At 48.8% G+C, this 144179-nt stretch overlaps 4 protein-coding genes across 4 annotated transcripts; 1 reads left to right on the plus strand and 3 right to left on the minus strand.

The window, feature by feature from the left end:
* Window positions 1-2124: 2124 nt before the first annotated feature.
* Window positions 2125-39909, plus strand: LOC137346258 (butyrophilin subfamily 1 member A1-like). Its single transcript, XM_068009717.1, has 8 exons — window positions 2125-2233; window positions 9141-9248; window positions 20740-20856; window positions 29497-29835; window positions 30735-31019; window positions 32539-32577; window positions 32679-32705; window positions 35654-39909. The coding sequence occupies exons 1-8, from the start codon at window positions 2200-2202 to the stop codon at window positions 36190-36192; spliced, it is 1488 nt and encodes a 495-aa protein (XP_067865818.1). The 5' UTR covers window positions 2125-2199; the 3' UTR covers window positions 36193-39909.
* A 7736-nt stretch (window positions 39910-47645) lies between these two features.
* LOC137346259 (nuclear factor 7, brain-like) lies at window positions 47646-62686 on the minus strand. Its single transcript, XM_068009718.1, has 6 exons — window positions 62297-62686; window positions 61812-61907; window positions 59944-60177; window positions 51968-51984; window positions 51760-51872; window positions 47646-48190 (listed from the first exon to the last, which is right to left on the minus strand). Exons 1-6 carry the CDS (start codon window positions 62684-62686, stop codon window positions 47646-47648), a joined length of 1395 nt encoding a protein of 464 aa, XP_067865819.1.
* Window positions 62687-68742: 6056 nt separating this feature from the next.
* Window positions 68743-100040, minus strand: LOC137346023 (zinc-binding protein A33-like). Its single transcript, XM_068009321.1, has 6 exons — window positions 99767-100040; window positions 94431-94526; window positions 78846-79079; window positions 74782-74804; window positions 74369-74484; window positions 68743-69600 (listed from the first exon to the last, which is right to left on the minus strand). Exons 1-6 carry the CDS (start codon window positions 99983-99985, stop codon window positions 69056-69058), a joined length of 1233 nt encoding a protein of 410 aa, XP_067865422.1. The 5' UTR covers window positions 99986-100040; the 3' UTR covers window positions 68743-69055.
* Window positions 100041-117657: 17617 nt separating this feature from the next.
* LOC137345810 (zinc-binding protein A33-like) lies at window positions 117658-122426 on the minus strand. The gene is made up of 4 exons (XM_068009059.1): window positions 122328-122426; window positions 120481-120584; window positions 120249-120364; window positions 117658-118220 (listed from the first exon to the last, which is right to left on the minus strand). Exons 1-4 carry the CDS (start codon window positions 122424-122426, stop codon window positions 117658-117660), a joined length of 882 nt encoding a protein of 293 aa, XP_067865160.1.
* Between the last annotated feature and the right edge of the window lie 21753 nt (window positions 122427-144179).

Raw genomic sequence — 144179 nt, forward strand, 5'->3', positions numbered from 1 at the left:
AAAGGATCATCCTCCACCATTTTCGCCACCTCCATCGTGATGCCACTACCAGTCGCATCTTCCCCTCCCTTCCCCTGTCAGCATTCCGAAGGGATCGTTCCCTCCGCGACACCCTGGTCCACTCTTCCATTACCCCCACCACCTCGTCCCCGTCCCAGGGCACCTTCCCTTGCAATCGCAGGAGGTGTAATACCTGCCCATTTACCTCCTCTCTCCTCACTATCCAAGGCCCCAAACACTCCTTTCAGGTGAAGCAGCGATTTACTTGTACTTCTTTCAATGTAGTATACTGTATTCGCTGCTCACAGTGTGGTCTCCTCTACATTGGGGAGACCAAGCGCAGACTGGGTGACCGCTTTGCGGAACATCTCCGCTCAGTCCGCAAGCAGGACCCTGAGCTTCCGGTTGCTTGCCATTTCAACACTCCCCCCTGCTCTCATGCTCACATCTCTGTCCTGGGATTGCTGCAGTGTTCCAGTGAACATCAACGCAAGCTCGAGGAACAGCATCTCATCTACCGATTAGGCACACTACAGCCTGCCGGACTGAACATTGAGTTCAATAATTTCAGAGCATGACAGCCCCCCACTTTACTTTCATTTTTAGTCATTTTTAGTTATTTTTTCTTCCTTTTTTTTTGCATTCCTTTTTACATTTTTTACAATCTTTTTTTGCATTTATTTCATTTCATCTTAGTTTGTTCAGTTTGCTTACCCACTGTTTTTTTCAGGTTGTTTTTCTTCAGGTTTGCACTTGCTGATGTTCAATATTCAGTATATTCACACCTAATCTGTACTAATGCTTTGTCTTTCAACACACCATTAACATATTGTTTGCCTTTGCTCCGTGACCTTTTGGTCAGCTATGTGGCCTGGTCCAATCTGCACCTTCTCCTTTGTTATCTCTTGCCCAACCCCCACCTCACTTGTTTATAATCTGTGACTTTTCTAATATTTGTCAGTTCCGAAGAAGGGTCACTGACCCGAAACGTTAACTCTGCTTCTCTTTCCACAGATGCTGCCAGACCTGCTGAGTGAATCCAGCATTTCTTGTTTTTGTTTGTGACTGAGGTTAGACTGACTGGTCTGTAATTATTCGGTCTATCCCTCGCTCCCTTTTTAAACAGAGGTACAACGTTGGCAGTTCTCCAGTCCTCCAGCAGCCCACCTGTATCCAGTGAAGAGTGAAAAATTATGGTCAGACCCTCTGCTATTTCCTCTCTTGCTTCATTTAACAGCCTAGTGTACATTTCATCTGGCCCTGGTGATTTATCAACTTTCAAGGATGCTAATCTCATTAATACTTCCTCTCTCCCTATGTTTATCACATCCAATACCACACTCCTCCTCCTTTACTACAATATCTGCATCGTCCCCCTCTTTTGTGAAGACAGACACAAAGTATTCATGAAGAACCATATCAACATCTTCCATCCCTACACATAGGTTACCCTTTTGGTCTTTTCTAGGTCCTACTCTCTCCTTACTCTTAATGTATTGATAAAACATCTTTGGGTTCACCTTGATGTTGCTTGCCAATAATCTTTCATGCCCTCTCTTTGCTTTCCTAATTTCCTTTTTGATTTCACCCCTCCACTTTCTATACCCCTCTCGGCTTTCTGCATTATTGAGTTTTCGGTGTCGGACATAATCTTTCATTTTCTGCCTTATCTTACCCTGTAAGCTCATTGACATCCACGGGGCTCTAGATTTGGACAGTCCCACCATCCCGGGAACAAGTCTGGCGAACCTTTGTTGCACTCCCTCTCTGGTAATAATATCCTTCCTAAGGTAAGGGGACCAAGACTACAGACAGTCCCAGGGTCCCAACACTGATCCCTGGGGCACTCCACTACACACCTTCCTGCAGCCCGAAAAACATCCATTAACCACTACTCTCTGTTTCCTGTCACTCAGCCAATTCCATATCCATGTTGCCACTGTCCGCTTTATACCATGAGTCATAACTTTGCTCACAAGTCTTTTGTGTAGCACTGTATCAGAAGGGGTGGAAGTCAAAGAGGAGCAAATGATACAGAAAAAGAGCCTGTTTTGCACTGTCATTGAATCTTACTGGGTGGTAACTGGTTGCGTGTTCGGATTTTTTTATTGTGATTGGTGAAGTCTGGGGGAACTGGACAGACCCGGAAGTCTATGATCATAGCCTGGAGGCTCAGTCAGTCCCGGACAGCTTCTCACCATGAGCGCTGTGGGTTTCTTCACTCCTCCCTCCGGTAAGTGTACCGCGACTTTCCTGCAATCCCGAATCCGGCAGTGGGATATATTCCCGGCTGTGAAAGAAAATCAAGGACAGCCCCCTCCCCACTCTTTCGAGCGATCCAGAAACAGGCAAACTCCTGCCAGCCCGGGCCATTTCACCAATTACAGGAAACCGGCGCAGTTCTGCACGGTGCGACCCGGGACAAGTGTAACCGAGAGCACGGTCAGGGGGCGGGAGCAGGAGCAGGTCCAGTTCGCTGGGAGTCCTGCAAGGCAAATGTCGTTCCTGACCAGGGAGATGGCCCATAACGGGATGGAAACACAGGTAAAGGGACATCTGTCTCTGCCAGCGATTATACTGCTGATGCGAGAGGAGGTAGTGTAGCAATGACAAGGGGGAATGAGGAGTATTCAGGAAGGAGCAAGAAAGGGAATGTTAAAGAGTGGAGCGAGGCAAGGCGAACGGGAGAGGGAATAGAGAAGAGCGGATGAGAAGTCAAGAGAAATGCTTAGGGGGTGAGAGAGAAGGAGTGAGGAGAATAGAGGGAGTTGAGGGCAGAGGTGGAAGCAGAGAGCAGTAAAAGGAGAGGAACAAAATGAAAAGAGAAGTGAAGGAGAAAGAGTTGGGAAGTGAATGGAGAGAAGATGTGAATGTGGGAAACAGGAACTAATATTAGGGAGGGGAATAGAGGATTGGAAGGGGACTAGACACAGGGGAAAGTGTGAGGAGGACCATGCGACTTGAGGCGCTGATACCCCAAGCTAGCTGGGCGTGCGACCCTGAGATTGTTCTGTGGGGCCAAAATGAAACGGTTTGAGAGCCACCGACAGAGGACCAGTTCCAACCTTGGGCTTGATACAGGGGCATTGATATTTGACTTTGTGCCTGGGTGTCTGAAGTTGGAAATCTGCCCCGTTGGTGCTTGCTGCAGGTGCAACAGGCGGTAAAAAAGGCAAATGGTATGTTGGCCTTCATAGCGAGAGGATTCGAGTACAGGAGCAGGGATGTCTTGCTGCAATTATACAGGGCCTTGGTGAGGCCACACCTGGAATATTGTGTGCAGTTTTGGTCTCCTTATCTGAGGAAGGATGTTCTTGCTATGGAGAGAGTGCAGCGAAGGTTTACCAGACTGATTCCTGGGATGGCAGGTCTGACGTATGAGGAGAGATTGATTCGGTTAGGATTATATTTGCTGGAGTTCAGAAAAGTGAGGGGAGATCTCATAGAAACCTATAAAATTCTAACAGGACTTGACAGGGTAGATGCAGGAAGGATGTTCCCGATGGTGGGGGAGTCCAAAACCAGGGCTGGTGTGAGTTGGATACAGTGGGAAACCTGGGCTCAAATCCGTGCCAGATTGCTGGTTGCTAAGGGCCCAGCTCCTGCTCAGAAATGGCCCAAAGCACAAGGCTGCCTCGAACTGTTCGTCTAACAAGCTGGTGTGGGAACTGATGTGATGCCGGACTGGTGCATTAATGGATGCTCTTCTGTGCATGGCCTTTACTCTGGGGTCTGGCTGTGCCTTGACCAAACCTGCCCACCCTTGTGAATTGCTCACAAGGTCTCTCACCCAAGTTCACCCTGTCTTGCAAGAACGAGTGTGAAATCCTGCTGCTGATATTTAGTCCCTGGGATGGCAGGATTGTCCTGTAAGGAGAGATTGAGGAGACTGGGCCTGTATTCTGCAGAGTTTCGAAGAATGAGAGGTGACCTCATTAAAGTATACAAAATTCTTTCAGGGCTTGACAGGGTTGATGCAGGAAGGATGTTTCCCCTGGCTGGGGATGGGGGCGGGTCTACAGCTAGGGGACACAGTCTCTGAATAGGAGTTAGGCCATTTAGGGCTCAGATGAGGGGGAATTTCTTCACTCAGAGGGTGGTGAATCTTTGGAATTCTCTACCTCAGAGGGTTGTGGAGGCTCAACATTGAGTATTTTCAAGACAGAGACCAAAAGATTTCTAGATGTTAAAGATATCAAGGGATGTGGGGATAGTACGGGAAAATGGCATTGAGGTGGAAGATCCAGTTGCATGGCGGAGCAGGCTCGAGGGGCTGAATGGCCTACTCCTGCTCCTATTTCTTATGTCCCTATCTGCTCAGGGAGCTGGGTTGAACCTGGTTGCTGACTCTCTGTCCGCTGACCGGTGATTTGGTTACAGAGAGCAGTGTTGCTCGGCTCCAAAGCCACCACTGGCTTCTTTTAGAAAGAGGTAAGTATCCTGTGCGGGGAGGGGGGAAAGATGGAGACAATGAGCCAGGGGCCAGAATGCCTTGCTCTCTCTCTCGGCTCGGAAACTACGGAAGCCCTAGGGAGTTAACTCAAATCTTTGTCCTAATTTTCAAATTCCGGCATGCTCCCGCTAACACCCAGCTTCTTACTGTATTTCACGCCTTCATTATTGATTGGCCTGCATTTCGCCATTACAGTCCTGCCCTCTCTATTCGGGTCTCGCCACACTCTAAGGAAGTGGCTTATAATGTTGCCAATAAAGTAGTAATCTGAAGACTGGGAGGCTTTTAGAGTTCGGCAAAGGAGGACCAAGAAATTCTTAAAGAAAAAGAAAATTAGAGTAGACCAGCAAGAGACATAAAAACAGATGAAAAATGTTTCTATAGGTTTTAAATTCATTTGTGGGATGTGAGCATTGCTGGCAAGGCCAGAAGTTATTGCCCGTCTAAATAGGAAGAGATTAGTAAACATGGGCCCATTAGAGGCAGGGACAGGTGAAATTATAATGGGGAGTAAGAAAATGACAGAGTCATTAAACAAATACTTTGTGTCTGTCTTCACTGTAGAAGCACAAAAATATTCCAGAAATAATGGAGAACCAAGAGTCTAGTTAAAATGAGGAACTTAAAGTATAAGTAAAGAAATATTACTGCTAATGGGATTCGGTGGTGACAAATCCCATGGACCTGATGACCTGCATCCTAGGGTTTTAAAAGAGAAAGCTGCAGAGATTGTGGATGCATTGGTTTTGATCTTCCAGAATTCCTTAGATTCTAGAACAGTTCCCAAGGATCGGAAGGTAACAAGCATAGTCCTACTGTTTAAGAGACAGTGGCGTAGTGGTGATGTCACTGAACTAGTAATCTAGTGGCCCAGGCTAATGCCCTGGGGACATGGCTTCAAATCCTGTCATGGTGGCTGGAGGAATTTAAATTCAATTAATAAAAATCTGGAATTGAAAGATAATGTAAGAAATAGTTTCATGGCACCATCATCGATTGTTGTAAAAACCCATGTGGTTCACCAGTGTCCTTTACGGGAAGGAAATCTGCCGCCCTTACCTGGTCTGGCCTACGTGTGATTCCAGACCCACAGCAATGCGGTTGACTCCTGACTGCCCTCTGAAATGGCCTAGCAAGCCACTCCATTGTCAAGGGCAGTTAGGGAATGGGCAGCAAATGCTGGCCTTGCCAGCGAGGCCCACATCCTATGAAAGAACAAAAGAAAGTTAAGCAGGGTGAGAGAAAACAAGGAACTATAGGCCAGTTAGCCTAACATCAGTAGCTAGAATCTATTAAGTGGGAACCAGTGGATTTTGGTTTCAAAAAAGGTGCCACATAAAATGGGATTGGGAGTAATATATTAGGATGGATTGAGGATTGGTTAATGGACGGAAAGTAGGGAGTCAGAATAGAAGGGACATTTTCAGGTTGGCAGGCTTGAACTAGTAAGGTGCCACAAGGATCAATACTTAGGCTCAGCCATTGACAATCTATATGAATGACTTGGATGAGGAGACTAAGCGTTGCATATCTCAGCCTCCTACACTGCTCCAATGAAGCTCAACGTAGGCTTGAGGAGCAGCAACTCGTCTTTCAATTAGGCACTTTATAGTCTTCCAAACTGAACATTGAGTACCATAATTTCAGATCATGAACACCACTCCCATTTGTTTTTATGTTTTTTGCTTTTGGACAGCGGCTGTTGGTAATGATTCTGCTATTCCCATTCACCCCTCCTCCTTGCACCTCCATCCCTTTTGTCATTTAATCTCTCCTGCCTTCCACCCTGTCACAGACCTTCCCTTTTGTTCTTTTCCTGCCCCTCCTCCCCTTTCCCTGCCTTTGTACTTGCTTAAGACCTGTTACATCCCTAACTTTTCCCAGTTCTGACGAAACGTCACTGACCTGAAACGTTAACGCTGTTTATCTCTCCACAGATGCTGCCAAACCTGCTGAGTATTTCTAGCACTTCCTGATTTTATTGTAGCACGGCTGTACTGTTCACTAAGTATATATTATTCTACATGACCGTGCCCATTTGTTAACACTAAAATAATTTCAAGATATTGCAAATGAAGATAATGATTCAAACTGATCATTGAAATCTTTCCATTTTATAGGTGGGGAGTGCATCTATAGTGACACACAAGGTATCACAATTGTGCAGGACAGGCTGGGTGGACCAGAGAGTATTTACCTGTCAGTATTGTTCATACATTTGTATGAACGTAACGACCACTATCATATTTTGAATAACTCAAATTTGGAGGCGGTATTGGTTACTCCATTATGGATAAATGTATTTTTATGCATTAATGCATTCAGCAGGGACATGTAGGTTAGGTTTCATCATATAAGGAGACAGTTGTTTTGGTCACCAGTGACTGTATAGGGGGCAGATCCTTCTTTATGACGCATGCAGGGATAAGAGGCAGGTTTTTTATTAAGTGTCTTCAGATGCTGCGTCATAGTTTTTATAAAGGCCTCTGACCTACTACAGATTAAATAAGCCTTCATGAAGTTTATAAATCAACTGTCAATCTATACTGGTTTATGTTTGGAAAACAAATAGCCACTCATGCTTTTTATACCAAATCTCTCGACTTTTAAGAGTCTGCCTCATGGTTTATGAGATATTGGGGGTGGAATTACTGTGATTCTGAGACACGATTACTACCAGGTGAATCCCTCCTCGGCTGTGACTCTCAGAGTACGGGTCTGGCGGGCTTTGTGTCTGGAGAGCAAGTCTGAGCCTGAGCTTGTTGGGAAAGTAGATTAGGTGTAACTTTGAATGTAAATCAGGACGCTGGTTGACTTGACTGGAAGCTGTGCAGCTGTGATCTGGCGTTCTTGCAAAGAACTGCATTGCATAATCGTTTTCCCAGTGTGTGCGGGCCTTTAGTGTGCCACGCAACACAAACAAAAAGCCTGGATTTATGCGGCACCTTTCATAATCTCAGGATGTCCCAAAGTGCGTGACGGCCAAGGAAGTACTTTTGAAGTGCAGTCACTGAAGTAATGTAGGAAACGCACACAAGAAGCGCCCAACAACAGCAATGTCCAATTTACCAGATCATCTGTTCTGGTGATGTTGGCCCCAGGACACCAGGGGGAACTCCTTAGAGAACAGTCTGGGAGCACAACAGGGATAAAGCAGTGACAGAGAGTGAGAGCACTGTGAGAACAACAGGAGGTCTGAGAGCGTAGCGGTGATAAAAGAACAGTGGCGGGCGAGAGAGACTATTAAGTTTTTTTTTTTTCCCCTCTCAACTTGGGCAGTGGCTTAAGCTAGGACCAGGAAACTATAAAGTACTGCAATAAATGTATAGCTTAACTAGTTAAACTAATTCATAAAACTACAAATAAGTAAAATAATTAAGTTAACTCCCTATAAAATATACCGATGTCAGCAGAAGGGAAGCAGCTGATTGGTGGGTAGCTGGTGAAGTTTGTATTTATTTCATTCATGAATTGACAGAATGGTCAAGGACCAGAGGGCACCATTTTAAGGTGATTGGCAGAAGAACTAGCGGCGACATGAGGGCGGCACAGTGGCGCAGTGGTTAGCACCGCAGCCTCACCGCTCCAGCGACCCGGGTTCAATTCTGGGTACTGCCTGTGCGGAGTTTGCAAGTTCTCCCTGTGTCTGCGTGGGTTTCCTCCGGGTGTTCCGGTTTCCTCCCACATGCCAAAGACTTGCAGGTTGATGGGTAAATTGGCCATTATAAATTGCCCCTAGTGTAGGTAGGTGGTAGGGAAATATAGGGACAGTTGGGGATGTGGTAGGAATATGGAATTAGTGTAGGATTAGTATAAATGGGTGGTTGTTGGTCGGCACAGACTCGGTGGGCCGAAGGGCCTGTTTCAGTGCTGTATCTCTAAAACTAAAAACCTTTCTAGGCAGCGAGTGGTTAGGATCTGGAATGCACTGCCTGAGAGTGCGGTGGAGGAAACTTCAATCGAAGCTTTCAGAAGGGAGTTGGATAATTATCTGAAGAGTAGAAATTTGCAAGGCTACGGGAAAAAAGGTGAAGGGAGTGGGACGAACCAAATTGCTCTTACGGAGAGCCGGCACGGACATGATGGGCTGAACGGCCTCCTTCTGTGCTGTAATAATTCTACGATTCTCATTCCGTGGGATCTTTTACGTGCACCTAAGGGTGCAGGTGGGGCCTTAGTTTAAGGTCTCTTGCAATAGCCAGCACCTCCAACAGTGCCGCACTCCATCACTGGGAGTATCAGCCTGGCCCATGCTCTCAAGTCGCTGGAGTGGGGCTTGCACCTACAACCTTAGGACTTAGAGATAAGAGTGCTAACCACTGAACCACTCCGACGCTTAAACCAGACAATGTAAGTGTGCAGGCCTGGATAGGAAAGCTGGGACCTGTGCACTCTGACACACACTCACACTCCCCTCAACCCGGGAAAGTTGTGAGTGTCACCTCCACACTCCCAGTTCAGATAGGTCAACTCAGTTTAAAACTGAATCCCCAAAACATCCTGAGCAGTAACTCAATGGGCAGCCAGTTTCCCAATCGAGTCCTTGGAGGACTCTGAGAGCACAGATGGTTAAATATGCATTGTCTTGGTTTTGTGTGGGAAGCTCTGATTCCGTGTACTGTTTATCATGCAGCGGATGTTATCAGTTGGATTGTGTTAGACTCTTGTCGGTCTCAATGTTTTACAGGGCGATTATTTCCCGTCGGAGTCTCAGGCTGGCCGGTACACATGTGGGAAGCCTTGGTGGTGGGAATAATAGCTGCCGGCGTGACCCCTTGGATAGCTTATCGAAAAAGTAAGTACAGAAGCCAGGACAGATGGTGTTAAAGGGAGCAGTGCAGAGAATTGCACCGACAGTTAAAATTGACTGGGATCCTCACTCAACAAGCTGGGTGCGTTTGGAAAAAGACTTGCATTTATATGGCACCTTTCTCAATCCTTGAGACTTCCAGAAGCGCTTCGGTGCCTCAAATGCACTTCATTGGTTATGTTGTAAGATAGGAAACACAGCGACCAATTTGTGCACAGCAAGCTCCCACAAACAGCAATGTGATCATCTGTTTTGAATATTGATTTAGAGATAAACATTGGCTCAGGACACTGGGGAGAGCTCTGTTCATCACAGTAGTGCCATGGAATCTTTTATATCACCTGAGAAGGGAAGAGAGGATCTGGGTTTAAACATCCCATCTGAAAGGCAGCTCCACCAACAGTGCGGCACTCCATCAGTATTTCACCGGAGCATAAGCCTAAATTTTGGGTGGTGCTGAAGCCCCCCCAGTCGGTATTATGGTAGGGCATTAATCTGGCTGCTTGTGCTCTCGTCACCAAGAGCAGCACTCAAACCCATGACCTTCTGACACAGTGGCTAGCATACTACCCACTGAGCCACAGCTAACATTAACAGTACCGTGTTTTTGGCACTGAGCTGGTCACATTGTGAATGCTATTGAGCCGGATCCCCATTGTGCCGGGCACACAGTCACGATGTAGTTTCTGGCTCTGGCCACTGGTTGTCTCTGTGGAGTGAGTTTCTGAAGACTCCCATCCAACCAGGGGTCGGCAACGTGTCCGTACACGGACACCAGTGTCGGTGGGTAAAGATTTTGAGGTCCGTGAGTGCTAATTTCGGGCATGAGAAATTTCTCGTTGACTTCTACTTTCAACCAGTCCATTTTTTTTTTAAATTGCAGCTGTCCATTTCAGTTTCACAGTTGACAGGTGCTCGGAGTGGGAACAGTGGCTTCCAAACTCAGGACAAGTTTGGGGTTGTCCAGAGGGTTCCGATTTTTTTTTTTAAAAGCCCGCCAGAAAACCCCGAACCTGTCCTGTGTTAAGAAGCCGCTGTTCCTGCTCTGAGCACCTGTCAGTTGTGAAACTGAATCTGATGGTTGTGAATTTGTTTTAAAAATGGACCGATCACATCCGCTCTCTGCAACTATCAGAGAGAGGGAGAGGGAGAGAGAGAGAGTGAATGGGAGGGGGAGAGGGGGAGAGGGAGAGAGGGGGAGAGAGAGGGAAGGGGGAGAGAGAGAGAGAGAGAGAGAGTGAATGAAGGGGAGAGGGAGGGAGGGAGGGAAGGGGAGAGGGAGGGAAGGGGAGGGAGAGAGGGAGAGAGAGTGAGGGAGAGAGGGGGGCCAGAGGGAGAGATGTGGGACAGAGAGAGAGAGAGAGAGAGAGAAAGGAGGGGGGGGGGGGGGGGGGGGAAGAGAGAGAGACAGAGAGAGCGATCAAGATCACTCCTGACAGATGGACATCTATCTGGAGTACCCCACATTGCTACAAGTGTGCGGGCAAATATTGACTATTTGTGCAAGCAGAAAAATGCTAGATGTCTCACTAAATCAGTGTCCAACATAGTGACCAGAAAGTATATCAATAAATTAGTCTTCTCATTTAAAGCTTCTTCACAAAAATGTACATTTGTATTGTTTTGATGAATAGTAAGATAATTTTTTAATGCCTTTATCTTTCTGAAATTGTCTCATCGGCCCCTTATGTCAGACAAAAATTGTAATGTGGCCCCCATGCGAAAATTTTGGGCAAAACTGCAGAAGTAATTTGCATTGGCATTGCATACTGTTGTGCTTGCTAGCTAGCTAATACAGTTGTGCTGCTCTCCATCGATATATGTATGCTTAGCCACTTTATTTCTAGGGAGAAATGTGTGTTAAATTGGACTGTGTTTCGATGGCATTAGATTGGATATATACTGCTTCCAACTCCATAAACATCTCATGTTTTAATAATAACCATTCATCGACTGAGGGTGGGCATTTTACTGCTCTCTTCAACGTACTCAGAGTCTTGTTTATAGCGCTTACTTTCTGCGAGTAGATTCGAAAGGGAATTGGATAAATACTTGAAGGGGAAAAATTTGCAGAGTCATGGGGAAAGAGCCTGCGTGGTGTGGGGAGCTGGCACAGGCACAATGGACTGAATGGCCTCCTCCTGTACTCGAGTCATAGAGTCGTACAGCATAGAAACAGGCCCTTCGGCCCACTGCCTCCATGCCGACCATAATGCCTATCTATACTAATCCCACCTGCCTGCATTAATTCCATATCCCTCTATGCCTTGCTCATTCAAGTAACTGTCCAGATGCCTCTTAAATGTTGCTACTGTTCCCGCCTCCACCACCTCCTCAGGCAGCTTATTCCAGATACCCACTATTCTTTGTGTGAAAAATTTACCCCTTTGATCCCCTTTAAACCTCCTCTCTCTCACCTTAAATCTATGCCCTCTAGTTTTAGTCACCCCTACCATGGGAAGCAGACTCTGCCTATCTACCCTATCTATGCCTCCTAATTTTATATACCTCTACTCGCAGAAAGTAAGCGCTATAAACAAGACTCTGAGTACGTTGAAGATCATGTCCCCTCAGCCTCCTTCGCTCCATGGAAAACAGACCCAGCCTATCCAATCTCTCTTTATAACTCAAGCCCTCCAAACCAGGCAACATCCTTGTGAATCTTTTCTGCACCCTCTCGAGCTTAATCACATCTTTCCTGTAGTGCGGCGACCAGAACTGCACACAGTACTCTAAATACAGCCTAACCAACGTTATGTACAACTGTAACATGACATCCCAACTCTTCTACTCAGTGCCTCGGCCGATGAAGGCAAGCATGCCATACGCCTTCATCACCACCCTGTCTACCTGTGTTGCCACTTTCAGGGAACTATGTACTTGCACCCCAAGGTCTCTCTGCTCAACAACTCTCCCCAGGGCCCTGCCGTTCACTGTATATGTCCTGCTCTGGTTTAACTTCCCAAAATGCATCATTCACACTTGTCTGCATTAAATTCCATTTGCTCACTTTCCCAGTTGATCTATATCCTGTTGTAACCTTAGACAACCTTCTTCACTGTCCACTATACCACCACTTTTGGTGTCATCTGCAAACTTATGAATCATGCCCCTTACATTCACATCCAAGTCATTAATATATATGACAAACAACAGAGGTCCTAGCACCGAACCCTGCGGCACACCACTGGTCACCAGCCTCCAATCTGAAAAACAACCCTCCACTACCACCCTCTGCCTCCTATCGCTCCTATGATTCCATGATCACAGTAACCGTTGACTTTAACTTAACCCGCCGGCAGGTTCAGATGCTGTTTTGCCCTCCGCCCGATTTCAATGCTGGGCAGATTAGGGTAACATTGGGCTGGTCTTTTCATTCAAAGTGCTAAACCTGCATGTGCAGTTTTTAGACATTTAGATTCTGTAATTCACTGAGTCGTTCACTGACTCAACAGAATTGTGTAATGTTTGTGGTAAAAGGGAGTGAGCTACCGATCCTGCAATCAAACCCCTAAATTATTTTTAAATGATATGTAGAGTTTCCTTACCCCACCCTGCAAATGTTTTTTGCTGACTTCTCCTAAAAGTGCTGACTCATAGGAACATTGGAGCAGGAGTAGGCCATTCGGCCCCTTGAGCCTGCTCCGCCATTCGATAAGATTAATGACACTTTGACAAAAAAAAATTCTCCTCATCTCTGTCTTAAAAGGGAGACCTCTTATTCTTAAACTGTGTCCCCTAGTTCTAATCTCCCCCTCACAAGATGAAACATCCTCCGGGTATCCACTCGATCAAGTCCCCTCAGGATCCTTTATATTTCAATAAATCTCATTCTTCTATATTCCAACAGGTATAGGCCCAACCTGTTCAACGTTTCTTCATAAGATAAGATCTCCATCCCTGGAATTAGTCATGTGAACCTTCTCTGAACTGCTTCTAATGCCCTTTTTTTCAAATAAGGAGACCAAGGCTGTACACAGTACTCCAGATGTGGTCTCACCAAGGGACCAGTACAGCTGCAGCAAAACATGCCCACTTTTAAATTCCATTCCCCTTGCAATAAATGTCAACATTCAATTTGCCTTCCTAATCGCTTGCCGTACTTGCATACTAATCTTTTGTGATTCATTTACCAGGACACCCAGATCCCTCTGTACCGCAGAGTTCTGCAGTCTCTCTCTGTTTAAATAGTATTCTGCTTTTCTGTTCTTCCTGCCAAAGTGGACAAGTTCACATTTTCCCACATTATACTCCATCTGCCAAATTTTGGGGGCACATTTCCACCGGAGTCGGCTCCTGTCTAATATCAGGTCCCAGTGACCTCTGTTCTCGTGTGTGCTTGGAGAGTGAGTGTTGGCTTAGTAACGACAGGACAGCTCAACCTTCTCCGGCCCTCACCCAGCCTCTGCACACAATGGACAGTGATCAGTCGAGGCAAGTCTTTGCCCGATTCTGCCTCTCTTCACAGGAGCAGCCAGACCAAGCATCAGCTGTGGCTCAATTGGATAGCACTCTTATCTCTAGAGCAGGTGATCGTGGGTTCAAATCCCACTCCAGAGGTTTGAGCACACAGTGTAGGCTGACATTCCTGCTGCAGTGCTGAGGTAAGTTTGCACCGTCGGAGCTGCTGTTATTTAGGTGTGACTTCAAAATGAGGACACATCTGCCATTTTAGGTGGACGTGAAAGCTCCCACAGCCAGTATTCAAAAAAGAGCAGGGGAATTCTCCCTGGTGTCCTGGTCAATGTTTAACCCTCAACCAACACCGAACAGATAAAGGGCGATGGTGGTGTAGTGGTAATGTCACTGGACTAGTAATTCAGAGGCCCAGGCTAATGACCAGAGGACATGGCTGCAAATCCCACCACAGCAACGGATGGAATTTAAATTCAATGTTTGAATAAAAATCTGGAATTGAAAGCTCGTTTTAGTTTCATGGCCCCATTGTGATCAACGATTGACGTAAAAACCCATCTGGTTCACTAAATGCCCTTTCAGGGAAGGAAATCTGCCATGCTTACCTGGTCTGGCCTACATGCGACTCCAGACCTACAACAATGTGGTTGACTCTTAACTGCCCTCTGCCACTCAGTACAAGGGCAGTTGGGGATGGGCAGCAAATGCTGGCCTTGCCAACGACGCCCACGTCCCATGAAAGAAAAACAAAAACACCAATTTATGAAATTACATTTGTCTCATTGCTGTTTATGGGAGCTTGCTGCACACATAATTGGCTGCTGTCTTTCCTACATTAAAACATTGATAACACTTCAGAAGTACATCCTTAGCTGTAAAGGGCTTCGGGATGTCATGAAAAGTGCTGTAAAAATGCAAGTCTCTTTTTTTTTAAAAATCACAGCACCTACACTCCCTTTGCATGCTGTTGAGGCTGTGGTGGAGTCGATTGACAATTTCGAATGTGAGGTTTGTAGATTTCTGCTTGGCATCAGTATTAAGGGTTACAGAATTAAGGCAGGTTGGAGTTGAGATACAGATCAGCAATGATCTAATTGAATGGTGGAGCAGGCTCGAGGGGCTGAATGGCCTCCCTTCGTCCCTATGTTCCACCCCAAATGTGATCTGTAACTCAGCAAGGACAGGGAATCAACTACAAAACAGTATTTATTGCCCTTCTCCAATTGCCCTGAAGGCATTGAGGTGCAGCAACTTGCTAAAGGATTAGTTTCATGTGTAGGTCAGACTAGGTAGGGATAGAGGGTCATCTTTCCTCAAGGGCACTAATTCAATCAGACAGGTCCTTACAACAGTCATAATCATTTTCCAGTGTCAGTTCGTAAACCTTTCACAAATGCAGTTTGACAACATGTCATGGAAGAGATTTAAACTTGCACCCTCTAGGGTGATAGTCCAGTCCAATTGTCACTAGGTTAGTGAGCATTCAGTCAATGCCATCAGCAGAGGGGTTCTCTCTAATTTCTAGGTCTTTGACTCACTGCTTTCTGTTTTGTCGTGAGACTTTGCTGAATGAGTGACAGCAGTAGTGTTCAAGACAACAAATCATAGGTCGGAATTTTATGCCCCCCCCAACATCCCCAATGAGAGGGCTGGTGGCGGGATGCTCGGGGGGTGGGGGGGTGGAAAAATTGAGTGGGAGGCGGGGGGGTTCCATTCCCAACGCCTTCCCGCCTCCACTGCAATTTCACGCGGGCCAGGATTCACAGCAGATTCTCCTCGCCCCTTGGCGTGGGAGCCCACTGCAGGAAAACCAGCGGAGAAGAGGACAACTGTGCCATCCTTTGTGTGCTGGGCACACTATGATGCCGCTGTCATTGCAGGCCCCCACCTGCCAAGAATGAGGCATATTAATTTTGCCACATGGACATTAAATTTCAAATTGTTGCTGGGAAGAGAAGGCCTGTGGCAAGGGGTTGCCAGGCCCCTGGCTGGAAAGACATTTTTGCATATTAACAGACAGTGTTTGAAAGCAGAAGACAATCCACAAAGCCAGAAGTGGTTATACCGTTCGGTCACGTGACTACCCTGCTGTCCAAGATTTTAGATTTAGAGATACAGCACTGAAACAGGCCCTTCGGCCCACCCAGTCTGTGCCGACCATTAACCACCCATTTATACTAATCCTACACTAATCCCATATTCCTACCACATCCTCACCTGTCCCTAAATTCCCCTACCACCTACCTATACTAGGGGCAATTTATAATGGCCAATTTACCTATCAACCTGCAAGTCTTTTGGCTGTGGGAGGAAACTGGAGCACCCGGAGGAAACCCACGCAGACACAGGGAGAACTTGCAAACTCCACACAGGCAGTACCCAGAATTGAACCCGGGTCGCTGGAGCTGTGAGGCTGCGGTGCTAACCACTGCGGTGCTAACCACTGCGCCGCCCATTTCACTAATCTAATGTGTCCTCTGCCAACTGGCATGTGGCTCAGGTAATAATCCAGAGATTACCCTTGAGGTTATGCTCTTCAATTTGGTGCCTTGCTCCTCATACTGTCTGAGTAAAACCTCTTTCCTAGTCCCACCTATGTCATTGGTACCTACATGGACCACGACAACTGGATTCTCCCCCTCCCACTAAAGCCTGGCTACCCGACCCGAACCCAACCAAACCCGACTACATGCTTCGGGTTTGGGTCTGGTCAGGTCAATATTCGGTGTACAGCATTCGGGCTCAGGTCGGGTTGGGTTTGGGTTGGCTGTGGTCAGGTTTTGTTTTGTATTGTTTTCTTTTTAATCTACGTTTTGACGCAATTTTATTTTTCTGTATTAATAACATGTTCGATATTTTCGGGTCGGTGTTTGATATTTTCAAGTCAGGTTGGGCATGAAAAAAAATTGAAGGACTCGGGCCTGGGGCGGGTTCGTGTTGGCTGTGGTCGGGTTGGGTCCGGGCAGGGTTGTAATTTTATACTCGAGTCAGGCTTTACCTCCTACTCCAACTTCAACTTCCTGTTCAGTTCTGAGCAGATGTCCCGAACCCTGGCACTGGGTAGGCAACACAGCTTTCTGGACTCACGCTCTTGGCTGCACAGAACAGTGTCAATCCCCCTCACTATACTATCCCATACTACCACTACATTGATTTTTGCTCCCCCCACTTGAATGGCTTCCTGTACCACAGTGCCATGGCAAGTCTGCTCATCCACCTTGCAGACCTCGCTTTCGCCGCTCAGGTTGAGAGTACCTCAAACCTATTTGACAACTGCAAAGTCTGAGGCTCCTTCACTACTGTCTGCTCGGTCCCTGCCTCACTCGAAGTCACATCCTCCTATCCCACACTGCAGACCAAAACAGGTGACCCTGTTCTAAGAGGTGTGACTGTCTTCCAGAACAAAGTGTCCAGGTATTTCTCCCCCTCCCTTGTGCAGTGTTTGCAGTTTGGCTTCCAGATCAATAATCCTGATCTGGAATTCCTCTACCTTTTTACGCTTTCTGCAGATGTGTTAGTCCTGGATCGCCTTGGCATCCAGGAGCTTCCACATGCCACAGCTGCAACATAACACCTGTCCCGCCATTGTTACTTATGCTATTAGTTAATTTACTTTAATTACTTTCTTAATTAACTTGGAATAATTCTTACATATAGTAGAATTTACTGTGCTTATTAAATGCTAGTATCACATACAACTGAAGTTATACTTTTCTTGATTACACAGATATGTAGACCTTCCTACTGGTAACAGACCTTACCAATGCTAATAAAGCTTTGTCAATACTAATAAACCTTACTACTATTCTTAAACCTTACAAATACTGATAAACGCTAATAATACTTCATACAACTTGGGTATTACGTTGTCCTAATTTGAACTAATACACTCCCAGCTGGTCTCTCTCTCACCCTGTGTTATAAATTATAAAATTCGCCTTTGTTTCTAGTTTATATACTAATGAATCGATCAAGTTTTATTTTATATTTGATTGCTTTTGATGAAATTTCAAACTTGCCAATATACTCACCCCGGTCGACTTTGTTTCCCTGCTCTCTCTGTTGACTGTGATGTCATTCCGATGTTACTTTTCGATTTTCAACAACCCCCCCACCCCCACCCCTCTCTCTCTCTCTCTGGCCTCCGACTCACTGGCGCATTTTACAAATCTCCACTCCACTGTGCCCTCTCTCTCTCTGTCCTCTGACTTTTTGGCGCGCTTTTTAAATCTCCGCTCTGCTCCGCCGCGCTCTCTCTCCAGCCTCCAACTTTTGGCGCACTTTTTAAATCTCTGTATGGCTCCATCGCACGCTCTCTCTACGGCCTCCGACTCTTTGGCCTGCTTTTTAAATCCCCGCTCCCGCTGTGTTCTCTCTCTATATTGAGAGAGTGATTAATAAAGCATATGGTGATATTGGGCTTCAGAAATAGAGGAATTAAGTACAAAAGCAGGGAGGTTATCCCGAACCTTTATTAAGCTCTGGTTAGACCCCAACTGGAGTACTGCCTCCACTTCTGGTCACCACACTTTAAGAAATCTATGAGGGTCCTTGACAGGGTTCAGAGGAGATTTACCAGAATGGTTCCAGGGATGGAGGATTTTAGTTACAAGGTTAGGTTGGTAAAGGTGGTGTTGTTCTCCTTAGAACAAAAGGCAATTGAGGAGAGATTTCACAGACGTGTACAAGAGTATGACAGGCTTAGATAAGTTAGACAAGGAAAAACTGCTCCCATTAACTAATGGTACAACAACTAAGGAACACAGATTGAACGTTTTGGGCAACAGATGCAGGGGGAATATGAGGAAGCATATTTTTATGCAGTTGGTGGTAATGACCTGGAAGCATAGACAATGGCTTCAAGAGGAAGTTGGATGGCTACTTGAGGGAAAAAGACTTGCAGGGCGATAAGGATTGAGCGGGGGTGTGGGACTGACTGGATAGCTCCATGGAGAGCCAACATGAGCTCGAGGGCCGAATGGCCTCCTTCTGTGCCATTAATGTCTCTGCACTTTTTACGGGTGCAAAGCTATGGGACTAAACGGCAGAGGTTTTACCTCTGTTCATCCTGCGGTCAAACATAGACAACAGTGAGAATGGAACCAATGATAAGATAGCAGGGACATCTACATGTCTATGCTTCCACCCCATCCCTGCCAAGTAGCACAGTGTAAGAGGCACGGCTTCAAAAACAAGTCCCAAAAAGCAACCAAAACTTATCTTAAATACCGACTCCATGTCTTCCTCTGCCGTCGGCTGGGCTGCAGTCCCAGCAGTGGCCACTGCAGCCGGTGGTGCTGCTGGGACTAAGAGCTGCTGGCCCGCTGATTGGCCGGTAGCTCAATGAGGTGGGACCTCTCCCTCAAGCGGCTGGAAGTACCACCTCAGAACAATTAAAGCCTGGGGACCCTTAAAATATGGAACAGATCCCCAGGCAAGACAGAATTGGGTTCGCCATCGACTTTTCAGTTGGTGGCCAGCTCCCGTCCACCCAACGTAAAATCCAGCCCTATAACAACTGTTAGGGGGCCTATAGAAAACTTCCACAAGTGTTGACTACTCCTTTTTGTTTCTTAGCTCTACCCAAACTGATTTTACATCTTTATTTTGTGAGCTAGGATCCTTTCTGTCTGCTGTCTTTATCCTTTGCCATTTCCCTTGGTTACCTGCCAGTCTTTCTGCAGATCATTTCAGCCTTTTTAGCTCTGAAGCAGACCTCCTCTCTCTCCCGTCTGCCTGCTCCCATCTCTTTCTCGCGGAACTGAACCGACTGAAGACACAAGAGCCCCAAGAGAGAAATGTCCCCTACAGTGAACAAGGTTTAAGAAGAAAACTGGGTCCCAACGAAAAGCAAGACCTAAATACAATCAAGGACTCTACAGTGAGCTCGGAGAACCGTAACAACAACTCTACAGATATTGCCTCAAACCTTTCCACTTTATTTTTCTTCTACTCTTTCTGTCCCTGTCTGCATGTGTGTATCGTGTATGCATGCTAGCGCGGGAGTGTCGTGTATCCTTGGGCGTTAACCGAATTTAAGTTTAAGTTTAATAAAATTTCACTTCTCTTCTTTAAACCTGAGAAAGTCTGTTTGTGCTGGTTTCTTTTAATTGGAAGGCAGTGAACAAGGATTCACCAAGGGGGAGCTAAAAACATAGTGTGTTTAAAAATAAAACCCTGTTACAGTCAGACCAGGTGAAGGCTGAAAGAGAACCCTAGACCTTTTTCTCACCAGGTTGTAACAGCGCTCTGAAGGACTGCGGCAGATCAAGGAGAAGGTTTGCCACCACCGTCTCAGGGCAACTAGAGTTGGGCAATGAACGCTCCTTTGCTGGTGATGCCCACGTATCGGGAGCAACTTAAAAAAGAAATTCCAGTAATTTTCTTGATTCTTTCATGAGATGTGGGCATCGCTGGCAAGGCCGACATTTATTGCCCATCCCTAATTGCCCTTGCTAACTGAGTGGCTTGCGAGCCCATTTCAGGGGGCGGTTAAGAGTCAACCACATTGATGTGGGTCTGGGGTGACATATAGGCCAGACCGGGTAAGGGCGGCAGATTTCCTTCCCTAAATGACATTGTCATAAAAAAACCCATCTGGTTCACCAATCGATGACACTGTAATGGCACCGTAACTGAGATTGACTTTCAATTCCAGATTTTTATTAATCAGTTGAAATTAATTTCCAGCATGGTGGGATTTGAACCCATGTCCCCAGGGCCTCTGGAACACTAGTTCAGTGGCATTACCACTAAAATGTCAAACTGGGGCAGGGAAGGAGACAGTGTGGAGGTGAGTCTCCTCAATCAGCAAGGCAAGCTTCTGGGGATGGTTATTATGAATGTTCTGAGTCATATTGATCCTCTCGTAGACAGAAGGAGATTGATGTTATGGTCCAATGAGGTGACACTGTTAAGGAGGGTTCTCAGACAGACTGACTGCACTGGGGAAGCTTCAATCACAAGGCCGAATGGTTCAGCCCTGGAGGGGAGGTGGGGAGGGGACACTTGAGACCAGCAGGAGTAACGCAGCATTGCTGCTATTTTGTATCTTTTACAGGAAGCTTTGACAACTCCAGATCAGACCGCAGAAGCAGCCTGCTGGCAGAAGTATTACTTATAGCGGTCATACTTGCAGGGACTGTGTTTGCCTCGTATCTGAATGGCTCCCGACAAGGTGAGACTGTTGCATGATCATTTAGTGTGAGATCGGAATCCAGAAACTGAGCCCTCCTTTATCGAGAGTAAAGGCACAACACACTGGGCTGAAATTTATGGTGCCACTGCCGCAATCGGCGGCGGACGTAAACAATGGCGGTCTGCCCGCCCCGATCATGTGGAGGGGGCGGGCTGTCCGTCCCCAGCAATGGCGTCAGCGGCCTTGGAGTCGGTGCTGACGCCACCTTTAAAGGGCTTCAAGCCCTTCCGTTCAATTAAAATTTTTAAAGGTAAATGCAATACAAAATTTAGTTCCATTTAAATTGCCCCTCTCCTACCCACCCCCCAATAACAATAAAATTAATTACTTGATCTGGCACCTCTACACTTCCCCTGCCCACCTGACCTTTCCCCCCGCCCCAAAGTTCATCAACCGTGCACTGTAACCCTTCCCACCATCCCCTACACCAATTAGATGAGTTTGACCCTGCTCCCGCACTGAACGAATTGCCTGTACCCCCAGCCCCACTACCCCCCAACAGTGTTCCGCCACGGATTCCCAGACGGGGGAATCCGAAGGCGTGGGAGTGTCAGCCACCAGCATCAATATCGCTCCGGGATAGATGACGGGAGTGAGAAGGTAATATATTTATTTTACTTTAAATAATGAACACATTCAAATTTGGTTCCTGTCACTGTGAGTGATGGGGGGCTGGTGGGGGGGGACCGCCACGAGGCCTTGCCGCTGCCAGCAATATCGGGCCGGGCCTTATTGGCTTCGAGGCCCATAGTGGGTCTCTGCCAGAGGCATGTTCTGGCCTCCCCTGCCATGACCCCCGATGTCAGGGGGAGGGGGGGGGGATCTGTAAAATTCAGCCCAGTGTGTTTGAGGTTCTCATCCCTGATTTCAAATCCCTCCATGGCCTCGCCCCCTCCCTATCTCTGTAAGCTGCTTCAGCCCTACAACCCTCCAGTATATCTGTACTCATCTAATTCTGACCTCTTGAACATCCCCGATTTTCGTCGTTCCACTATTGGTGGCTATTCCTTCAGCTGCATGGGTCCTAAGCTCTGGACATCCCTCACTAAACCTCTCTTTCTCTCTACCTCTCTCTCCTCTTTTAAGTCTCCTTTTTAAATTTGTTTCATGGGTTTTGGGTGTCACTGGCAAACTCATCCCTAATTGCCCTTGAGAAGGTGGTGGTGAGCTGCCTTCTTGAACCACTGCAGTCCATTTGGGGTTGGTAGACCCACAGTGCTGTTAGGAAGGGAGTTCCAGGATTTTGACCCAGTGACAGTGAAGGAACGGCGATATAGTTCCAAGTCAGGATGGTGTGTGACTTGGAGGGGAAATTGCAGGTTATGGTGTTCCCATGTATTTGCTGCCCTTGTCCTTCTAAGTGGTCCAAGTCGCGGGTTTGGGAAGCGCCTGTCGAAGAAGCCTTGGTGAGTTGCTGCATCTTGTAGATGGTACACACTGCTGCTACTGTGCGCCAGTGGCGACGGCTCCAGACCCCATTGCAGCCTTGGTCCAAACATGGACAAAAGAGCTGAATTCAAGAGGTGAGGTGAGAGTGACTGCCTTTGACATCAAAGCAGCATTTGATCGAGTATGGCATCAAGGAGCCCTAGTAAAACTGAAGTCAATGGGAATCGGGGAAAACTCTCAACTGGCAGGAGACATATCTGGCACAAAGGAAGATGGTTGTGATTGTTGGAGGCCGAACAGCCCCAGGACATCGCTGCAGGAGTTCCTCAGGGTAGTGTCCTGGGCCCAACCATCTTCAGCTGCTTCATCAATGACCTTCCTTCAATCATAAGGTCAGAAGTGGGGATGTTCGCTGATGATTGCACATTGTCCAGTACTATTCACGGCTTAGCAGATACTGAAGCAGCCCATGTCCACAGGCAGCAAGACCTGGATAATATTAAGGCTTGGGCTGATCAGTGTTAAGTTACATTCACTCCACACAGGTGCCAGGCAAAGATCATCTCCAACAAGAGAGAATCTAGCCATCTCCCCATGACATTCAATGGCATTATCATCACTGAATTCCCCCACTATCAGCATCCTGGGGGTTACCATTGACCAGAAACGTAACTAGACCAGCCATATAAATACTGTGGCTACAAGAGCAGGTCAAAGGCTAGGAATCCTGAGGCGAGTAACTCACCTCCTGTCTCCCCAAAGCCTGTCCACCATCTACAAGGCACAAGTCAGGAGTGTGATGGAATACTCTCCACTTGCCTGGATGGATGCAGCTCCAACAACACTCCAGAAGCTCAACACCATCCGCCACATTAAACATTCACTCCCTCCACCACTGACGCACAGTGGCAACAGTGTGTACCATCTACAAGATGCGCTGTATTAACGCACCAAGGTTCCTTAGACAGCACCTTCCAAACTGGCGACCTCTACCATCTAGAAGGACAAGGCCACAGATGCATGAGAACACCACCACCTGCAAGGTCCCCTCCAAGTCGCACACCATCCTGACTTGGAATTATTCCGTCATTCCTTCACTGTCACTGGGTCAAAATCCTGGAACTTCCTTCCTAATAGCACTGTGGGTGTACCTGCACCACATGGACTGCAGTGGTTCAAGAAGGGAGCTCACCACCACCTTCTCGAGGGCAATTAGGGATGGGCAATAAATGCTGGCCTTGTCAGCCACGCCCACATCCTATGAATGAATTAAAAAACATAGGTTTTCCTCTCGTATTTGTCCTCTCGCTATCTTAAAACCTACTTCTTTGACCAAGCTTTTCATTACCTGACCTAACATCAGCTTAGGTGGCTGATTGTCAAATTTTGTTTGGTAACACTCCTGTAAAGTGCTCTGCGACACTTCACTACATTACATATGATTAGACAGGATATACGGCACAGAAACAGGCCATTTGGCACAACCAGACCATGCTGGCCTTTATGCTCCGATCGAGCCTCCTCCCATCTTTCCTCATTGAAATCTATCATCGTAACCCTCTATTCCCTTCTCCCTCATACGCTTGTCTAGCTTCCTCTTAAATGCATCAATATTAATCACTTCAACCACTCCTTGTGGTAGCGAGTTCCACATTCTCACCACTCTCTGGGTAATGAAGTTTTTCTGAATTCCCGATTGGATTTCTTGGTGATTATATTGACAGCCTCTCGTGATGCTCTTCCCCACAAGAGGAAACATTCTCTCTGTATCCACTTGATCAAAACCTTTCATAATTTTAAAGACCTCTGTTAAGTCACTCGTCAGCTTTCTTTTTTCAAGAGAAGAGAGACTCAGCCTGTTAATCCTTTCCTTGTAAATCCTCTATGCTCCCTCTCCAGTGTCTCCATATCCTTTTCATAATATGGCAGCTAGAACTACACACAGCACTCTTAAGTGTGCTCCAACCGAGGTTCAATAACCTCTCATAACCTCCCTCCTTTTCAATTCTATCCTGCTAGGAATAAAGCCTAGTGCTGGGTTTGCTTTTTTCAATGGCTTTGCGAGCCTCTGGTGCAACTTTTAGTGATTGGTGTATTTGTACTCCGAGATGCCTTTATTCCTCTACCCCACCTAGTCTCACACATTCCAAGTAATAAGTGACCTCCCTATTCTTCCTATCAAAATGTACTACCTCACATTTATCTGTATTGGACTTCATTTGCCAATTGTTTGCCCATTCTCAAGTTTATTATTGCCCTCCTGTAATTTGTTGCAGTCTTCCATTGTATTGACTGTCCCCCTGTGTTGGGTGTCATCTGCAAATTTATAAATTGTGTTTCTGACTCTGTAGTCCAAATTGTTAATGTAAATTGTGAACAGCAGTGATCCTTGTGGAACACCACTTCCCACCTTCTGCCACTCTGGATAACTACCCTTTACTCCCACTCTCTGCTTTCTGTCTTGTCGACAACTAGCAATCCATTCTGCTACTTATCCCCTGACTCCACATTCCCCGGCCTTATTCATTAGTCTATTATGGGGCACCTTATCGAAGGCCTTTCTAAAATTCAGATAAATTATATCTACAGCATTACCATTGTCTACTCTCTCAGTCACATACTCAAAATATTTAATTAGGTTAGTCAAGCAAGATTTTCCCTTTTAAAATCCATGCTGACTGTTCATTATTATATTTTTCTTTTCTCGATGATCTTCTGTATTTTCTCCTTTAGTAAGGATTCCATTATTTTTTCCTACCACCAATGTTAAGTTGACTGGTCTATAATTCCCTGGGTACGTTCTGTTCCCCCTTATTAAATATAGGAATTACATTAGCCAGTCCTCTGGCATGACACATTTTTCTATCGAATTATTAGTAATGTGTAGTGATGCCTCTGCTATCTCTTCCCTAGATTCTTTTAAAATGCATGGATTCCATTCATCTGGACCAGGGGTCTTATCCTCTTTGAGTTTGATTACAGAATCAGAATCACAGAATTGTCACAGCACGGAAGGAGGCCATTCGGCCCGTCATGTCTGCACCAGCCCTCCGAGTCAGCAATTCACTTGGTGCCATTCCCCCACCTTCTCCCCATAACCCTTTACATTCTTCCTTTTCACGTAACTGTCTAATTCCTGTTCGAATACCTCGATTGAACCTGCCTCCACTGCATTTTCTGGCAGTGAATTCCAGATCCTAACCACTCGCTGCGTGAAAAAGTTTTTCCTCAGGTCACCATTGCTTCTCTTACCAAGTACTTTAAATCCGTGCCCTCTCATTCTCGATCCTTTCACCATTGGGAACAGTTTCTCTCTATCTCCTCTGTCCAAACCCCTCATGATTTTGAATACCTCTATCAATCACCTCTCAACCTTCTCTTTTCCAAGGAAAACAGTCCCAACTTCTCCAATCTATCTTCATAACCGAAATTCCTCATCCCTGGAACCATTCTTGTGAATCTTTTCTGTACTCTCTCCAATGCCTTTACGTCTTTCCTTAAATATGGTGCCCAGAATTGGACACAATACACCAGCTGAGGACGAACGAGTGTCTTATACAAGTTCAACATAACTTCCTTGCTCTTGTACTCTCTGCCCCTATTAATAAAGCCCAGGATACTGTATGTTTTATCAACTGCTCTCTCAACCTGTCCTGCCACCTTCAATGATTTATGCACATATACACCTAGGTTCCTCTGCTCCTGCACCCCCTTTAAAATTGTATCCTTTATTCTATATTGTCTCTCCATGTTCTTCCTAACAAAATGAATCACTTCACATTTCTCTGCACTGAACTTCATCTGCCACCTGTCTGCCCATTCCACCAACTTGTCTATGTCCTTTTGAAGTTCCACAGTATCCTTCTCACAGTTCACAGTGCTTCCAAGTTTCGTATCCTCAGCAAATTTTGAAATTGTGCCCTGTACACCAAGGTCTAGGTCATTAATATACATCAAGAAGAGCAATGGTCCCAACACTGATCCCTGGGGAACTCCACTATAAAACTTCCTTCAGCCAGAAAAAAACATCCATTAACTACTAGTCTTTGTTTCCTGTCACTCAGTCAATTTTGTATCCATGTTGCTACCATTCCTTTTATTCCATGAGCTATAATTTTGCTCACACGTCTGTTGTGTGGCAATGTATCAAATGCCTTTTGAAAGTCCATTAACACCACATCAACAGCATTGCCCTCATCAACCCACTCCGTTACCTCATCAAAAAACTCCAACAAGTTAGTTAAACCTGATTTTCCATTAACAAATCCATGCTGGTTTTCCTTCATTAACCTGCAGTTGTCCATGTGCTATTAATTTTGTCCCAAATTATTGTTTCTAGACGTTTCCCCACCACCGAAGTTAAACTGACTGGCCTGTAGTTGCTGGGCTTATCTTGACATCCTTTTTTGATTTTGCAATTCTCCAGTCCTCTGGCACCACCCCAGAGTCTAAGGAAGATTGAAAAATTAAGGCCAGTGCCTCCACAGTTTCCACTCTCGCTTCCCTCAGTAGCCTTGGATATGTCTCATCTGGTCCTGGTCCTGGTGATAGACAGCCTATCTAATACCTCCTCCTTATCAATTTTAAACCCTGCTAGTGTATTCATTACCTCCTCTTTTTAGTTTATTCAATCCGTCCCCTTTTTTAAATTTTAAATGCACTTGTCTCATTACTCATCACATCATTCAACGTTAAAGGCACTATATAAACGCAAATTGTTACTGAGTTATATACAACCTACAAGGGCCCAAGGGCAATGCCATAAGTAAAGCTTACATGGGGAAATTGTTGGAGATATGTCGCGGTTCATTAATCATCTTTGTGTCAGGACCTGGAACATTCTATCTGACAGCACTGTGGAATCTCCTTCACCGTACAGATTGCAGCGGCTCCAGAAGGCAGCTCACCACCTTCTCAAGGGCAACTAGGGATGGGCAGTAAATGGCCAGCGATGCCCACTAAATGCTGGCCTTGCCAGCGATGCCCACATCCCGAGAATGAACTTAAAAACTAATCAGGAGAATGCTGAGGAGGTTTTCCCCCGATATTCCCACGGAGAATTCAGGAGAAACCTCCTTACCCAGAGAATGGTGGGAATATGGAACTCACTCCCACAAGGAGTCGTTGAGACAGATAACACAGCTGTATTTAAGGGGAAGCTAGATAAGCACAAGAGGGAGAAAGGAATGAAAGGAATGGACGGATACGCTGATTGGGTGAGCTGAAGTAGGGTGGGAGGAGGCTCATGTGCAGCACAGACCAATTGGGCCGAATGGCCTGTTTCTGTGCAATGAATTCTATGTAATATCTCTAAATTACTCCTTCCCTCAACAACCTGTTGGATTCTCCCACACTATTGCCCCCCCATCTCCCCGCCCCCCCCCCCCCCCGTAACCCCACTCCACCCTGGACAGTCCCTCTAATATAATCACCACTATCTGTATGAACTGGTTAAGTCTAAACTGCGCATCTTCCTTCTTTCAAACTTGATGTGAAACTTGAAAATATTATCAACACTTCTTATATCTGTTCCTGTGAGGAGCTTGAATAATATCTCGAGCCTTCTCTTGCCCAAAATGAAGCAATTTCAGGCCCATTCTTCATACGATTCAGAACGCCCATTATCCACGAGGATGGGGAGATCCACCTCTCAGTGGGATTTGGGAATTGGTGGATAATCGACAGTCCTGTTTCCGCCTTGCCTGTCTGGTATAGCCAAAACTGCACCCCCACCTCCCTCTCCGGAATATACAATACAAGAAGATTACAAAACGGATCATATAAGCTACGTTTGAGCCTTCTAGGGCACTGTGGTTGATCTTGTAGCTGACAGAAGGGGATTGGTGTTATAGGCTGTGGAATGAGGTGACGCTGTGATTGATTGCCCGCCTAAATTTTGGCAAGCTATCAGGAAGAGGGATGATTGGAGTGCAGCTAGCAGAGGTCCCACTGTCCTGACAGCGATGGTAACACTGAAGAAGGAGGAGAGGCAATAGATAAAACAAATGATACAGTTCTAAAGGGGGTGCAGGGGCAGAGGGACCTGGGGGTATATGTGCACAAATTGGTGAAGGTGGCAGGGCAGGTTGAGAAAGCAGTTGCGAAGGCATATGGGATCCTGGGCTTTATAAATAGAGGCAGAGAGTACAAAAGCAAAGACGTTATAATGAACCTTTATAAAACACTGGATCAGCCTCAACTGGAGTATTGTATCCAGTTCTGGGCACCGCACTTTAGGAAAGACTTGAAGGCATTAGAGAGGGTGCAGAAAAAATTTATGAGATTGCTGCCAGGGATGAGAGCTGTCAGTTAGTTGGGATAGATTGGAGAAGCTGGGATTGTCCTTGGAGAAGAGAAGGTTGAGAGGAGGTTTTGATAGAGATGTTCAAAATTGTGAGTGGTCCGGATAAAGTAGATAGAGAGGAACTGTCTCTGTTGGTGAAGAGTTGAGAATCAGAGGACAATGATTGATTTAAGGTGAATGGCAAAAGAACCAAAGGTGACAGGAGGAAAACATTTTTTTTTGGTGCAGTGAGTAGTTAGGATCTGGAATGTGCTGCCTGAGAGTGTGGTGGAGGCAGATTCAATCGTGGCTTTCAATAGGGAATTGAATAATTATGTGCAGAAAAGAATTGTGGGGCGACGGTGAAAAGGCGAGGGAGTGGGACTAGCTGAGTTGCTCTTGCAGAGAGCTGGCACGGACATGATGGGCCGAATGGCCTCCTTTGTGCAGTAACCATTCTATGATTCTAACACTTGTCCTATCTGCAGTAATGTACCTACTGGATTTTACATAGTGCTGTTCTACGCTACTAAACTACCAGCAAAATGGCACATTGGAGGTTTATAGGTTAATGTCACTAATAGCTTAGAAGTACTGAAGGAGTGCTGCACTGTCAGAAGTGCTGTCTTTCAGGTAATTGAACCATGTCTGGCCTCTCTGGATGTAAATGATCCCATGGTATTTTTTTCAAAGACAAGCAGTGGAGTTCTCCTGTGCAATATTTATTCCTCAGTCGACATTGTTTAAAACAAAACAGATGATCCGGCCACTATCTCACTTGATGCTTGTGGGAGCTTGCTGTATGCAAATACAGTCGGGTTTCCTGCATTATAGCAGTGACTACACTTCAAAAGAAATATTTCATTGGGTGTAAATCGCGTTGGGACCTCCTGAGGTGGCGAAAGGCACGGTAGAAATGTCAATTTGTTCTTTTCTTTATGTTCCAGGCCCCTTTATTGTTAAAGGGCCGGACTACCTCACTGTGGCCCATGTAGGTGAAGATGTCGTACTGAACTGTTCGGTGGTGAACTCCAGACAGGACGGGAACCTGCAAATTGAATGGAGAAATCTGGACTCTGGTGCCACGATCCTGATATGTGGCGATGCCCAGAAAGGCCCGTGCCAATCCTCCAGGGCTGGGACTCACCTCTTTGAAGATCAGCGGGCTGGCGGAAATCTGTCGATCAAACTACAAGGGGTGAAGGAGTCTGACGCTGGGAAATACCGTTGCACTGTCACCTCCAAAGGCTATTCCAGCGACATGGTCATGGAGCTAAGCATTGTCGGTAAGATGGGGCCACTGGTTATGCAACTGCAGCCTGCCTGATGTGACCGAGCTCCCCCTCCCACATGCAGTGGGGCCAGCTGTGGCTCAGTGGGTATCACTCTCACCTCTGAGTCAGAAGCTTGTTGGTTGGAGTCCCACACAGGAGACTTGAGCACGCTGATGCTCTCCCAGTGCAGTGCTGCGGGAGTGCTGCCCTGTTGAAGGGGGAGATGGTAAACTGAGGCCTCGTCTGTCCTCTTGGGTGGTGCAAAAGATCTCACTGCCACTATCTTGGAGAATAGCAAGGGAGTTCTCTCCGGGGTGTCCTGGCCAATATTTGTCTCTCAACCACCATCACTGGAGGAGACAGTGGCATAGTGATAATGTCGCAGATCTGGTAATCCAGAGGCCCAGGCTAATTCCTTGGGGAGATGGGTTCAAATCCCACCACAGCAGCTGGTAGAATTTAAATTCAATTAATTAATTCAAAATATGTGGAATTGAAACTATCATCAATTGTTGTAAAAACCCATCTGGTTTACTAATGTCCTTTAGGGAAGGAAATCTGCTGTCCTTACCTGGTCTGGCCTACATATGATTCCAGACCCATAGGAATGTGGTTGACTCTTAACTGCCCTCTGAAATGGCCGAGCAAGCCACCCAGTTCCAGGGCAATTAGGGTTGGGCAACAAATGCTGGCCCTGCCAGCGATGCCCACATCCCATGGAAGAATTTTTAAGAACTAAAACAGGTTATCTGCTCATTTATCGCATGTTTGTGGGAACTCGCTGCTATGTTACAACAGTGACTACACTCCATTGGCTTCAAAGGGCTTTGGGATGCCCTGAAATTGTCAAAGTTGCTATATAAATGCTAGTCTTTCTTCCTGATTGAGCCAATCATTGTATCCTTTTCCAGCCTTTGGAACGAAGCCAAGTTTATCGATAATGCAGCTGAATGACAGCAGCATTGTTTATATTTGCCAATCCAAGGGCTGGTACCCTGAACCTGGCATCATCTGGAAAGACAGTGATGGAAACAACCTGGTGCCACTGTCGACAGTAACCAAAGCAACAGGCAAGCAGGACCTCTACAATGTGGATATCCAATATCGAGCAACAAATGGTGCTTCACCCTCTGTGACCTGCATCATCCAAAACATACAGAAGAACATTAAAAAGGTGTCAACTGCACATGTAGTAGGTCAGTGATTCCAACTTTCAAAGCTTCATTATCAAGGTTTAAAAAAAATCTCTTGTGTGAATTGCCTGCTCACTATGTGAGGGGGTGTCGCTGCTGCGAATGGATTATTTTCCCATTTCAGGTAGCCAGTATCAGCAATGAGCACCTGCAGGGCAGGTACAGCACAGGTTAGGTACACAGTAAAGCTCCCTCTACACTGTCCCATCGAACACTCCCAGGACAGATACAGCACGGGGTTAGATACAGAGTAAAGCTCCCTCTACACTGTCCCATCAAACACTCCCAGGGTAGCAGTGACGGTGCCTTTCGTTCACTGTGTTTACAGCTGCCCTCAGGATTTTCGTGGGTTTTCGTGCAGCATCTTACAATTCTGAGAGATTCTTTCCAGTGCAGATCTACAGGTGACATGTGTGAGCATTGCAAGCAACAGTGCATCTCTTCAGGCAATCAGATAGAAGAATCCTCACTGGGACACATGCAGTGCCTAAAATAGGAGGTAGAGGGCGACGGTGGCACAGTGGTAATATCAGTGTGCTAGTAATCCAGTGGCCCTGTCTAATGTCCTGGGGATATGAGTTCAAATCCCACTGCAGCAGCTGGTGGAATTCAAATTCAATTAATAAATAAAGATCTGGAATTGAAAGCCAGTCTCAGTAATGGTGCCATGTTGCTCTCATTGATTGTCATAAAAACCCATCTGGTTCACTACTGTCCTTTCGGGAAGGAAGTCTGCCTTACCCAGTCTGGCTTACATTTGACCCCAGACCCACAGCAATGTAGTTGACTTTTAACTGCCCTCTGAAATGGCCTAGCAAGCCACTCAGTTCAAGGGTAATTAAGGCTGGGCAACAAATGCTGGCCTTGCCAGTGACACCCACAAAAAAAAACTAAGTTCAAGTTTTTAATTCAATAGCAAATCATGTACAGAAAGTGAAAGAGAGGGAATAAAAGATGGGATTAAGGGAGAGATAAAATGAAGAAAGAAACTTTCTGACAATAGTTAGATTTTCAAGGAATGGGACTGCACACTTGTAAAATTAAATTTTCAGGGCCAGGGAGGTTGTTTGGCAGTAATTATGACTGATTGCGCTGTTTAAAAATCCACTTGCTCTTGAATGCACCAGCCCTAGCCTTTTCTGCTGTCTTTTGCGGGTATCTGGTAGGTAAGTACCAGTGGGTTCCAATACTGAGTCTACTGGCAGATGAAGCTTGTGGAGGAACAGGGCAAATCAGACAGTTTCTTCTGTATTTAACTGCCCATAGGCAGACCTCGGGAGCTGAGTTGCTGTCTGAAGTATGCCTTCATAATGGTGAGCGCTGATATTCCCACCATTATTTATAATGCAGAATCTGGACCATTGATTTCAGTGATTAGCTGAGAAGTGTTGCAGCGCCACCGGTGGTGGGAGGAAGAATATCAATCCCTTCATTACCCAGTGGGTTGAGGGCGTTACTAACCTAAGGAGCTTTATATATGATCTCATTAACTCGCTTCCTCTTTATCGACGTTTATTTGCAGATTTTCTTCCATATGCTCAATTCCGTGTTAGTGACGCCGGTAAGATTTTTTACTTTATGATTAAAGTCACTGTTTAACTCTTTTATTGATTTTGGTCAGTCATAATTGACCCAGGACTCTCTCCATGTTTTGTTTCGCAGAATGGAGCAGAATGCACGGTTACTCGGGTAAGTGAAACATGCTGGAACTGAGTGAGGTGAGAAAACTGGTCAGACCTCAAAAGAGAGACATTCTCTACCATCCCCCACCCCCCCGTTCCCCATACACGGTTTAATGATCTGGAGTTATGGGTTCAAGTCCCACCACAGGGACCGCAGCTGGGGAATTTAAACTGAATTAACCCAAAAATTAAAAAGTTAGTCTCAGTAATGGCAACTGTGAAATTAGCAGATTGTCGTAAAAACCCATCTGGTTCCCTTTCGGGAAAAATCTGCCGTCCTCACCTGGTCTGGCCGACATATTACCCCAGACCCACAGCAATGTAGTTGACTCTTGACTGCCCACTGAAATGGCAGTTGTATTCAAGAAGGCAGCTCACCACCACCTTCTCAAGGGCGATTCGGGAAGGGCAATAAATGCTGGCCTAGCCAGCGGTGCCCGTGAGTGAATTTAAAAAAACAAACTCAGCTGCGATGCCTCCACAAGGTGAACGGCTTCCTAACATTCACTGTCCAGACTGCCCCATAGTTGACTGGAGGGGAAATTTCCGTTCACCCAGTCCTTGTAGTGAGGAAGGCAAAGGAGGACCTCAGGCCAATTGGAAAATGATCTACAAAAATGCCTTCACTATAACTATGTATGTGTCTACGGAGTAGCCTCGTGGATTTGGTGCGGGACTAGCAATCCAGTTGTTCAGTTCAAACCCCAAATTGTATAATTCGCTTATCTCGAGGGGTCTGGAATACAAAAGGGTGGAAGTTATACTTCAGTTATATAAAGCCTTGGCCAGACCCCACCTGGAGTACTGGGTCCAGTTCTGGCCACTGCACCTTAGGGAGGATACATTGGCACAGATTCACCAGAATGATACCAGGGCTAAAAAGGCCAAACTTGGCTTGTATTCCCTTGAGCTTAGAAGGCTGAGGTGACCTGAACGAGGTGTTTAAAATGTTCAAAGGATTTGAAAGGGTTGATGGGAGCGATTTCCTCTGGTGGGTGAGTCAAGAACAAAGGGGCACAATCTTAAGATTAAGTTAGGCCGTCTAGGAGGGAATTCGGGAATCACATCATCGCACAAAGGATAGTACAAATCTAGAACTCATCTAAAAGCTGGGGGACAGTTGAAGTTGAGACTTGATAGATTTTTGTTAAGGACATCAAGGGATTCGGAGCAAACGTGGGGAAATGGATCTGAGATAGGGATCAGCTATGATCTAGTTGAATGGTGGAGCAGGCTTGAGGGGCTGAATGGCCTCCTCCTGTTTGTCATAAAACTGGTAGTCCCACGACGGGGACCAGATTAAAATATGAAAACTGGTCCGTTGATAAACGGGGCCCTTCCCCCTCCCCACGTTTGCTCCAAATCCCTTCCCATATGGTTCCTCAATGTGGTTGACTCTTTATTTCCTTCAGGACACCTGCAGTTGGGCGGTAGATTCTGCCTTGTAACCCACATTACAGTAAAAAAAGAAAAAGTATATTTTTGTTCGTTCGGCTTTAGCTACCATGCAGAAACCCCGCCAGAACTTCCTGGCCTGACTGCTGCTCCATGATCCCTTCAATTTAAAGTTCAAAGGTCAAATGGACTTCAGTACAGGTTAGTGTGAGGTGGTGCGTTTTGGTAGGAAGAATAGGGAGGCCCCATACGCCTTGGTAAGTAAGAGTTGAAATGGGGGTAGAGGAACAGAGGGATTTGGAGGTAGAGATGTTCAAGGTAGCAATGCAGATTAATAATTAATACAAAAAGAAAACCAAACACTGGGGTTCATTTCTAGAGCAATAGAAATGAAAAAAAGCAGAGACGTTATGCGAAGCCTGTATCGAATATTAATTCGAGCACACTTGGAGGACAGTTCTGATTCTCCATATTATAAAAAGGACCGAGAGACACTTGAGAGGGAGAAGATTGGCTAGAATGATACCAGAATTGAGAGGATAAACTCAAAGGCTGAACTGGCTACTGTTCTTTTCTCTAGAAAAGAGAAGAGTGAGGGGTGACCTGATTAGAGCTCTTTCAGAGTTTGAAAGGGTAGACATGAAGAGTTGTCCACTTATTGGGGAGTCCAATATTAGAGGTCATAAATATAAGATCGTCACTAATAAATCCAACTGGAAATTCAGGAGAAACGTCTTTACCCGGAGAGTGGTGAGAATGTGGAACTTGCTAGTGCAGGGAGCAGTTGAGCTGAAGAGCAGAGATGTCTTTAAGGGGAAGCTGGATAATCACGAGGGAGAAAGGAATAGAGGGACATGCTGATACTTTGATGAAGAGGGGTTGGAGGAGGATCCTGTGGAGTCTAAGTGCTAACATGGACGTTTTGTGCCAAATGGACTGTTTAGGTGTTGTAGACTCTGTAATTGGCCGTGAGGGAGGTATTTGGAGCATGGCGCGGGGGTTTGGGGCCAAACGATTAATGGCCACCTTCAGTTGTTCGAAGGGAAAAAGTAAGGGGTTGTCCTCCTTAGAACAGGGAAGGCTAAGGCGAAATTTAATAGAGCTGTGGTAGAATAGATAGGGAGAAACTGTTTCTAGTGGCATAAGGGTCAGTAACCAGCGGACATAGATTTATGGTAATTGGCAAAGGAACCAGAGGAGCTTGTTATGATCTGGAATGCGCAGCCTGAAAGGCTGGTGGAAGCAGAGTGAATACCTTTGAAAAGAAATTGGGTAAATATTTGAAAAGCAAAAAGTTATTGGGCTGCAAAGGAAGAGCAGGGCGGGGAGTGGGACTAATTGGATAGCTTTTTCAAAGAGCCAGCACAGGAACGATGGGCCGAATGGTCTCCTCTGCTCTGTGATAAATCCCTTTGTTATGCAGATTGCAGCTAATGGCAGAACTTCTAATTTGATAGATTGGATAGGGTGCAGGCCGGGCTGTCCGCTGGAGTTTGAGATTAAACCGATACGTAAAATGAATTGTATTTTTTTTTCTCTCTTTCTCTCTTCCCACTTCAGTTTCTTTGACACTGGATCCGGACACGGCGAATCCGTGGCTCATCCTGTCGGAGGGAGCGACAAGCGTGTCGGACAGTCACACGCGGCAACAGGTCGCTGAAAACGCCGAGAGGTTCCTGGTCAGTCACTGTGTCCTGGCCTCCGAGGGCTTCACCTCGGGCAAGCACTACTGGGAGGTGGATGTAGGCCACAAGGACACCTGGGACCTGGGCCTGGCTGCCAAGACGGTCAACAGGAAGGGCAAGGTCAAAGGGGTGCCTGGGGTCGGCCACTGGAGCCTGTCCCACCTCAGTGAGATGGAGTACCAGGCCGTGGACTCGCCGACCAGATCCCTGGTGCTGAGTGAGAACCCGACTGTGCTCGGAGTGTACCTGAACTACGAACGGGGGCAGGTGTCCTTCTTCGATGTGGGGAACCAGCTACACCTGTACACGTTCGCTGTTAACTTCACCGAGACACTCTACCCGTTCCTCTGCCCGGGTTTATACGACTGGCAAAAGAACACCAAGCCCCTCCGACTGCGCAACCCCAAAGCCTAGAGCTCAGAGGAGAGTAACAGATTGAAAATCACTGGATTTGGAGCAATACTGGATACATTTCTTAGCCCCTCTGATAGGTGAATGTGGTACTGAGCTGTCCAATATCCCCGCCCCAATCTGTACTGGACAGTGAGGTCCCAGGATCAATATCCCCGCCCCAATCTGTACTGGACAGTGAGGTCCCGGGGTCAATATCCCCACCCCAATCTGTACGGGACAGTGAGGTCCCGGGGTCAATATCCCCACCCCAATCTGTACGGTACAGTGAGGTCCCGGGGTCAATATCCCCACCCCAATCTGTACGGTACAGTGAGAACCCGGGTTCAATATCCCCACCCCAATCTGTACTGGACAGTGAGAACCCGGGTTCAATATCCCCGCCCCAATCTGTACTGGACAGTGAGGTCCCGGGGTCAATCTCCCCACCCCAATCTGTACGGTACAGAGAGGTCCCGGGGTCAATATCCCCACCCCAATCTGTACTGGACAGTGAGGTCCCGGGGTCAATATCCCCGCCCCAATCTGTACTGGACAGTGAGGTCCCGGGGTCAATATCCCCACCCCAATCTGTACGGTACAGTGAGGTCCCGGGGTCAATATCCCCGCCCCAATCTGTACTGGACAGTGAGGTCCCGGGGTCAATATCCCCACCCCAATCTGTACGGTACAGTGAGGACCCGGGTCCAATATCCCCGCCCCAATCTGTACTGGACAGTGAGGACCCGGGTTCAATATCCCCACCCCAATCTGTACTGGGCAGTGAGGACCCGGGTTCAATCTCCCCACCCCAATCTGTACTGGGCAGTGAGGTCCCAGGATCAATAACCCCACCCCAATCTGTACTGGGCAGTGAGGACCCGGGTTCAATATCCCCACCCCAATCTGTACTGGACAGTGAGGACCCGGGTTCAATATCCCCACCCCAATCTGTACTGGGCAGTGAGGACCCGGGTTCAATATCCCCACCCCAATCTGTACTGGACAGTGAGGACCTGGGTTCAATCTCCCCACCCCAATCTGTACTGGGCAGTGAGGTCCCAGGATCAATAACCCCACCCCAATCTGTACTGGGCAGTGAGGACCCGGGGTCAATATCCCCACCCCAATCTGTACTGGACAGTGAGAACCCGGGGTCAATATCCCCGCCCCAATCTGTACTGGACAGTGAGGACCCGGGTTCAATATCCCCGCCCCAATCTGTACTGGACAGTGAGGACCCGGGTTCAATATCCCCACCCCAATCTGTACTGGACAGTGAGGACCCGGGGTCAATCTCCCCGCCCCAATCTGTACTGGACAGTGAGGTCCCGGGGTCAATATCCAAACCCCAATCTGTACTGGACAGTGAGGACCCGGGGTCAATCTCCCCGCCCCAATCTGTACTGGACAGTGAGGTCCCGGGGTCAATATCCAAACCCCAATCTGAACTGGACAGTGAGGTCCCAGGATCAATATCCCCGCCCCAATCTGTACGGGACAGTGAGGTCCCGGGGTCAATATCCCCGCCCCAATCTGTACGGGACAGTGAGGTCCCGGGGTCAATCTCCCCGCCCCAATCTGTACTGGACAGTGAGGTCCCGGGTTCAATATCCCCGCCCCAATCTGTACTGGACAGTGAGGTCCCGGGGTCAATCTCCCCGCCCCAATCTGTACTGGACAGTGAGGTCCCGGGTTCAATATCCCCACCCCAATCTGTACGGGACAGTGAGGACCCGGGTCCAATATCCCCTCCCCAATCTGTACTGGACAGTGAGGACCCGGGGTCAATCTCCCCGCCCCAATCTGTACGGGACAGTGAGGTCCCGGGGTCAATATCCCCACGCCAATCTGGACGGGACAGTGAATTCCCAGGATCAATATCCCCGCCCCAATCTGTACTGGACAGTGAGGTCCCGGGGTCAATATTCCTGTCCCAATCTGTACTGGACAGTGAGGACCTGTGTTCAATATCCCCACCCCAATCTGTACTGGACAGTGAGGTCCCAGGATCAATATCCCCACCCCAATCTGTACGGGACAGTGAGGTCCCGGGGTCAATATTCCTGTCCCAATCTGTACGGGACAGTGAGGTCCCAGGATCAATATCCCCACCCCAATCTGTACGGACAGTGAGGTCCCGGGGTCAATATCCCCACCCCAATCTGTACGGGACAGTGAGGACCCGGGTTCAATATCCCCACCCCAATCTGTACGGGACAGTGAGGTCCCGGGGTCAATATCCCCGCCCCAATCTGTACGGGACAGTGAGGTCCCGGGGTCAATATCCCCGCCCCAATCTGTACGGGACAGTGAGTTCCCAGAATCAATATCCCCGCCCCAATCTGTACGGGACAGTGAGGTCCCGGGGTCAATATCCCCGCCCCAATCTGTACTGGACAGTGAGGTCCCAGGATCAATATCCCCGCCCCAATATGTCCTGGACAGTGAGTTCCCAGGATCAATATCCCCACCCCAATCTGTCCGGGACAGTGAGGTCCCGGGGTCAATATCCCCGCCCCAATCTGTAAGGGACAGTGAGGTTCCGGGGTCAATGTCCCCGCCCCAATCTGTAAGGGACAGTGAGGTCCCGGGGTCAATATCCCCGCCCCAATCTGTACGGGACAGTGAGGTCCCGGGGTCAATATCCCCGCCCCAATCTGTAAGGGACAGTGAGGTCCCGGGGTCAATATCCCCGCCCCAATCTGTCCGGGACAGTGAGGTCCCGGGGTCAATATCCCCGCCCCAATCTGTACGGGACAGTGAGGTCCCGGGGTCAATATCCCCGCCCCAATCTGTAAGGGACAGTGAGGTCCCGGGGTCAATATCCCCGCCCCAATCTGTACGGGACAGTGAGGTCCCGGGGTCAATATCCCCGCCCCAATCTGTACGGGACAGTGAGGTCCCGGGGTCAATATCCCCGCCCCAATCTGTACGGGACAGGGAGTTCCCAGGATCAATATCCCCGCCCCAATCTGTCCGGGACAGTGAGGTCCCGGGGTCAATATTCCCACCCCAATCTGTACGGACAGTGAGGACCCGGGGTCAATATCCCCACCCCAATCTGTACGGGACAGTGAGGTCCCGGGGTCAATATTCCTGTCCCAATCTGTACGGGACAGTGAGTTCCCAGGATCAATATCCCCACCCCAATCATCACTGGGGTTCATATTGGATATTTTAAAAATAAAAAGACAATGTAACTGATCAAGGACCCCCACATACACACCTAGTCATGACATGCCACTGATGTGGTAACCTGGACTGTTAAAACATCAAATAGTCTGTCTACGACCACACTCGGGGACAATGGCCTTTGGAAATGTGTGTGAATGGTTTTCCTTCTTGCCTTATCAAGATGCAGATATCACATCCCTGTGTGGTGTGCACCCACGACCCCCCGTGCTGAGAGCAGATTATGACCACATGCAGGTGTCTTGCATAGCCAGGGTGGGATTGAAAAGGCACTGAAACCCAATCGGATGACCCAATTCAAAACATTACCTTATATGTTGAGGGGCCAGGGTCAGAAAGGGGGGTAAAGCCACAGCTCACAAGGACATTGTTGCTGCAGCCGGGAAGTGTTACTTGGTCAGTCACAGGAAATCACGCAGGAGAAGTCGTTCAGCCGATCTGACCATCCGGAATCAGCTCCTGTACGCGGGTCTAGGAAGCAACTGGTGTTGTAAGCATATACTATTGCTTAGTGAGTTAATAAAGGTGTTACACATAAAGTGGAAATTGTATCCAAAATCTGTTTTGTGCGATTGATACTCAGTACACCGGTCAGGACCTCAGAGGGAAATGAACCCCGCCCCACCCATCCCCCTTTTTAAGAGTCTTACTCAGTAAGGGACAGTGAGGTCCAGAGGTCAATACCTTCGTCCCAATCTGTACAGCACTGTGAGATCCCAGGGTCAATATCCCTGCCCCAATCTGGACAGCACTGTGAGGTCCGGGGGTCAAAATCCCTCCCCCAATCTGTACGGGACAGTGAGGTCCCAGAGTCAAATCCCCGCTCCAATCTGTACAGCACTGAGGTCCGGGGGTCAAAATCCCTACCCCAATCTGTACGGGACAGTGAGATCCCAGAGTCAATATCCCCGCCCCAATCTGTACGGAACAGTGAGATCCTGGGGTCAATATCCCAGTCCTAATCTGTACAAGCCAGTGAGATCCCAGGATCAATACCTCTGCCCCAATCTGGACAGGACAGTACAGTTCCAGGTTCCAGCCCCTCTCCACGTTTATGCAGAGCTAAATGCTGCAACAATTTGCATTGATATCACACCCCTAATGTAGTAATTTGATCCAAGACGCTTCACTGGGGTGTTATCAAACAAAAGTTGATACTGATCCACCTATGCAGATATTAAGACAGGTGATCAAGTGTTTGATCGAAGTAGGAGGTTTGAAGGAGCATTTCAACCAACCTACATACACAAGTCCCATCCTTGTGTTCCAATCCCTCCATGTCCTCGCCCTTCCCTCTCTCTCTAAAGTGGGATAATGCATTTGGAAAAGGCTAACAAGACAAGGTAGCACACATTAAGTGTTAGGATACTGAGAAGTTTAGCAGAACAATGAGATCTTGGTGTGCATGTCCACTGATCCATGAAGGTAGCAGGACAGATAGATAAGGTGAACATAAACAGCAGCTGGAGTAGGCCATTCGTCCCTTTCACCCGGCTCTGCCATTCAACAAGATCATGGCTGATCTTCTCCCTCATCTCCACCTTCCCACACTATCCCCATATCCCTTAGTACCCAAAAATCTATCAACCTCTGTCTTGCATATACTTAATGAATGAGCATCCACAGCTCTCTGGGGTAGAGAATTCCAAAAATTCACAACCCTATGAAGAAGGGGATTTAGAGGGGGGTTTAGAGGGGATTTGAGGAAAAACAATTTCACCCAGAGGGTGGTTGAAATCTGGAACACTCTGCCTGAAGGGGTGGTAGAGGCAGGAACCCTCACAACATTTAAGAAGTATTTAGATGAGCACTTGAAATGCCATAGCATACAAGGCTATGGACCAAGTGCAGGAATATGGGATTAGAATAGATAGGTGCTTGATGGCCAGCACAGACACGATGGGCCGAAGGGCCTGTTTCTATGCTGTATAACTCTTGACTCTAAATTTCTCCCCATCTCAGTCCCAATGGCCGACCCCTTATTCTGAGACTGTGACCCCGAGTTCTAGATTCCCCAGCCAGGGGGAAACATTTTCTCAGCATCTACGCTGTCAAGACCCTTAAGAATTTTGTGATTCAATTACATCATCTCTCATTCTTCTAAACTCCAGGGAATATAGGCCTAGTCTCCTCAATCTCTCCTCATCTCAGGAACCAGTCTAGTGAACCTTCGTTGCATTCTCTGTAGGGTAGGTATGTCCTTCCTTAGGTAAAGAGACCAAAACTGCACACACTACTCCAGGTGTGAGGTGTAGCCTCACCAATGCCCTGTATAATTGCAGTAAGATTTCTTTACTCATACTTCAATCCCTTTGTAACAGAAGCTAACATAACATTTACCTTCCTAATTGCTTGCTGTACCTGCATGTTAACTTTGTGATTCATGTAAAAGAACACCCAGGTCCCTCGAAATGCAAACATTTCCTGGTCTCTTGCTATTCAACAAATATTCTGCCTTTTTATTTTTCCTACCAAAGTGGATAACTTCACAATTCGACACATTGTATTCCATCTGCCGTGTTCTTGCCCATTCGCGCAACTTGTTTATATCTTTCTGCAACCTCTTTGCATCCTCCTCACCACTTAATTTCCCCCTAACTTTGTATCATCAGCAAACTTGATGCATTACACTTGCTCTCCCTTATCTAAGTCATTAATATAGATTGTAAATAACTGAGGCACAAGTACTGATCCTTGAGGCACCCTGATAGTTATACATTGAAAATGCTCCATTTGGTCCGACTGTCCATTAAACAATCCACAATCCATGATAATATATTGTCCCCAATCTGATGAGTCCTAATTTTGTCATGACTTCTTTGGGTGGCACCTTCTCAAATGTTTTTTTTGAAAATCCAACTACACTCCATCCTACTCAGTATATCCTCAAGAAACTCTTAACAGATTTGTCAAACATGATTTTGCTTTCATAAATCCATGTTAACTCTGCTTATTCGCATTATTTTCTAAGTGTCCTGTCACCCCGTCCCTAATTCGAGATGTTAACATTTTGTCTTCTACTGGTGTTAGTTCCTGGTTTTCTCTCTTCCCTCCTTTCTTAAAGAGCAGTGTTATGTTTGCTAGCTTCCGATCCTCGGGAACTGTTCTAAAATCTAAGGAGTTCTGAAAAATCAAAACCAATGCATCCACTATTTCTGCAGCTACCTCTTTTTAAAACCCTGGGACGTGGGTTGTTGGATCCAGGGGATTTGTCCCCATTTAGTCCTATTAATTTCTCCAGTGTGATTTCACTGAGGGGATTAAGACGACATACGGGACCTTTTCCTTCATTAGCCACAGCATAGAATAAAGAGGGGGGAGATAATGCTGGAACTATATCTAACACTAGTTAGACGCAGCTAGAGTATTGTGTACAGTTCTGCTCACAACATTACAGGAAGGATTTGATTGCACTAGAGAGGGTGCAGAGGAGACTTAGTTTAGTTTAGAGATACAGCACTGAAACAGGCCCTTCGGCCCGCCGAGTCTGTGCTGAACATCAACCAACCACCCATTTGTACTAATCCTACACTAATTCCATATTCCTACCACATCCCCACCTGTCCCTATATTTCCCTACCACCTACCTATACTAGGGGCAATTTATAATGGCCAGTTTACCTACCAATCTGCAAGCCTTTTGGCTTGTGGGAGGAAACCGGAGCACCCGGAGAAAACCCACGCAGACACAAGGAGAACTTGCAAACTCCACACAGGCAGTACCCAGAATCGAACCCGGGTCGCTGGAGCGGTGAGGCTGCGGTGCTAACCACTGCGCCACTGTGCTGCCCATTTAATCTGAGGGAATGCTCTATATAAACATTGGCTGATTTATAAAGCTCTGGCTAGGAGTATTGCATCCAGTTCTGGTCACCACACTTCAGGAAGGATGTGAAGGTCATTGAGAGGGTGCAGAGGAGATTTACCAGAATGGTTCCAGGGATGGGGGATTTTAGTCAGAAGGTTAGGTTGGAAAAGCTGGGTTTGTTCTCCTTAGAACAAAGGAGATTGAGGGGAGATTTAATAGAAGTGGGCAAGATTATGACAAGCTTTGACACAGATTGAAAGTTTTGGGCAAGGGATGCAGGGTGATTTATAAGGAAGAAGTTTTTTAAGCAGTGGGTGGTAACGACCTGGAACTCGCTGCCCATGAGGGTGATGGAAGTGGAGACAATGACTTCAAGAGGAAGTTGGATGGCCACCTGAGAGAAATAGACTTGCAGGGCTACAGGGAGCGAGCAAGTGGGACTGACTGGTTGCTCTGCAGTGAACCAGCATGGACTCGATGGGCCGAATGACCTCCTTCTGTGCCATAAATGACTGAGTCTCTGATTCGGAGATGAGGGGCCATCGGTGTCCATTGTATCTGTGCTTGCTCCTCCCATTGGAGCTCACTCTCTCTCTAACCTCATTTCCCAATAACGGCCAAGGTTTCCTTTCCAAGAATTCCTATAATCCGTCCTTAGTGATTGAGTTAACAGCAACGGTCACTTGTAGTAACAGAATTAATATCCTAATAACCCCTTTTCATGCAAGAATGTCTTCAGGTTTTCCTTCCGCTGTGAGATTCAAATGCTAATGGTTTATGCCTTGGTTGGTTTAGGAGCAGTGGAAATAATCTTAAACCTTTTCACAATTTGGAAAACCTTAATTAGACCTCCCTTACCTCCAACTACAAATACCCTTTGGTTACTGAAAACAGCCTTCGTTTATTTAATTGCCTCAAAGCTCATCAGGAGAACTCCTTAACCAGTTCTCCAAAATAACCAGCTTTCTCTCTTTATAGGACATCAGTCTGCCCAGCGAGACTGCGATAGTGTTTCGCTGACTAAAGACGTGTTTATTTATATAGCGCTGGCCGTGTTTCCCTGTGCGCACTACTTCATATTGGTTTGTGCTTGCATGATTTCTTGCGAAGAAACAACCGTGGGCACAATTGATGAGCAAGTTTGTTTTTCTCCTCAAAGTGTTGACTTTTGCCAGTAACTCTGGAAGACCTCACACAAATGGCTGCCCTTCACATTTCTTCAAGAGGGAGGCTATTCAGTTCTGGTGGGCAACACGGCATCCTGTCCTGGTCACCAAGGCACTGGTTGAGATGCTGCTTGTGTGTAGTGTTACGACCAAGGAGGGAGGCGTGCACTGTTAATTCAGTCCCACTTCTCCACAAGTCATAACATATTCTTTGACTGTTTCAACAAGTGGAAAATTTAATTGGATACTATTTTACCCCCAGAATAGAACACACCAAACCAGGTTTCTTTACTGAACAACAAAATTAATATAAAAACAAAATACTGCAGATGCTGGAAATCTGAAATCCATGTCAAACGAATGTGCAAACATGCTCACAAATCTCAACCAATCTATTGTTATGAAAGTGACTCGTTTAAAAAATTAATAAAAAGGGATTTTTAGTAAGCTAAATAAATGTTTAATTAAGGGGAGTGAGGGCTGATTCGTAACAGTGTTACAGTTTGTCACCTGGTTCGGGCTAAGCTTAAGGCAGAAGCCATAGCAACAGGAGCTGAAAATTTGACAACTCTCCTTTGATTGGACAAGCCAAGTGTACAGGCGAAGAACATCTGGATGGAAAAACTGCCAAGATGTTCGGCTGTTAGTCTAAGTGTGCATGTGTCAAGTCTGGAAGGAGAAAAAAGTCAAGTGCTGCTAAAGTGCCAAAGAAGGATAGGAAAAGGAAAGAGTTCCAAGGAAGAACAGAAGACGACAACCCATCTTGTTTTCTCACAATTTCCTAAAAAGCTCTGAATTTCGAGTGTCTCATTTCGCCTTGTTCCTGCATTTCAAGGCAGCCTGCTAATTTGCTTTTCAACACCGCCTGTAAAATAACTTTTTTTTTTAAAAGACCTGTCCATGTGCTCAGAAGGTTGGACTGAATACCAGTTTGGAACATATCTCATTGGCTGTTCACTTCAAGAAATGAGCAAGTGATCTGTGTTTTTCTCTGTCACAGAGCTCTGATGTAGAATCTTTTTTAATTTTTCCGGTTGACCGATTTAGGTATAGGAATACATATATATGTATGTGTGAGTGCGAATGTGAAGGGACTGAGGTTAAACATTGGTTAAAGAAAAGAGGACTTCTTAAAAATTAATGTTGATATTTAAAAATTTGATCTACACGCTATTGTTTTTACTTCATTACTCGTTGACTTGTTTTATAATAAACTATTAAACTACTCACTGACCTGAAACATTAACTCTGCTTCTCTCTCCACACATGCTGCCAAATCTGCTGAGCATTCCCAGCATTTCTTGTTTTTATTTCAGATTTCCAGCATCTGCAGTATTTTGTTTTTATATAAATTTTGTCGTTCAGTAAAGAAACCTGGTTTGGTATGTTCTATTCTGGGGGTAAAATAGTATCCGATTAAATTTTCCACTTGTTGAAACAGTCAAAGAATACGTTATGACCTGTGGAGAAGTGGGACTGAATTAACAGTGCACGCCTCCCTCCTTGGTCGTAACACTACAACAGGCAGCATCTCAACCAGTGCCTTCATGACCAGGACAGGACAATCTACTTGATCAGCTCTCCTGCCACTAGGACTCGGTCTCCACCCCTCCATGACCAGCAGTATGTTTCCAGTATCTACAGGCTGTCCTGCAGCAACTCACCAAAGTGACTTTAACAGTCTCCCTCCTATAAGAGCCCTCACTATCGAGAAGGACAAAAGCAGCAACATCTATCACCTACAGGTTCAACTCCAAGCCTCTCACCATCCCAACTCCCACATTCGTCACCATTCTCTCATCACCACTGGGCTGATATCCAGGAGTTGCCCATCTGAAACCATCATGGGAGCGCCGTGGCCACGAGGACTGCACGGGCTCGAGGAGACCCACCACCACTTCTCAGGGCCACAGTTGCAGCCTTGCTATCCACAGAACCAACAAAGGTGTGGTCTAACCAGAGTACTGTACAGTTTCATCACAAGTTCTTCTATCTTCTGTTTCTGGCTGCATTTCAGTACCTTATTGACATTGCTGATTGCTGCTCTGTGGGGGGAGGTGCAAACACCAAGTCACTGGGGGGCAATGGGTGAGCACCAAGTCACTGGGTTGGGGGGGGGGGGGTGGGGGGTGCTGCATGCAGGAAATGAGTGCTGAGTCACGGGGGTGAGTGCAAATGCTTTTGTCATGCAAGCCCCCACCTGCCAAGAAGTTCGCCACATGAACATTGATTTTTAAATTGTTACTGGGGTAAAGAAAGAACTTGTTTTAAAACAAACACCAGACCCTTGAACTGGAAAGATATTTGCATAGTAACAGATAGTACTTGGAAAGGACAAAGGGACCACTCCCTGCTTCAATTTAATCCACAATGGACTTTTGATTGCCAGACGTTGAAGGTGGAGAAGCTAGCATTCCAGGTTAACTGCTAAGATGGCCGAATACACAAACAGACGTGATCAGACCAGTTTAGTCACATGACTAATTGGCTGTTGGAGTTTTTTTGAATTTGAACTTGCCACAGTGAATTGGAAGTCAGAAAGCTCTTTGCTCCTGGACTGAGAACATCTCTTTCTCAAGGAACTGAAGACCCATTGAAGGCATGAACCCCAAGAGAGAAAAGTCTCCTACAGTGAACAAGATTTAAGAAGAATACTGGGCCCCAACAAAAAGCAAGACGACTTACAAAAGGATTACAATGAGCTCGAAGCACGGTAACAAGAAACTCTTCTGATATTGTCTCAAACCTCTCTATTTTTCCTTCTGCTCTTTTCTGTCTCTATTTGCACGTGCATATTGTGTATTCATGCTAGAGTGGGGCGTATCTGTAGGCGTTAACCGAATTAGAGTTTAAGTTTTAATAAATTTCACTTTTCTTCTTTAAACCTGAAAAAATCCGGTTGTGCTCATTTCTTTGCCTTATAATTGGAAAGCGGTGAACAAGGATTCACCAAGGGGGACCTCAAAACACAGTGTTTAAAAATTAAATCCTGTTACAATAAGACCAGGTGAAGGCTGAGAGAGACCCCTAGACATCTTTCTCACCTGGTCATAACACTTTATTTTAACTTGATTGAACCTGTTCAATAAACAGCCATGCTGTATTGTGTTCAGCTTCCAGTAACACTTACAATAAGTTCTGATCATGTAGTGCGTATACAAGCCATGACATTTAATAGAATCTGTGAATGAATCTTAGTACAGGTAATACATTACAATTGGGACAGTAAGGAAAAGGCCCCAGGTGGAGGGGGGTTGAAGGAGCCCAACAGGTCCTCAGGGAACGAGCCCAGCAGGCTTTCAGGGAGGTTACAGCTTCAGTGTGCACAGAGTGAGTCCCTCAGCATTGCCAGGGCAGCTGGTTAAATATGGACTGAAGTACGGGAAGACTCTTTCAGTGAAGGTGTCCTTGAAGGTGTAGAGATGGGTCATGCCATCAGCGTTATAGAAGGACACTTGTCCTCCCTCAAAATCCAGGTAGACTCCCACCTTCCTGGGCTTCACGCTCGGGGCGAGGGGGACAGCGGGCCAGTCGAGAGCTTTGTACTCATCTCCGTTCCGCAGCCAGACTGTCCAGAAGCCGTCCACAGGAGACAGCGTGATTCGGCCTTTCCTTTGGACGGACTCCTTGGCCACTCCCAAGTCCCAGGCCGTCTTGCTCCCCACCTCGACCTCCCAATAGTGTCTCCCGGCCGTGAAGCCCTGTGCCGCCAGGATGTTGACGCAGGGGTTGAACCGCTCCGCGACGCGAAGCTGCTGCTGATTGGTGTCGGTCAGTCGCACGTGGGTCAGGTCCTCGGACACCAGGAGCTTCGGGTGTGCTGAACTCGGGTCGAGCGTCAGAGAGGCAGGGACTAACAAGAGAATAATAAAAGTTTAAACACCAGAACACTGTGAGGGATCACCTCACCGGGCAAGGGATGCGCCTTTTGACAACTGTTCACAATGATGCAGCACAGAGGAGGCCATTCAGCCCTTCGTGCTGTGCCAGTTCTTTGAAAGAGCGATCTGGTTAATCCCAATTCCCTGCTCTTTCCCCATAGCTCAATTTTTTTCCCCTTTAAATGTTTATTCAATTCCATTTTGAAAGTTATTGTTGAATCTGCTTCCAACATCCTTTTACTTTCCAGATCACAACTCGCTGTGTTAAAAAAAATGTTTCTTCATGCTGCCCATGGTTCTTTTGCTAATCACCTTAAATCTGTGTCCTCTGGTTATCAGCCTCTCTGATACTGGAAACTGTTTATTTGTGACTATCTTATATTTATGGCCTCTAGTTTTAGACTTCCCACAGAGTGGAAACATCTCTACGCCTACCCTCTCAAACCCCTTCATAATCCTGAAGCCCTCCATCAGATCACTCCTGAGGCTTCCCTTTTCTGGAAGAATCCACCCAGCCTTTTCAATCTTTGATAGATATAGCCTCCAAGTTTGGGTTCTAGTAAATCTTTTTTCTTGCCTTCTCCGTTGCGGTGTTCTGGGGACTGAAGAAAGATTCAGCCGAGTTTAGTAATAGATATGGGACCGCATGCTGTTGAAAACAATGGATTCTTCTTTATTTTTTCACTTTCCAGCCTCTCTGCTGGCATGTGTGTACAGTGGCCTCAAGTGAACAAAATGCACAATGCAATTTTCAAAACACGACATCCACCTGCCTCTAGCATTCTTGCAATATGAGGATCAGAACTGTTCACAGTGCTCCAAGCGTGGTCTATCACAGGTTCTCGACAAGTTTAGTGCAACTCCTCTGCTTTTTAATTCTCGTTCGATTGTGTCATCTTCTTGCCAGAAGGTTGACTGTCTTGTGTTCTTACACATTCTGCACAGGTCAACTGCATCCAGTCCATTATATCTGCCATCCATTTTCTCATCTGCTTCTCGGCCATGTTTTCCATCGATCTTTCTGTCCAATAATTATCTCTGTCTATCTTCTGCTCTAATGATGTGACTGAAGTATCTTTCTCTCTCTCTGATGTTATGCACTAATTTCCTCGTTTCTGCAATCATTTCCATCATTAGCCTTTCTGTCTGTGTAAGATGTGCAGAACATCCTCCAATATGTCCAAATCTCGAATTCATTCAGCTTATCAACAGTCTCCATTTGTTGTCCGTGTCTCCGAGGCATATAACAGATGACAAAATGTAACACCTCAGCATTCTTCTCCTAAGATTCAGGGTCAGTATCTTTGATGTTAACAAGTCCTTCATTCTGACCAAGCTATCTCAATTCTCCTTTGGATCGCACAGTCAGATCTCCCATCATGTGATCGCCTGCCCAAGGTATGTAAACGTTTTCAGTTGGTCCAGGATGCGTCCATTTATTTCAATCTTCACGTCCGGTGTTAGGTCCCTGCTGATCAATTCTGTCCCTCTACAAATGAAACCCAGTGCTTGATTTGCATTCAATACTGTTGGAGGCCTGTTAACCTGCATTGCTATTTTTAATGATTTGAAGTGTGTGGCCTCTGCATTCCTCCTGCCACCTCACACTTTCCTGTATTGCAAATGAATTTCAATTCTCTTGCCCATTCTGAAAGTTAAACCGAGACCCTGTCTGCCCCCTCAGGTGGATGGAGAAGACCCCATCTCACTACTTTAAAGACGAGCAGAGAAGCTCTCCCCCCGTTCTGGAACCAAAACCAATATCCGACAACCAACATCACTAAAGACACATGGTCTGCTCATAATCACATTGCTGTTTGTGGGATCCTGCTGTGTGCCATGTTTCCTACATTACTAACAGCGAGTGCATTTGAAGAATACTTCATTTGATCCAGTCACAGCTCAACGGGGCCAATGAACTTGGAAACATAGGAAAGAGGAGGAGAATTAGACCATCAAGCCTACTCTGCCATTCAACTAGATCATGGTTGTCCTACCTCAATGTCATTTTCCCCACACTATCCCCATATCCCTTGATATCTTTAATATCTAGAAATCTATTGATCTCTGTCTTGAATGTACTTAATGGGGCAGAGAATTCCAAACATTCACCAAACTGAGTGAAGAAATTCCTCCTCTCAGTCCTAAATGGTCTACCTCTTATACGGAGACTGTGCCCCCTGGTTCCAGATCCCGCCACCCCCCACAACCAGGAGAAACATCCTTCCTGCAACTGCCCTGTCGAGCCCTGTAAGAATTTTGCATGCCTCAATGAGATCATCTCTCATTCTTCTAAACTCGAGAGAATATAGGCCCAGTCTCCTCAATCTCTCTTCATAAGACAATCCCGCCAACCCAGGGATTAGTCTGGTGGATCTTTGTTGCACTCCCTCTGTGGCAAGTTTATCCTTCCTTAGGTAAGGGACCAAAACTGTACACAGTACTCCAGGTGCAGTCTCACCAAGGCCTTATACAATTGCAGCAATGAAATGTGTGAATTGTAATTAAGACATTTAATTGGCCCTCCTATTATCCAATAGCAAATTCTTTACCCAGAGAGCAGTAAGAACGTGGAAATCACTGCCACAGGGTGTGGTTGAGGGGAATGGCGTAGATACATTTAAGGGGAAGCTAGATAAGCACGAGGGAGAAAGGAATAGAAGGATATGTTGATCGGGTGAGATGTAGAAGGGTGGAAGGAAGCTCATGTGGAGCATAAACACCAGCATGGACCAGTTGGGATGAATGGACTGTTTGTGCTGTAAATACTTTACAATTCCGTGTAATGGGTTTGTCGATGATAATCAGATATATTATAAATGATTGCCAGTTACAAGAACAAAAGACCTTTCCACTAACTATATAAGAAGACATGAAACAATTTCCTGCGACTGCACAGGGCTGGAAACTGACCTTTCACCTGTGGAATCTCTGGGGTCAAATACATTCTAGACAGAGGCACGAAAAGTCTTCAGTCTCCTGACAGAGAGTTCAATGTGAAATTACATTTAGTCAGTCCTAGATTTCTTGTGCTATGGAACAGTGTCTCTAAATGGGTATTCTCATTAATAATGTAAACCTTGGGTGGATCCTAACAGATTAGATATACCTGAACCTCAAGTGTCAAAATACAAAGAGATTACACAAACTAAGGTTGTATTGCTTGGGATTTAGAAGGATAAGCAGTGATTTGATTAATTTTTGAGATGTTAAGGGAACAGATAGGGTAGAGATAAAGACACACTTATTGCTGCTGGGTCTTGGAATAAATTATGGCTGTGAAGAGAGACAGTAAAACATCAAGGATAAATAACTCCAGGGTTTAATCCTGGGAAGACATGTTAAATAAAATGTAAGAAGGGGCAACAACCTTTGACGGCTGAGACAGAGCAAGACAGAGGTGATGAGTCCTGAGACAGAACAAGGCAAAAAAGTGCACAGCATGTCCTAATGTAGGAAGATTTACATCAGCAGCAGGTTCTTGGGGTTTTTTTGCTCTGAATTAAAACTCCACGTAAAGTCAACAGGAAAAGTTCACTACCTGGGCTGATGAAGTCTTTCATCTCTTTCCACATCTTGTACTGCAGAGGACCCTTGAATAAGCCCAGAGGCAGGTCGGTAGATACTTCACTGGGCATCTGGATATCATCAGGCCTGTGGGACATGGTCATTGTTGGTAAAGTTGAGGGCAATGTGAACAAGAACCTGTATCCTAGATCAGCGAGAGGGCCGACAGATTACATACCCACCTGAGCCAGCTTACTTCCTGAAAGCACAAGAGAGACACACACACGCACGTTACTTTGAGGCCTGTCAATATTGCATCCAAACTACCTAATTTGTACCTAGACAATCCATTAAAGTATACATTGGACAAAACAAGTTGTGTGGACAAAATATTCAGCAGACACATGGAAGGTCAACTCACCAGTTTTGATCGAGTAAATAGGGAGAGGCTGCTTCCAGTGGCAGGAGGGTTGGTAACTACAGGATAGATTTAAGATAATCGACAGAGGAACCAGAGGGGCAGATGGGGAGGATCTTAACACTGCAAGTTATGACCTGGAATACACGGCCGGAAAGGGTGGTGGAAGCAGATTCAATAGTTACTTTGAAGGGAAAACATTTACGAGGATGAGAGGAGCAGGACTAACAGGATAGATCAAAGAGCTAGCAGAAGCACAATGGACCAAATGGCTGCCTTCTGTGCTGCATCATTCTATCACGGAATCAGAAATTTACATCGCTATGCCAACTGACAAGTAACCATTCAGCCTAATCCGACCTTCCAGCACGTGTCGGTAGCTCCGTCAGTCATAACACTTCAAGTGCATATCCAAGTACTTATTAAATGCAGTGAGAGTTCCAGACCCACACCACCCTCAGTGAAAACATTTCTCAACTCCCCTCTAATCCTTTTACAGAATCGTTACAATGCAGGAGGAGGCCATTCGGCCCATCGTGTCTTCACCGGCTCTCCGAAAGAGCAACTCCCTCAGTTTCATTCCCCTGCCTTCTCCCCATAACCCTGCACATTCTTCCTTTTCATCTTACTGTCTAATCACCAACTGCTTTAAATCTATGGCTGCTGGTTATTGACCTAAGGGAAATAGATCCTTCCTTTCCACCCAATCTAGGCCCCTCAATTAAATCACCCCTCATCCATGTTCACAGACTATCCAATCTTTCCTCATAGCTAGAAATTCTCTAGTCCTGACCATATCCTCGTAAGTCTCCTCTGTACCCTCTCTAGTGCAATCAAATCCTTCCTGTAATGTTGTGAGCAGAACTGTACACAATACTCTAGCTGCGTCTAACTAGTGTTATATATAGTTCCAGCATTATCTCCCCCCTCTTTATTCTATGCTGTGGCTAATGAAGGAAAAGGTCCCGTATGTCGTCTTAATCCCCTCAGTGAAAACACACTGGAGAAATTAATAGGACTAAATGGGGACAAATCCCCTGGATCCAACAACCTACGTCCCAGGGTTTTAAAAAGAGGTAGCTGCAGAAATAGTGGATGCATTGGTTTTGATTTTTCAGAACTCCTTAGATTTTAGAACAGTTCCCGAGGATCGGAAGGTAGCAAACATAACACTGCTCTTTAAGAAAGGAGGGAGAGAGAAAACCAGGAATTAACACCAGTAGAAGACAAAATGTTAACATCTCAAATTAGGGACGGGGTGACAGGACACTTAGAAAATAATGCGAATAAGCAGAGTTAACATGGATTTATGAAAGTGAAATCATGTTTGACAAATCTGTTAAGAGTTTCTTGAGGATATACTGAGTAGGATGGAGTGTAGTTGGATTTTCAAAAAAAAAAAATCATTCGATAAGAAGTCATGACAAAATTAAGATTCAGGTTGGGGACAATATATTTATTTATTTAGAGATACAGCACTGAATCAGGCCCTTTGGCCCACCGAGTCTGTGCCGACCAACAAGCACCCATTTATACTAACCCTATAGTAATCCCATATTCCCTATCACCTACCTACACGAGGGGCAATTTACAACGGCCAATTTATCCATCACCTGCCAGTCTTTGGCTGTGGGAGGAAACCGGAGCACCCGGCGAAAACCCACACGGTTACAGGGAGAACTTGCAAACTCCGCACAGGCAGTACCCAGAATCGAACCCGGGTCCCTGGAGCTGTGAGGCTGCGGTGCTAACCATTGCGCCACTGTGTTGCCCATATTAGCATGGATTGTGGATTGTTTAATGGACAGAGAACAGTCGGACCAAATGGAGCATTTTCAATGTATAACTATCAGGGTGCCTCAAGGATCAGTACTTGTGCCTCAGTTATTTACAATCTATATTAATGACTTAGATAAGGGAGAGCAAGTGTAATGCATCAAGTTTGCTGATGATACAAAGTTAGGGGGAAATTAAGTGGTGAGGAGGATGCAAAGAGGTTGCAGAAAGATACAAACAAGTTGCGCGAATGGGCAAGAACACGGCAGATGGAATACAATGTGTCGAATTGTGAAGTTATCCACTTTGGTAGGAAAAATAAAAAGGCAGAATATTTGTTGAATAGCAAGAGACCAGGAAATGTTTGCATTTCGAGGGACCTGGGTGTTCTTGTACATGAATCACAAAGTTAACATGCAGGTACAGCAAGCAATTAGGAAGGTAAATGTTATGTTAGCTTCTGTTACAAAGGGATTGAAGTATGAGTAAAGAAATCTTACTGCAATTATACAGGGCATTGGTGAGGCTACACCTCACACCTGGAGTAGTGTGTGCAGTTTTGGTCTCTTTACCTAAGGAAGGACATACCTACCCTACAGAGAATGCAACGAAGGTTCACTAGACTGGTTCCTGAGATGAGGAGAGATTGAGGAGACTAGGCCTATATTCCCTGGAGTTTAGAAGAATGAGAGATGATGTAATTGAATCACAAAATTCTTAAGGGTCTTGACAGCGTAGATGCTGAGAAAATGTTTCCCCCTGGCTGGGGGGTCACAGTCTCAGAATAAGGGGTCAGCCATTGGAACTGAGATGGGGAGAAATTTAGAGTCAAGAGTTATACAACATAGAAACAGGCCCTTCGGCCCATCGTGTCTGTACTGGCTATCAAGCACCTATCTATTCTAATCCCATTTTCCAGCACTTGGTCCATAGCCTTGTATGCTATGGCATTTCAAGTGCTCATCTAAATACTTCTTAAATGTTGTGCGGGTTCCTGCCTCTACCACCCCTTCAGGCAGAGTGTTCCAGATTTCAACCACCCTCTGGGTGAAATTGTTTTTCCTCAAATCCCCTCTAAACCCCCCTCTAAATCCCCTTCTTCATAGGGTTGTGAAATTTTGGAATTCTCTACCCCAGAGAGCTGTGGATGTTCAGTCATTAAGTATATGCAAGACAGAGGTTGATAAATCTTTGGGTACTAAGGGATATGGGGATAGTGTGGGAAGGTGGAGATGAGAGAGAAGATCAGCCATGATCTTGTTGAATGGCGGAGTAGGGTCAAAGGGCCGAATGGCCTACTCCAGCTGCTGTTTATGTTCACCTTATCTTTCTGTCCTGCTACCTTCATGGATCAGTGGACATGCACACCAAGATCTCATTGTTTTGCTGAACTTCTCAGTATCCTAACACTTAATGTGTGCTACCTTGTCTTGTTAGCCTTTTCCAAATGCATTATCCCACTTTTCCAGATTGAAATCCTTTCGTCACTTTCCTGCCCACCTGATCAGTCCATTGAAATCTTCCTGCAGTCTACAGCTTACTTACTCACTCTTGACCACGAGGCCAATTTTTGTATCATCTGCAAACTTCTTAAACATGCTCCCTACATTTCAATCTAAATCATTGATTACATACCACAAACAAGGAGAGACCTGAGCCCTGTGGAACCCCACTGGAAACAACCTTCCAGTCACAAAAACATCTGTTGATCCTTTGCTTCCTGTCACTAAGTTAATTTTGGATCCAAATTGCCACTTTCCCTTGGATCTCAAGCTTTTCTGACCAGTCTCCCATGTGAGACCTTGTTGAAAGTCTTGCTGAAATCAATAGTGAGTACATCAAACATGCTACCCTCATCAATCCTCCTTGTTACCTCAAAATTCCATCATGTTAGTCAGACCAATCTCCCTTTCACAAATCCATTCTGACTGTTCTGAATTAATCTGTGACTTTCCCAATGACGAATATTGTCCATCAGAATTCTTTCAATAATTTGGTTACAAAAGGCCCCCCCAGATATCTCCCCACCATTAAACATTGGTGTTGTAATGAAATCATTACCCAGACACCTAGCTGGTTAAGCAAACTATTCTCTCGCAAAGGACAGCAGAATCCATTGAGGGGATAGTCAACTCTACCTCTTCATTGGTGCTGGCAGAAACCATTTACAGTGCCCATTATCAGCATCAAGTATTCACTGCTCAGGTACAGCATGGGTTAGATACAGAGTAAATCTCCCTCTACACTGTCACATCAAACACTCCCAGGACAGGTACAGCACAGGTTAGATACAGAGTAAATCTCCCTCTACACTGTCCCCGTCAAACACTCCCAGGACAGGTACAGCACAGGTTAGATACAGAGTAAAGCTCCCTCAATGCTGGAGCAACATTGCGTCTCAGGTCCTACCCTCACTGTAGTGTTGAAGCATGAATACATTTGCCTAGAGTCTGGACTGGTCTGAAACGAAGCACCAAATATGGTCAAATTACAGCCGATGTTGGGCTGTGGGCTTATACCCAAGGATTGAAGACGTCCAAATTCATAACAAATTCATAACAGGAGACAGCTCCCGCAGCTGGAAACCAGTATCCAATCCAGTCATCCACATTGGGGGCTAAAATGATTAAATTATGAGGACAGGTTGCCTAGACTAGACTTGTATTCCGTTGAGTAGAGGTGATTTAATTAGCGTATGTAATATGATTAAAAAGAGCTGATAGGGTGGAGTTGGGGGTTAAGTCCAGAACAAGGGGGCACAGCCTTAAAATTAGAGATAGATCATTCAGGGCTGATGTCAGGAAGCACTTCTTTATACAAAGCCCAATAGACATCTGGAATTCTTTCCCACAAGAAGCTGTTGAGGCTGAGGGTCAATTGAAAATTTCAAAACAGTTTTTAAAGAAAGGTTATTAAGGGTCATGGAACCAAGGCAGGTAAATAGATACAAATCAGCCACGATTGAAATAAATATTGGAACAGGCTGGAGGGGCTGAATGGCCTCCACTGGTTCCAATGTTCTTATGTTTCTACTACACGACCTCAGCTCCAACCCAGACTGTTGGAACAAGAGTTGTTGGCTTTCAATTACATGGCCATGAAGTGGAAAGTGCAGTAAACCGGCACAGAACTCCACTTTGTCCCATCGGAGAATGGCTGAACACAACTTGAGACTCTTGTACCAGGTGTTCAAGTGTGATCCCCATCATTCCACCACTACAAACCAAGAAAGATCTCGCATTTATATAGCGCCTTTAATGACCTTGGTACATCCCAAAGTCCTTTACAGCCAATGAAATACTTTTGAACTGTAGGGAAACGTGACAATCAATTTACACACAGCAATGAGATAAATGACAAACTGAACTGTTTTAGTGGTGTTGGTTGAAGGATAAAGATTGGAAAACACTGGGGAGAACTTCCATTGCTCTTATATTTTGTGGCCATGGGATCTTTTACACTTGAGAATAGAAGGCACCTCTGTTTAACATCACACCCAAAAAACTGTACCTCCCACTGTGTAGCACTGCCTCAGTGCTGCACTGGAATGTCAGCTTCGATTAAGTGCTCAAGTCTCTGGACTTGACTTGAGACCACAACCTCCTGACTCAGAGGCAAGAGTGCTAGCAGCTGAAACATGGCTGACTTCGCAAAGGAGGACACAAATAACCTCCCAGAAATGTTAGGGAACCAAAGGTCTAATGAAAGGGAGGAAATCAGTATATGTAAAAAAAAAAATCGTGCTAGGGAAATTAATGGGGTTAAAGGCTGACAAATCCCCAGGGTTTGATCATCTACATTCCAGAGTATTAAAGGAAGTGGCCCTGGAAATAGTGGATGTATTGGTGGTCATCTTCCAAAATTCTATAGACTCTGGAGCAGTTCCTACAGATTTGGAGGGTGGCAAATGTAACCCAACTATTTAAAAAAGGAGGGAGAGAAAAAACTGGGAATTACAGATCAGATAACCTTACACTAGCAGTGGGGAAAATGCTAGAGTATATTATAAAGGAGGTGATAGCAGAATACCTAGAAAGTATAAACGGGATTGGAAAATGTCAGCATGGGTTTACCAAAGGGAAATCATGCTTAACAAATCTACTGGAGTTTTTTGAGGATGTAGCTGGTAGAATAGATAAGGGAGAACCAGTGGATGTGGTGTATTTGGATTTTCAGAAGGCTTTTGATAAGGTCCCGCATAAGAGGTTAGTGTAAAAAATTAAAGCACATGGGATTGGGGGTATTATACTGGCATGGTTTGAGAATTGGTTGACAGACAGGAAACAAAGTAGGAATAAACGTGTTTTTCCAGGTGGCAGGTAATGACTAGTGGGATACCGCAGGGATCAGTGCTTGGGCCCCAGCTATTCACAAAATATATTAATGACTTGGGTTAAGGAACTAAATGTAACATTTCCAAGTTTGCAGATGACACAAAGCTGGGGAGGGGGGGGGGGGGGGGGAGGAATGTGAGCTGTGAGGAGGATGCAAAGAGACTCCAATGTGATTTGGACAAGTTGGGTGAGTGGGCAAATGCATGGCAGATGCAGTATAACATGGATAAATGTGAGGTTATCCACTTTGGTTGTAAAAACAGAAAGGCAGCTTATTATCTGAATGGTGGTAGATTGGGAAAGGGGGAGGTGCAACGAGACCTGGGTGTCCTTGTACACCAGTCGCTGAAAGCAAACATTCAGGTGCAGCAAGCAGTTAGGAAGGCGAATGGTATGTTGGCCTTCATTGCAAGAGGATTTGAGTACAGGGGCAAGGATGTCTTACTACAGTTATACAGGGCCTTGGTGAGACCACATCTGGAGTATGTGTGCAGTTTTTAGTCTCCTTACCCGAGGAAGGACGTTCTTGCCTTGGAGGGAGTGCAAAGAAGATTTATTAGGCTGATTCCTGGGATGGCAGGATTGGCATATGAGGAGAGATTGGGTCGACTAGGCCTATATTCACTAGAGTTTAGAAGAATGAGAGGGGATCTCATAGAAACCTATAAAATTCTAACAGGACTAGACAGGCCAGATGCAGGGAGGATGTTCCCGATGGCTGGGGAGTCCAGAACCAGGGGTCGCAGTCTCAGGATATGGGGTATGTCATGTAGAACCGCGATGAGGAGAAATTTCTTCAACTCAAAGGGTAGTGAACCGATGGAACTCTCTACTTCAGAACGCAGTGGAGGCCAAGTCATTAAATATATTCAAGAAGGAGATAGATATAATTCTTAATGCCAAAGGGATCAAGAGATATGGGGAGAAAGCGGGAACAGGGTATTGAATTAGACGATCAGCCGTGATCTTTTTTGAATGGCGGAGCAGGTCCGAAGGGCCGAATGGCCTACTATTTTCTATGTTTCTGTGAAAGGCTAGGCTATTAAACAAAGCGTTCGAACTCTTCATCCATGCCTTTGACTTGACTCTTCCAACACTCTCCTGGCTGGCCTCCCACCTTGCACCATCTGTGAACTTGAGTTCGTCTGAAACTCTGCTGCCTGTATCCTAACTCACACCGAGTCCCATTTACTAATCACCCCTGTGCTCACTTGCCTGCATTATCTCCCCATCTGGCAATGTAATCATTTAAAAATTCTCATCCTTGTTTTCAAATCCTTCCTTGTCCTCACCCTTCCCTATCTCTATAATCTCCTCCAGTTACACAACTCTCCGAGGTATCTGTGCTCCTTCAATTCTGCCCTTTTTGAGCATCCCCGATTTTAATCGCTTCACCACTGGTGGCCATGCTTTCAACTGCCTGGGCCCTAAGCTCTGGAATTCCCTCCCTAAACCTCTCCGCCTTCCTAACTCTCTCTCCTCCTCTAAGACACTCCTTAAAACACATCTCTTTGTTCAAGCCTTTTGTTGATGGCTCTATATATCTCATGTGGCTCAGTGTTTGGTAACGCTCCTGTGAAGTGCCTTGGGATGTTTTATCACAGGAGTTTACACAAGTTGAGCCAGTTGATTGTTCACTCTTGTCCATTCTATGGAGTGTAACTCTTTCCAACTCTCCCCCTTACTCTACCTTCAGGAACTCGATGTCTTCGCCCTGAGTTTGCTGTTTGATCAGCTTTGTCAGCTGAATGTCCAGGGAGGACAGCCCGTCCTGGGCTTTCTGCAGGTTCTCTCGGATCAGGTTCAGGACGGAGCTCTCGTGCTCGGCCAACTCCCGAGTCAAACTTTCTTCTCTGTCGTTGAGAAAACCGTGCATTTGAGCAAACTGCTCCTTAACGTGCGATAACAGCACCTCAGAACTTTTCTGCGAAAGGAAAATGTAAAGCAATTTTTCAGAAACAGAAAACATGGACTGCACCGGTTCAAGAAGGCAGCTCACCATCACCTTCTCAAGGGAAATTAGGGATGGGCAATAAATGCTGGCCTGGCCAGCGACACCTACATCCCATGAATGAATAAAAAAGATAGGAGCAAACTGTGACTTGCATATGAAAGCACAATTTACAAAGTTCTTTAATGCTAAAGCTATAGTGCTGATAATGCTGCTGCAACTGATTTAAAATGGCCACAGTGGCCAAAAAGGAGAATTGTTGGAAAACTGGTGGAACTGCGTTTTTTATTCATTCCTGGGATGTGGGCATCTCTGGCCAGGCCAGTATTTATTGCCCATCCCTAATTGCCTTTCAGAAGGTGGTGGTGAGCTGCCTTCTTGAACCGCTGCAGTCCATTTGGGGTAGGTGTAACCATCGTGCTGTTAGGAAGGGAGTTCCAGGATTTTGACCCAGCGACAGTGAAGGAACGGCGATATAGTTCCAAGTCAGGGTGGTGTGTGACTTGGAAGGGAACTTGCAGGTGGTGGTGTTCCCATGTATTTGCTGCCCTTGTTTGGAAGGTGTTGTCTAAGGAGCCTTGGTGCGTTGCTGCAGTGCATCTTGTAGATGGTACACACTGCAGCCACTGTGCTTCAGTGGTGGAGGGAGTGAATGTTTGTAGATGGTGTGCCAATCAAGCGGGCTGCTTTGTCCTGGATGGTGTCGAGCGTCTTGAGCGTTATTGGAGCTGCACCCATCCAGGCAAGTGGAGAGTATTCCATCACACTCTTGAACTGTGCCTTGTAGATGGTGGACAGGCTTTGGGGAGTCAGGAGGTGAGTTACTCACTGCAGGATTCCTAGCCTCTGACCTGCTCTTGTAGCCACGGTATTTATATGGCTACTCCAGTTCAATTTTTGGTCAATGGTAGCCCCTAGGTTGTTGATAGTGGGGGATTCAGCGATGGTAATGCCGTTGAATGCCAAGGGGAGATAGTTAGATTCTCTCTTGTTGGAGATGATCATTACCGAGCACTTGTGTGGCGCGAATGTTACTTGCCACTAACCGCCCAAGCCTGGATATTGTCCAGGCCTTTCTGCATTTCTACACGGACTGCTTCAGTATCTGAGGAGTTGCAAATCGAGCTGAACATTGTGCAATCATCAACGAACATCCCCACTTCTGACCTTATGATTGAAGGAAGGTCAACAAAAGACGGTAGTTATGCTGAAGACTATAATTTGAGCTGTAATATGTTAAAACATGACGAATTATGCTTCCATATGCTATTTGCAGTTTGTTCCTCTCACATGCACATCCAAACATATTAAAGGACTTTAGCAGCGCCCTATAGTTCAACAAGAGCAGTGGTCCTTAAACTTACCCAGGTGGAACACCATTGTACATTTCACTGATCTGAAAAACAATTGACACCACCACACTCTGCTCTCCGTCTCATCCAATTTATATCCACACTGCCACTTCAATCCCATGGGCTTTAATTTTGCTCACCAGTCTATTGTGTGACACTGTGTCAAATGCCTTTTGTAAATCCATATACACATCAACAATTGTTAATTCAAAACAAAAAGAGCTACTTTAAAATTTTGCAAGTTCCCAATTTTACCTTGACTGTAGAAATTTTGTCTTGCTCACTGCTCAGGAAGCGAGTGAAAGCTGCCGATCGATCGCGGACTGAAGCAATCTCCGCCTGCAGCTTCTCCTGCAAGTTCAAAGGGTCATTGGTGAGAAAGTGAGATGCTGCAAACAGCAAAACTGGAGTTCAACCTTGCTCATTGAAGCACAAAGACAGTCACGCCTTGGGCATGAGTAGGGAGGTAAGAAGGGAGGCATAAGCTAGGGTTGGGGACAAAAGGGGAGTGAGGTAAGGAGGGAGGGGGAGGGTTAAGGTTGGGGGGGGCAGGTGAGGGACTTGACCCCACAACCTACTGACTCAGAGGTGAGAGAGCTGCCCACTGAACTAGAGCTAAAACAATGACCCAGCCCACTTCCCTCCAACAAATTGGGAGGGCCTTCAAAGGGCCTGATGGCCCTTTCCTAGCTCCGTGATAAACTGGCTCGCCCTGCACTGTGCGAGCGAACTCTTGGTACCTTATAGAATTGGGCAGCCTCTTGTACTGGGCTGGCCTGGTGCTCCCTGTGGCTGGGCCCGTCTCGGCAGCTCACACAGATCAGCTGCAGGTCAGTGTCACAGAAAAGCTTGAGCCTGTGTCCGTGTTGCTCGCAGTATAGGCCGGCCAGTGTGCGAGCCTCCTCGCTCATCTGCTGCACCACCCGGTTGGAGCGGAGGGGCCGATGACCGGCCTCCTCTCGGCACTCTGGGCAGCAGAGGCCTGAGGCCTGGCAGTTCCAGTACTCCTGCACGCACCGGCGGCAGAAGTTGTGGCCGCAGCGGAGGATTACTGGATCCACAAAGACCTCCAGGCAGATGGGGCAGAGCAGCTCCTCGGTGAAGCTGACATGAGCCCAGGCTAAAGCCATCATGTCCCCCTGTGTGACCTCTGCCCCCCTCAAGGACCCAGGATCCACGAGGCCAAACAGAACCACTTTGAAATGGGAGCCTTTAACAGTCAGGGCCCAGGTGATGGCTTTGTTAATTGATTCCTGGTTTGACCCCACTCAGCCAATCCCTGTGTTCGTTCATTAATGATCACCACACAATTTCCCCTGCCCCATGTGAGTATTTACTGGCTGACTGAAGACAGGGTTGTGCCTGTCAACTTTTATTGGCCCAATGAAGGTGACACAGGGTTGCCCCGGTGACACTCGTTTAGTTGTTAAGAATATTAAACCCCCTGCCCAGAACATCAAGCCATTTTGAAGTGACAGACCCAATGCCTCTGGTGATCATTGCAGAGACTCGAGGCTGATGTTTCAGTTGCTGCACTGTCAGATGTGCCAACTTTCTGTTCAGACATTCAACTGAGGCCCAGTATGCTCTGTCAGCTGGATGTAACAGATCCCACAGCACTATTACAAGAAAGGCAGAGGGGGAGGGGGAGTCTCCTCAATGTCTTGGCTGAGATTTATTCCTCAACCAATATCACGACGAAACAGATTATCTGGACTTTATCTCCTTTCTGTTTGTGGGAGCTTGCTGTGCGCAGATTGGCTGCCTAGTTTCCCACATTAAAACAGTGACTACACTTCAAAAATACTTCGTTGGCTGTTTGGAATGTCCTGAGGTTGTAACAGGTGTTATATAAATGCAAGTCTTTTTTTTTTTTACATAGAATTTACAGCACACAAACAGGCCATTCAGCCCAACTGGCCCATGCCAGTGTTTTTGTTTATTCATTCACGGGATGTGGGTGTCGCTGGCCAGGCCAGCATTTATTGCCCATCCCCTAATTGCCCTTGAGAAGGTGCTGGTGAGCTGCCTTCTTGAACTGCTGCAGTCCATGTGGGTTAGGTACACCCACAGTGCTGTTAGGAAGGGAGTTCCAGGATTTTGACCCAGTGACAGTGAAGGAACGGCGATATAGTTCCAAGTCAGGATGGTGTGTGGCTTGGAGGGGAACTTGCAGGTGGTGGTGTTCCCATGTGTCTGCTGACCTTGTCCTTCTAGGAGGTAGAGTTTGCAGGTTTGGAAGGTGCTGTCGAAGGAGCCTTGGTGCATTGCTGCAGTGCATCTTGTAGATGGTACACACTGCTGCCACTGTGCGTCGGTGGTGGAGGGAGTGAATGTTTGTGGATGGGGTGTCAATCAAGCGGGCTGCTTTGTCCTGGATGGTGTCGAGCTTCTTGAGTGTTGTTGGAGCTGCATCCATCCAGGCAAGTGGAGAGTATTGCATCACACTCCTGACTTGTGCCTTGTAGATGGTGGACAGGTTTTGGGGAGCCAGGAGGTGAGTTACTCACTGCAGGATTCCTAGCCTCTGACCTGCTCTTGTAGCCATGGTATTTATATGGCTACTCCAGTTCAGTTTCTGGTCAATGGAGACTCCCAGGATGTTGATAGTGGGGGATTCAGTGATGGTAATGCCATTGAATGCCAAGGGGAGATGGTTCGATTCTCTCTTGTTGGAGATGGTCATTGCCTGGCACTTGTGTGCCACTTATTAGCCCAAGCCTGGATATTGTCCAGGTCTTGCTGCATTTCTACACGGACTGCTTCAGTATCTGAGGAGTTGCGAATGGTGCTGAACATTGTGCAATCATCAGCGAACATCCCCACTTCTGACCTTATGATTGAAGGAAGGTCATTGATGAAGCAGCTGAAGATGGTTGGGCCTCGGACACTACCCTGAGGAACTCCTGCAGTGATGTCCTGGGACAAAGGTGATTGTCCATTTTTAAAACAATTTATGTCCCATCCGAGCCTTCTCCCACGCTTCTTCATTGCAGACTATCAGTCTAAGCTTCTTTAAGGTTTTGGGGTTGGGGAGGTTGGGCATTGAGAGCACAGTGAGGAGAGCCACCAAGTGAAGGGGTTAAAACCCCATCTCCTTCAGTGCCAACTTGAGAGACCCTCAACTCTGACAAAGTTTTCTCAGAAGCAGGGAAGAGTTCCAGGCTGAGAGCCTCCAAAGAACCTGCAGCCTGAGGAATGCTTAAAAGTCACCTGGCATTATCTGAGTGTCACGCTGAGGTGCAGCCAGTCTGATATCATCCTTGTTTTCAAATCCCTCCTTGTCCTCGCCCCTCCCTATCTGTATTCTCCTCCAGACCCCACAAGCCTCCGAGATATCTGCGCTCCTCGAATTCCGGCCTCTTGAGCATCCCCGATTATAATCGATGCACCATTGGCCGGCCGTGCCTTCAGCTGCCTGGGCCCTAAGCTCTGGAATTCCCTCCCTAAACCTCTCCACCTCTCCCTCCTCCTTTAAAACACTCCTTAAAACCGACCTCTTGGGCCTCGCTTTTGGTTGCCTGCCTTAATATCTCCTTAGGTGGCTCGGTGTCAAATGTTGTCTGATTACATGTCCTGTGAAGTGGCTTGGGTGGTGAGCTCCCCCGTCCTCCACTGCTGGTGTATACCGTTCGACAACAGGTACCACACACCGATTGTGCAACAGCAGCCGGTGGAGCTATCCAACTTTGGGGTGCATCATAACGGAGACTAATCCGAGGAAAGAAAGGGTGGATAGAGAGAAACCTTTTCCCCTGGTTGGAAGGGGAGGTGGGGGTTGCTGGTGGAGTCCAGACTGAGGGCACAGATCCTCAAAATCAGAGCATGGCCCATTCAGGAGACCTCCTGGGACAGATTTCTTCACACAATGGGCAGCGGAAGTGTGGAACTCTCCCTCACAAAAAGCAGCAGACTGCTCCCTCAATTAATAATTTTAAATCTGAGAGCAATCCCTTTCTGCAAGGATATGCAGAGCTAAGGTGGGTGGATGGAGTTCAGAGACTGATCAGCCATGATCTCATTGAGTGGCGGAACAGACTCGAGGGGCTGAATGGCCTCCTCTTGCTCCAATGTTCCTATCCCGTTCTCAACCAGCAGCGCCCATGCATTTTGTCTCTGTGTAGAGAAGGTGTTGCGTGTATGTGTGATTGGCTATGTACACGTGTTTATTGGTATGGGGTGTGGTTAGTGTTCCAGTTGGAATGTCTGCACCGCATTCCAGCTCCATGTTCATGGCCCGTCAAAAAACTGGGCAAAAAGTGATTTTCCGTAATCTCTTCCAGCCCTACCACCCTCCGCAGTATCTGTGCTCATCGAATTCTGGCCTCCTGCGTCTCAGTGTCAAAAATGTTTTTCTCGGCGTCACTCCTGTGATCCGCCTTGGAATGTTTGGCTACACTGAAGGCGCTATACACAAACAAGTTGTTGTTGCTCCCGGTTTTTCAGCCCTCTTCCCCTGCGGGCCTTGACTCCCTGCTGACATACACGTTTTGGACGGTGACTGTCAGCAGGGTATCGAACTGCGGGAGGCCTCACAGCTGACTCCCATCCCATTTGGATAGCCCAACACCCAACGCACTTGCCAGTGTTGAGGGTCACTGCGTAGTGATCAGGTGAAAGAATAAAAAAGGACAGATTATATGTAGAGTACAAAAGCAAGGAAGTCATGCTAAAAGTTTATTAACCGCTGATTAACTCTCAATGGAGCATTGTGTCCAATTCCGGGCTCCACACCTTAGGAAGGATGTCAGGGCCTTGGAGATGGTGCAGAGGAGATTTACCGGAATGGGACCAGGGATAAGGAAGTTCAGTTAATGTGGAGAGACTGGAGAAGCTGGGACTGTTCTCCTCAGAGCAGAGAAGGACAATGGGAAATTTAACAGAGCTGTTCAAAATCATGAGGAGTGTTGATATGGTAAATAGGCAGAAACTGCTTCCAGTGGCAGAAGGAACGGTAACCAGAGGGCACAGGTTTAGGCTGATAGGCGGCGGAAGCAAATTCAATAAAAACTTTCAAAAGGGAATTGGATAAATATTTTGAAAGGAAAAAATGTGCAGGGCTGCGAGCAAGGAGCAGAGGAGTGGCACTTACTGGGTATTGCTACCAAAGAGCCATCATAGGCACAGTGGGCTGAATGGCCTCCCCGTGCTGTATCATTCAATGATACAATGACAATGGTCATTTATGTCACTGATGTTTGTGGGATCTTGCTGTGCACAAAATGGCTGCCGCATTTCTGACATGGCCACAGTGACTACACTGCATGAGGTTGGTTGTGAAGTGTCCTGGGACATCCTGAGGGAATGGAAAGTGCAGCTGAAATGTGGGGGCTTCCTTTCTCTAACTGCTGTCAAAGTCAAGGCCAGACGTAACCACTCAACCAAAGTTCTGATTTAATTATCAAATCACCATAGAAACCACAAACAAAGCAGCACTGAAAGCGAGAGTACAAAACTTTTGAGATATATTTTACAGAACAGATCTGAGCAAAAACTACTTGGTTGGCCAAGTTTAAACAACAACAACTGACTACATGTACATCGGTGATACTTTTAGATACAATGAACAAGTGCCATCTGTGTGGCATTCCTTCGTCTCCTATTTAACGTAAAGGGCAAATGAGCCACTATCACATTGGATAGTGGATTAGACTTGAGGGGCTGAATGGCCTATTCTTGTTCCTATGTTAATGCACTTAGGTTGTGTGGGTCAAAAGTCTAACATAAGTGGGCAGAGAATTGCCCTGGGAACGTGTTAAGCATTGGGCTACAGAAAGTACTAATGCCTTTAACGGAGGTAAAAATGGGGGAGAAAGGAATAGAGGGGATAGGGTGGGAATAGATTATTCGAATGGGAGGAGGATTGCATGGAGTATAGGCAACAGAATAGAGCAGTCAGGCAGGAAGGCCAGTTTCTGTATCTAACCCCATGTTGTACCTGTCCTGGGAGTGTTTGATGGGGACAGGGTAGAGGAAGCTTTACTCTGTACCTAACCCCCATGCTGTACCTGTCCTGGGAGTGTTTGATGGGGACAGGGTAGAGGAAGCTTTACTCTGTACCTAACCCTGTTTTTTTTTTCAGTGACTGGGAGAGGGAGGGAGAGAGAGAGCGACAGTGTAGAGGGAGCTTTACTCTGTATCTAACCCCATGCTGTATCTGTCCTGGGAGTGTTTGATGGGAAAGTGTAGAGGGAGCTTTACTCTGTATCTAACCCTGTGCTTTTCCTGTCCTGGGAGTGTTTGATGGGACAGTGTAGAGGGAGTTTTACTCTGTATCTAACCCCGTTTTTTTTTCTTCTTTTTTTTCTTGTGTAGAGGGAGCTTTACTCTGTATCTAACCCCGTGCTGTACCTGTCCTGGGAGCACAAAAATCAAGGCTGACACTGCAGTGCTGGGAATACTCTGGCAGCAGGTTTGGCAGCAGGTGTAGGGAGACGAACAGAGTTAATGTTTCGAGTTGGATATGCCTCTTCTGAACTGAAGAAAGGCAGAAATGTGATGGGTGGTATGCTAATGAAAGGGGGAGGAGGAGGAAGAACTAAAGGGAAGGTCTGTGATAGGGTCGAGAGTGGGAGAGATTAAATAATAAAGATGTTATAGAACAAAAGGCATAGGGAGTGATAATCGTTGCAGCAAAAGACAAAGCATTTGTTTAGAGAGAGGGTTAATGACAGAATAATGAACAGCTCTGTCCAAAAGCAAAAACATAAAAAACAAGTTTAAGACTAGCACAAGGTTAAAAAAAACACCTTGGTCCACTTCTCCATCAGCCTCGACACCCCGTGGAACAGCACCTCACCTTCCGATTACGCATTTTACAGCCTCTGGACCCAACATTGAGTTCAATAATTTCAGACCATGACCCCCAATTTGATTGTCTTTTTTGAACCTTGTGCTCGTCTTAAACTTTTTTTTCATGTTTTTGCTTTCAGACAGAGCTGTTCATTATTCTACCATTAATACTCTGTCTGGACAAATACTTTGTCTTTTACTGCAACTATTATCACTCCCTTTGCCCTCCATTCCAGGACATCTTTGTCATTTAATCTCTCCCACCCTCCACCCTATCACAGACCATCCCTTTTGTTCTTCCTCTTGCTCCCCCCTTTTAACAGCATAAAACCCATCACAGTTCGACCTTCCTCAGTTCTGAAGAAGTTATTTCTGACTCGAAATGCTAACTCTGTTTCTCTCTCCGCAGATGCTGCCCGACCTGCCGAGTATTTCCAAGCACTTGCTGTTTTTAATTCCGATTTCCAGCATCCGCAGTATTTTGCTTTTATTTCAGATGCTCACATTGTGGGATCTTGCTGTGTGCAAATTGGCTGCCCTGTTTGCTAAGTTACAACAGAGACTACATTTCATTGGCTGTAACGCACCTTGGCATATCCTGGGGTTGTGAAAGACATTATATTAAGGCAAGTCCTTTTCTTTTTCTTCCCATGGCCCACACCTCAGTGACCCATTGAGACCAAACTTATTCCCAGTTCTGCCCCAGTCTATAGCTTGAGCTGATAGACTGTAACTGGAGCTGAGTTCTTCCGGCCGTCCCTCAATCCTGGGCTGAAGAACGGGTAAAGTTTCTCGGTGAAAGTGGCGGTGAAAGTGTAGAGGTGGGACATGCGGTCAGCGTCGTAGAAGGACACTTGCCCTCCCTCGTAGTCCAGGTAAATTCCAACCTTGCCTGGGTCAGACGTTGGGACCAGCCGGGTGGGGGGCGAGGTCAGGGCCCGGTAGTTGCTGCCGTTCCGGAGCCACATGGCCCAGTAGCCGTCCTGCGGGGACAGAGTGATGTCCCCCTTTCTCTGGGCTGACTCCCTCGCTACCCCGATCACCCACTCCGTCTTGTGCCGCACCTCCACCTCCCAGTAATGCCTCCCTGTCTCGAATCCCTCTGAACCCAGGACGCAGGGGGAGGGGTCGAACCTCCCCGGGTCGTCGGGGAGCTCCTGCCACGTCTCGTTGACCCCGGCGCTGGTCATGTCCTCCAGCAGGACGAGCCAGGGGTTGGCGGTGTTCGGGTCAAGGGTCAGCGACGCTGGGACTGTGACAAAGAAGAGGAAGCATATTAGTCAATCGGAAATTGTGATTTTTGGGAGTCGGAACATCTAGGGACGCAGGAACAGAAGGCGACCATTCAGCCCCTTGAACCTGTTCCGTTATTCAGTTAGATCATGATGGATATGTACCATAACTCCAGCTACCCGCCTTGATTTGTAACCCTAATAGCCTAACCTAACGAAAATCTAACTATCTCAGTTTAGGGACTTTCAATTGATCCCTGGCCTCCACAGCTTTTCAGAGCAAGAGTTCCAGATTTCCTCTACCCTTTATTTGAAGAAGTGCTTCCTGGCATTACCCCTGAATGGCGTAATTTCTGCCTGTAAATGATAACTGGTTAGAGAAATTTAATTCCCAGAAATTTCCAGATAAACAACGGGTAATTTTGCCAATGGGTTACAATTATGGAAAAATTTAGATATTCTCATGTTCTTCTCTTGATTAAAGAGGGATTTTAACTCCAGCACTGGCCCCTGGTGAGTCCGATAGTCCCCTAGGTGTGTCCGGCAGCCCCTGGGGAAGTCCAACAGCCTCTTCTGAGTCTTGCAGGCCTCTGGGTGAGCATGGCTAACACTGGGTGAGTCCAACAGCTCCCTGACCATGTCTGATGGGCCTCTGGTGAGCCAGGCAGGTCCCAGCTATGTCTGACAGGTCTCTGGTGAGCCAGGCAGGCCCCTGGTGTGTCTGACAGGACCCTGGTGTATTTGACAGGCCCCTGGTGAGTCAGGCAGGCCCCTGGTGTGTCTGACAGGTCTCTGGTGAGTCAGGCAGGCCCCTGGTGAGTCAGGCAGGCCCCTGGTGTGTCTGACAGGCCTCTGGTGAGTCTGACAGGCCCCTGGCGAGTCAGGCAGGCCTCTGGTAAGCCTCTGGTGAGTCTGAAAGGCATCTGGTGTATTTGACAGGTCTCTGGTGTGTCTGACAGGCCCCTGGTGAGTCTGACAGGTGTCTGGTGTATCTGACAGGTCTCTGGTGAGTCAGGCAGGCCTCTGGTGTATCTGGCAGGTCTCTGGTGAGTCTGACAGACCTCTGGTGTGTCTGACAGCCCCCTGGTGAGTCTGACAGGTCTCTGGTGTATCTGACAGGTCTCTGGTGAGTCAGGCAGGCCTCTGGTGAGTCTGACAGGCATCTGGTGAGTCAGACAGGCTCCTGGTGTGTCTGACAGGCCCCTGGTGTATTTGACAGGTCTCTGGTGAGTCTGACAGACCTCTGGTGTGTCTGACAGCCCCCTGGTGAGTCTGACAGGTCTCTGGTGTATCTGACAGGTCTCTGGTGAGTCAGGTAGGCCCCTGGTGTGTCTGACAGGCCTCTGGTGTGTCTGACAGACCTCTGGTGAGTCAGGCAGGCCCCTGGTGTGTCTGACAGACCTCTGGCGAGCCAGGCAGGCCCCTGGTGTGTCTGACAGGCCTCTGGTGAGTCAAGCAGGCCTCTGGTGAGCCAGGCAGGCCCCTGGTGTGTCTGACAGACCTCTGGTGAGTCAGGCAGGCCTCTGGTGAGCCAGGCAGGCCCCCGGTGTGTCTGACAGACCTCTCGTGAGCCAGGCAGGCCTCTGGTGTGTCTGACAGGCCTCTGGTGAGTCAGGCAGACCTCTGGTGAGCCAGGCAGGCCTCTGGTGAGCCAGGCAGGCCTCTGGTGAGCCAGGCAGGCCTCTGGTGAGCCAAGAAGGCCCCTGGTGTGTCTAACAGGCCTTGGGTGATCTTGCTGGTGTCACTGGATAGATGACCAGGAGTGGGAACCCTGTCTGATTTATTCTTCCTAACTGTGGGTCTCAGTGAAAGAATCCAGAGCCCAAGTGCCATTCAGCTAGCTCAGCACGATATAGCAGACTGAGCCTGGGGACATCTTGGAGGTGACCTGTTCTATTATTCTGCAATATAAATATATCAAAGATGTCAGCTGTGGCACAGTGGGTAGCACACTTAGCTGTGGGCCAACAGGTTGTGTGTTCATGCCCACTTGGAGGACCTGACCTGAGCATGTAATTAGACTGACAGGAAGTGTTGTCTTTCAGATGAGATAATAAACTGAGGCCTTGTCTGCCCTCTCAGGTGGAATGAAATGATCCCATGATCTTGAAGCAGATGTTTTCCCTGAGGTTCTGGCCAATATTTGTCCTTCACCCAATATCACTAAAGCAGATGATTTGGTCCTTCTTGCATTGCTGTTTGTGACTGGCTGTTAACTGGATGCTGCATTTTCTACATTACAAGAGTAATGGCTGTGAAGCTCTTTGGGATCTCCTGGGATTGTGAAAGGTGTTATCTAAACGCATTCAATAATCCCCGACAGACTGAATTATGCCTGTAATCCATGAATTATCGGGCTAAGTGTCGTGTTTGATAACAGGTCCCAGCCTTTTTTTAAATTCATTCTTGGGATGTGGGCATCACTGGCAAGGACAGCATTTATTGCCCATCCCTAAATGCTGTTGAGAAGGTGGTGGTGAGCTGCCCTCTTGAACCGCTGCAGTCCATGTGGGGTAGGTATTGGAACTATATCGCCGTTCCTTCACTGTCGCTGGGTCAAAATCCTGGAACTCCCTTCCTAACAGCACTGTGGGTGTACCTACCCCACATGGACTGCAGCGGTTCAAGAAGGCAGCTCACCACCATCTTCTCAAGGGCAATTAGGGATGGGCAATAAATGCTGGCCTGGCCAGCGACACCCACATCCCGTGAATGAATTTAAAAAGTTTCAGGATTTTGACCCAGCGACAGTGAAGGAACGGCGATGTAGTTCCAAGTCAGGATGGTGTGTGACTTGGAGGGGAACTTGCAGATGGTGGTGTTCCCATGCATCTGCTGCCCTTGTCCTTCTAGATGTTAGAGGTCGTGGGTTTGAAAGGTGCTGTCTAAGGAGCCTTGGTGAGTTGCTGCAGTGCATCTTGTATATAGTACACACTGCTGCCACTGTGCGTCAGTGGTGGAGGGTTATTGCTGGGCAAGTGCCACTTGATAGCACTGTTGACGACCCCTTCCATCACTTTGCTCATGATTGGGAGTAGATTGATGGGGCGGTAATTGGCCAAATTGATTTTGTCCTGCTTCTTGTCACTAGGTCATAGCAGGGAAATTTTCCACATTGTGGGCTATTAGAATTAGTGGTGGGCAGGTCCTTGCAAACAATATTTTTCCTCCCATGCCCATCTCGCGTCGGAGCCCTGCATCTGGTAGGGGGGGCAGTTCTACTGGTACCAGTAGCTGCTCAGTACATCACCCCAAGCAGCCAATCTCAATGGATGAAGCCAATCACTGAGGTGTTGGGATCCAATTCAACTGTCAAGGACAACATTAAAAAAAAACTCTGGGGCTGTACTCACCCTCTGAGCCTGGCATCACTCTCTGGGCCTGGCCGCACCGTCCATGCCTGGCTTCACCGTCTGGGCTCCGCCTCACTGTCTGGCCATCTCACCGTCTCGGCCTGGCCTCACCATCCGAGCCTGGCCTCATTATCAAGGCCTGGCCTCACCAGCTGGCCCCTGCCTCACTGGCCTTCACCTCACTGTCTGGGCCTGGCCTCACTGACTGGGTTTCACTTCATCATCTGGGCCTCACATGACCCTCTGGACCAGACCTCACTGTTTCAGCCTGGCCTCACCATCTGAGCCTGGCCTCATTATCAAGGCCTGGCCTGACCGTCTGGGTCCCGCCTCACTGTCTGGCCCGCATCTCACCGTCTCGGCCTGGCCTCACCATCTGAGCTTGGCCTCATTATCAAGGCCTGGCCTCACCGTCTGGCCCCTGCCTCACTGGCCTTTGCCTCACTGTCTGGGCCTGGCCTCACTGTCTGGGTTTCACATCACCATCTGGGCCTCACATGACCCTCTGGACCAGACCTCACTGTCTGGCCCTGGCCTTTCTGTCTGGGCATCAGATCACCATCTGGATCTTACCTCAGGGTCTGGTCCTCACCTCACTGTCTGTGCTTCACGAGCGGTGGGCAGCTTCATGGATAATTACATCTGTACTGCCCATGATATGCCCTCCATTAATGTCAACAACAATTTGCATTTATATAGCCCCTTTAACATAGTAAAATGTCTCAAGGCACTTCACGGGGGGCATTATAAAACAAAATTTGATGTCAAGCCACTTAAGGGGATATTAGGTCAGGTGACCAAAAACTTGGCCAAAGAGGTTGTTTCTGAGGAAAGTTGTAAAGGAGGAACGTGAGGTTGAGCGGCGGAGAGGTTTAGGGACTGTATTCCCGAGCTTAGGGCCTAGGCAGCTGAAGACACGGCCACCAATTGTGGATTGGGCATGCTGAAGAGGGCAGAATTAGAGGATTGCAGATATCTCAGAGGGTTGTGAGGCTGGAGGAGATTACAGAGATAGCGAGGCCATGGAGGGATTTGAAAACAAGGATGAGAATTTTAAAATTGAATTAAAAAATGTTGCCGGACCGGGAGCCAATGTAGGTCAACCGGCACAGGGGAGGTGATATAGGAACAGGACTTGGTGTGAGTTTTGGATGAGCTGAAGTTTGTGGAAGGTGGGAGATGGGAGGTTGGCCTGGAGGGAATTGAAATAATCGAGTCTGGAGGTAAAGGAATAGTGTGGGCCTGCTCCTGCCAGTGGCACGGAACCTCGGGAAACTGGACCACGAAGACCAGTGAATACTCTAATAAACCACTCCATTCCCTCTGTATACACGCTGACTGACCTGCTGTGTATTTATCAGCCCTGCCCGATTTTATCTCGGATTTTCAGCGGCTGCAGCATATTTTTGTTTCTCTCTGCCGATGAATTGTTTACCTGGGCTGATACTGTTCCTCATCTCCTTCCACACTCGGTACTGGAGGGGCCCTTTAAATAGCCCTAGGCACAGCTTCGCAGAGACCACGGAGGGGTGCTGAATCTCCTCATGGGGCCTGTGTACAGTAATAATACATTCGGTGAGTCAGGAACTGAAGGGCATAGGATCAACAGCAACGTAACAGCGGGTGAGGTGAGGAGACCTTTTTTAATGCAGATGTTTGTTAGGACATGGACTGATCTGCCAGTGACAATGAGGGGAGCAGAATCAGTAATAAGGCTAAACGAGGCAGGGAATAGTTCATTCTTTGGGAGTCAGCGCAGGCTCGATGGGCTGAAGGGCCTCCTCATTTGCAGTGACAGGCTATGATTCTATGAAGTACAATGAACAGATGGTGTACTGATATACATACCTCTCTCTCAGCCAATTGATTTCCTAAAAGAGAAGAACAAAATGTTAGTTGTTTATGGAAGTTCTATCATTATTTGTTAAGGGATGTGAAATAGGACAGGGGCGAGGACACAAAGCAAGGGGAACGCCATCTGTGTGAGATCTGCAGTTGCAAGTCACATTCTCGAAGTTGCTCATGCTGAAAAATAAACATGGTAAAGGAAAGCAAGGCTTCATCTCTGACAAAGCCTGTGAGAGTTTGCCCTGTGACATTAATAGATCCTTCCTCACTCCTCCTCTCCTTTCCCTCTATGGCATTCTCTGTTTCATGTGGGCTTTACTGGCAAGGCCAGCATTTATTGCTCATCCCTAATTGCCCTTGAGAAGGTGGTGGTGAGCCACCTTCTTGAACCGTTGCAGTCCATGTGGTGCAGGGACACCCACAGTGCTGTCAGTTAAGGAGTTCAAGGATTTTGACCCAGTGACAGTGAAGGAACGGTGATATAGTTCTAAGTCAGGATAGCGTGTGACTTGGAAGGGAACTTGCAGGTGGTGATGTTCCCATGCATCTGCTACACTTGTCCTTCTAGGTGGTAGAGGTCGCGGGTTTGGAAGGTGCTGTCGCCGGAGCCTTGGTTCGTTGCTGCAGTGCATCTTGTAGATGGTACACACTGCTGCCACTGTGCGTTGGTGGTGGAGAGAGTGAGTGTTTAAGGTGGTGGATGGGGTTCTGATCAAGCGGGCTGCTTTATCCTGGATGGTGTCGAGCTTCTTGAGTATTTTTGGAGCTGCACCCAGCCAGGCAAGTGGAGAGAATGCCATCACACGCCTGACTTGTGCCTTTTAGATGGCGGACAGGCATTGGGGAGGGGGCTTTTTTTTTTGCTGTGCTTGTTTTTCTCTTTCACAGTCCACCTAGAGCTGGAATTTGCAAGTTCTTTTCACTTTTTCTAGCTGGAGGGTAAAAGAAAGCAAGACACAGCAACGGATGTAGGACTATCCCAGCAATCATTGCAGCACAGAAAGTCCTCTATTGAATCTGCAGATTCTGTAGTTTCAGTCAAGATACCATAGAATCTATGAAAGCTCTTTGAAAGATCGATCCAATTAATCTCTCTCCCCTGCTCTTTCCCCGTGGCACTGCAAGCTTTTCCTTTTTAATTATCTATCCAATTTCCCTTTTGAAAGTTACAATTGAATCTGCTTCCACTGCCCTTTCAGGCAGTGTATTCCAGATCACAACAACTCACTGCATAAAAAAGATTCTTTATCTCACCTCTGGTTTTATTGCCAATTATCTTAAAATCTGCGTCCTCTGGTTACCAACCTTCCTTCTGGGGAATACAGTTTCTCCTTATTTACCCTTCAAAATCATTCACTATTTTGAACACATCTATTAAATCTCCCCTCACCTTCTTTGCTCTAAGAAGAACAATCCCAGCTTCTTCTCTTTCTCACATAACTGCAGTTCTTCATTCCTGCTACCATTCTAGTCCCCTGCAAGCTCTCCAAGGCCTTGACATCCTTCTTAAAGTATGGTGTCCAGAGTTAGATGCAATACTCCAGCTGAGGCCTAACCAATGATTTATAAAGGCTAAGCATAGCTTCCTTGCTTGCACCCTTAAGCCTGTATGAATGATAATACTATCACTACCACGGTGGATGCAGGTCTATCCCAGCAATCATCACAGCACAGAAAGTCCTCTATTAAATCAACAGGCTCTGCTGTTTTAATAAGAGGACTGCCACTACTGCTATGAATGCTGGGAATGCTCAAACCCCATGGCTCTTTCTTGTTCTCTGTCATTGTCCAGAAAAGAAAATGCCTATAAAACACATGCACACACAGATACACATACTTCGGGCTAGCTTCTTTCATTTCAGTTGTTCATGTCTCAAACTAGATGCAGATGAGTGAGGCCATTCAGCCCATCCATCCAGAAAGACCCACAGATGTTTGCCTCCGCTACCCCGCTTTACCCATTAGCTCTCCCCATGTGTGGATCGCTCTTTTGAGCCTTTCACCAGTTTGAGTCTGTGTTCCCCCCTGTCCGACCATCATGGTGTAATTAGAAGTCATGTTTCAGATTCATCTTCTCTCTGCCATGTGCTACTCTGAAAGGTCACCTTGCAGTTACCTCTGATAAGTCTCCCTAAATGTCCTATTTGTTGGTTTGTCCTATTTGGATTTCGAGGCAATCTGGCGGTTTGAGAGGTTCCATTCCGAATGCTGTTGCCTTATCTAAACCACCTAGTGTGAACAAGAGAGCCTCCCGCATAAAGTTCAGATCCACCTTAAATTAAACTAGACATGGTGTTGTGGCCTTGGCTCTGCGTGTATCACTGTTGCTTGTAAGTAAGGAAAGTTGTGGGTTCAAGTCCCCTTTCAGAGACTCAAGCACATAGTCTAGGTTAACACGCCTAATCCGACCCTGCGGGAATGCTGCACTCTGCTCTTGGAGGTGCCGTCTTTTGGATGAGATGTTAAACCAAGGCCCTGTCTGCCCTCTCAGGTGAATGCCCACATTCCATGAAAGAAAAATAAAGAAAGTCATTAATATATATGGTGAAAAGCTGAGGCACTAAGGCAAATCCCTGTGGAACACCATTTGTTACATCCAACAGATCAGAGAATGTTCCCTGTATCCCTACTCTCTCCTGTCCCCCAACCAATGACCAATTCTTGTCAACAGGTGATCTCAAATTTTGTTAATGACCTCTCGTCAAGAACCTCATCAAATGCCTTCTGAAAGTCCATCCCCATGCTAGTGACCTCCAAAAGAATCAACTAGGTGAGTCAAACGTGACCTACCCTTTACCAAACAATGAACACCTCTGGGACACCACAGATGATCTACAGTGGTATCTCCGTGTACTATGCAGCCTTGTGTTTGCACCTGAAATATCCATTCTATTCGATTTAGTTTGGTATTGGGGGCGGTGCGGGGATATCCCCAGCTGAAGGGGCGAGGACCTCAGTGCAGAACACTGCCGTGGTGGCACTACAAAATGGAAAAAAGGGCCTTAGCATTCCCGATCCGCGTTCTACTATCCTTATGAAAAACGGTGGCCAATGAGGGAAGATAAACACCAGGAGCATGCCAGCACATGGAGTAGTTGAGGCAAATTGCATAGATGCATTTAAGGGGATGCTAGATAGGTACATGAGGGAGAAAGGAATAGAAGGGAGTGTTGCTTGGATGAGATGAAGGCAGATGGGATGCGCAGGCTCATGTGGAGCACAAACATGGGCATAGACCAGCGGGGCCGAATGGCCTGTTTCTATGCTGTAAAATTCTATATCATTCTAAGCCCTTTCTCCTGCAAGCCAGGTAATTCTCACGAACAATATCATCCCTGTGCCCGCTGACCTACACTGGCTCCAGGTTAAGCAATGCCTCCATTTTACAATTCTCATTCTTGTTTTCAAATCTCTCCGTGTCCTCGTCCCTCCCTATCTCTGCAATCACCTCCAGCCCCACAAACCTCCGAGAGCTCTGCGTTCATCTAATTCTGGCCCCTTGAGCATCCCTGATTTTAATCGCTCTGCCATCGGCGGTCATGCCTTCAGTTGCCAAGGCCCTAAGCTCTGGAATTCCCTCCCTAAACCTCTCTCTCTTCCTTTAAAACGCTCCTTAAAACCTACCTCTTTGACCAAGCTTTTGGTCATCTGACCTAATATCTCCTGACGTGGTTTGGTGTCAAATTTTGATCAATAACCATCTTGTGAAGTGCCTTGGGATGTTTTGATATATTCAAGATGCTATATTAATGCCAGTTGTTGTTGTCAAAATGAAAGGATGCTCCCACCTCCTGGAAGGCTCCTTTCCCAGTCTCTCCCCTGTTACAGGCTTACCCAGGAGTATCCAGGGATGAAAGGATCGATCTCCAGGACACGGATGCCACCAGCTAACCGAGAAAAATCACCGGGCCATCAAAGAAAAAATTGGGTGTATCATTTATTTTTGTTTATTGTTATAAAAATATTGAGGAACAATCCCAAAGAAAGGCTGAGTGAGGCTGGGGCAGTTGGAGGTGGGAGCACTAGGAATATGTCTGGTTGTCTTAGTGTCTCTACCCTGCTACCTGTAGGAACTGCAGGCTGTCTCGTTGATTGGCAGCGTCCTGGCAGTATATGATATCCTTCTGAATGGAGATCAGAGCTCGCTGGATGCATCGCAGGTTTTCTTCCAAGGGTTGCAGCAGGCTGCTGGTGTGCTCGGCCAGCTCCTTCATGACGCCTTGCTCCCTCTGGTCCAGGAACTGGCGCATTCGCGCAAACTCCTCCGAGACGTGTCGGGTCAGACTCTCGATTGTCCCCTTTGGAAGCAAAAGCATGAACTCAGCAATGAAGAGGGTGCTGAACATTGGAAGAGGTGAGGAACAGTTGCACATTGAGACAGAAGCTGATACTTCACCTCTGGGACCGGACAGTTGCATTTGGTCAAACACTGACCTTTCACCTCTGGGACGGGCCTGTTTCAGTGCATCAGATACTGACCTTTCACCTCTGGAATTGGCAGTTGCAGCGGGTCAGATACGGACCTTTCACCTCTGGGACTGGGTGCTGAAGTGGCTCAGCCACTGATCTTTCACCTCTGGGACTGGACAGTTGCAGTAGGTCAGACACTGACCTTTCACCTCTGAGACTAATTAGTGTCGAGGGACAGGCAGTGACCTTTCATCTCTGGGACTGAGGTTCATACTGAGATGGAAGTCTCCTCTTATCTGGATCCTATTTGAAATGAGTCAGGCAGTCAACCCTGTTCCGAGTGAGCCCACTGTACATAATTGTTTTTTTTTTAGTTTAGAGATACAGCACTGAAACAGGCCCTTTGGCCCACCGAGTCTGTGCCGACCATCAACCACCCATTTACACTAATCCTACACTAATTCCATATTCCTACCACATCCCCACCTGTTCCTATATTTCCCTACCACCTACCTATCCTAGGGGTAATTTATAATGGCCAATTTACCTATCAACCAGCAAGTCTTTGGCATGTGGGAGGAAACCGGAGCACTCGGAGGAAACTCACGCAGACACAGGGAGAACTTGCAAACTCCACACAGGCAGTACCCAGAATTGAACCCGGGTCGCTGCAGCTGTGAGGCTGCGGTGCTAACCACTGCGCCATTGCTCCAATTTGGTGCTAAATTGTCAGCCTAGCTTAGGAAGACCACAGGGTACTGGATGTGATAAATGAGAACTGGTCTTGCTGGTACAGCAGGAAGCTCCCTTCTGAGACAGGGACTGGGATAAGGTAGGGAACTGTTGGCCAAACTGCGGCCTGTGTGTTAGGTCAAGCCAACAGTCTCGACTCACCCAGTTCACTCTTTCCCACCACCTCCTTCTCTCCTCAGTACCACTGCTGCTCTGAGAGTGTTCGGTATCACAGTGCAGAGCAGTGGTTCTCAAAGTGTGGTCACGAGAGTCCTCCCGGTGGTCTGCGGACTGTCCCAAAATGTAAGTCACTGACGCCCAATGCCAGGGCTGAGGCCATATGAGAGAACAGGCCAAAACCCTCACCCCCCACCACTCGATTTATATTCCTGTTGATTTTGTTCAATTAATTTCGATGTGAGATAACAGCAGTTTATTGTGATTATTCTATAACATTAGAATGTTTCAAATAAATGTGTTCTCCTGTTTATAATATGAAAATGTCTATCCTCTTGTTTCTGGCATGAATTAATAATTTATTTATGATATTTAATTAAAAAATTGCACATACATTTATTACATTTAAGTTGCGAAAAAGCAGCAAAATATTTATCATTTCCATAAGTTCCCATTAATTCTGATGAATTTTGTTTTGCGGTGGCAGTGAAAGCAGGTGGGGTGGGATCGGTAGGTGGTGCCCGGGGTCATTAGCCCCCGCCTAAGTGGTCCACACATGAAAAAGTTTGAGAACTAGAGGTGTAAATAGAGCTTTACTCTGTATCTAACCCCTTTTTTTTTATGTCGAGGGGGCCTTTATACCCCAGGCGCCCTTGATATATTTTTTTATGTCGAGGGGGCCTTTATTCCTCAGGCCCCCTTTATATACACACTTATATTTTTAAAATAACTTTATTAAAACCAGATAAATAAACAAAAAAAACTCAAATTAAAATGCCATTCTCGGCGTCGACGATGCACTCCAGTCCCTGCGGTGCCCACCGGTCGCGGAAGGCCTCAAGCGTACCGGCGGACACCGCATGCTCCTTTTCCAGGGACACCCGGGCGCGAACGTAACCGCGGAAGAGGGGCAGGCAATCGGGGAGGACGGACCCCCCGACGGCCCGCAACCTGGACCTGTGAATTGCCACCTTGGCCAGGCCCAGGAGCAGACCGACGAGGAGATCCTCCTCCCGGCCCAAGCCCCTCCGCACCGGGTGCCCAAAGATCAGGAGCGTGGGACTGAAATGCAGCCAGAATTTGAGGAGCAGCCCCTTCAGATACTCAAATAGGGGCTGCAACCTCGCACACTCCATATAAATGTGGAACACGGACTCGTCCAGGCCGCAGAAAGTACAGCTGGCCTGGGAGTCCGTGAACCTACTTAAAAGCTTATTGCTGCTCTGTGCAGCACCCTCCACCCCAGGTCCCCGATGTAAAGGGGGAAGACTCCCGCGTAGACAGACCTCCATCGGGGTTTCCCCTCGCCGCCAGATGGCAACGCGGACCGCCAGGGCGTGTCCAGCCGGCTGACGAGGGCGAGGAAGTGGAGAGTGTGCAGGAGCAGCCCGTACAGGAAACCCGTCCGCGCCGATTGGAATGGCACGGAGGGCATTTCCGAGAGGCGGCTCGGGTTGTGCGGGACCGGCTCCCGAGGAGGGTTTCGGGGCCTGGGTCCGATGAGCAGTTCCGGCCGAGCGGAGGTCAGCTCGGCCGGGATCGCTCCGCACTCCCGAGCCCCCTCGCCACCCGCAGTGAGGGGCGTCCCGGGGGTTTCGGCTATTCCTCCGCCCGCCGGACCGTCCCCGGAGCCGGCCACCCGGACAGCCGAGGCGCTCTCCTCCGCCGGCGGGGGAGCGCCCTGACTGGAGGCGACCATGTTCCAGACTCGGAAAAGATCCCGGTAAAAGACAGGCAACTCCCTCAGAGAGGCGCGGCTAACGGACTCCACCGGGAGCTGCGTGTCGTCTTGAAGGCAGTGACACTGGCAGAAAAAATACGTCGCCAGCGCACACCATCTGGGAGGACGCTCGACGTACAGGTATCTCTGCAGGGTCCGAAGGCGGAGAGTCGCAGCCTGGGTGCGGACGCACACCAGCGACTGACCGCCCTCCTCGATCGGGAGACTCAGGACCGCGGCAGAGACCCAGTGTTTCCTCTTGCCCCAGAAGAAATCGACGAGTTTCTTCTGGATCTTGGTGGCAAATACAGGGGGCGGGGCCAAAGTGACCAACCGGTACCACAGCATGGAGGCCACCTGTTGGTTTATGACCAACGCTCGGCCCCTGTAGGAAAGCACTCGGAGCAGTCCTGTCCAGCGCCCCAGCCGAGCGGTGACTTTCGCCTCCAACTCCTGCCAGTTTGCCGGCCAGGCTTCCTCAGCGGGGCTAAGGTGGACTCCCAGATCGAGGAGGTGCATGGTGCTCCACGCAAAAGGTGTCATCTCCTCCGGCAGGGAGTCCACCTGCCACTGATCAACCAGGAGTCCGGAACATTTCTCCCAATTGATCCTCGCGGAGGACGCGGCAGAAAAGGTCTGCTGGCAGTCGCGCATCCTCCGCAAGTCAACGGGATCTGTGATTGCGAGGAGCACGTCGTCGGCGTAAGCCGAGAGGACGACCCGCATGGCCGGCTCGCGCAGAGCCAATCCCGTCAACCTCCTGCGAAGCAGGCACAGGAAGGGCTCCACGCAGATGGTATACAATTGGCCGGACATGGGGCACCCCTGACGCACTCCTCTCCCAAATCGAAGGGGCGCCGTTAAGGACCCGTTAACTTTGACTAGACACTCTGCGGCGGCGTATAAAAGTCGGACCCGGGCCACAAAATGCGGCCCGAGTCCGAAAGCGCGCAGAGTCCCGAAAAGGTAATCGTGATCCACCCTGTCGAACGCCTTCTCCTGATCGAGGGAGAGAAAGGCGACCGACTGACCAGTCCTCTGGGAAAGATGGATCAGGTCCCGGACCAGGTGGATGTTGTCCTGGATGGACCGGCCCGGGACCGTGTAGGACTGGTCGGGGTGGATCATGTGGGCCAGCACGGAGCCCAGGCGGGTAGACATAGCCCGGGCAAAGATCTTATAATCCGTGCTGAGGAGGGAGACCGGACGCCAGTTTTTAAGCAGGCGGAGATCGCCCCTCTTCGGCAGCAGGACGATGACCGCCCTGCGCCACGAGAGGGGCATCTCCCCGGTCGCCAGGCTTTCCCCCAGGACCCGCGCGTAATCGTCCCCCAGGACGTCCCAGAACGCCCTGAGGAACTCCACGGTCAACCCATCCAGCCCTGGGGATTTGCCCCTCGAGAGCTGGTGGAGGGCGCCAGTCAGCTCCGCCAACGTGAGCGGAGCCTCCAATCCTTCGGCGCCCTCCGGGCTGACCTGCGGCAGGTCCTCCCACAAAACTCTGCGCGCATCCTTGCTGGACGGATCCGGAGAGAACAACGCACTGTAATAAGTCCGGACCAGGAGGCCCATTCCCTCCGGATCCGTGATGGAGGATCCGTCGTCGGCCAGCAGCTCGATGAGCTGCTTACGGACCCCCCGCCATTTTTCCAGCGAGTAGAAGAAGGGAGAGGCGCGGTCCAAATCTTCCAGGATCTGGATCCGCGACCTCACGTACGCGCCTCGGGACCCTATGAGCTGCAGGTTCCTCAGCGCGCCCTTCTTCTCTTTGTACGCCTGCCACAGGGCCGGGTCCGCGACGGCATGACCGAGGCGGGATTCCAAGTCGAGCACCTCCCTCTCAAGGCGCCCGATCTCGGCTTCCCGCCTCTTGGTCGACCCCTTCGCGTACTCCTGACAGAAGACGCGGATGTGAGTCTTGCCCACATCCCACCATAGCCTCAAGGAGGGGAAGCCCCCCTGCTTCCTTCTCCAGTCGGCCCAGAATCGACAGAACGAGTCCCGAAATCGCACGTCCTCCAGCAGCCGGTTGTTAAAGTGCCAGTACGCGGACCCCGCCCGCGTGCGGAGCGGAGTGAACTCCGCCCACACCAGGCGGTGGTCCGAGCACGGCACCAGCCGCATGGAGGCCGCCGAAACGCGGGAGACATACGCCTGCGAAATGTAGAGGCGGTCGATTCGCGACCCCCCTCCTCCAGACCTCCACGTGAAGGCGCTGGAGTCGGGATGGAGATTCCGCCAGACGTCCACCAAGTTAAGGGAGCTGATCAGTCCCCTCAACTTCTCCACTGACGCTTGGCCGCGCTGGGGACCGGAGCGATCCCCCACCTCGAGGGTGCAGTTAAAATCCCCCCCGAGGATGATGCACTCGCCGCTATCGATGGAGCTCAAGAGAGCGGACACTTCTTCAAAGAAGCGCGCTTGCAAAGCGCCGGGCCTGGGCGCGTACACGTTCACAAAGTGGAGCGGCACGCTACCCAGGCGAACGGCGAGTTGGAGCAAGCGGCCCGGCACTAGCTCCTTGACCCCCAAGATCTCCGGCTGAAAAGTCGGGGCCAACAAGATAGCCACCCCACTAGAAATAGGGGTGAGGTGACTCATGCAGACCCCACCCTGCCACTCCAGGAGCCAGGTGGCTTCGTCTCCCGGAACGGTGTGGGTTTCCTGCAGAAAGCTCACCGCGTATCTCCCTTCCCTAAGGACTGAGAGATTGTGAAATCTGCGGTGAGCCCCTCTGCTGCCGTTGATATTGAGGCTGGCTATGGTTATCTTCATGTCAAAGGTACTTAAAACCCGTCACCAACACCTCACTGTGAGGAGGGAGTGGAAGTGCACCTGGCCCTCCACTCACCCAGCAACCCATTGAGGAACACATTAAAACGGCGCCTCTCAACCAGTTTCACGTCCGCGCGCTTGCCCGCTATCTTAAGGGCGGCACGGACGGACTGGATGATCAGCGCCAGATTCGACCAACGGTCGAGGGCCAGCTGAACTTTATTGCGGCAACCTCTGCAAGCCGCGAGGAAATCCCGGAGTTCCGCCGTGGGGATGAGAGGAGATTCGGTGGGAGGCACGAGGGACTCCACCACCTCACTGGCGATGGAATCAAGATCATCCTCCGTGCCCCGCACCGAATCCCCATCCTCCTCCGGGTCGTCACCGCCAGCGGCCGACACATCCACCACACACTGTGGGGCGGACGTCCCGGCCGCGCCAGCTGGTCCCGCCTCCGTCACGATCCCACCCCCAGGATCGATGGCGGAGGAGTCCTCTCTGGGTTCTATTGTGAAACTGGAGCCTGTAGGCACCAGCGGTTCAGGACCACCCTCCACCTCCATCCCCAGGCCAATGAGTGGTCCAGGGGAGACAGAAGTTCCGGACTCCGGGAAACCAGCCGGAGCCGAGACTGGAGGCGGCGAGAGGAGGCCATCTCCCGCTCCGCCAGCACCCACAGGCCCAGCAGATGGGGCAGCATTCTCAGTTATAACTGGGTCGGGTGTCTCCTGGTTGGTGGTGGACTCCGGCTGGGAGGCCCGACCCTCTGGGGCCTCGCCCTCCCCTTCATTCAGGGCACCCGACCCAGTAGCTGTGGCGGAATGGGCGGTTTCCCCAGGCTCCCCCACCACAAGCAGGGCCCCACTTACTCCTTCAGGAGGGGCCTCACGTACCGGGGCCATCCCCTCCCCTCCATCCTGAGGAATAGGGAGCACCTGCCCGGACTTTGCAGCCTTGGTGGTGGCGGTAGGGGGAACCTGAGGACCAGAAACAGGAGGCAGCTCCCCTCCAACAGATGGGCCCTGCACCTCAGGGCCCTGTGTTATTTTTGTGGAGGGGTGCCTTCTCCTCTTTTTCGCACTTGGGCGCGGAGACTCAGAGACCTCCATGTCATCAGAGGCCTCCGCCTCCGCACCCTTTTTTCCCTTTTTAGTCACCCTGGGCCTGAGCCCAGCCCTGGGACAGGTGGATTCCATGGGAATGGGCTTTGGGCTGAGCTCAGGCTCGGGTTGAGTCAAAGTGTCCAGGGGACGCGCCTCATGATGTTTCTTTTTTCCCCGCGTCTTCCTTCCGCTCGGACGGACGCTCCCCTCCCCGCCAGAGGCTGTGAAAACCACAGCCTCCGGAACCAACTGAGCGGTGTCTGTTGGATGTGCGGGGGGAGTGGGAGGAGGTGCTGTGGAACCACTCTGGGCCGCCGAGGTGGAGCTGGCGGCCGGGAGGTTGGGGCAGTTCTTCCGAACATGCCCCACCCCCTTGCAGACGTGGCACCGCGCCCCGTCCGAGGTCCAAAAGACGCGGTAGGCCGTCCCCTGGAACTCCACATAAAATTGGCCCTCCGTGTCCTCCTCCCGCGCCAGCTGCATAAATAACTGGCGGCGGAAGGAGTAGACATGTTGGAGGCTGTGCTCCCGAAGACCAAGCCGGACTGGGGTGATCCCCGACCTCACCTCCCCCAGATGGTGCAGGTGGGGGAGGAGGAGCTCACTGGGAATGAAGGGTGGGACGTTGGACAACATTATCCGATGCGCAGTGGCCCCCAGAGGGTCCACTGGCAGGAAGGTCCCCCCCACAGTGAGCCCTTTACTCAGGGCCAGGGACACCGCCCGCTCGGTCTTCAAAAAGAACACAGCCTTCCCATACATCTTTGAGGCCGCAACAATGGCCGAGGGGCCGACAACCACGGCCATTGCCTTAACGCAGGCCTCAATAGACATGTTGGGGTGGGGATAGCTCTTCACCCCATGGCTGCATGTCAATAATTTAAAGGGTGACGGGGCCACGTGGGCAGCCACAGAAGCTGCAGCTGCGTAGGTAGTAGAGGGCCCCGCCACCGGTGATGAAGGGCTTGCCATGGGTCTAAGAGCTAAACCCACCCCAAATTGTGGACTTGCACACTAAATAACAGAGACTCACAGAAAAATTTGAAAAGACAAACAAACAAACAACAGGTTAGTGGAGAGGCTGAGGTAAGAGAGGAGAGGTAAAGACAGGCTGGAAGGGATGACTTGCTTTCTGGAGGTGGTGCTCACAGTACACTTAAAACAAACAGTCTTTGAAGTTGGTCTTCCGGTCTTCTGGTTGGGGGGGGGGGGGGAGAGTCGTCTTCACCTGGGTCAGCTGAAGCTGCCCAGGCACTATCTATCCCCTTCCGTCTGTTTAGCTGGGCAGCTTCAGCTGACCCAGGCTTGGCAATTGGGGTGGGGAGGGAGCTTCCCTGTGTGCTTGTGCAGCAGCACAGACTCCTGTTGAATTGGCAGCCCCACCCCTTGTTGTTCCAGCCACTTGTTCCTCCCCCAACAGTCCAAAGTAAATTACTGGTGTTCAGCACCCACCTCCAGACAAAGCCTTGTTTCCAAAAAATGTCTCTTCTCTTTAATGGAGACTGTTGTTGGAGTTTTCCTCTGCTTGTTGGTAGCTGCTCTCCCTTGCTCAGTGTCGCTCCTCTCTCCACCTCTGCAACCTCCAACTGCCACCAGCACTCTCAGCTGCACCTCGTTGAGGCACTCAACACTCAGGCTCCCAAATCAGAGAACAGCCAACCCTGTTTTTTTTTTTTTTTTTTTAAACAAGGTGACCTTTATACCCCAGGCCCCTTTTATATTTTTCACATCGAGGGGGCCTTTATCCCTCAGGCCCCCTTTATGTACATATTTAAAGTTTTAAAATAACTTTATTAAAACAGATAAATAAACAAAAAACTCAAATTAAAATGCCATTCTCGGCGTCGACGATGCACTCCAGTCCCTGCGGTGCCCACCGGTCGCGGAAGGCCTCAAGCGTACCGGCGGACACCGCATGCTCCTTTTCCAGGGACACCCGGGCGCGAACGTAACCGCGGAAGAGGGGCAGGCAATCAGGGAGGACGGAACCCCCGACGGCCCGCAACCTGGACCTGTGAATTGCCACCTTGGCCAGGCCCAGGAGCAGACCGACGAGGAGATCCTCCTCCCGGCCCAAGCCCCTCCGCACCGGGTGCCCAAAGATCAGGAGCGTGGGACTGAAGTGCAGCCAGAATTTGAGGAGCAGCCCCTTCAGATACTCAAATAGGGGCTGCAACCTCGCACACTCCGTATAAATGTGGAACACGGACTCGTCCAGGCCGCAGAAAGTACAGGTGGCCTGGGAGTCCGTGAACCTACTTAAAAGCCTATTGCACGGGACTGCTCTGTGCAGCACCCTCCACCCCAGGTCCCCGATGTAAAGGGGGAAGACTCCCGCGTAGAGAGACCTCCATCGGGGTTTCCCCTCGCCGCCAGATGGCAACGCGGACCGCCAGGGCGTGTCCGGCCGGCTGACGAGGGCGAGGAAGTGGAAAGTGTGCAGGAGCAGCCCGTACAGGAAACCCCTCCGCGCCGATTGGAATGGCACGGAGGGCATTCCCGAGAGGCGGCTCGGGTTGTGCGGGACCGGCTCCCGAGGAGGGTTTCGGGGCCTGGGTCCGATGAGCAGTTCCGGCCCAGCGGGGGTCAGCTCGGCCGGGATCGCTCCGCACTCCCGAGCCCCCTCGCCACCCTCAGTGAGGGGCGTCCCGGGGGTTTCAGCTACTCCTCCGCCCGCCGGACCGTCCCCGGAGTCGGCCGCCCGGACAGCCGAGGCGCTCTCCTCCGCCGGCGGGGGAGCGCCCTGACTGGAGGCGACCATGTTCCAGACTCGGAAAAGATCCCGGTAAAAGACAGGCAACTCCCTCAGAGAGGCGCGGCTAACGGACTCCACCGGGAGCTGCGTGTCGTCTTGAAGGCAGTGACACTGGCGGAAAAAATACGTCGCCAGCGCACACCATCTGGGAGGACGCTCGACGTACAGGTATCTCTGCAGGGTCCGAAGGCGGAGAGTCGCAGCCTGGGTGCGGACGCACACCAGCGACTGACCGCCCTCCTCGATCGGGAGACTCAGGACCGCGGCAGAGACCCAGTGTTTCCTCTTGCCCCAGAAGAAATCGACGAGTTTCTTCTGGATCTTGGTGGCAAATACAGGGGGCGGGGCCAAAGTGACCAACCGGTACCACAGCATGGAGGCCACCAGTTGGTTTATGACCAACGCTCGGCCCCTGTCGGAAAGCACTCGGAGCAGTCCTGTCCAGCGCCCCAGCCGAGCGGTGACTTTCGCCTCCAACTCCTGCCAGTTTGCCGGCCAGGCTTCCTCAGCGGGGCTAAGGTGGACTCCCAGATAGAGGAGGTGCGTGGTGCTCCACGCAAAAGGTGTCATCTCCTCCGGCAGGGAATCCACCCGCCACTGACCAACCAGGAGTCCGGAACATTTCTCCCAATTGATCCTCGCGGAGGACGCGGCAGAAAAGGTCTGCTGGCAGTCGCGCATCCTCCGCGAGTCAACGGGATCTGTGATTGCGAGGAGCACGTCGTCGGCGTAAGCCGAGAGGACGACCCGCATGGCCGGCTCGCGCAGAGCCAATCCCGTCAACCTCCTGCGAAGCAGGCACAGGAAGGGCTCCACGCAGATGGTATACAATTGGCCGGACATGGGGCACCCCTGACGCACTCCTCTCCCAAATCGAAGGGGCGCCGTCAAGGACCCGTTAACTTTGACTAGACACTCTGCGGCGGCGTATAAAAGTCGGACCCGGGCCACGAAATGCGGCCCGAGTCCGAAAGCGCGCAGAGTCCCGAAAAGGTAATCGTGATCCACCCTGTCGAACGCCTTCTCCTGATCGAGGGAGAGAAAGGCGACCGACTGACCAGTCCTCTGGGAAAGATGGATCAGATCCCGGACCAGGTGGATGTTGTCCTGGATGGACCGGCCCGGGACCGTGTAGGACTGGTCGGGGTGGATCATGTGGGCCAGCACGGAGCCCAGGCGGGTAGACATAGCCCGGGCAAAGATCTTATAATCCGTGCTGAGGAGGGAGACCGGACGCCAGTTTTTAAGCAGGCGGAGATCGCCCCTCTTCGGCAGCAGGACGATGACCGCCCTGCGCCACGAGAGGGGCATCTCCCCGGTCGCCAGGCTTTCCCCCAGGACCCGCGCGTAATCGTCCCCCAGGACGTCCCAGAACGCCCTGAGGAACTCCACGGTCAACCCATCCAGCCCTGGGGATTTGCCCCTCGAGAGCTGGTGGAGGGCGCCAGTCAGCTCCGCCAACGTGAGCGGAGCCTCCAATCCTTCGGCGCCCTCCGGGCTGACCTGCGGCAGGTCCTCCCACAAAACTCTGCGCGCATCCTCGCTGGACGGATCCGGAGAGAACAACGCACTGTAATACGTCCGGACCAGGAGGCCCATTCCCTCCGGATCCGTGATGGAGGATCCGTCGTCGGCCAGCAGCTCGACAAGCTGCTTACGGACCCCCCGCCATTTTTCCAGCGAGTAGAAGAAGGGTGAGGCGCGGTCCAAATCTTCCAGGATCTGGATCCGCGACCTCACGTACGCGCCTCGGGACCCTATGAGCTGCAGGTTCCTCAGCGCGCCCTTCTTCTCTTTGTACGCCTGCCACAGGGCCGGGTCCGCGACGGCATGACCGAGGCGGGATTCCAAGTCGAGCACCTCCCTCTCAAGGCGCCCGACCTCGGCTTCCCGCCTCTTGGTCGACCCCTTCGCGTACTCCTGACAGAAGACGCGGATGTGAGTCTTGCCCACATCCCACCATAGCCTCAAGGAGGGGAAGCCCCCCTGCTTCCTTCTCCAGTCGGCCCAGAGTCGACAGAACGAGTCCCGAAATCGCACGTCCTCCAGCAGCCGGTTGTTAAAGTGCCAGTACGCGGACCCCGCCCGCGTGCGGAGCGGAGTGAACTCCGCCCACACCAGGCGGTGGTCCGAGCACGGCACCAGCCGCATGGAGGCCGCCGAAACGCGGGAGACGTACGCCTGCGAAAAGTAGAGGCGGTCGATTCGCGACCCCCCTCCTCCAGACCTCCACGTGAAGGCGCTGGAGTCGGGATGGAGATTCCGCCAGACGTCCACCAAGTTAAGGGAGCTGATCAATCCCCTCAACTTCTCCACCGACGCTTGGCCGCGCTGGGGACCGGAGCGATCCCCCACCTCGAGGGTGCAGTTAAAATCCCCCCCGAGGATGATGCACTCGCCGCTGTCGATGGAGCTCAAGAGAGCGGACACTTCTTCAAAGAAGCGCGCTTGCAAAGCGCCGGGCCTGGGCGCGTACACGTTCACAAAGTGGAGCGGCACGCTACCCAGGCGAACGGCGAGGTGGAGCAAGCGGCCCGGCACTAGCTCCTTGACCCCCAAGATCTCCGGCTGAAAAGTCGGGGCCAACAAGATAGCCACCCCACTAGAAATAGGGGTGAGGTGACTCATGTAGACCCCACCCTGCCACTCCAGGAGCCAGGTGGCTTCGTCTCCCGGAACGGTGTGGGTTTCCTGCAGAAAGCTCACCGCGTATCTCCCTTCCCTAAGGACTGAGAGATTGTGAAATCTGCGGTGAGCCCCTCTGCTGCCGTTGATGTTGAGGCTGGCTATGGTTATCTTCATGTCAAAGGTACGTAAAACCCGTCACCAACAGCTCACTGTGAGGAGGGAGTGGAAGTGCACCTGGCCCTCCACTCCCCCAGCAACCCATTGAGGAACACATTAAAACGGCGCCTCTCAACCAGTTTCACGTCCGCGCGCTTGCCCGCTATCTTAAGGGCGGCACGGACGGACTGGATGATCAGCGCCAGATTCGACCAACGGTCGAGGGCCAGCTGAACTTTATTGCGGCAACCTCTGCAAGCCGCGAGGAAATCCCGGAGTTCCGCCGTGGGGATGAGAGGAGATTCGGTGGGAGGCACGAGGGACTCCACCACCTCACTGGCGATGGAATCAAGATCATCCTCCGTGCCCCGCACCGAATCCCCATCCTCCTCCGGGTCGTCACCGCCAGCGGCTGACACATCCACCACACACTGTGGGGCGGACGTCCCGGCCGCGCCAGCTGGTCCCGCCTCCGTCACGATCCCACCCCCAGGATCGATGGCGGAGGAGTCCTCTCTGGGTTCTATTGTGAAACTGGAGCCTGTAGGCACCAGCGGTTCAGGACCCCCCTCCACCTCCGTCCCCAGGCCAATGAGTGGTCCAGGAGAGATATAAGTTCCGGACTCCGGGAAACCAGCCGGAGCCGAGACTGGAGGCGGCGAGAGGAGGCCATCTCCCACTCCGCCAGCACCCACAGGCCCAGCAGGTGGGGCAGCATTCTCAGTTATAACTGGGTCGGGTGTCTCCTGGTTGGTGGTGGACTCCGGCTGGGAGGCCCGACCCTCTGGGGCCTCGCCCTCCCCTTCATTCAGAACACCCGACCCAGTAGCAGTGGCGGAATGGGCGGTTTCCCCAGGCTCCCCCACCACAAGCAGGGCCCCACTTACTCCTTCAGGAGGGGCCTCACGTACCGGGGCCATCCCCTCCCCTCCATCCTGAGGAATGGAGTGCTCCTGCCCGGACCTTGCAGCCTTGGTGGTGGCGGTAGGGGGAACCTGAGGACCAGAAACAGGAGGCAGCTCCCCTCCAACAGATGGGCCCTGCACCTCAGGGCCCTGTGTTATTTCTGTGGAGGGGTGCCTTCTCCTCTTTTTCGCACTTGGGCGCAGAGACTCAGAGACCTCCATGTCATCAGAGGCCTCCGCCTCCGCACCCTTTTTTCCTTTTTTAGTCACCCTGGGCCTGAGCCCAGCCCTGGGACAGGTGGATTCCATGGGAATGGGCTTTGGGCTGAGCTCAGGCTCGGGTTGAGTCAAAGTGTCCAGGGGACGCGCCTCACGATGTTTCTTTTTTCCCCGCGTCTTCCTTCCGCTCGGACGGACGCTCCCCTCCCCGCCAGAGGCTGTGAAAACCACAGCCTCCGGAACCGACTGAGCGGTGTCTGTTGGATGTGCGGGGGGAGTGGGAGGAGGTGCTGTGGAACCACTCTGGGCCGCCGAGGTGGAGCTGGCGGCCGGGAGGTTGGGGCAGTTCTTCCGAACATGCCCCACCCCCTTGCAGACGTGGCACCGCGCCCCGTCCGAGGTCCAAAAGACGCGGTAGGCCGTCCCCTGGAACTCCACATTAAATTGGCCCTCCGTGTCCTCCTCCCGCGCCAGCTGCATAAATAACTGGCGGCGGAAGGAGTAGACATGTTGGAGGCTGTGCTCCCGAAGACCAAGCCGGACTGGGGTGATCCCCGACCTCACCTCCCCCAGATGGTGTAGGTGGGGGAGGAGGAGCTCACTGGGAATGAAGGGTGGGACGTTGGACAACATTATCCGATGCGCAGTGGCCCCCAGAGGGTCCACTGGCAGGAAGGTCCCCCCCACAGTGAGCCCTTTACTCAGGGCCAGGGACACCGCCCGCTCGGTCTTCAAAAAGAACACAGCCTTCCCATACATTTTTGAGGCCGCAACAATGGCCGAGGGGCCGACAACCACGGCCATTGCCTTAACGCAGGCCTCAATAGACATGTTGGGGTGGGGATAGCTCTTCACCCCATGGCTGCATGTCAATAATTTAAAGGGTGACGGGGCCACGTGGGCAGCCACAGAAGCTGCAGCTGCGTAGGTAGTAGAGGGCCCCGCCACCGGTGATGAAGGGCTTGCCATGGGTCCAAGAGCTAAACCCACCCCAAATTGTGGACTTGCACACTAAATAACAGATTCACAGAAAAATTTGAAAAGACAAACAAACAAACAACAGGTTAGTGGAGAGGCTGAGGTAAGAGAGGAGAGGCAAAGGCAGGCTGGAAGGGATGACTTGCTTTCTGGAGGTGGTGCTCACAGTACACTTAAAACAAACAGTCTTTGAAGTTGGTCTTCCGGTCTTCTGGTTGGGGGAGTCGTCTTCACCTGGGTCAGCTGAAGCTGCCCAGGCACTATCTATCCCCTTCCGTCTGTTTAGCTGGGCAGCTTCAGCTGACCCAGGTTTGGCAATTGGGGTGGGGAGGGAGCTTCCCTGTGTGCTTTTGCAGCAGCACAGACTCCTGTTGAATTGGCAGCCCCACCCCTTGTTGTTCCAGCCACTTGTTCCTCCCCCAACAGTCCAAAGTAAATTACTGGTGTTCAGCACCCACCTCCAGACAAAGCCTTGTTTCCAACAAAAAAAAAAAGAATGTCACTTTCTTCTCTTTTAAAGGTGATTGTTGTTGGAGTTTTCCTCTGCTTGTTTGTAGAAGCTCTCCCTTGCTCAGTGTAGCTCCTCTCTCCACCTCTGCAACCTCCAACTGCCACCAGCACTGTCAGCTGCACCTCGTTGATGCACTCAGGCTCCCAAATCAGTGGGCAGCCAATCCCAGTGCTGTACCTGTCCTGGGAGTGTTTGATAGAGTAACATATTGTTTGCCTTTGTTCCATGACCTTTTGGTCAGTTATGTGGCCATGTCCAATCTACACCTTCTCCTTTGTTATCTCTTGCCCCACCCCTGCCTCACTTGCTTATAACCTGTGACATTTTTAATATTTGTCAGTTCCGAAGAAGGGTCACTGACCCGAAACGTTAACTCTGCTTCTCTTTTCACAGATGCTGCCAGACCTGCTGAGTGGTTCCAGCATTTCTTGTTTTTATTTCAGATTTCCAGCATCTGCAGTATTTTGCTTTTATTTTAGTGTTTGATACTTACTTTGTGTACCCAACACCAACATGTTTTTGTTTGATTAACACAAAACTCACATCAAAACATTCTGGGGAAATTGTATGATAAACTCACCTTGAGTGCTGAGATCTTGTGTTGTTGTTTGTACATAATCCCAGTGAACACTGCCTTCCTCTCCTTCAGTGTATTCAGTGAGGTTCTCAGTTCATTCTGCAAACACAGATAATTTTTTTTATTCATTAACAGGAGATGGGCATCACTGGTCAGGTCAGCATTTATTGCCCATCCCTAATTGCCCTCGAGAAGGTGGTGGTGAGCTGCCTTCTTGAACCGCTGCAGTCAATGTGGGGTAGGTACACCCACAGTGCTGTTAGGAAGGGAGTTCCAGGATTTTGACCCAGCGACAGTGAAGGAACAGCGATATAGTTCCAAGTCAGGACTGTTGAATAAAAGTTGCCTCCATCCCTCTCCTGTTCCTGACTCTCCCTCAGGTGCAGCTCCTCTGGTGTCAGTCACCCCTCGGCATATTACTCAGGTGCCCTCCATAAGCCTTGACAGTGACTTGGCAGGATGTTCAACTATGGTCAGCATCACAGTGATGCTTGACCCTTTCCTCACCTGGGATCCCCAAACGCCTGTGCACTTAGCAGACGGGAGTCGCTGGACATAGAACTGGAGGAAGATTCCCAGTTGACTTATCTGGCCCTCAACCCAGGGACAATAGCATTCAGCTCGAGCTTATTTGGCTCAGCAGAGCCTGGGGGCCGAACCTGGGCCTTCCTGCCCTGCATCATGTAGCAGACTGGGTGGTGCTCCTGCATACTGAGACGCCGGGCGAAGGAATTTATAAATAGAAAGACTTGTATTTCTGCAATGGCGTGAAGACCGTGTCACATCCTAAAGCACTTTACACCCAATGAAGGACTTTGTGAAATGTTGTCCGCGTTGTAATGTAGGAAACGGGGCAGAAAATTAGTGCACAGCAAGCTGCCACAAACAGCATTGTGATAATGACCAGATAATCTATTTTTCATGATGTGTGCTGAGGAATAACTTTTGGCCAGGACACCATAGATACCTCTCCTGTTCTTATTCACATTAGAGGCCTTGGGATGTTTTACATCCACCTGAGAGAGCAGATGCAGCCTTGGTTTATTGTCTCATCTGAAAGATGGCACCTCTGACAATGCAGCACTCCCTCAGTACTGGGAGGGTTAAGCCTAAATTTTGTGCTCTAGACTCTGGAATGAGGCATGAACCCACGACTTTCGGCATGGAAGTATGGTCTTGGTGGGGAGCTAATGTGATGCAAACATGTACTGTGAATTCAGCCTTCCAAATCCATGGTCATCTTTCCCAGAACACCATGTTTGAATCCTCCAATCAGGTGTCTGCCCCTGCCACCGTACTGAAACAGCTCTTATCAAAGTCACAAATGACATCCTATGTGACTGTGACAAAGGTAAACTTTCCCTCCTCGTCCTTCTCGACCTGTCTGCAGCCTTTGACACGGTTGACCACACCATCCTCCTCCAACACCTCTGCACTGTCGTCCAGCTGGGTGGGACTGCTCTCACCTGGTTCCATGCTTATCTATCTAATCATAGTCAGAGAATCACTTGCAACGGCTTCTCTTCCTGCTCCCGCACTGTTACCTCTGGTGTCCCCCAAGGATCTATCCTTGGCCCCCCCCTATTTCTCATCGAAATGCTGCCCGTCAGTGACACCATCTATAAACACATGGACTCGATGGGCTGAATGGCCTCCTTCTGTGCTGTAAATGACTCGATGATTCTATGACAATGTCACCTGTACACTGAAAACAACCAGCTGTACCTCACCCTTGCTTCCCTCGACTCCTCTACTGTTGCTAAGTTATCAGACTGCTTGTCGAACATCCAATATTGGACGTATAGAAATTTCCTGCAATTAAATACTGGGAAGACTGAAGCCATTGTCTTCAGTCCCCGCCACAAACTCTCTTCCCTCGACACTGACTCCATCTCTCTCCCTACAAGTGTCTGAAGCTAAACCAGACTGTTCATAACCTCGGTGTCATATCTGACACTGAGATGAGATTTGGACAACATCCCTTCCGTCACCAAGGCTATCTACTTCCACCTTCGTAATAATGCAGTATTGAGGGAGCACTGCATGGCTGGAGATGCTGCCTTTCGAATGAGATGTTAAACTGAGGCCCCATCTGTCCTCTCAGGTGGACATAAGCGATCCATGCCGCTGGTTTGAAAAAGAGCAGGGGAGTTCTCCCTGGTGCCCTGACCAATATTTATCCCTCAGTTATTTAATTGCTATTTATGTGAGCTTGGCTGCATTTTCCTACATTACAACAATAACTCCACTTCAAATAGTACGTCACTGAATGGACAACACTTTGGAAGGTCTGAGCTGGTGAAACCCGAATTATAACTGTAAGCCTTCTAAATGGGCACGGCTAAGATCTTGGAAATATTCTGGAAGAATTAGACATTTTTACAAGTTTGGAGAGCAGGGTGATCTCCAGCTATGGAGCTGCGTTGTCCTGGGTTTGGAGGTGACCAATTTAGGTGTCAGTGCTGTACATAATCTTCAAAATACTACCTCGCACAAAAGATGGAGCAGTTAACTTCGCGCTGAACTAGCCCCCTCTGTCAGTTTCCTGGTGCTATCACATTATTTTAAATCACAACATGAGTAGGGTGGAATAAGGAACTTGTCCAGTCCACACAACAGGACAACAAAGATACTCGGGAGACCCGAGAAAAGTGGCCATTCCTGTTGGGAGGGCTGTTTACACTTGAATAATTCCTGGGTATCCCGTCCAACAGCCATCTAGTGAATGCACACTCACAGCAAGGCACAGATCCAAGGCAATAGTTTTGAATAGGATGAGATCAAGGAACATATGCCAGGGGAAGAAATTCTGGACAATACACAGCGTAAAAAATGGTCACTGGCGAATCTACCAGGGGATGGTCATTAGGACAGATTGCCAAGGGATGGTCATTGGTGCCATTGCATCGAGGGATAGTCATTGGGACAATTGTATCGAGGGATGGTCATTGTGACCATTGTATCGAGGGATGGTCATTGGGACCATTGTAACGAGGGATGGTCATTGTGACCATTGTATCGAGGGATAGTCATTGGGACAATTGTATCGAGGGATGGTCATTGTGACCATTGTATCGAGGGATGGTCATTGGGACCATTGTAACGAGGGATGGTCATTGTGACCATTGTATCGAGGGATGGTTATTGGGACCATTGTAACGAGGGATGGTCATTGGGACCATTGTATCGAGGGATGGTTATTGGGACCATTGTAACGAGGGATGGTCATTGGGACCATTGTATCGAGGGATGGTTATTGGGACCATTGTAACGAGGGATGGTCATTGGGACCATTGTAACGAGGGATGGTCATTGGGACCATTGTATCGAGGGATGGTCATTGGGACCATTGTATCGAGGGATGGTCATTGTGACCATTGTATCGAGGGATGGTCATTGTGACCATTGTAACGAGGGATGGTTATTGGGACCATTGTATCGAGGGATGGTCATTGGGACCATTGTATCGAGGGATGGTTATTGGGACCATTGTAAAAAGGGATGGTCATTGGGACCATTGTATCGAGGGATGGTCATTGGGACCATTGTATCGAGGGATGGTCATTGTGACCATTGTAACGAGGGATGGTTATTGGGACCATTGTATCGAGGGATGGTTATTGGGACCATTGTAAAAAGGGATGGTCATTGGGACCATTGTAAAAAGGGATGGTCATTGGGACCATTGTATCGAGGGATGGTCATTGTGACCATTGTATCGAGGGATGGTCATTGTGACCATTGAATCGAGGGATGGTCATTGGGACCATTGTATCGAGGGATGGTCATTGTGACCATTGTATCGAGGGATGGTCATTGGGACCATTGTAACGAGGGATGGTCATTGTGACCATTGTATCGAGGGACGGTCATTGTGACCATTGTATCGAGGGATGGTCATTGGGACCATTGTATCAAGTGATGGTCATTGTGACCATTATATCGAGGGATGGTCATTGTGACCATTGAATCGAGGGATGGTCATTGGGACCATTGTATCGAGGGATGGTCATTGGGACCATTGTAAAAAGGGATGGTCATTGGGACCATTGTATCGAGGGATGGTTATTGGGACCATTGTATCGAGGGATGGTCATTGAGACCATTGTATCGAGGGATGGTCATTGAGACCATTGTATCGAGGGATGGTCATTGGGACCATTGTATCGAGGGATGGTCATTGGGACCATTGTAACTAGGGATGGTCATTGAGACCATTGTAATGAGGGATGGTCATTGGGACCATTGTAACTAGGGATAGTCATTGAGACCATTGTATCGAGGGATGGCCATTGGACCATTGTAATGAGGGATGGTCATTGGGACCATTGTAACTAGGGATAGTCATTGAGACCATTGTATCGAGGGATGGCCATTGGACCATTGTAATGAGGGATGGTCATTGGGACCAGTGTATTGAGGGATGGTCATTGGACCATTGTATCGTTGGATGGTCATTGAGACCATTGTATCGAGGGATGGTCATTGGGACCATTGTATCGAGGGATGGTTATTGGGACCATTGTAAAAAGGGATGGTCATTGGACCATTGTATCGTTGGATGGTCATTGAGACCATTGTATCGAGGGATAGTCATTGGACCATTGTAATGAGGGATGGTCATTGGGACCAGTGTATTGAGGGATGGTCATTGAGACCATTGTATCGTTGGATGGTCATTGAGACCATTGTATCGAGGGATAGTCATTGAGACCATTGTAATGAGGGATGGTCATTGCTCACATGTATTTCTGGGCTCTGTGCTGTATTGAACTGCTTTAGAGAAAAGTCAGAGAAAGGTGATTCCTGCAGTTCTGGACACCACACTGTGGGAAAGATGAAACTGTTCTCGAGAGGGTGCAGAGGAGATTTACGATGATGTTGCTTGGACTAGAGAATGAGGAAATATTGCAAAAAGCTAGGGTTGTTTTCTTTGGAAAATTATGAGGGGTCTATATAAAGTGGATAGACAGACCCTATTCCCCTTGGTCGAGGGGTCCATAACCAGGGGGCATGGATTTAGGTTAAGAGTTAGGAGGTTTAGAGGGGATTTAAGGGGACGCATTTTCACCCAGAGGGTGGTCGGGATCTGGGACTCACTGCCTGGGAGGGTGGCAGAGGCAGAAACCCCCAGAACAATTAAAAAGCACTTGGATATACACTCGAAGTGCGGTAACCTACAAGGCTACGGACCACGAGCTGGAGAGTGCCATTCGGCTGGCGGCTCCTTGTCAGCCAGTGCCGACATGATGGGCCGAATGGCCTCCTTCTGTGCTGCCAATTTCTATGATTCTACGATTGATTCTGTGCAGGCATAGATTGTGAGACCCAGCCCCTACCTTGTAGGTTCGAACAGCCTCGTTGATGGGGTTAAAGTTGTGGTCTCTGTGGATTTCTGTGTCGATGCACAGCAGACACATGGGCGTCTTGTCCACCGTGCAGTACACCTTCAGCGTCTCGCCGTGCTCCTCGCAGCGAGCCCTCCTCCTTCCTTCCTTCTCCTGCGAGCCCGCAGCCTCCCCGTCCATGCCTGACAGCACTGGATCCGGCCGGGGCATCCTGTACGTGGGGTGAGTGGGGTGGGGTGGGGGGGGGGGGGGGCGACTCTTCCCACACTGCTGACCCTCCTCCGTCGCCAGGAGGTTCCCCCACTGCTTGGCGAGACAGGAGTCAACGCTCCGCAGGGGTCGCTGGATCCGCACAGCCGCTCCCAGGCAGATGCAGCAAGTGGCTGCTCGGTTGGGAACGGCTGAGCACTGGTGCTCCAGAGGTCAATGCTGGGTGCAGCAAGCCCAGCTTTGTCACGACTATTTATAAGTCGGTCATCCTATAGCCAGGCGGCCGCTATCGTTAACTGTTTGTTGTTACAGTAATCTGACACAAGCTCTCGCCTCAGCCGCTCGACAAACACTCAGCACCTTCCCATTCTGCCCCCCGAAATAAAACCACTGGCTTGCATTTCACCAGCGCTGCCAAGCTTTTCGATTTCCCACTTTTGTTATTTCAGGTCTGCCGAAGGAGGGCCGGCAGAAACCCATGGGCTCCGGGTTTCCCCTGTTTCCTTGTGTTGGTTGCTTAAAAATAGATTCACATATGTATTGTAGGAATGAAATGCACAATTCTGCAGTCAACAACAACAACTTGCATTTATGTGGCACCTTGAACGTAAAAAAACGTCCCAAAGGCTGTTCACAGGAGAGTTTAACATCCAGCTGCATAAGGAGATATCAGGAGAGGTGACTGCGAGCCCGCTTAGAGGTGGGTTTTAGAAAGCATCTTAAAGGAGAGAGAGGTAGAGAGGCGGAGAGGTTTAGGGAGGGGACATTCAAAGCTTAATGCCTCGGCAGCTGAAGGCACGGCCGTCAATGATTAAAATCAGGATTGATCAAGAGACCAGAATTGGAGGAGCCCAGATATCTCTGAGGGGTTGTGGGGCTGGATAAGGTCACAGGGATAGGGAGAGTCGAGGCCACAGAGGGATTTGAAAAGAAGGTTAAGAATTTTTAAATTGAGGTGTTGGTAAACCGGGAGCCAATGCACATCAGCGAGCACAGGGGGTGATGGGCAAGTGGGTTTTGTTGCGAATTAAGACATGGGCAGCAGAGTTTTGGACGACCTCAAGTTTAAGGAGGGTAGAACGTGAGAGACCAGCCAGGAATGCATTAGAATAGTCGAGTCTAGAGGTAACAAAGGAATGGATGAGGGTTTCAGCAGCAGATGAGCTGAGACAGGGGTGGAGTCGGGAGATGTTACACAGGTTGAAATAGGCGATGGTGTGGATTTGTGGTCGGAAATTCATCACGGGGCTCAAATGTGACACCAAGCTTGCAAACAGTCTGGCTCAGCCTCAGGCAGTTGCCAGGGAGAGCAATGGAGTCAATAGCTAGGGAACAGAGTTTGGAGTGGGGACCAAACATATTTGCTTCAGTCTTCTCAGTATTTAATTTGACGAAATGTTTGCTCATCCAGTACCTGATGCCATAGAAGCATCTGACAATTTAAAGACAGTGGAGGAGTTGAGAGAGGTGGTGGTGAGGTCGAGCTGGATGTTGTCAGTGTACATGTGAAAATTAACAGTCTGTTTTCAGATGATGTGGTTGAGGAGCAGCATGTAGATGAGAAATAGGATGGGACCAAGGATAGATCCTTGGGGGACACCAGAGGTAATGGTGTGGGAGCAGGAAGAGAAGCCATTGTAAGTGATTCTCTGACTATGATTAGATAGATAAGCATGGAACCAGGTGAGAGCAGTCCCACCCAGCTGGACGACAGTGCAGAGGTGTTGGAGGAGGATGGTGTGGTCAACCATGTCAAAGACTGCAGACAGGTCGAGAAGGACGAGGAGGGAAAGTTTACCTTTGTCACAGTCACATAGGATGTCATTTGTGACTTTGATAACAGCTGTTCTGGGAAAGATGGGAATGGATTTGGGAGGTGACAACATGTTCATGGATTTAGAGAGGAAAAGAAGGTTGGAGATAGGGCAGCAGTTTGCAAAGGTGCTGGGGTCAAAGGTCGGATTTTTGAAGAGGGGATGATGATAGCAGGTTTAAAGGAGAGAGGGACAACACCTGAAGAGAGGACCGTTAACCATATTGAATAGTGTGGGGACCAGGAGGGGAAGTTGTGTGGTCAGTAGTTTAGTGGGAATGAGGTTGAGTCTCATGGAGAAGATGAGCTGAGAGAGGGCATGAGGGGAGATGGGAGAGAAACCAGAGAAAGAAGCGAGTTCAGGACTAGGGCAATGGGAAGCATTAGCGGGAGTTTGGTCTGGTGGGCTGGTGGAATGGAGGGAAAGTGCAGAGGCAGCTGCTCGGATGTCTCAATCTTTGTAACAAAGAAGTCCATGGGCTCCTCTGAGTGTTAGAGGTGAGGGTGGAGGAGGCAGGAGAGAGGGGTTTAAGAAAACAATTTGTGATGGAGGACAGAGGTCCGGGGTTCTCTTTGCTTTGCAAGATGATCCTGGAATAGTGAGCAGTTTTAGCAGATGAGAGCAGGACCCGATAGTGCTTAATGTGGTCCAGCCAGGTCTAGCAGACGTTCAAATCTCTTAGACTTAAGGGAGCAAAGATGCGGGGGGGGGGGGGGGGAGGGGGTGGGGGAGGGGTGGGTAAACCAGGCAGAATGACTCGGGTGAGAGAGTGTCATGGCTTTAGTGGCATCAAAGATGGTGGAGAGGGTGTGATGTAGCAAATCAACAGCTGCAGAAAGGTCATGTGACTATCATGCTCCTATTTGCTGCTCCAGTTGCTCTTCCTCAACCTCCCCCCACCCCCAACTCCAGTAAAACTATTTCCTCTGGTGAGGGGAATCAGAACAAGGGATGCAATCTTCAAATTTGAGCTCGGCCGTTCAGGGGAGATGCCAGGAAGCATTTCTATGCACAATGGGTAGTGGAAATCTGGAACTCTTTTCCCCTATCTAATTGTAGACACAGAATCACTTGCAATGGCTTCTCTTCCTGCTCCTCCTCTGTTACCCCTGGTGTCTCCCAAGGATCTATCCTTGGCCCCCTCCTATTTCTCATCTACACGCTACCCCTCCTCAACCTCAGACTGCCCACCGTGATGTAGATGAGAAATAGGAGGGGGGTCCAGAATAGATCCTTGGGGTTGGAAATTCAATCCAGACCCTTTTGACCTGGTCAACGTCTTTAGATGTTGCAGTTTATATTCCATGTTTTGTGTCGCTTTCATCACTGACTGTCACCAGTTGTTACATCTTGATACATGACATAGATACCTTCCTGGGGGTCATTGGATGAGTCGCCCCCTTAAACAGTCTGAACATTTCACTTTGTTGGGAGTTTACTCACAGTGTCCTGTACCTAATAGTATGGCAGCAGATCCAGGGGAGGTAACAATAACAATCGCTAGAGTCACTGCATTACAGGAAGGATGTGATCGCACTAGAGAGGGTGCAGAGGAGATTTACGAGAATGTTGCCAGGAATGGAGAATTTTGGCTGTGAGGAAAGATTGGATAGGCTGTGGTTGTTGTCTTTGGAACAGAGGAGGCTAAGGGCAGATTTAATTGAGGTGTGTAAAATTATGAGGGGCCTAGACAGAGTGGATGGAAAGGACCTATTTCCCTTAGCAAAGAGGTCAATAATAGATTTAAAATAATTGGTAGAAGGATTAGAGAGGAGCTGAGGAGAAATCTTATCACTGGGAGGGTGGTGGGAGTCTGGAACTCACTGCCTGAAAGGTTGGTAGAGGCAGAAACCCTCAGCTCATTGAAAAAGCATTTGGATTTGCACTTGGTTGCAGTAACCTACCAGGCTACTGATCAAATGCCGGAAGCTGGGATTAGATTGAATAGCTCTTTACTGACTGGCACGGACACGATGGATCGAATGGCCTCCTTCTGTGCTGTAATGTTTTCTATGTTTCTCATAACTGGACACTCATGCCTTTCACATATATATAAGCCCATGGAGCTAGCAGATGCATTGACGTACTTTCATATGTATTTCTCATGAAACTGTTAAATATATAGATGGACGTGTAGTTCTCACTGCGTGCAGCTGATGCGAACATGCAAACCTACTTTGTCGGCTATACATAGTGGACGTAAAACCACTGGACTCCCAAATAGCTAAGATTTTTAAGGGGCGGCAACTCGGATCCCTAATCCAGTTAAGTGGCAGGGACTGTAATGCATGATGATAAATTACTTCAAAGAAAACCGACAGATGATCTGTATTTCGGGAACAGCTGGCTGAAGAGGCCTGAAATGCCCATCAGCTGTTGACACTGAGGACATATAAGACACAAGTTCGTTCTTTAAGTCTGAAATTGGGAGCGTGGTGCGAGTCATGCTTTGGGAGCTCCAGGTATTGGAGGCATAGTTGTGGTCTCTGGCTAACCCAGAGGCTCTGGTTTGAACCAGATCGAGCGTCCCTGTGGGAAGTGCCCCTCATCATCACCTGTGAACAGTGTCCTGCCTCATCACCCATGTACAGTGCCCTACCTCATCACCCAATGTGGGCACTGCCCCTCCGTATTACCCGATGCACCCAGGCAGGGCTTGTAGGGTTGCCAGCTCTAGTTGGGCACAATCCAGGAAGTTTTACCACATAGTCTCCATCCGCCCCCACACATTCCTTCCTCCCGTTGATCAGCTGACTCTTCCCCATCCTTATAATTAATGGACAAAGTTATTCAACAAAATTTAAAGGGACACAATTTTGTTTTGACGCCCCCTATGATCTTCCAGGTTGATCGACGCTGGCGATTAATCTTTCATTCCAGGAGACTCCAGGGCAATCCTGCAGGGTGGGCGATCCTGAGAGCAGAAGAGCCTCTCTACAGGGCAGGAGATGCAAAGCTAAGGTGGCACAGTGACAGCTCTGGCGCAAGGGGCAGCTTCCATTCTGCATGTGGATATAGGAACCTGATATATTGCATACACAAAATAATTGGGGAAAAGATAGCAGAGCCATTGGAATGAAAATATGAAATAGAAATGGGCAAGGGTCAGATGGCTGGAGGACAGCTGATGCCAATTTTATATTCATAAAAGAGAGGTGGAATTCATCCAGGGATCCATAGACGAGTTCACTCAAGGTTGGTGATAGGTAAAATATTCGGAATACTCAAACATCTAGAGTCTGAGAAGATAATAATCAGCACACATTCCAAAAGGGAAGGTTATGCTTGACCAAACTTCTTGAATTCTTTGAAGGTTAGAAGAAAGATTAGAAAAGGGTAATGTAAATGAGGAAGGAAGCACTAAAGGGATTTTTTTATTCGTTCCTGGGATGTGGGCGTCGCTGGCCAGGCCAGCATTTATTGCCCATAAGAAGGTGGTGGTGAGCTGCCTTCTTAAACCGCTGCAGTCCATGTGGGGTAGGTATACCCACAGTGCTGTTAGGAAGGGAGATCCAGGCTTTTGACCCAGCGACAGTGAAGGAACGATGATATAGTTCCAAGTCAGGATGCTGTGTGACTTGGAGGGGAACTTGCAGGTGGTGGTCTTCCCTTGCCGTTCTAAGTTGGTAGATGTCACGAGTTTGGAAGGTGCTGTCGAAGAAGGCTTGGCGAGTTGCTGCAATGCATCTTGTAGCTGGTACACACTGTTGCCACTGTGCATCGGTGGTGGAGGGAGTGAATGTTGAAGGTAGCGGATGGGGTGCCAACAAGCAGGCTGCTTTGTCCCGGATGATGTCAAGCTTCTTGCACCCATTCAGGCAAGTGGAGAGTATTCCATCACACTCCTGACTTGTGCCTTGTAGATGGTGGACAGGCTTTGGGGAGTCAGGAGGTGAGTTACTCACTGCAGAATTCCCAACCTCTGACCTGCTCTTGTAGCTGCAGTATTTATATGGCTACTTCAGTTCAGTTTCTGGTCAATGGTAACCCCTAGGATGTTGATAGTGGGGGGATTCAGCAATAATAATGCCATTGAACGTCAAGGGGAGATGGTTAGATTGTCTCTTGTTGGAGATGGTCATTGCCTGACACTTGTGTTGTGCGAATGTTACTTTCCACTTATCAGCCCAAGCCTGAATGTTGTCCAGGTCTTGCTGCAGAGGGACACAGACTGCTTCAGTATCTGAGGAGTTGCGAATGGTGCTGAACATTGTGCAATCATCAGCAAACATCCCCACTTCTGACCTTATGATGGAGGGGAGGTCATTGATGAAGCAGCTGAAGATGGTTGGGCCTAGAACACTACCCTGAGGAACTCCTGCAGCGATGCCCTGGGACTGAGATGATTGACCTCCAACAACCACAACCATCTTCCTTTGTGCTAGGTATGACTCCAACCAGTGGAGAGTTTTCCACTTAATTCCCATTGTCTTCAATTTGAAGAGGGCTCCTTGATGCCATATTCAGTCACATGCTGCTTTCATGTAAAGGGCAGTCACTCTCACCTCACCTCTTGAGTTCAGCTCTTTTGTCCATGTTTGGACCAAGGCTGTAATGAGGTCAGGAGCTGAGTGGCCCTGGCGGAACCCAAACTGAGTGTCAGTGAGTGGGTTATTGCTGAGTAAGTGCTGTTTGATAGAGGAGGTTCACTAGATTGATTCCAGGGATGAGGGATTTGTCTTATGAAGAGAGATTGAGCTGTTTAGGCCTTTACTCTCTGGAGTTTAGAAGAATGAGAGGAGATTTAATTGAGGTATATAAAATGATTAAGGGGATTGACAAAGTAGACGTAGAGAGGATGTAGAGCAATCTAGAATGAGAGGTCATAGTTTTAGGATAAGGGGTAACAGATTTAAAACAGAGATGAGGAGAAATTACTTCTCTCAAAGGGTCGTGAATCTGTGGAATTCACTACCCCAGAGTGCGGTGGATGCCAGGACATTGAGTAAATTTAAGGAGGAGATAGACATTTTTAATTAGTAATGGGTTGAAGGGTTATGGAGAACGGGCAGGAAAGTGGAGTTGAGGCTGAGATGAGATCAGCCATGATTGTATTGAATGGTGGAGCAGGCTCGAGGGGCTGAATTGCCTACTCCTGCTCCTAGTTCTTATGTTCCAGCACTTTGCTGATGATTGTGAGCAGGCCGATGGGGTGATAAGTGGCTGGGTTGTATCTGTCCTTTTTTTTTTGTGTCGAGGACATTCGTGGACCATTTTCCACAGTGTTGGGTAGATGCCAGTGTTGTAGCTGTACTGGAACGGCTTGGCTAGGGGTTGCGTTGATAGGTTAGATGAAGAGGGTTGGGAGGAAGCTCGAGTGGAGCATTAACACTGTCATTGACCTATTGGGTCAAATGGCCTGTTTCTGCTCTGTAAATACTATGTACGGAGGGGCCAAGCCCTGACACAGGTCTTACTTTAGCATGTCGCTCAGAAGAGGATGACTGGAGGGGATGGTGGGGGTCATGGGTCCCACCGACACCCGACACCCATAACATTTCTACTGCAGTTTGGCAGCGCGCTGACCCTGTTAGTCATCACTGGCCCAGGACTGACTTGCTGGTATCTGGGCTCTGGGCTCTGAGCCTCCCCTGTTTATTCTTTGTTTAGGTTCTGTTCCCTAGAAACAGCTCCCTGACTAATCCGTGCACCTGTTTTTGTTTTTGGTGGAGCCGTTAATTCTTGAGCAGCAGGCTAGCTGGGGCTGCTGGTTATGCTAGTTTTCGAACCATTGCCGTGCACTGTCCCTTTGACCCTTGTCTTAACACAGATGTCTGCTCCTGTTGCAAGGATGGGGTTAGTGTCACTATGGAACTGGGGACAAAGGGTATCCTCCATCCTTCATCCACCGATATCCCCCATTGATAGTGTTTTACCACCGATTGGAGTGAACCTCATTGCATTCAGCGCCCTCCTTAATGTACCTGCTAGCTGCCATCGTATATCCACCATAACTGACAAAAGGGGAGGAAGGGAATGAGAGAGTGTGGGTATGAGAGAGAAAGAATGAAAAAGAGAGAGCGAGGACGTCAGAGCGAGCGAGGGAGAGACAAGGAGTCAGGGTGCGAGGGAGGGCAGAGTGAGTTGAGAGGGGGAAAAAGTTCGAGTCAGGCTGAGAGAGAAGGAGAGCGAGTGAGTCAGGGCAAGAGGGAGAGAATGGGAGGGTGTGGGTCAGGGTGAGAGAGAGAGAGAAAGGGGGGGAGTGAATTAGTATGGATGACAGAGACAGGAAAGGAGTAAGCCAAAGTGGAAGACTGAATCATCAAATCAAAGAATCATTGAATAATACAGCACAGAAGGAGGCCATTCGGCCCATCATGCCTGTGCCGGATCTTTGGTAGAGCTATCCAATTATTCCAACTCTCCTGCTCTTTCCCCATCATTCCCAATAGCCCTGTAAATATTTGCCTTTTGAAGAATGTATCCAAATCTCTTTTGAAAATTATTATTGAATCTGCTTCCACCACTCCTAGTGGCAGTGCATTCCAGATCACGACAACTTGCTGTGTAAGAAAAAAATCCTCATGTCCTCCCTTTTTCGTGGTAGAAGACAATAAAAGCATCCCAATAATAGTAGAAAATTAGGGGCAGAAGGGAGAGAGAGCTTAAAACAATTATCACTCGAGAAAAAAGCACTAGGAAAACTAATGGGACCAAAGGCTGACAAGTCCCCTCGACCTGATGGCCTGCATCTTAGAGTCTTAAAAGAAGTGGCTGCAGAGATAGTGGATGCATTGGTTGTAATCTTCCAAAATTCCCTGGATTCTGGAAAGGTCCCAGCTGATCGGAAAAACACACATGCAATGTCCCATTTAAGAAAGGAGGGAGACAGAAAGCAGGAAACTATAGGCCAGTTACCCTAACATCTATCATTGGGAAAATGCTGGAATCAATTATTAAGGAGTTATTAGCAGGACATTTAATGAGTCATAATGCAGGCAGTCAGTATGGTTTTGTGAAAGGGAAATCATGTTTGACAAATTTATTAGAGTTCTTTGAGGATGTAACAAGCAGGGTGGATAAAGGGGAACCAGTAGATGTAGTGTATTTGGATTTCCAAAAAACCAATCGATAAGGTGCCACATAAAAGGTTACCACACAAGATAAGAGCTCACAGTGTTGGGATTTTATTATATTAGCATGGATAGAGGATTGGTTAACTAACAGGAAACAGAAAGTCGGGAGAAATGGGTCATTTTCAGGAGGGCAAACGGTAACTAGTAGAGTGCCACAGGGATCAGTGCTGAGGCCTCAACTATTTATAAACTATATTTTAGACTTGGATGAAGGGACCGAGTGTATTGCAGCCAAATTTGCTGGTGATACAAATGTAGGTGGGAAAGCAAGTTATGAGGAGGGCACAAAGGGCTGAGTTTTAGCAGCCCATTGGAGACAGGCTGGGAGACGGGAGTCCACAGAATTGCGATGGGAGGTGGAGGCGGAGGGCGGGGGGTCTCCAGCTGGCTGAGGTGGGACTCCCCCTGCCTTTTCAGCCTGGCACCGGGGTCCCGGCCATGGTCACAGAATCCAGCCCAGAGACTGACATGCGTCTGACAGCCAATGCTCATGCCTGGACACCTCCACCGAGAGGGTGGGTGATCCCTTCTCCTATTTTTTACTCACCTTTAGTCACATTTAAGGCTGAAATCTTAATATTCTGCACTGCACCCACCTTGCCATTGATCCACTTTCAGCACTGCAGCCAGGTCCGAGGGACAGCCTCCTCTCCAAACTCCTTCCAGGCTTGCTTGGTCTGCCCTGCCGGACTCCTGCTGCTGTCCTGGGGGAACAGGACTTCCCTCCGCTCCCTTACAGCCTGGAGTACCACCTCCGGTGAGGCATCGCTGAATCTTGAGGCTACTCTTGACTGAGCTTTGACCTTTTCCTCAATTTGTACTTCTGCCAGGGGTCTCCTCACTGCTCTGTCAGGGGCTGCTACGTTATCATATGCTTCTGGCTGGCATTTAAATTTGGCACCAACATTTCAGTATCCAGAACTTTCCCCTGCCCACTGGTCACCTCACCCGCCTGCCAGCCCTGACAATATCCCATGCGAAACTCCACTTCCCCACTCCACACAACCCTCCCAACTCACATGGCCATGCCACCCACTTCTGGCTCCGGCAGCGGGACTTGTCTCCTCTGTGCAAAATTCAGCTGAAAGGGTCTGCACAGAGATATTGATAGGTTACGTGCGTGGGAAAACATTTGGCAGATGGAGTATAATGTGGGAAATATCAGGTTGTCCACTTTGGCAGGAAGAATAGAAAAGCAGAATATTATTTAAATGGAGAGAGGCTGCAGAATGCTGTGGTACAGAGGGATCTGGGTGTCCTTGTACATCAGGGATGTCCAACCTTTTCACGTGTGTGTGGCGGGGTGGGGGGGGGGGAGGGCGGTGCCACATTACAATTTTTGACTTACGTACCCCGGTGAGACAATTTTGGAAAGATAAGGGCATTAAAAATTTATCTATTAATCAAAACAACAACAAATGTGCATTTTTGTGAAGAAGCTTTAAATAAGAAGACTAATTTATTGACTTACTTTCTCGTCATTATGTTGGACACTGATTTAGTGAGATAGCTGGTACTTTTTTTGCTTGCAAAATTAGTTAATGTTTGCTTGCACACTTGTATTGATATGGAGTACTCCAGATAGATGTCCATCTGTCAGGAGTGATCTTGATCACTCTTTCTCCCTCTCTTGATCTGTATCGATCCCCCTCCCTCTCTGTGTCCCCTTCTCTGTGACATTCCCCCCTCTCTGTGTCATCCTCCCCTCTCTGTATCCCCCTCTCTCTCTCTCCCCCCCTCTCTCTCTCTGCGTGCCCCCACCCTTACCATTGCTGAGATTGGGAAGAGCAGTTTCCAACTTCGGACAGATTTGTGGTTTTCCAAAGGGTTTTGAAAAAAACAATCTGAACCCACCGGAAAACCCTGGAGCTGTCCGAAGCTCGGAAGCTGCTCTTCACGATCCCAGCAACGGTGAGCTGTGAATATGGAAGGGAGTTTTAATGAGCATTGGATAAAGATCTGAGGTTAGAAATTCCCGTTCAGCTGTGAAACGGACAGTGCGATTTCTTTTTAAAGCCAGTCTGACCGGAAAGAAGAAGCCAATGGGAAATTTCTCAGCCCTGAAATTACCAGTCATGGAGCTCAAAATATTTTACCACGGACACTGGTGTCCGTGTACGGACCCGTTGCTGACCGCTGGCGAGGATGAGGAGCAGCCGAGTACAGTTTATAGACATGGACCAGCTGGAGCCCTTTGGCAGGCCAGATCCTGGCCCAGGGTCCATATGATAGCCAACCCTGTTATACATGAATCACTAAAAGATAATGTTCAGGTACAGCATGTAATTAGGATGGCAAATGAAATGTTGGCCTTTATTGCAAAGTGGGATGGAGTATAAAAGTAGGGAAGTCTTGCTACAACTGTACAGGGCATTGGTGAGACCGCACCTAGAGTACTGTGTACAGTTTTGGCTACCTTATTTAAGGAGGGATATTATTGCATTGGAAGCAGTTCAGAGAAGGTTCACTAGGTTGATTCCTGGAATGAAGGGGTTGTCTTATGAGGAACGGTTGAAAAGGTTGGGCCTATATTCATTGGAGTTTGTAAGAATGAGAGGTAATCTTATTAAAACATATAAGATTCTGAGGGGGCTTGACAGGGTCGATGCTGAGAGATGTTTCCCTCTTGGGGAAATCCAGAACTAGGGGGCACAGCTCATATCATCCTCACTGTTTGCTGCACCTCCAAGTTTGGTATCATCAGCAAATTTAGAGATTGTATTCAGTATTCCAAGATACAAGTCATTTATATATAGCAAAAAAAGCAGTGGTCCCAGCACTGACCCTTGGGGAACATCACTGTCTACCATCCTCCAGTCTGAAAAACAACCATTTACCACGACTCGCTGTTTTCTGTTCTGAGACCAATTTGTTTTTATCCAATTGGACACTGACCCTCCTATTCCATGAGCCTCAATTTTGTTAACCAGCCTTTTATGTGGTACCTTATAAAACGCTTTCTTAAAATCCATATAGACAACATCTACCGCATCTCCTTCATCAATATTCTCCGTACTACATCAAGGAAGTCAATTAGATTCATCAAGACCCCATGACATTAGTTGAAGAAGAGCAGGGGAGTTCTCCCCAGTGTCCTGGGCCAATATTTCCTCCCTCAACCAACATCACTAAAACAGATAATCTGGTCATTGCCGCTTGCTGTGTGCAGAAAGGCTGCTGCACTTGGATGGGCGGTCATACACTTTGAGCTGTCCAGAGAATGTGAAAGACACTATATCAATGCCAATCTCTCACTGGCCTGCTCTTTTTGACATCTGGGAATAATTGGGTTTCTTCTGCCAACTGCTCGGATTCAGTTTCATGTAGGCTGCACTCTGAAAGGTCTCTCGTTGGCTCTAACTGGGGCTCAAGTCATTTGTCCCCACGGGCATTGCTCGAGGCAGGCAGCTGTCTCTCTGCCTGAGTACACTGGCCTTGTCTTAGTAAACAAATAAATGCCTCTTGTTTTGTCGTTCCCATGCCAACCTTCGATCAATTTAAGAAAACAAGCCACTTTTTGACATCAAAATAGATGCGGATGTGGGGTACTTTAAAATTCTCATCCTTGTTTTCAATTCCCTCCATGGCCTCGCTCCTCCCTATCTCTGTAACGTCCTCCAGCCCCACAACCCTCCGAGATACCCGTGCTCCTCCAATTCTGGCCCCCTTAAACATCCTCCGATTTTATTCGCTCCATCATTGGTGGTCGTGCCTTCAGCTGCCTGGGCCCTAAGCACTGGAATTCCCTCCCTCAGCCTCTCCGCCGCTCTCCTCCCTTAAGACAGTCCTTAACACCCACCTCTTTGTCCAAGCTTTTGGTCATCTGTCCTAAATATCTCCTTATGTGGCTCAGTGTCAAATTTTGTCTGATAATGTTCCTGTGAAGCACCTTGGGACGTTTCACTACCTTAAAGGTGCTATCTAAAAACAAGTTGTTGTTTAATGTGAGGAGATAGAGGTACAATGGTCTTACTCCTGGGTTAGGGAGGGGGAAAATCATCCAGGGGTCCAGCTATTGAAAGGTGCGTGCGTGTTGCAGGATTCAGGTCTGTTGGAATGTGTGTCAGGGTCAGGAAAGGGGCAATCAGATAGTCTCGAAGCATGCTCATATCAAACTGCAATTGCTTTGTCTTTATATTGGAGCAATGTTAGCTCCAATTTACCCTCCCCCCCCCCCCCCCCCGCCACAGCACCGCTAGGTTTGTATATAAAGTTACCACCTGCATCATGAGAACATTGGAAATGTGCCATTGCATATTGGCTCTTATATTTCAGGCAGATTCTAATCACTGATTTGGGAGGGGAGAATGCAAGGACTTGTCAAAGGAAACTATCTGATAAACCATTATCTTTTTAAGTGAGATTTCAGATGGTGCTGAGTATTACAAAATCAGACGCAGGCTTATTTAAAAATTTCAATTGGTGGGACAGCAGTTATGTGTAACAAGAGGGACATTTTTGATAAGATAATGAGATAGGGAGTTATACTAATCTCATTCGCCCCCTGGGGAAAAAAGAGCTCATTTGTAAGGGAATCAGATTAGTAACTGAAGTTATTGATGATGTGTACATCAAATTACATTCTCTTCAAATGGAGTTGGCTTTACCTTTTGATGTAACTATGTAATGTAGAAAAGTGCACGGGGTGGGGTGGGGGTAGAAGAAAATTATAGAAGTGCCAAATGAAAATAAGAATTTAAATTTCAAGGGTTCGATCTACTTAGATACTGAAGTCAGAACAGTAAGGTGCACGGATACTCCATATTACAGCTCTCTCATGGACACTCATGCATAATACTGGAGGGCAAACATTTCCTGTGGAACTACATCCTAAGCAAGGGTTCAATATTTACAGGAAAGGGAAAGTCTGTGGGAAAAATATTATATAGGATATACAGCACAGGAACAGGCCATTCAGCCCATCTGACGTCTAATCTCCACTCGAGCCTCCTCCTGCCTCTCCTCAGCTAACCCCATCAACATAAGTTTCTATTTTCCTTCTCTCTCATATGCTTATCTAGCTTTCCTGTACTATTTGCTTCAACCACTCCCCGTGGTAGCGAGTTCCAGATTCTCACCACTCTTTGGGTAAAGGAGTTTTTTTCTGGATTTCTTGGGGATTATATTGAGGGCCTGTAGAGATGCTCTTCCCCACAAAAGGAAACACTCCATCAAAACCTTTCATAATTTTAAAGACCTCTATTAGGCCACCCCCTCAGCCTTCATTTTCAAGAGAAAAGTGACCCAGCCTGTTCATGCCTGTATAACCATGCAATCCTGGTATCATCCCTGTAAATCCTCTCTGCACCCTCTCCAGTGCCTCTATATGCTTTTCATTACATGGCTAAGTGTACACAATACTCCAGGGATGATCTAACCAAGGCTCGATATTAGTTTCGCAGGAAACTTCTTTTACTTTTCACATCTATCCGTCTAGAAATAGTGTTTGGTTTAAAGAAATTACAAAGACAATCCATGACACTGGTTTTTTTTTTTAAAACCAAGGCATTTATTGGAGTTATTTCTGGCATTAAGCAATATATTTTCGACAACACATTGACTGAAAACATCTAAACCAAAATTTTAAAACAGCCACACAACTTTGCACTCTATATCTTCAGCGAGTTTAATTCCAGATACAGTTGGGTTTACATTCTTTGAATCTGTCTGTAGAATTAATGAAACTGTTATGTTCTCTCAATGACATACAATTCTTAACAAAAAAAATTCTTCTTCTTTATTCCATTTCTATAACAGTCCTGGCTTTTGTTAACCTCCCTCGAAGGTTATCCTTTGGATTCATCACACAGCACAGAACAAGATGCGACAATTGACAAGGATAAACAAACGTGCAAATGTTGGAGATACGTTAAAAATCATCTGCTGTGAGAAAATGTAGGTTACCATTTCGTGCACAGGTCCCTTAGTTAGAAATCCAGAGAGTCCAAAGAGTCACTTCCAACCAAGGGTCTCCGCTCTGCCTCCCCTCATTTTGAGGACCTGTCCAGGCATTTTCTACGTCTTTGAATATAAGGGGATGTTTTTTGGTCCCTGCTATACTATCTCCCTACCACTCGATGGCATCATTGCATCTCCTTTTAATTTTACACATCATGCAGCGGCTTCAAGAGCTGCAGCAGGTCCGAGTGCAAAACTAATGCCTTATTATTCTAAGTACGTACTCAAAGGTGGTCTGGTTCAAGACAAAGTCTGCAAAAGACCTGCCGTTCCCAGACGGAAAGCAATAAGATTAATGCATCCAAGGATGTGAAATATCCTTGGATTCAAAGCAAAAGGCAGCCCTGTGTGGCTGATGGTCAGTTTGTTATTTGGTTCCCATCTCAATAGAAGATCTGTTCATTCTGGGGAATAGAAAACTCTTTCATTTTGGGAGTCCAGTGTCCCATCAAACACTCCCAGGGCAGGTACAGCAGGGGAGGAGGGTTTCTTGGATTTTCAGTGTTGTTGAATCCTCCAGCTTCGATTTTTAAAAAAATAAAAAAAATTTCCAGGACTCAGAAAAAAAAAAAAAAAAATGGGTTAGATACAGAGTAAAGCTCTCTCTACACTGTCTGGTTAAGCAATGGATCAATGCAGTATCTGTGGCCAAGCTGACAAGCAGCCTAATGTTATGTTTTTTTTATTCGTTCATGGGATGTGGGTGTTGCTGGCTAGGCCAGCATTTTATTGCCCTTCTCTAATGGCCCTTAAGAAGGTGGTGGTGAGCTGCCTTCTTGAACTCCTGTAGTCCGTGTGGTGTAGGTACAACCATGGTTCTGTTAGGAAGGGAGTTCTAGGATTTTGACCCAGCGACAGTGAAGGAACGGTGATATAGTTCCAAGTCAGGATAGTGTGGGACTTGGAGGGGAACTTGCAGGTGATGGTGTTCTGACACACCCACTGCTCTTGTTCTAAGTGGAAGAGGTCGCAGGTTTGGAAGGTGCTGTCCAAGGAGCCTTGGTGAATTGCTGCAGTGCATCTTGTTGCCAATTTAGTGCCCAATTAGGGATAAGAATCCCGGATGGACCAGATTCATGTGGGTTCCTGATCACCAGCAGAATGATGGGATTGGGCTGGGGTGGGGAAGTGGAGGAAAGACAGACCTTCATCCCATCAGTCATAGCTGACTTGGAATCTATTGCTCCAGAGGTGAAGTTAGGAACTGGAGGAGGCCATTCAGCCCCTCGAGTCTGTTCTGCCATTCAATGAGATCATGGCTGATCTGTATCTTAACTCCATTTACCCACCTTGGCCCTGTAACCCTTAATACCCTTACCAAACAAAAATCTACCAATCTTCGTTTTGAAAGTTCCACTTGACCCCTCAGCCTCAATAGCTTTTTGGGGGAGAGTTTTTCAGATTTCTATTAGGCTTTGTGTGAAGAAGTGCTTCCTGACATCAGTTCTCAATAGCCGAGCTCTAATTTTAAGGTTCTGGCCCCTTGTTCTGAACTCCCGTACCAGAGGAAATAGTTTCTCTCTATCTACGCTATGGACTCCTTCAACCATCTGAAGCATCACTCCTTAACTTTTTTTTAAGAGAGATACAGCACTGAAACAGGCCCTTCGGCCCACCAAGTCTGTGCCGACCATCAACCATCCATTTATACTAATCCTACATTAATCCCATATTCCTACCACACCCCCACCTTCCCCTACCAACTACCTATACTAGGGGCAATTTACAATGGCCAATTTACCTACCAACCTGCAAGTCTTTGGCTGTGGGAGGAAACCGGAGCACCCGGCGAAAACCCACACAGTCACAGGGAGAACTTGCAAACTCCACACAGGCAGTACCCAGAATTGAACCTGGGTCGCTGGAGCTGTGAGGCTGCGGTGCTAACCACTGTGCCACCCAATCTTCTAAACTCACGGGAATACAAGCCTAGTCTATGCAAGCTGCCCCCATAAATTAAACCTTTCAGCCCCTGTATCATTCTATTCAATCTGTGTTGCGGCCTCTCCAAGGCCAATATATCCTTACTGTTTGTTACCTCCTGCTGGTTCGCCGAAGACTTAGCCTCTGCAAATCCAAGCTGGCTCTCCCTGATCAGCTCAGCTTTGCTCATGCTGAGTCACTCTCTCCTGAAAAACAGATTCTAGTAACTTCCCCACAACACACTTAATAGGTCTAGAATTTGCTAGTTTATCTCTCTTAGCCTTCGTAAACAAGGAGTGACACTGGCAATTTTCCAAAGCTAGGGAAAGTTCCCGAATTGAGAGAATTTTAGAAGCTGGAACATCAACAATTTCCTCAAGCTTTGTTTTAAATTCCCTGCAGTGGAAACCATCCTGGAGATTTGTTCCTCTTCAGTCTCATTATTTTCTCCATTACTTTTTTTTTTACATATTAAATGTAGTAAGTTCCTCCCCTTGACTTATATTCCCTCATATCGCTGGTAATTTATTATCTTATTCTTCTGCGAAGACTGATACAAAGGAATTATTCAGCAGGTCTACCATTTCCTTATTTTTCAATTACAAAGTCACACGCATCTTTTATTAAAGTGCCCACTTTACTCTTAATCCAAACTCATTCTCCGAATGTATTTGTAAAATCTTTTGCTGTGTTAGTGTGAAAGGGTAGCGCACAGATTGGTCTCTGTCCTCTTTGTTTTTAAATGTGAGAGAAGAGTTACAGATTGCACTGCTCTCTTTTTATCGTGAATATTTGGAGTGCTGGAGACTGCAGCGGCTGTTACTCTGGGAATGCGTGGAGACCAATGTGGACGTGGAGACAGAGGGAGAGAGTGCAATTTGTTAACCGATAGACAAGTTCTTTAGATTCCCAGGGTGATGAGTCTCAGTGAGTCTCCTTTGTGGGCGATGTAGAAGTAGGGATAAATCGCCTCGGTGAAGTTGTCCGTGAAAGTATACAGATGAGACATATCGTCAGCATTGTAAAATGAGACCAGTCCAGCCGAATAGTCCAGATAAACCCCCAACTTCCTCAGTCTCCCTTTCAGCCGCAGTTCAATCGGAGGCGATGTGAGGGCAGTGTAGTCTCCGTCCTGCAGAGCCAGAGCCCAGACTCCAGCCTGCGGCTCGGGCGTGAAGAACTTGCGGCTCTCTTGCCAGTGGAAGGGGGCGAACCCCCTCTTCCTGGGGACGGAGGCTTTAGCCACGCCCACCTGCCAGATGGTGCTTTCGCCCACCTCCACCTCCCAGGTGTGCATGCCCGACATGAAGCCCTCGGACCCGAGAACGCTGAGCCAGCGGCTGAACCTCTCCGGGTTGTCGGGGATGTCGTCCTGCCGGTCGCCCACTCGCACCTCGGTGCCGTCCCGCGACAGGATGAGGTGGGAATTTGCGGTTAACGGGTCGAGGGTCAGGAGAGTCGGAACTGAAACACAGAGAGACAGAGGAGAGAAAGAGAAATGTTAGACTGTTGGTAATGGCCACGGAAAACTTCTGGAAAATAACAGGCAGCATCTGTGGAGACAGGAAGGGAGTGGTAACATTTCATAGAATCATAGAGTGGGACAGCACAGAAGGAGACTATTCGGCCCATCGTAGAGCGATCTAACTCGCCCCACTCTGCCGCTCTTTCCCCATTGCCCTGCAAATGTTTCCTTTTCAAGTCTATCCAATTCCCTATTCAATGTCAGGAATCTGAATCCACCACCCCTTCAAGCAGGGAATCCCAGATTATAATGCTGTATAAACAATAAAAATTCCACTCATCGCCCACATTGTCTCTTTCGTTTCAAACTATTGGTGCTAAATAGTCACTCAAGGCCCAAATTTGTAAAATTCCAACATATTTTTGTTTTAAATTAGTTGGGACACACAGAGATCTTACACAAGTGACCTAAAGCTACAGTAGGGCCATTCCTACCTGGTAGAGAGAAATTTCATGTCCTGTTTTTGGATTACACAGACTCTAATCCTTCTCCATGGCCGGTCTCCCAGACCGAGCCAGGTTATTCCCAAACCTGGAGCTCAACGTGACCCTGAACTGAGTTTCCAAGACCGTCTATTTCCACCTCCGTAACTATGTCTTTCTCCGCCCCGGTCTCGGTCCTTCTGCTGCAAAAACCCTTGGCTCCCTCCAGACTCAACTATTCCAGAGCTCCCCTGCCGGCCTCCCATCCTCCACCCGAAATAAACTTGGAGCTCATTCAGAGCTCTGCTGCCCGCATCCTGACTCAAACCAAATCCTGTTCACCCAGCACTCTTGTGCTCGCTGACCCACATTGGCTCCCAGTCTGGCAACACCTCAAATATAACATTCTCATCCTCGAGTTCAGATTCCTCCGTGGTTTCAGCCGGGCCTCAGTCGCGTCACGTTTGCTTTTAAGTCAGAAAGTTGTGGGTTTAAGTTCCACTCCAGAGAATTGAGCGCAAATTCCAGGCTGACACTCCCAGTGCATTACTGAGGGAGTGCTGCACTGTCGGAGGGTCAGTACTGGGGGAGTGCTGCACAGTCAGAGGGTCAGTACTGGGGGAGTGCTGCACTGTCGGATGGTCAGTACTGAGGGAGTGCTGCACTGTCGGAGGGTCAGTACTGAGGGAGTGCTGCACTGTCGGAGGGTCAGTACTGGGGGAGTGCTGCATTGTCAGAGGATCAGTACTGAGGGAGTGCTGCACTGTCGGAGGGTCAGTACTGAGGGAGTGCTGCACTGTCGGAGGGTCAGTACTGAGGGAGTGCTGCACTGTCCGAGGGTCATTACTCAGGGAGTGCTGCACTGTCAGAGGGTCAGTACTGAGGGAGTGCTGCACTGTCGGAGGGTCAGTACTGGGGGAGTGCTGCACTGTCAGAGGATCAGTACTGAGGGAGTGCTGCACTGTCGGAGGGTCAATACTGAGGGAGTGCTGCTCTGTCAGAGGGTCAGTACTGAGGGAGTGCTGCACTGTAAGTGGGTTAGTACTGAGGGAGTGCTGCACTGTCAGAGGGTCAGTATTGAGTGAGGGCCGGAGTGAGTTGGGGAGGGAGATGATCAGTAATCCGGAGTGAGGAGGGGAGGGAGATGATCAGTAATCCGGAGTGAGGAGGGGAGGGAGATGATCAGTAATCCGGAGTGAGGAGGGGAGGGAGATGATCAGTAACCCGGAGTGAGGAGGGGAGGGAGATGATCAGTAATCCGGAGTGAGGAGGGGAGGGAGATGATCAGTAACCCGGAGTGAGGAGGGGAGGGAGATGATCAGTAATCTGGAGTGAGGAGGGGAGGGAGATGATCAGTAATCCGGTGTGAGGAGGGGAGGGAGATGATCAGTAATCCGGAGTGAGGAGGGGAGGGAGATGATCAGTAACCCGGAGTGAGGAGGGGAGGGAGATGATCAGTAACCCGGAGTGATGAGGGGAACAGGCTGAATCCAGTGCAAGTCCCCACCATTCCCTCGATAAAGAAACCCAATGAGTGATACTTACCTGGTTCGATATGTCTGAACATTCGCTTCCACACTGCATACTGGAGAGGGAGATTGAACCCACCCTGGCTCAGATCTATAGGCAGTTCCTTGGGTTTCCTTAATAGGTTTCCGGACCTGTAGAGAGCAGTGAGATCAGTGTCATGCTAAGCATTAAGAAGAGTGCCGAAGTTCATCATTGTATCACTGCACATAGTTAAAGTTCCCGAGTTCAAATCCACCCCCCTGGAGACCAACGCAAGTTTGAGAATAGCAATGAAAGTTTGTAATGGATTGCATTGAGCATGGGCTTAATGTTGACTTTGGGTTCATTGTGCAAAATGGTAAATATCCATTGCTGTAGAGAAGTCAGTAACAAAGAAAACGAGGAGAGCTGTATTACTAGCATCTGACTTGCTAGCATCTGTTTTGCACCAACTTTTTATCTGTGTTCCACTTAAATGGTGTGGGCAGGACAGAATGCTCAAGGTCACTGTGTAATAATAGTGGGGGAAGGAGAGGGTAGGAGGGACAGAATTAATTCAGGAAGTAGTGATAAGGAAACAAGGGGTGAAAACGCATTTAGACTGTAGGAAGAAGGAATGATCGAGGGATGTGCGGCAACCTAGAGCTCTGTCTGTCTGGGAGTTAAATGAGGAGATTGTGCGAAGAAACTAATTTCCAACACAGTGAGGGTGCATGAGAGGGATAGAGTGGAGACAGGGAGAGTGAGAGGGAGAGGCAAGAGACAGCAAGGGGGGAACAGAGACGGGAGAGAGAGAAGGGGGCAAAAGAGAGAGGGGGCGAGAGAGAGGGGGAGAGATGGGGGTCGAGTGAGAGGGGGCATGCGAGAGACAGAGAGAAGGGGGCAAGAGAGAGAAGTGGGTGTGTGAGAGAGAGAGAAGGTGACAAGAGAGAAGGGGGTGTGAGAGAGAAGGGGGTGAGAGAGAGAAGGGGGTGTGTGAGAGAGAGAGAAGGGGGTGTGTGAGAGAGAGAGAAGGTGACAAGAGAGAAGGGGGTGTGAGAGAGAAGGGGGTGAGAGAGAGAAGGGGGTGAGTGAGAGAGAGAGAAGGTGACAAGAGAAAAGGGGTGAGAGAGAGAAGGGGGTGAGAGAGAGAGAGAGAAGGGTTGAGAGAAAGGGGGCACGAGAGAGGGCACGTGTGAGAGAGGGGGAGTATGGGGGGCACATGAGAGAGAAGGGGGCATGTGAGAAAGGGGGGCGCATGAGAGGGGTCACATGAGAGAGGGGCAAGCGAAAGAGTTGGGCACGTGGGAGAAGGGGCTTGTAAGGCAGGGGGCCATGCAAGAGAGAGGTCACATGCAAGAGAGAGGGGGGAGTATGAGAGAGAAGGGTGCACGGAAGGGGGTGTGCGAGAGAGAGGGGTATGTAAGAGAGAGGGGGCGTACGAGAATGTGGGGGAGTGGCAAATGAGAGAGAGGGGCACACGAGGGAGAGGGGGCATGTGAGGGGGAGGTGTGAGAAAGCAGAGGCGTGAGAGAGAAGAGACACATGAGAGAGGGGTGTATGAGAGTGGGTGAGTAGGTGTGAGAGAGAGGGGTTTGGGAGAGTGCGAGAGAGAGAAAGAGATGGGGAAGGAGGAGAGAGATGGAGGGGAAGGGGAGAGAGGGGGAAGGAGTGAGAGGGGGACAGAGTGGGAGTGAAACTGGGGGAGAGAGAAGGAGGGATGGAGAGAGGGGGAGAGAGAGGGGAGGGAGAATTAAAGGCAGTGAGAAAGAGAGCGGGGTAGAAAGAGGGAGAGTGAGGAGAGAGTGCGTGAACTAAAATGTGGGAGTTGCTGGTCAGATCATCAGTTGTTTCTTGCATCCTGTCTGGGAATGTTGGATAAATTCCAGAAGGATCTCTGCAGCTATGGGAGCATTAGGCTTGGGTTTTATAGAGAGTTTAACGACATTAATGTGAAAAGAGCTTTGACCCTAAAGAAAAGTCGTGTGTGTTGGTAATAGGCTCAGTGATGGAAGAGATGTGGGGGCTGGAGATTGTCAACTTCCTCCCCAGCCAATGGATAGTGGCTGGTGTCTGTGCTGATTGTCCAACTGGCAACAGCAGTTATCCAGCTGGGGGAGTACATTGAGAATCTACATCAATAGATGACAAAGGACTAATGGTGGAGCCATTGAGGGCAAGAGATGGGAGCTGCTGGTTGGGCCAGTGAGAGACTTGAATGAACTGTTCCAACATTGGTTCCTACATCTACTGCCTTGTCACAGGTTCATGAGATAGGTCTGGATTGAGAAGACGATTCAGCCCATCATTGCTCACTCCCCTAGAAAGATGCAGCAAATCACCCATTGCAGCATTCCAGGCCTCTCGTCTCCTCTATCGTACTGAGAATGCCATTCTGGGTGTTATTCCCTCTTAGTGTGAACAACTTCCTAGCTTCCATGCCACCTTTACAGGGCAACCAGGGGTGGGCAACAGATGTGGCCTTCACCAGTGTCACCCGGCTTCCTAGAAAAACAATGAAAGAAAATCTCCAAGGCTTAGGTATCTCCCTGACATTTCAATGCCCAGGACTGGATAAGGATGCCCAAGGGTCAGAGTCTGAGCACACCACAGCACAGTTTGAGCGTGACATTTCCCCGACAGCCCTTGATCAGGTAAGCTCAGCATTCTTATTGTTAGTTCAGCATTGGAACATAGGAGCAGGAGTAGGCCATTCAGCCCATCGAGCCTGCTCCGCCATTCAATCTGATCATGGCTGATCATCGACTTCAATGCCTTTTTCCCACACTATCCCTATATTCCCTTATGTCATTTGTATTTGGAAATCTGTCAATCGCTGCCTTAAACATACTCAATGACTGAGCTTCCACAGCCCTCTGGGGTAGAGAATTCCAAAGATTCACAACCCTCTGAGTAAAGAAATTTTTCTTCCTCTCTGTCCTAAGTGGCTTCCCCCTTATCTTGAAATTGTGTCCCCTGGTTTTAGATTCCCCGACCAGGGGAAACATGTTCGCTGCCTCTACCCTGTCTATCCCTTTAAGTATTTTGTAGGTTTCAATGAAATCACCTCTCATTCTTGGAAACTCTAGAGAATACAGGCCCAGTTTCTCCAATCTCTCTTCATAGGACAGTCCCGCCATCCCGGGAACAAGTCTGGTGAACTTTTGTTGCACTCCCTCTATGGCAATAATATCCTTCCAAGGTAAGGGGACCAAAACTGCACATTGTACTTCAGGTGCTGTCTAACCAAGGTTCCATACAATTGAAGCAAAACTTCATTACTCCTGTACTCAAATCCTCTTGCGATAAAGACTAACATACCATTAGCCTTCCTAATTACTTGCTGCACCTGCATGTTAGCTTTCAGTGACTTATTGACAAGGACACCCAGATCCCTTTGTACATCTACACTTTCTAATCTCTTACCATTTAAGAAATACTCTGCACATCTATTCCTCCTACCAAAATGGATAATCTCACATTTTTCCACATTATATTCCATCTGCCACTTTCTTGTCCACTCACTAAGTCTGTCCAAATCCCCTTGAAGCCACTTTACATCTTCCTCACCACGCACATTCCCACTTAGTTTTGTGCCATCAGCAAACTTGGAAATACAACATTTGGTCTCAGATCCAAATCATTGATATATATTGTGAACAGCTGGGGCCCAAGTTCTGATCCTTGCGGTACCCCACTAGACACAGCCTGCCAATGCGAGAATGACCCATTTATTTATTTTCTGCCTGTTAACCAATCTTTAATCCATGCCAGTATATTATCTCCTATCCCATCTGCCTTAATTTTGCTAACCAACCTCCTGTGGGGGACTTTATCAAAAGCCTTCTGAAAACCCAAGTATACCATGTCCACTGACTCCCCTTTATCAATTCTGTTAATAACATCCTCAAAAAACTCTAGCAGGTTCAAACATGATTTCCCATTCATAAATCGATGTTGACTATGCCTAATCAGATCATTATGATCCAAGTGTCCATTTAATCACATCCTTTAGAATACATTCTAGCATTTTCCCAATGACTGATGTAAGGCTAACAGGTCTGTAGTTCCCTGTGTTTTCTCTCTCCCTCCCTTCTTAAATAGTGGGGTTGACATTTGCCACCTTCCAATCTGCAGGAACCACTCCAGAATCTACAGAATTTTGGAAGATGATCACCAATGCATCCACTATATAGCTACCTCTTTCAACACTCTGGGATGTAGAATATCAGGTCCTGGGGACTTAACCTTCAGCCCCATTAATTTCTCCAATACAACCTTCTTACTAATACTAATTTCCTTCAATTCCTCATTCCCCCTAATCCCTTGGATCTCTAATTCTGGGAGATTTCTTGGCTGGACATCTTCAGCGTTGAGTTTAATAAAGTTGATAAAATCTCCCAGGGGTTTGGGGCGATGGTGTGGGTGGGATCTTCTGCTGTGACCTAAGAAGTCCTTATCCGTTACAGCACCGTTCCGGCATTCAGTGCCTCATCCATGTTCCTTTCTGGCTGGCAACTACTTTATACTCTCCCATTTTAAGTTTTGCTTTGCAGGTCCAGGACTGCTGCTGATGACTGAATGGCCCTTCCCTGGTTTGGTGGCATTTGTTTCTCAAACTTCAGCCAATCTGGCATAAGTTAGTAGCAGTAAGTAAGGGGTGGACATTTGATGCCAGCTCTGTGCCGAGCTGGCAGGTTGAAAATGCGCCCCCAACATTGTGTTGATTGGTGGGGCACCCAGTCAGCATGTTACCAACCCCTCTTCTCAACAGGTGGGGTCAAGACCTGGGGGGGTGGGTGAGGGTTGGGGGGGGGGGGGGGGGCGGGGTGGTCGTCATTTTTGCAAGTCGCCCCAGGCCCAGGTAAGGGTCCCATGCTCAGGATTACAACCCAGCAAATTTACGATGGCGATGGTGGAAGGGCTAGAATCTCAAAGCTACTTCCAGGCGGAGGATCCTTCGGCAAGAGGGCTTGTGTTTCCTTTAAAGCACACGAGGAAGGCAACGGGAAATCCCCCTCGCATACCTTTTCCCTCGTCTCATCGCTCATTTCTCATGGAAGTTACAAAATGGGAGGATCCAACGAGGAACTGGAGAGGAGTGTGAGGCGTGGAGAAATGGGCAGAGGACCTGCCCTTGGGTAGATCACCACCACTGCTGTGTCCCAGCATGTCTCCCTCCCTATCCCCTAACCGTTAACCTATATCCAATGCAGTCTCCTCTATATTGGGGAGACCAAACGAACATTGGGTGACTGCTTTGCGGAACACCTCCGCTCAGTCCGCAAGCACGACCCTGAGCCTCCGGTTGCTTGCTGTTTCAACACTCAGCCCTGCTCTCATGCTCACATCTCTGTCCTTGGCCTGCTGCAGTGTTCCAGTGAACATCAACGCAAACTCGAGGAACAGCATCTCATTTTCCGATTCGGCACTCTACAGCCTTCTGGGACTCAACACGGAGTTCAAAAATTTCAGAGCATGACTGGCCTTTTTTTCATTATTGTTTTATTTTATTTTTTAACCACGTGCCTGCCTTAAACTTGGTTTTTCATGTTTCTGCTTTTGGACTGAGGCGTCTATTACTCTGCCATTAACACTCTCTCTGGATTAATGCTTGGTCTTTCACCACAAGCATTAACATGCTCTTTGCCTTTGTCCCATGACAGCTTTGTCATTTAATCTCTCCTGCCCTCTGCCCTATCCTTCCCTTTCGTTCTCTTCCCCACGCACCCCCACTTTATTTGTTTAAAACCTATTACATTTCTAACCTTTGCCAATTCTGATGAAAGGCCATGGACCTGAAACGTTAACTCTGCTTCTCTCTCCACAGATGCTGCCAGACCTGCTGAGTTTTTCCAACATTTTCTGTTTGTATTCCAATCTCTTAACCTGTCTCCAGGTAACGTGGTTAGGGTTGGTACTCTACAAACTCAAGATCAAGTAGGTGGAGAGGTCTCCTTGACCTAAACCTATCCTGTGGTTTTGTGGCTGAGCAGAGGAGTTGAGGTCATGGGGAGATCCCTAAGCAGCTCCCAGCAGCTGATAAGTGGGTGCGGGTTGCATAATTGAGCATTGCCAGCTGGCAACCTGGGCTATGAAAGTGGTGCCCCTGTCAATGAAAGTAGCAGAAACGAATAGAGAATGGAAAGGAAAGACCTTATATGTATTCCCCACACTTAGTTTACTTTTATTGCTATTAATACACTATCACAGGAAAGCTCGACAGTAACCGAATCTGTTCGGTCAGAAGTAGGTTCGCTTTTAAATGACATTGTGTTGTGAGCAACACTCCATGAACTATTGCTGGGACAGAATGGATCAAGTCTAACTGGATATACATAGGAAAAGGTCACACACCTGTCAAATATAGTGCCAATGTTCTAAAACACAAAGAAATGAGGAAATGTCAGCACAAAACTTACATAGCGAGGTGCAAACAAGCTCGAGGCAGAAAAGCATTCAATGGTTAACATTTATTTGAGAGGGCGACGAGTTAGGCACTCAACCTCTACAACCAAGTGCGGCGAAGATTTATCAGAATGATACCTGGACTCCAAGGGTTAAATTAGGAGGCGAGATTACACAAACTCGGCTTGTATTGCCTGGTATTTAGGCCAAGGGGTGACTTGATCGAAGTCTTCAAGATACCAAGGTGAGTGGATAGGGTAGATAGAGAGCAACTATTTCCACTGGTTGGGGAGCCTATGGCAGGGCTCAGAATTAGAGCCAGAGCCATCAGGAGTGAAGTTGGGAAACACTTCCACACGGAAAGAGCGGCGAGTAGTTTGGAGCTCTCTTCCGCAAATTGTTAACCTTTAAATCTGAGAATTGTCACCGACACAATTCAGCGATATGGGGCAAAGGCGGGTATATGGAGATAGGCCGCAGATCAGCCAGGATTTCATTGAATGGGTGGAACAGGCTCGAGGGGCTCAATGGCCGACTCCTATTCCCATGTTCTCACTACGCTGTTTGAATACGGAAACCTAGTTGGCAAATCAGCGGCTGACCCCACGAGCATCCTCTGTCCAGTCTCAGTTTTCACAGTCTCGGCAGCTACTTGTAGTTAGATAGCAGCCCTGAATGTGGAGGCTGGTGGATCGGGAGGTGACACCAAGGGGAACCTTCCACACTGTCCCATTGGACGCCTCAGTCCCAACCTCAGAAGAGCACCCCCCCACCCCTCCCAACCCCGCAGCACCAGTGCGACCATATTCTGTTCGCCGCATGGCCCTTTCTTCTCTTTGCTACTTGTCCCTCCTCTCCTGTAGCTCCTCACACCAGCGGATGTGCAGCTTCATGACTGTAGCTGCTCACAGCTACTTCGCCTGTAAGGCCATTCTTAATGTACTCCTTAGACCATTTGCTATTCATTTTACTTTCAATCTGGCATTCATTGCCCATCCCCAGATGCCCTGAGGTTGAATGGCTGGTCAAGTTGCTTCAGGAGGCCGGTAAATTGACACGGGACTGGAGTCATTTATAGGCCAGATTGGATAACGTTTCCTTCCGTAAAGGGCTTGAGTGAACCAATTGGTAGCTTCCTGGGGATTTCTTTCCTTTTTTTTTTAACGAATGCCAACTTGTCAGTTTTCAAATCCGAATTGAAATTGTCAAACTGCCACGGTGGGATTTGAACCCAGGTTGTGCGGATTATTACTCGAGGCCTCCGGATCACTGGCTCAGTCATGTAACCAATGCACCTGCCTAGTCCCCTGACGATTGATCTTTTCATGAATTCTACCCCATCTTAGTAACCTCCTAAAAGACACTTTGTACAATCTACCCCGGCAGGGACCCTACCCCACCCATTTAGTCTCTTAAGGCAAGGGTCTGCAATAAATACTTCCCGATCTCCGAAGGCAATTATAGAAAATTCTAGAATTTGCAGGGTGATGGTGAGTGGGACTAATTGGACTGCTCTTTCAAAGAGCCGGCACAGGTGTGATGGGCTGAATGGCCCTCTTGCTTGCTGCATCATTCTACATAGGATGACATCGGATATACGGCATAGAACCAGGCCATTTGGCCCAACCAGACCATGCTGGGATTTATGCTGCACTGCAGCCTCCTCCCATCTTTTCTCATCTAAATTTATCCTTGTAACCTTATATTCCCTTCTCCCTCATACGCTTGTCTAGCTTCCTCTTAAATGCATCAATATTAATCACTTCAACCACTCCTTGTGGTAGTGAGTTCCACATTCTCACCACTCTCTGGGTAAAGAAGTTTTTCTGAATTCCCGATTGGATTTCTTGGTGATTATATTATTTCTTGGTGATTATATTGACAGCCTCGTGTGATGCTCTTCCCCACATGAGGAAATATTCACTCTGTATCCACTTGATCAAAACCTTTCATAATTTGAAAGACCTCTGTTAAGTCACCCCTCAGCCTTCTCTCAAGAGAAAAGGGACACAGCCTGTTAATCCTTTCCTGACTGTTAGAGCCATGCATTCCTGATATCATCCTTGTGAGTCGAATCCGCACCCACTCAAGTGCCTCTTTATCATATGGCGACCAGAACCGCACGTGGTCTTTTAACTGTGGTCCAACCAAGGCTCATTCAAGATTTAGCATAGCTTCCCTGCTTTTCAATTCTAACCCTCCAGAAATAAAGCCCAGTGCTTGGTTTTCTGCTATCAAAAGAAGCCATTAAAAACGTTATTCTTGAGAATAATGCAGCGGGTTTCCTTACCTTAAGCAACGGAATATCATCCTGCGATAATTTATTTTTGATATCTGCTATTAAGTGACTAAGGGTGACAGGATTCCCTCCAGTTTGGGCATTGCTTTCTTCGAGTTGCTGCAGAAAATGTTCCTCTTGCATTTCAACCTGTGCCAAAATGGCACTTTGCTCCTTCTCCAGAAATTTCCGCAAAGAATCGAAAGCAGCATCGATCTTTTCTCGGACTGTATCGCCTTGATTCTGGGCAAATAAACACAATTTCAGACGCAAAAGAGCAACAGCTTGCCTAGCCCAGAGTGGATCTCTCAGTACTGTGCTGACGCTGCATGTCAGATGTATGGTCTTCCCGAGGACAAAGACACACTGGAAGCCCCGGTTGCAGTCCTGGGTGGGCGCACAGGATCCCGCGGCCGCTGTTTCGAAGAAGAGCAGGCGGTTTCCCCCGGGTTGCTGGCCGAAATTTACCTCTCAACCCAAGTCACTAAAACACATATTATGTCATCATGATCACACTGCTGTTGGTGGGAGCCTGCTGAAATAAAACTGACAGCTTTGTATCCTTCACTACAACAGTCATTCCAAATGTTGGTCACTGGTTTGATGAACAATATTCTAGATGCAGATCGAAGATGGAACTGTTTGTTACACACACAAGAATTCACGAAAGTAAGGTTGATGATTCCAATGCAAAAATCAAATAGACGGAAACTTCCCATCACCGACACACAGACCAGAGGGAATCTTCCCATCACTCCCACACAGACCAGAGGGAATCTTCCCATCACTCCCACACAGACCAGAGGGAATCTTCCCATCACTCACACACAGAGCAGAGGGAATCTTCCCATCACTCACATACAGACCAGAGGGAATCTTCCCATCACTCACATACAGACCAGAGGGAATCTTCCCATCACCGACACATAGACCAGAGGGAATCTTCGCATCACCGACACACAGACCAGAGGGATTCTTCCCATCACCGACACACAGACCAGAGGGAATCTTCCCATCACCGACACCCAGACCAGAGGGAATCTTCCCATCACCGACACCCAGACCAGAGGGAATTTTCCCATCACCGACACACAGACCAGAGGGAATCTTCGCATCACCGACACACAGACCAGAGGGATTCTTCCCATCACCGACACACAGACCAGAGGGAATCTTCCCATCACCGACACCCAGACCAGAGGGAATCTTCCCAAAACCGACACACAGACCAGAGGGAATCTTCCCATCACTCCCACACAGACCAGAGGGAATCTTCCCATCACTCCCACACAGACCAGAGGGAATCTTCCCATCACCGACACACAGACCAGAGGGATTCTTCCCATCACTCCCACACAGACCAGAGGGATTCTTCCCATCACCGACACACAGACCAGAGGGAATCTTCCCATCGCTCCCACAAAGACCAGAGGGAATCTTCCCATCGCTCCCACACAGACCAGAGGGAATCTTCCCATCACTCACACACAGACCAGAGGTAATCTTCCCATCACTCCCACACAGACCAGAGGGAATCTTCCCATCACTCCCACACAGACCAGAGGGAATCTTCCCATCACTCCCACACAGACCAGAGGGAATCTTCCCATCACTCCCACACAGACCAGAGGGAATCTTCCCATCACTCCCACACAGACCAGAGGGAATCTTCCCATCACTCACATACAGACCAGAAGGAATCATCCCATCACTGACACACAGACCAGAGGGATTCTTCCCATCACCGACACACAGACCAGAGGGAATCTTCCCATCACCGACACACAGACCAGAGGGATTCTTCCCATCACTCCCACACAGACCACAGGGATTCTTCCCATCACCGACACACAGACCAGAGGGAATCTTCCCATCACCGACACCCAGACCAGAGGGAATCTTCCCATCACCGGCACATAGACCAGAGGGAATCTTCCCATCACCGACACACAGACCAGAGGGAATCTTCCCATCACCGACACCCAGACCAGAGGGAATCTTCCCATCACCGGCACATAGACCAGAGGGAATCTTCCCATCACCGACACACAGACCAGAGGAAATCTTCCCATCAAAGAAACACAGAAAATAGGGAATCTTCCCATCACCGACACACAGACCAGAGGGAATCTTCCCATCACAGACACACAGACCAGAGGGAATCTTCCCATCTCTCACACACAGACCAGAGGGAATCTTCCCATCTCTCACACACAGACCAGAGGGAATCTTCCCATCACTCACACACAGACCATAGGGAATCTTCCCATCACCGACACATGGACCCGAGGGAATCTTCCCATCACTCACACACAGACCAGAGGGAATCTTCCCATCACCGACACACAGACCAGAGGGAATCATCCCATCACCGACACACAGACCAGAGGGAATCTTCCCATCACCGACACATGGACCCGAGGGAATCTTCCCATCACTCACACACAGACCAGAGGGAATCTTCCCATCTCCGACACACAGACCAGAGGGAATCTTCCCATCACCGACACCAGGAACCGAGGGAATCTTCCCATCACTCACACAGACCAGAGGGAATCTTCCCATCACCGACACACAGACCAGAGGGAATCTTCCCATCACCGACACAAGGAACCGAGGGAATCTTCCCATCACTCACACAGACCAGAGGGAATCTTCCCATCACCGACACACAGACCAGAGGGAATCTTCCCATCACCGACACACAGACAAGAGGGAATCTTCCCATCACCGACACAAAGACCAGAGGGAATGTTCCCATCACCGACACACAGACCAGAGGGAATCTTCTCATCACTGACACACAGACCAGAGGGAATCTTCCCATCACCGACACACAGACCAGAGGGAATCTTCCCATCACCGACACACAGACCAGAGGGAATCTTCCCATCACCGACACAAAGACCAGAGGGAATGTTCCCATCACCGACACACAGACCAGAGGGAATCTTCTCATCACTGACACACAGACCAGAGGGAATCTTCCCATCACCGACACAAAGACCAGAGGGAATCTTCCCATCACCGACACAAAGACCAGAGGGAATCTTCCCATCACCGACACAAAGACCAGAGGGAATCTTCTCATCACCGACACAAAGACCAGAGGGAATCTTCCCATCACCGACACACAGACCAGAGGGAATCTTCCCATCACCGACACAAAGACCAGAGGGAATGTTCCCATCACCGACACACAGACCAGAGGGAATCTTCTCATCACTGACACACAGACCAGAGGGAATCTTCCCATCACCGACACAAAGACCAGAGGGAATCTTCCCATCACCGACACAAAGACCAGAGGGAATCTTCCCATCACCGACACAAAGACCAGAGGGAATCTTCTCATCACCGACACAAAGACCAGAGGGAATCTTCCCATCACTCACACACAGACTAGAGCGAATCTTCCCATCAATCACACACAGACCAGAGGGAATCTTCCCATCACCGACACACAGACCAGAGGGAATCTTCCCATCACCGACACAAAGACCAGAGGGAATCTTCCCATCACTCACACACAGACCAGAGGGAATCTTCTCATCACTGACACACAGACCAGAGGGAATCTACCCATCACCGACACACAGACCAGAGGGAATCTTCCCATCACCGACACAAGGACCTTTGGGAATCTTCCCAGCACTCACACACAGACCAGAGGGAATCTTCCCATCAATCACACACAGACCAGATGGAATCTTCCCATCACCGACACACAGACCAGAGGGAATCTTCCCATCACTCACACACAGACCAGAGGGAATCTTCCCATCACCGACACACAGACCAGAGGGATTCTTCCCATCACTCACATACAGACCAGAGGGAATCTTCCCATCACTCACATACAGACCAGAGGGAATCTTCCCATCACTCACATACAGACCAGAGGGAATCTTCCCATCACTCACATACAGACCAGAGGGAATCTTCCCATCACTCACATACAGACCAGAGGGAATCTTCCCATCACTCACATACAGACCAGAGGGAATCTTCCCATCACCGACACACAGACCAGAGGGATTCTTCCCATCACGACACACAGACCAGAGGGAATCTTCCCATCACCGACACACAGACCAGAGGGAATCTTCCCATCGCTCCCACAAAGACCAGAGGGAATCTTCCCATCGCTCCCACACAGACCACAGGGATTCTTCCCATCACCGACACACAGACCAGAGGGAATCTTCCCATCGCTCCCACAAAGACCAGAGGGAATCTTCCCATCGCTCCCACACAGACCAGAGGGAATCTTCCCATCACTCACACACAGACCAGAGGGAATCTTCCCATCACCGACACACAGACCAGAGGGATTCTTCCCATCACTCCCACACAGACCAGAGGGAATCTTCCCATCACTCCCACACAAACCAGACGGAATCTTCCCATCACGCCCACACAGACCAGAAGGATTCTTCCCATCACTCCCACACAGACCAGAGGGAATCTTCCCATCACTCCCACACAGACCAGAGGGAATCTTCCCATCACTCCCACACAGACCAGAGGGAATCTTCCCATCACTCCCACACAGACCAGAGGGAATCTTCCCATCACTCACACACAGAGCAGAGGGAATCTTCCCATCACTCACATACAGACCAGAGGGAATCTTCCCATCACTCACATACAGACCAGAGGGAATCTTCCCATCACTGACACACAGAACAGAGGGATTCTTCCCATCACCGACACACAGACCAGAGGGAATCTTCCCATCACCGACACCCAGACCAGAGGGAATCTTCCCATCACCGACAGACAGACCAGAGGGAATCTTCCCATCACCGACACACAGACCAGAGGAAAACTTCCCATCAAAGAAACACAGAAAATAGGGAATCTTCCCATCACCGACACACAGACCAGAGGGCATCTTCCCATCACAGACACACAGACCAGAGGGAATCTTCCCATCTCTCACACACAGACCAGAGGGAATCTTCCCATCTCTCACACACAGACCAGAGGGAATCTTCCCATCACCGACACACAGACCAGAGGGAATCATCCCATCACTCACAGACCAGAGGGAATCTTCCCATCACTCACACACAGACCAGAGGGAATCATCCCATCACCGACACACAGACCAGAGGGAATCTTCCCATCACCGACACATGGACCCGAGGGAATCTTCCCATCACTCACATACAGACCAGAGGGAATCTTCCCATCACTCACATACAGACCAGAGGGAATCTTCCCATCACCGACACACAGACCAGAGGGATTCTTCCCATCACGACACACAGACCAGAGGGAATCTTCCCATCAGCGACACACAGACCATAGGGAATCTTCCCATCACCGACACACAGACCAGAGGGATTCTTCCCATCACTCCCACACAGACCACAGGGATTCTTCCCATCACCGACACACAGACCAGAGGGAATCTTCCCATCACTCCCACACAGACCAGAGGGAATCTTCCCATCACCGACACACAGACCAGAGGGATTCTTCCCATCACTCCCACACAGACCAGAGGGATTCTTCCCATCACCGACACACAGACCAGAGGGAATCTTCCCATCGCTCCCACAAAGACCAGAGGGAATCTTCCCATCGCTCCCACACAGACCAGAGGGAATCTTCCCATCACTCACACACAGACCAGAGGTAATCTTCCCATCACTCCCACACAGACCAGAGGGAATCTTCCCATCACTCCCACACAGACCAGAGGGAATCTTCCCATCACTCCCACACAGACCAGAGGGAATCTTCCCATCACTCCCACACAGACCAGAGGGAATCTTCCCATCACTCCCACACAGACCAGAGGGAATCTTCCCATCACTCACATACAGACCAGAAGGAATCATCCCATCACTGACACACAGACCAGAGGGATTCTTCCCATCACCGACACACAGACCAGAGGGAATCTTCCCATCACCGACACACTGACCAGAGGGATTCTTCCCATCACTCCCACACAGACCACAGGGATTCTTCCCATCACCGACACACAGACCAGAGGGAATCTTCCCATCACCGACACCCAGACCAGAGGGAATCTTCCCATCACCGGCACATAGACCAGAGGGAATCTTCCCATCACCGGCACATAGACCAGAGGAAAACTTCCCATCAAAGAAACACAGAAAATAGGGAATCTTCCCATCACCGACACACAGACCAGAGGAAAACTTCCCATCAAAGAAACACAGAAAATAGGGAATCTTCCCATCACCGACACACAGACCAGAGGGAATCTTCCCATCACAGACACACAGACCAGAGGGATTCTTCCCATCACGACACACAGACCAGAGGGAATCTTCCCATCGCTCCCACAAAGACCAGAGGGAATCTTCCCATCTCTCACACACAGACCAGAAGGAATCTTCCCATCATCGACAAACAGATCAGAGGGAATCTTCCCATCTCTCACACACAGACCAGAGGGAATCTTCCCATCTCTCACACACAGACCAGAGGGAATCTTCCCATCACTCACACACAGACCATAGGGAATCTTCCCATCACCGACACATGGACCCGAGGGAATCTTCCCATCACTCACACACAGACCAGAGGGAATCTTCCCATCACCGACACACAGACCAGAGGGAATCATCCCATCACCGACACACAGACCAGAGGGAATCTTCCCATCACTCACTCAGACCAGAGGGAATCATCCCATCACTCACACACAGACCAGAGGGAATCTTCCCATCTCCGACACACAGACCAGAGGGAATCTTCCCATCACCGACACAAAGACCAGAGGGAATGTTCCCATCACCGACACACAGACCAGAGGGAATCTTCTCATCACTGACACACAGACCAGAGGGAATCTTCCCATCACCGACACAAAGACCAGAGGGAATCTTCCCATCACTCACATACAGACCAGAGGGAATCTTCCCATCACTCACATACAGACCAGAGGGAATCTTCCCATCACTCACACACAGACCAGGGGGAATCTTCCCATCACCGACACACAGACCAGAGGGATTCTTCCCATCACGACACACAGACCAGAGGGAATCTTCCCATCAGCGACACACAGACCAGAGGGAATCTTCCCATCACCGACACACAGACCAGAGGGATTCTTCCCATCACTCCCACACAGACCACAGGGATTCTTCCCATCACCGACACACAGACCAGAGGGAATCTTCCCATCACTCCCACACAGACCAGAGGGAATCTTCCCATCACCGACACACAGACCAGAGGGATTCTTCCCATCACTCCCACACAGACCAGAGGGATTCTTCCCATCACCGACACACCGACCAGAGGGAATCTTCCCATCGCTCCCACAAAGACCAGAGGGAATCTTCCCATCGCTCCCACACAGACCAGAGGGAATCTTCCCATCACTCACACACAGACCAGAGGTAATCTTCCCATCACTCCCACACAGACCAGAGGGAATCTTCCCATCACTCCCACACAGACCAGAGGGAATCTTCCCATCACTCCCACACAGACCAGAGGGAATCTTCCCATCACTCCCACACAGACCAGAGGGAATCTTCCCATCACTCCCACACAGACCAGAGGGAATCTTCCCATCACTCACATACAGACCAGAAGGAATCATCCCATCACTGACACACAGACCAGAGGGATTCTTCCCATCACCGACACACAGACCAGAGGGAATCTTCCCATCACCGACACACAGACCAGAGGGATTCTTCCCATCACTCCCACACAGACCACAGGGATTCTTCCCATCACCGACACACAGACCAGAGGGAATCTTCCCATCACCGACACCCAGACCAGAGGGAATCTTCCCATCACCGGCACATAGACCAGAGGGAATCTTCCCATCACCGACACCCAGACCAGAGGGAATCTTCCCATCACCGGCACATAGACCAGAGGAAAACTTCCCATCAAAGAAACACAGAAAATAGGGAATCTTCCCATCACCGACACACAGACCAGAGGAAAACTTCCCATCAAAGAAACACAGAAAATAGGGAATCTTCCCATCACCGACACACAGACCAGAGGGAATCTTCCCATCACAGACACACAGACCAGAGGGAATCTTCCCATCTCTCACACACAGACCAGAAGGAATCTTCCCATCATCGACAAACAGATCAGAGGGAATCTTCCCATCTCTCACACACAGACCAGAGGGAATCTTCCCATCTCTCACACACAGACCAGAGGGAATCTTCCCATCACTCACACACAGACCATAGGGAATCTTCCCATCACCGACACATGGACCCGAGGGAATCTTCCCATCACTCACACACAGACCAGAGGGAATCTTCCCATCACCGACACACAGACCAGAGGGAATCATCCCATCACCGACACACAGACCAGAGGGAATCTTCCCATCACCGACACATGGACCCGAGGGAATCTTCCCATCACTCACACACAGACCAGAGGGAATCTTCCCATCACCGACACATGGACCCGAGGGAATCTTCCCATCACTCACACAGACCAGAGAGAATCTTCCCATCACTCACACACAGACCAGAGGGAATCTTCCCATCACCGACACACAGACCAGAGGGAATCTTCCCATCACTCACACAGACCAGAGGGAATCTTCCCATCACCGACACACAGACCAGAGGGAATCTTCCCATCACCGACACACAGACAAGAGGGAATCTTCCCATCACCGACACACAGACCAGAGGGAATCTTCCCATCACCGACACAAAGACCAGAGGGAATGTTCCCATCACCGACACACAGACCAGAGGGAATCTTCTCATCACTGACACACAGACCAGAGGGAATCTTCCCATCACTCACACACAGACTAGAGCGAATCTTCCCATCAATCACACACAGACCAGAGGGAATCTTCCCATCACCGACACACAGACCAGAGGGAATCTTCCCATCACTCACACACAGACCAGAGGGAATCTTCCCATCACCGACACAAGGACCTTTGGGAATCTTCCCAGCACTCACACACAGACCAGAGGGAATCTTCCCATCACCGACACACAGACCAGATGGAATCTTCCCATCACCGACACACAGACCAGAGGGAATCTTCCCATCACTCACATACAGACCAGAGGGAATCTTCCCATCACCGACACACAGACCAGAGGGAATCTTCCCATCACTCACATACAGACCAGAGGGAATCTTCCCATCACTCACATACAGACCAGAGGGAATCTTCCCATCACTCACATACAGACCAGAGGGAATCTTCCCATCACCGACACACAGACCAGAGGGATTCTTCCCATCACTCACATACAGACCAGAGGGAATCTTCCCATCACTCACATACAGACCAGAGGGAATCTTCCCATCACTCACATACAGACCAGAGGGAATCTTCCCATCACTCACATACAGACCAGAGGGAATCTTCCCATCACTCACATACAGACCAGAGGGAATCTTCCCATCACTCACATACAGACCAGAGGGAATCTTCCCATCACCGACACACAGACCAGAGGGATTCTTCCCATCGCGACACACAGACCAGAGGGAATCTTCCCATCACCGACACACAGACCAGAGGGAATCTTCCCATCGCTCCCACAAAGACCAGAGGGAATCTTCCCATCGCTCCCACACAGACCACAGGGATTCTTCCCATCACCGACACACAGACCAGAGGGAATCTTCCCATCGCTCCCACAAAGACCAGAGGGAATCTTCCCATCGCTCCCACACAGACCAGAGGGAATCTTCCCATCACTCACACACAGACCAGAGGTAATCTTCCCATCACTCCCACACAAACCAGACGGAATCTTCCCATCACGCCCACACAGACCAGAAGGATTCTTCCCATCACTCCCACACAGACCAGAGGGAATCTTCCCATCACTCCCACACAGACCAGAGGGAATCTTCCCATCACTCCCACACAGACCAGAGGGAATCTTCCCATCACTCCCACACAGACCAGAGGGAATCTTCCCATCACTCACACACAGAGCAGAGGGAATCTTCCCATCACTCACATACAGACCAGAGGGAATCTTCCCATCACTCACATACAGACCAGAGGGAATCTTCCCATCACTGACACACAGAACAGAGGGAATCTTCCCATCACTCCCACACAGACCATAGGGAAGCTTCCCATCATCGACACACAGACCAGAGGGAATCTTCCCATCACCGACACACAGACCAGAGGGATTCTTCCCATCACTCCCACACAGACCACAGGGATTCTTCCCATCACCGACACACAGACCAGAGGGAATCTTCCCATCACCGACACCCAGACTAGAGGGAATCTTCCCATCACCGGCACATAGACCAGAGGGAATCTTCCCATCACCGACAGACAGACCAGAGGGAATCTTCCCATCACCGACACACAGACCAGAGGAAAACTTCCCATCAAAGAAACACAGAAAATAGGGAATCTTCCCATCACCGACACACAGACCAGAGGGCATCTTCCCATCACAGACACACAGACCAGAGGGAATCTTCCCATCTCTCACACACAGACCAGAAGGAATCTTCCCATCACCGACACACAGATCAGAGGGAATCTTCCCATCTCTCACACACAGACCAGAGGGAATCTTCCCATCACTCACACAGAGACCAGAGGGAATCTTCCCATCACCGACACATGGACCCGAGGGAATCTTCCCATCACTCACACACAGACCAGAGGGAATCTTCCCATCACCGACACACAGACCAGAGGGAATCATCCCATCACCGACACACAGACCAGAGGGAATCTTCCCATCACCGACACATGGACCCGAGGGAATCTTCCCATCACTCACACACAGACCAGAGGGAATCTTCCCATCTCCGACACACAGACCAGAGGGAATCTTACCATCACCGACACAAGGAACCAAGGGAATCTTCCCATCACTCACACAGACCAGAGAGAATCTTCCCATCACCGACACAAAGACCAGAGGGAATCTTCCCATCACCTACACACAGACCAGAGAGAATCTTCCCATCACCGACACAAAGACCAGAGGGAATCTTCCCATCACCTACGCACAGACCAGAGGGAATCTTCACATCACAGACTAGAGCGAATCTTCCCATCAATCACACACAGACCAGAGGGAATCTTCCCATCACCGACACACAGACCAGAGGGAATCTTCCCATCACTCACACACAGACCAGAGGGAATCTTCCCATCACTCACACACAGACCAGAGGGAATCTTCCCATCACCGACACACAGACAAGAGGGAATCTTCCCATCACCGACACACAGACCAGAGGGAATCTTCCCATCACCGACACAAAGACCAGAGGGAATGTTCCCATCACCGACACACAGACCACAGGGAATCTTCTCATCACTGACACACAGACCAGAGGGAATCTTCCCATCACCCACACACAGACCAGAGGGAATCTTCCCATCACTCACACACAGACCAGACGGAATCTTCCCATCACTCACACACAGACCAGAGGGAATCTTCCCATCACCGACACACAGACCAGAGGGAATCTTCCCATCACCGACACAAGGACCTTTGGGAATCTTCCCAGCACTCACACACAGACCAGAGGGAATCTTCCCATCACCGACACACAGACCAGAGGGAATCTTCCCATCACCGACACACAGACCAGAGGGAATCATTCCATCACCGACACACAGACCAGAGGGAACCTTCCCATCACTCACACACAGCCCAGAGGGAATCTTCCCATCACCGACACACAGACCAGAGGGAATCTTCCCATCACCGACACACAGACCAGAGGGAATCATCCCATCACTCACACACAGACCAGAGGGAATCTTCCCATCGCTCACAAACAGACCGGAGGGAATCACCCCATCACCAACACACAGACCAGAGGGAATCTTCCCATCACTCACACACAGGCCAGAGGGAATCTTCCCATCACTCACAAACAGACCAGAGGGAATCTCACCATCATTAACACACAGACCAGAGGGAATCTTCCCATCACTCACAAAGAGACCAGAGGGAACCTTCCCATCACTCACACACAGACCAGAGGGAATCTTCCCATCACTCCCACACAGACCAGAGGGAATCTTCCCATCACTCACACACAGACCAGAGGGAATCTTCCCATCACTCCCACACAGACCAGAGGGAATCTTCCCATCACTCCCACACAGACCAGAGGGAATCTTCCCATCACTCCCACACAGACCAGAGGGAATCTTCCCATCACTCCCACACAGGCCAGAGGGAATCTTCCCATCACTCACACACAGAGCAGAGGGAATCTTCCCATCACTCACATACAGACCAGAGGGAATCTTCCCATCACTCACATACAGACCAGAGGGAATCTTCCCATCACTGACACACAGAACAGAGGGAATCTTCCCATCACTCCCACACAGACCATAGGGAAGCTTCCCATCATCGACACACAGACCAGAGGGAATCTTCCCATCACCGACACACAGACCAGAGGGATTCTTCCCATCACTCCGACACAGACCACAGGGATTCTTCCCATCACCGACACATAGACCAGAGGGAATCTTCCCATCACCGACACCCAGACTAGAGGGAATCTTCCCATCACCGGCACATAGACCAGAGGGAATCTTCCCATCACCGACAGACAGACCAGAGGGAATCTTCCCATCTCCGACACACAGACCAGAGGAAAACTTCCCATCAAAGAAACACAGAAAATAGGGAATCTTCCCATCACCGACACACAGACCAGAGGGCATCTTCCCATCACAGACACACAGACCAGAGGGAATCTTCCCATCTCTCACACACAGACCAGAAGGAATCTTCCCATCACCGACACACAGATCAGAGGGAATCTTCCCATCTCTCACACACAGACCAGAGGGAATCTTCCCATCTCTCACACACAGACCAGAGGGAATCTTCCCATCACTCACACAGAGACCAGAGGTAATCTTCCCATCACTCACACACAGACCAGAGGGAATCTTCCCATCACCGACACACAGACCAGAGGGAATCATCCCATCACCGACACACAGACCAGAGGGAATCTTCCCATCACCGACACATGGACCCGAGGGAATCTTCCCATCACTCACACACAGACCAGAGGGAATCTTCCCATCACCGACACACAGACCAGAGGGAATCATCCCATCACCGACACACAGACCAGAGGGAATCTTCCCATCACCGACACATGGACCCGAGGGAATCTTCCCATCACTCACACACAGACCAGAGGGAATCTTCCCATCTCCGACACACAGACCAGAGGGAATCTTACCATCACCGACACAAGGAACCAAGGGAATCTTCCCATCACTCACACAGACCAGAGAGAATCTTCCCATCACCGACACAAAGACCAGAGGGAATCTTCCCATCACCTACACACAGACCAGAGAGAATCTTCCCATCACCGACACAAAGACCAGAGGGAATCTTCCCATCACCTACACACAGACCAGAGGGAATCTTCACATCACAGACTAGAGCGAATCTTCCCATCAATCACACACAGACCAGAGGGAATCTTCCCATCACCGACACACAGACCAGAGGGAATCTTCCCATCACTCACACACAGACCAGAGGGAATCTTCCCATCACTCACACACAGACCAGAGGGAATCTTCCCATCACTCACACACAGACCAGAGGGAATCTTCCCATCACTCCCACACAGACCAGAGGGAATCTTCCCATCACCGACACACAGACAAGAGGGAATCTTCCCATCACCGACACACAGACAAGAGGGAATCTTCCCATCACTCCCACACAGACCAGAGGGAATCTTCCCATCACCGACACACAGACAAGAGGGAATCTTCCCATCACCGACACAAAGACCAGAGGGAATGTTCCCATCACCGACACACAGACCACAGGGAATCTTCTCATCACTGACACACAGACCAGAGGGAATCTTCCCATCACCCACACACAGACCAGAGGGACTCTTCCCATCAATCACACACAGACCAGAGGGAATCTTCCCATCACCGACACACAGACCAGAGGGAATCTTCCCATCACTCACACACAGACCAGACGGAATCTTCCCATCACTCACACACAGACCAGAGGGAATCTTCCCATCACCGACACACAGACCAGAGGGAATCTTCCCATCACCGACACAAGGACCTTTGGGAATCTTCCCAGCACTCACACACAGACCAGAGGGAATCTTCCCATCACCGACACACAGACCAGAGGGAATCTTCCCATCACCGACACACAGACCAGAGGGAATCATTCCATCACCGACACACAGACCAGAGGGAATCATCCCATCACCAACACACAGACCAGAGGGAATCTTCCCATCACTCACACACAGACCAGAGGGAATCTTCCCATCACCGACACACAGACCAGAGGGAATCTTCCCATCACTCACACACAGGCCAGAGGGAATCTTCCCATCACTCACACACAGACCAGAGGGAATCTTCCCATCACTCACACACAGGCCAGAGGGAATCTTCCCATCACCGACACACAGACCAGAGGGAATCATCCCATCACCAACACACAGACCAGAGGGAATCTTCCCATCACTCACACACAGGCCAGAGGGAATCTTCCCATCACTCACAAACAGACCAGAGGGAATCTCACCATCATTAACACACAGACCAGAGGGAATCTTCCCATCACTCACACATAGACCAGAGGGAATCTTCCCATCACTCACAAAGAGACCAGAGGGAACCTTCCCATCACTCACACACAGACCAGAGGGAATCTTCCCATCACTCCCACACAGACCAGAGGGAATCTTCCCATCACTCACACACAGACCAGAGGGAATCTTCCCATCACTCCCACACAGACCAGAGGGAATCTTCCCATCACTCCCACACAGACCAGAGGGAATCTTCCCATCACTCCCACACAGACCAGAGGGAATCTTCCCATCACTCCCACACAGGCCAGAGGGAATCTTCCCATCACTCACACACAGAGCAGAGGGAATCTTCCCATCACTCACATACAGACCAGAGGGAATCTTCCCATCACTCACATACAGACCAGAGGGAATCTTCCCATCACTGACACACAGACCAGAGGGATTCTTCCCATTACCGACACACAGACCAGAGGGAATCTTCCCATCACTCACATACAGACCAGAGGGAATCTTCCCATCACTGACACACAGACCAGAGGGATTCTTCCCATCACCGACACACAGACCAGTGGGATTCTTCCCATCACTCCCACACAGACCACAGGGATTCTTCCATCACCGACACACAGACCAGAGGGAATCTTCCCATCACCGACACCCAGACCAGAGGGAATCTTCCCATCACCGGCACATAGACCAGAGGGAATCTTCCCATCACC

This window comes from Heterodontus francisci, chromosome 29 (assembly GCF_036365525.1).
Source record: "Heterodontus francisci isolate sHetFra1 chromosome 29, sHetFra1.hap1, whole genome shotgun sequence".
In the NCBI taxonomy this organism is placed as follows: Eukaryota; Metazoa; Chordata; class Chondrichthyes; order Heterodontiformes; family Heterodontidae; genus Heterodontus; species Heterodontus francisci.

What these genes read in the sequence shown, in the direction of transcription:
- LOC137346258 (XM_068009717.1), top strand. Translation starts at nt 2,200, where the DNA reads ATGAGCGCTGTGGGTTTCTTCACTCCTCCCTCCG. An exon ending in TTGGATAGCTTATCGAAAAA is followed by an intron (nt 9,249 to 20,739) that starts GTAAGTACAGAA and finishes TATCTTTTACAG; the next exon opens with GAAGCTTTGACAACTCCAGA. An exon ending in CATGGAGCTAAGCATTGTCG is followed by an intron (nt 29,836 to 30,734) that starts GTAAGATGGGGC and finishes ATCCTTTTCCAG; the next exon opens with CCTTTGGAACGAAGCCAAGT.
- LOC137346259 (XM_068009718.1), bottom strand. Translation starts at nt 62,686, where the DNA reads ATGGCTTTAGCCTGGGCTCATGTCAGCTTCACCGAGGAGCTGCTCTGC. An exon ending in AGGCTGCCCAATTCTATAAG is followed by an intron (nt 61,908 to 62,296) that starts GTACCAAGAGTT and finishes TTGAACTTGCAG; the next exon opens with GAGAAGCTGCAGGCGGAGAT. An exon ending in ACAAAATTTCTACAGTCAAG is followed by an intron (nt 60,178 to 61,811) that starts GTAAAATTGGGA and finishes TTCCTTTCGCAG; the next exon opens with AAAAGTTCTGAGGTGCTGTT.
- LOC137346023 (XM_068009321.1), bottom strand. Translation starts at nt 99,985, where the DNA reads ATGCCCCGGCCGGATCCAGTGCTGTCAGGCATGGACGGGGAGGCTGCG. An exon ending in AGGCTGTTCGAACCTACAAG is followed by an intron (nt 94,527 to 99,766) that starts GTAGGGGCTGGG and finishes CTGTGTTTGCAG; the next exon opens with AATGAACTGAGAACCTCACT. An exon ending in ACAGCCTGCAGTTCCTACAG is followed by an intron (nt 74,805 to 78,845) that starts GTAGCAGGGTAG and finishes CTTCTCTTTTAG; the next exon opens with GAAATCAATTGGCTGAGAGA.
- LOC137345810 (XM_068009059.1), bottom strand. Translation starts at nt 122,426, where the DNA reads ATGTTGGAACAGTTCATTCAAGTCTCTCACTGGCCCAACCAGCAGCTC. An exon ending in GTCCTTTGTCATCTATTGAT is followed by an intron (nt 120,585 to 122,327) that starts GTAGATTCTCAA and finishes ACTTCTCTACAG; the next exon opens with CAATGGATATTTACCATTTT. An exon ending in CTATTCTCAAACTTGCGTTG is followed by an intron (nt 120,365 to 120,480) that starts GTCTCCAGGGGG and finishes TGCTCTCTACAG; the next exon opens with GTCCGGAAACCTATTAAGGA.